Source organism: Schistocerca serialis, chromosome 4, assembly GCF_023864345.2.
Source record: "Schistocerca serialis cubense isolate TAMUIC-IGC-003099 chromosome 4, iqSchSeri2.2, whole genome shotgun sequence".
Classification (NCBI taxonomy): Eukaryota; Metazoa; Arthropoda; class Insecta; order Orthoptera; family Acrididae; genus Schistocerca; species Schistocerca serialis.
In genome coordinates, this window is record NC_064641.1 from 883051555 (window position 1) to 883195733 (window position 144179).

The window sequence follows — 144179 nt, forward strand, 5'->3', positions numbered from 1 at the left end:
CGTCAGTGAAGGCTGTTACATGATGTGAGACAGAGAGCTCAGTGCAGTGTGGGTGGTTAGCTCTGTATGCCTTAGCTGTCTTGTTAAGACTTGTGTCTCTGTTAAGAGAGAGACTCACTTACTTTATGTTGCAGGAAACAAACAAACTATGGGGAGAATGGTAAGGAAACAAAAGAATTCACTTCTTATGAAGTTTATTATAAAAAGTTTGTTCATATAAAGTTTTAGCTACAGTGTTCTACCATGTATTTATATTTCTATGGATGTTTACAGTATTTACATTAAATTATTTAAATTTTTTACATGTATTTATGTTTTTTACAATATTTACACTTCTAACAATAAGATCAGCGGTAATTTTCTGAAATTTACATGCTTACAAGTATTTACATCAAAATTAATCATCATTTTTGATGTGGCAATAACCCCAGGCCACTTTATTTACTTCTCCCGTAAGTGTATGGCATTTCTCGACCTGTGAGAGTCGAACCAATATGCTGCTTCAACTGAAAGACGAACTGCACTGCGGGGTCTACTTCCAAATCCAAGACGCACTGTCTGCAGTTCTTGATGGTTAACTTATTTATAGAAGACTGCTTAATGACTTTTGTTTTGCAATCTCAAGAGCATATGTGTTTGCTCATAGGCCAACAAACTGCGCAATTGTATCACTATGCAGTGCGTCTTTCATTAATCCAGCCTTTTTTTTATTTACCAGTGGAATATTGTATCATTTATTTGCTGCGAAACTCGATGTATCGAACCTTGTATGCGCATCATTCCTGATGTCTTCGTAGATATTTGTGTTTTATTTTGACATATGAGGCTAGCAATGTCTGTGCAGCAGCACTTGGCACGATTTGGCGGAAATTTATTCATTATATGGCATTTGTAAAACTCGTAAAGAAGCGTCTTGGAAATGCCCAAAATTGCCTTACCAGTTGCAACTGGTTTGTCAAGGACCGCATTTAGTCTGATCGGTATGATGGCGACAATATTTTCACTAAAAATAACGTTCCTCTTAAAATTCGGTTTGGTAATTGATGCAGCTGCCCTGAAGCTGCCTTATTACGATGTTCCGAGTCTTATGTCCCGCATCTTTTGCATGGTGCATGCGAATATGTAATTATTCGGGAGTCTAAAGCTCTTCTCGAACTCATTGCTTATAACCGTGTATTAATCCCGGTATATAGCTTCATCCTGGGCGCTTGCCTTCTAATCCCAGTATATAGCTTCATCATGGGCGCTTGCCTATGCAATAAGATTCGATGAAGCTGTCTTAAAAGCTGTTTATGTTGTAAACATTGTTTCAGATTTCTGTGGTAAATGACATTTATTTTCTGGGAAACTCGATGTATCGAACCTTGGATGCACTTAATAAAAATGGTTCAAATGGCTCTAAGCACAATGGGACTTAACATCTGAGGTCATCAGTCCCCTAGACTTAGAACTACTTAAACCTAACTAACTTAAGGACGTCACACACATCCCTGCCAGAGGCAGGATCCGAACCTGCCACCATAGCAGCCGCGTGGTTCCAGACTGAAGCGCCTAGAAGTGCTCGGCCACACCGGCTGGCGCGATGCCATTAATGAATTATAATTTACAACATCTGGCACACCATACACATACATACACTGATCAGCAGAACATTATCACCATGTATGTAATAGCAGGTATGTCCACCTTTGGCAAAGATAACAGTGGTGACGCATCGTGGCATGGAAGCAATGACGCCTTGGTAGGCCACTGGGGGGAGTGGGCACCACATCTGCTCAAAGTCACCTAATTACCGTAAATTCCGGGGAGGGGTTGATGAGTCCACCACGTTGAGTCACATCCAAGATGTGTTCGATGGGGTTCAGATCTGGCGAGTTGGGGGGGCCAGCACATCAACTGGGACTCGCCACTGTGGTCCTCAACCACTCCTTCACACTGCTGGCCTTGTGACATGGCGCATTATGTTGTTCAAAAGTGCCACTGTCGTAGGGAGTGGTACTCATGAAGGGCTGTACATGGTCTGCAACCAGCGTACGATACTACTTAGCCCACGTTAATGTTCCCCAGAGCACAATGGAGCGGGCATCAGCTTGTCTACATCCCTCAGTACAGGTCTCAAGGAGCTGTTCCCTTGGAAGACGACGTATTCGCGCCCTGCCATCGGCATGATGAGAAGATGTTGGGATTCACCAGACCATGCAACGTTATGCCACTACGCCGACGTCCAGTGATTATGGTCACATGCCCATTTGTCACAACTGCCAATGTCATGGTGTTAACATTGCCACAAGCATTGGTCGTCGGCTGTGGTGGTCCATCGTGGGGCGTGTTTGGTGCACTGTGTTTTCAGACACACTCCTACTCTGCCCAGCATTAAAGTCTGATGTTCGTTCCGCCACAGTTCGTTGCCTGTTTTTTTTACCAGTCTGCCCAGCTTACAACATATGAAATGAGGGGTGGTAGCCCAACCCCACGACGTCTGGCATTGTCTCACTTTGGCTTCTGCAAGTGTTGGAGAGACTCACCACAGCACTCCCGACAAGTCGTACAGTTTCTGGAATGCTCATGCCAAGCGTCCAGGCCATCACAATCTGCCCTCGGTCAAACTCAGGTAGTTCGCGCGTTTCCCCATTCTAAGCACGCTCACTGATACTACACAAAATGTGCGTGTGACTGACTGGAAGTCATTTCTCGCCAGGTGACGATGCTAGCACCTGGACGGGTTTATGTCGATACTAGGTCAGTGGTCATAAATTTCTGGCTATCAGTGCACACAGCTCTCACAAGTTTCTGCATGATGAAGGAATTTCTGCTGTTTTATTCTCGGATGGTATGGATTGAATTGGATTGTTTGAGGGAAGAGACCAAACAGCGAGGTCATCACTCTCATCAGATTAGGGAAGGACAGGGAAGGAAGTCGGCCGCGCCCTTCAAAGGAGCCACCCCGGCATTTGCCTGGAGCAATTTTGGGAAATCATGGAAAACCTAATCAGGATGGCTGGACGCGGGATTTAACCATCGTCCTCCCAAATGTGAGTCCAGTGTGCTAACCACTGCACCACCTCGCTCAGTCGGATGATTTACCCTCAATTCAAATAACTTTTCGCTTTATGAGTTTACAGGCCAAGAAATTATTCAGGTGAAAAGCTGGCTGCTTCTTATGTCAGGAAAAGATTCTGCCCAGTAGAAAAAAAGTAAAGAAAACTCTTCGAGATGTTCTGAAAGCTTTTATTTAATGAAATCATAGAATCTCCATATTTTCTTAACTTCCACATTGGAGACTTTCGTAAATGTACAGCAACAAACTAAATTATGGGAGTATAAAGTCTACACAAATTCTGTCTTGACATAACAGGATGAAGTATTTTATTTAGAAAATTGTCTACAAACATAAAAAAGTTGCTGATTGAAACACACGTAAAAGATATTTTGGTTTTTAGAACCAGCCACTCAACCTAAAACTGTAGTTTAAATTACAGCAATGTCAATGAAGTTCACAATCGCAGTTTTTCCCACTCATAACATTATATAAATGAGATTTAAAATTTATATACATTGTATTGCACATGATACAATCATGAAAAGAGTTTTACAGATACATGTATCTGCTCCACCATTCCACTCGAGATACTCACGCAGTTTCTCAATAAATTAAAATTTAATGACACTTATGCATAACAGAAGATTAGGTTCTCAATTACTTTTCAGTTTCTTAGATTTAAACACTTTGGAGATCATAAACCTAGCAATACTGTAGAGAGCTATACAAAAGATCACTACAACAGCCAGCACGAAGGCAATGACATCTAGCAGCAGGTATTGGTACCAGGTCAGGTCTTTTGCTGCACTGCGCAGATGTGGTGCCCCGTTATGTCGAAGTACATACTCGATCCACCAGATGGCTTTAGGCAGGCTCTCTTCCTTATGCTCACGATAGACGGCTGAGAACTCCTTCATTTTCTCGCTGAATCTGTAGAAGGAAGCATGATAGATGGCAACGCTTTTTTTCAAAGCCTAAAAAGTGGTAACAGTTCGTCCAGAGTAAATACAAGAGTCAACACAACTAAGTATTGGTAAATTAGAATGAGAATTATTGAGTTTGAACGTTGCTGTGCAAGCGGATAATACAAAACAGAAGATGGGTAGGAAAATATTAGAAGCTATAAAGATTTATGAATAGAACCGGGAAAACTTGTTATGGTAGACCAATCACCATACCATGACATAACTGGGTAAGAGATGACGGAAAGCCTATGAAGACCTATTAGTTTTTACAATGACCTATCAACAACTAATGATGGAACTGGTTTTCTAGAAACCGAAGAAAGAATGTTCTAAAGTAAGCAAGTACAAAAATGTATGTTCATTTTATTTAACTCACAATCATTCAAGGAACTTGGGGAGCATTCCAGGTTCTGCGATACCAATTTTGAGGTAACATGATTTTTCATTTCCACGTAATTCTTTCATTATCAAACCTACTGAACAACATAAATTCCAATGAAAATGAGGTGACATCATAAATCATAAGCTACGTGAGGTGGTTCTTATACAGGGTGGTCCATTGATAGTGACCAGGCCAAATATCTCACGAAATAAGCATCAAACGATGAAACTACAAAGGACGAAACTTGTCTAGCTTGAAGGGGGAAACAAGATGGCGCTATGGTTGGCGCGCTAGACGGTGCTGCCATAGGTCAAACGGATATCAAATGCGTTTTTTTAAGGGTATACAGAATGAGTTTTTCGATGAAAAAATCGATTTTTGGGTAAATGCAGTTTCGAAAAATTTAGACTCTCCCGTTTAATACCATGTACAAAATATTTGGATGACGTGAATAGAACTATTTAAAATATTTTTTTAAAATAATTTCGACACATGATGTTCCACACCTTGTATATGAGACGCGAAATATACCTGATATAGACAGCCTTGCCAAAGATATAATTGAGCGCAAGAGGGTTAGCTTTTCTGTTGGCTACACTGCTAGACAGTTGACAATAGATTCTGCACCATTTGTATTGTTTCCTTTGTGAGTACATCCATGTCATTGTTGTGAAAGTCGTATGTGGAGAAGTCATTGAGTTTTCTTTCCTTCAACATGCCAAGACCTAGTCTGAAGGTATTTAGAAAGCGTGTACATTTGCGCAAGAAAGTAAAGTACTAAAAATTCGTCTGATTCATCTTCATCAGTATCTAATGTCCCAGTACCGACTAACCTCAACACTGGTAGTGATACATTGAGTGATGCTGCTGCCACTACACCGGAAAGTGCTTCAAGAAGAAAACTAGCTGGAATTGAAGAAGAATACGAGAAACTAAATGCTGGGACTACAAAATATGAGGTAATTAACGTCTCTTTATTATCAGAAGTTTTGGAGAAAAATGTGTGCTGCAAACAATGTGGAAAATGTAGTGTTTCATTGAAAACAAACTTACATGTAGGACTTGCTTGTGAATTAGAGTTGATGTGCAGTTATTGCAAACACAGTATTACTTTCTTCAATTCCTCACATGTTACTGCAGATACAGGTAAAATATACGATATAAACATTAGACTGGTTTATGGATTACGGTGTATAGGAAAGGGCAGGGCTGCAGGTGCCATGGTGTGTGGTGTGATGAACCTCCCTCCTCCACCTTCAAAATTTAACAAACATATAATTGCAATAGGCTCTGCTGTAGAAGATGCGACACAGGAAAACATGAAAGATGCTGTTGAGGAAGCAGTTGTTGAAAATAATAACAGCAGAGACTTGTCCATAGCTTTTGATGGAAGCTGGCAGAAGAGAGGCCACACATTTATGAATGATGTAGTAACAGCTACAAGTGTGGACACTGGTAAGGTAGTTGATGTGGCAATACTTTACAAGCATTGCAGACGCAAGGAGAAAATGAAAAATAAACATGAAGAAGAGTGCATGGCAAATTACTATGGGTCAAGTGGTGGTATGGAAGTTGCTGGTGTAAGAAGTATTTATCAACACTCAGTAAAATGGTACAACGTTAGATACATAAATTATCTTGGAGATGGTGACTCAATGGCTTTCAAAGAAATTGAGGAACTGAGACCCTATGGTAACGATGTGAAAATTTCCAAACTGGAGTATGTTGGCCATGTTCAGAAAAGGATGGGATCAAGACTTCGACGGGTCAAGGCTAGCATGAAAGGCAAGAAATTGAGCGATGGGAATACTTTAGATGGGAAAAATAGACTGACAGATGCTACAATAGATCATATTCAGAAATGCTATGGTCTAGCAATAAGACAGAATACAGCAGATGCAGAATTAATGAGAAGAGCAGTCTGGGCTCTGTTTCTTCGTACAGCTTCAAACAATGAGAATCCCCAACATGGGCTATGTCCAAAAGGAGACGATAGTTGGTGCAAGTACAACAGAGGCAAGGTAACTAAGAAACAATACAATCACCCTCATCACCTGCCACCTGCCATAATGGATGAAATAAAACCAATATTCCGATACCTTGCAGATATTAGTCTACTAAAGAAATGTCTTCATGGCCAGACTCAAAATCCAAATAAGTGTGTGAACCATGTGATATAGAATAACCTAAAACTGTGTTTGTGGGTATAAACACACTTCACTTTGGCGTTGATGATGCTGTTTCAACATTCAATCAGGGCAATATAACAAAGTGCAAAGTTCTGCAGAAGTTGGGGCTCTGTGTAGGACTACAAACTGCCGCAGCTGTGCTTTTTTTGGACAAGGAACGGCTCAGGTCTTCAGACAATGCCATAAAAGTATATTCAAAGATGGCTAGACAGCATAGCAGAGCCATCAAGAGGAAGCTGTTGGACGATTCTCATGATACAAGCTATGGAGCAGGCTTGTACTGAAGTAAAAACTTTGAAGCTAATTTCCCGTAACTTTCGTTTTTTTGTGTATAAGATACATTTTCTCAGGGCCTATTTATAGTAGAAAGATGAAATTTTCTGTAGTTGTTCCTTAAGACCTTCTAATAGATCTGAATTAAAAGACATTTGGAATTATTTTGTATTAATGGATGAAAATTTTAAAATACTTATTAAAATATATGACTTTTTTTAACATTTACAAAAAATAAAATATCTGAAAAACTATACATTATTTTTTCAAAATTAATAATTCAGCATATAAGCAGATCATATCTCTGCGTTCTGTGAAAAAATCAAGAGTATCGTCCAAGTAACAAATGGGAAAATGTTCCTAGCTTTTAGCTCAATTTAACATTGTAAACATAGGGCGTTCCGTATACCCTTAAATAGGAACCCCCATTTTATTACATATTCGTGTAGTACGTAAAGAAGTATGAATGTTTTAGTTGGACCACTTTTTTCGCTTTGTGACAGATGGCACTGTAATAGTCACAAACGTATAAGTACGTGGTATCATGTAAATTCCGCCAGTGCGGACGGTATTTGCTTCGTGATACATTACCCGTGTTAAAAATGGACCGTTTACCAATTGCGGAAAAGGTCGATATCGTGTTGATGTATGGCTATCGTAATCAAAATGCCCAACGGGCGTGTGCTATGTATGCTGCTTCGTATCCTGGACGACATCATCCAAGTGTCCGGACCGTTCGCCGCGTAATTACGTTATTTAAGGAAACAGGCAGTGTTCAGCCACATGTGAAACGTCAACCACGACCTGCAACAAATGATGATGCCCAAGTAGGTGTTTTAGCTGCTGTCGCGGCTAATCCGCACATCAGTAGCAGACAAACTGCGCGAGAATCGGGAATCTCAAAAACATCGGTTTTGAGAATGCTACATCAACATCGATTGCACCCGTACCATATTTCTATGCACCAGGAATTCCATGTCGGCGACTTTCCACGTCGTGTACAGTTCTGCCACTGGGCACAAGAGAAATTATGGGACGATGACAGTTTTTTTGCACGTGATCTATTTAGCGACGATTCGTCATTCACCAATAGCGGTAACGTAAACCGGCATAATATGCACTATTGGGCAACGGAAAATCCACGATGGCTGCGACAAGTGGAACATCAGCGACCTTGGCGGGTTAATGTATGGTGCGGCATTATGGGAGGAAGGATAATTGGCCCCCATTCTATCGATGGCAATCTAAATGGTGCAATATATGCTGATTTCCTACGTAATATTCTACCGATGTTACTACAAGATGGTTCAAATGGCTCTGAGCACTATGGGACTTAACATCTATGGTCATCAGTCCCCTAGAACTTAGAACTACTTAAGCCTAACTAACCTAAGGACATCACACAACACCCAGTCATCACGAGGCAGAGAAAATCCCTGACCCCGCCGGGAACCGAACCCGGGAAACCGGGCGCGGGAAGCGAGAACGGTACCGCATGACCTACTACAAGATGTTTCACTGCATGACAGAATGGCGATGTATTCGAACATGATGGATGTCCGGCACATAGCTCGCATGCGGTTGAAGCGGTATTGAATAGCCGATTGCACGACGGGTGGATTGGTCGTCGAAGCATGGCCCGCACGTTCACCGGATCTGACGTTCCCTGACTTCTTTCTGTAGGGAAAGTTGAAGGATATTTGCTATCGTGATCCACCGACAACGCCTGACAACATGCGTCAGCGCATTGTCAATACATGTGCGAACATTAGGGAAGGCGAATTACTCACTGTTGAGAGGAATGTCGTTACACGTATTGCCAAATGCATTGAGGTTGATGGACATCATTTTGAACATTTATTGCATTAATGTGGTATTTACAGGTAATCACGCTGTAACAGCACGCGTTCTCAGAAATGATAAGTTCACAAAGGTACATGTATCACATTGGAACAACCGAAATAAAATGTTCTAACGTACCTACGTTCTGTATTTTAATTTAAAAAACCTACCTGTTGCCAACCGTTGGTGTAAAATTGAGAGCCATATGTTTGTGACTATTACAGCGCCATCTATCACAAAGCGAAAAAAGTGGTCCAACTAAAACATTCATATTTCCTTACGTACTACACGAATATGTAATAAAAAAATGGGGGTTCCTATTTAAAAAAAACGCAGTTGATATTCGTTTGACCTATGGCAGCGCCATCTAGCGGGCCAACCATAGCGCCTTCTGGTTTCCCCCCTTCAAGCTAGACAAGTTTCGTTCTTTGTAGTTTTTTCGTTTGACGCTTATTTCGTGAGATATTTGGCCTGGTCACGATCAATGGACCACTCTGTACATGGTACACTAAACATATTTTGTGTCTACGCTAGAGTGTAGCTAGAGATCGCACAAAGAGAACAATCCTGGCGTTACTGGAGTTTACCTGTGACGCTTGGTAAAAATAGCTTCTCGAGTCACAGGGCAACCCGCGACTAGACATCCTGGCAAATACGATTCTCGATATGGTAGCTACCTGTCTAGGATGACAATAAGACAATTTTGTTTTTGAGTTTTAACCAGAAATGGTGAAGATGCTGTGGGATACAAATTTCATCAGTCCATACCACCAGCCGGAGCAGCTCCCACAACAAAAACCAAACCTTTTCAGTGAGTTCTGAAGTTGTAGGCAGAATGTCCTTTGGAGTCATTTTGTAAGTAGGCTGTTTAGGTTTTTATGTTGGTAACGCCACGTAGCGCTCTGTATAGGTTATTGTCAGTCAGGGCCATTCTTTTGTAGGGATTATTGAAAGTCCGATTGCGCTGCGCTAAAAATATTGTGTGTCAGTTTAGTGATGATCAGAATAAGTAAAGAGAGAAATGTCTGAGTACGTTCAGTTTTGCTCAGCTGTTTGAAAATCAAATAACGTAAGAGATATACCAGCACAGTAATTCATAAATTTTTCTAAGCGGATGTTTCATATGTCGACCCTTAGCCGAGGATACCTCACTGGAGTCTTCTGATTTGTTCTTGTAATTTGTGTAACTAGTGTAGCTATTGTTTATTGCTAGCGCGTAATTGTAGAGAGAATTTCCTTTGTAGTTGTAGTTTTTCATTGTTGTACAGTAAAACAGTTGTGGTATGCATGTAGATTTGTACCAAGTATTTCGCAGCTGTGCTTGGAATTAACTAGATATTATTTTCAGTGATATGTTAATATGTTTTACTGTTTTTGCTCTTCAAATTGTGCTTTTCTTGTTATCGTGTGAAATACGTGATAATTATGGCGTGTGAAAAACGTAGCACTAGGCTCCAAAGTAAATTAAGAAAAGATAGTGACGATGAGCGTAGCTTATCAGCACCACCGTCTAATGAATTAACAGACATACAAAGTAGTAATTTGGTAATTGTGAGTAGGGAAATGGAGCGAGCGCCAAATAATGGTGTAGACAGTGAAACAGTTAATGAACAGGGAAGCATTATCGATAGATCGGTCGGCAACAGCTCGCCTCAGGAATCCGAAATGACAGGACAAAATATTTTGCAAATACTGTAGATTCAGGTTCTGCGTGCTCACCTTTTTCTCAATTAAGTCAAGACACATATTCTGCTTTTAAAAATACAAATCAGCCACAGACTGCACACAGGACAGTCAGTGATTTTCATACAGAGCGCTACGTGACGTTACCAATATAAAAACCTAAACAGCCTACTTACAATTTCATATCCATACTAAAGCAATAGATTTTTGATGGCGGTTAAATAATTTAATCAGTATGTTAACTCTGATTGTCCTCACTGCGGTTAGACTGTAACAGGCGTCCAGACTCTTCTGGCCTGTTATTTTCGTTTCCGTTCCCATGTATTAAGATTACTACAGGTTACACAGTGGTCAATGACACCAGTTCTGCCTTCACGTAGAAAAACGTACACAGATATTAACCGTGCGTCTCAATTGCGAATCGTGATATACAGAGCAGCATCGTCAAAACACAAACCACTCCTGCAGCTGCTATACAATTCACTGGAGCATTTTTATGCAAAAGACAGAAGATCATTGAGCTTAATAACCTACTACAAATAACGCTGATTTAGTGGCATGCTGTCGTATTTTACCTTTTATCTTCAATGAGCTCGCGAATGGCATCCGGAACCGAGTCTCTCGTGACGTCCCAGAATTTGAGCTCAATGCCGATGCCGGCGTCGATCATTTTCGCCACGTTGTGGTGCTGGTCACCGAAGAAAGGAATCCCCAGTAGAGGGACTCCGTAATAGGCGGCCTCATTAAAGCTCTGCAGTCCGCCCTGAGTGATGAACACGCGCACATTGGGATGTGCTGTAAGCCAGAAAACAGAGGTCACTGAAATTGCACAATACATCAATAATCGATGGTGCAAGAGAAGATTAACAGTAAACAACAATTTGTGTACTGCTGATTTTTTTCCAAATTTACTGTTATATCATCAAGAGAAATGTTCGTAGAAGTAAGGATGTATGTCTTGGATAGTCCTGGAACGAGTTCCCTCGTCATTTGAGCGTTAGCTTCTCTTGTAGTGTTTACTACTGGGGCCTGCTGACATTTTCAATATTTCTAGCTTCAAGAGGGCCCTAAAGTGACGAAAACAACTCAAGGACTGATGGGTCGAGAGTTTTGTAAGCGACACCCGACATAGTGTATTACAGTTTAACAGAAGTGTACCAGCAAACCGGATGCGGCAAATGTATCCAAGTACACTTTGCTCCCGGTATAAGCGATTTCACTACTCGCGAATTCGATTATTGTTGTTGTTTCGTCCATTAATCTTGAGATTGGTTAGACTCAATTCACATTCCTGGCGCATGTACGATATCCTCTTCATTTCATCATGCCACTTTCTGTTAGGCCTGTCCCTGCGACTTTTGCATTCCGCTATCCCTTCAGTTTTCAGCAATGACTCATGTCACAATTCGTGTCGAACCATTGTGTCTCTTCATATGACTTTGTATTTTGTTAACATTTTTTCTCGTTAACTCGTTGCAGAACGTCTGTGTCCTTTCACGCTCTGTCATTCTGATCTTTAATACTCTCCTCAAATAACACATGTCAGAAGGTTTCTAATCATTTCTTTTCCGTTTGCCTCATTGCCCACGTTTTGCACTTTTGTAGAGGAGTGCTTAACTCCTCGCGTATTTTTTTCTGATCTTAGCTTTGAATTTTCGGATGTCTGCAGCTGTTAAGTATTACAGAAAATATTTTTGCCTTGTGGAATGTCTAGCATCTTCCTTCATTGTCTACTCTACACCTCCCCTCTACCCTTCCCATTCCCATTCCCGATGTCATGTGCCGATTTTCACAGAGAGAATATGTAACCCATCAATCTCCGTAACTGATATCAAGTTGCCTAAAAACGGAAAATATTTTACTCCATTCCAAGTAATCCAAACCCTTCTTCAAATCCAAAAATGCAAGAAATGTTTCCTTGGCTTTCCTAAATATATCCTCCATTGCTGACGGCAGCACTAAAATCGTTTCCCGAGTACCCCTGCCATCAGTAAAACCAAACTGTTCCTTATGACTGAACATTGTTTAGAACACATTAATATCACCTTAAATTTTTGTCTATATTTCATAACTAAGTGCTCTAGTTTTCTTAATTGCAACCGAGCGGGGTGACGCAATGGTTAACACACTGGACTCGCATTTGGGAGGACGACGGTCATCCTGATTTAGGTTTTCCGTGATTTCTCCAAATCGTTTCAGGCAAATCCCGGGATGGTTCCTCCGAAAGGGTACGGCCGATTTGCTTCCCCATCCCTCCCTAATCCGAGCTTGTGCTCCGTCTGTAATGACTTCGTGTCGGCAGGACGTTAAACACTAATTTTGTTTTCCTCCTCTTAATTGTAAATTGAGCGTGCTTCGCACAACGCTTAGTGTTATTCGTGCTTCTGCATCATTAATCACACTCGTACAGCATCTTCTATGAGCACCTTAGTTTTGACAATACAACTAGATTGCGTAGGAAAGTTTATTGACTATAATGGTTGACGCCAGAGAAGACGACATGTAACGGAGGCGTATGCAAGAGAGCAAAGACGTCGCAGTTAAGAAGGGATTCTGTTGTTGGCGATGAAGAAAGCTGGGTGTCCCAAAATAGGTCGAAGATAAGTTACAACGTGTACGCTGGAAATGGTGCTCCATCTTTAATGACCTCTTCGTTGATGGGGCGTTAAGTCGTTGTCTTCTTTCCTTTCTTGTGGCTTCGCACAATATTGCAATGTGAAATTTACTACCGCCAAGACAATAACCCTGGTAGTTTCTAAATGGAGGTTGAAATTAAGATTTTTTAAAGTTACAAAACTCATGTGGATTGTTCATACTATAGAAAAGAACAAACAGTACTAAAATTTTTATTGCCCATTAAAGGTGAAACACTCACGGAAATGATTCAGCGTCTTCAGAATCTTGTGACACGTAGTCGGGATACAGAATGCTCGAAGGAGGGACCTGGTACTAAATACCGTGAACATTGAGTGCAGTCATAATCATGAACCTGACTGTACAACTAGTTGGTGCCTGGCAGCAGCGTTACTCTTTTGGGAGCTCACATGACGTTGCTCTTAGTCGAGGAAGTCTATTTGAGGCAGATGATAGTGAACACGTTTTATCGTAACTATTTTAACATTCAGTTTGTAATAATTTAGCATCTCTTATAAATGATCTGGGACTGACAACAGTAACAATTTTTCAGATGTGTTATATGTCTTCTCTCGACGGTTAGCTGGATAAAAGCTGTAAGTCATTTCCACATCAATTTAATCTTAGTGTTTTTTTTTCTGGTTGCGAGACCGATAGCTCTGTGATGGTCGTGCTGCTGGTGTTTCTCCAGTCATTAACTCAGTAAGATGCTGAATATTGGATACAGTAGTACCACCATCTTTTGCACTTTACGAAAGTGAAGCTGTGCACAGAAAGGTACGGCGTTTTCCGTGGAACCGTTGTGCACTTCACTCGGTCCTCAATCGTTTTGTTTCCCAGAAGTAGTAGTCTTTTACGTTTCTTCTCTTCCTGAGCAATTTCAAATCTTTAAATAACGAAAGCACTTCTTACTTTCAAGTACCTAGCCTCGGAAAACGAATTTGGTGATCTAAACTCGACACTTGGGTGCCGTATTGTTTGTCCTATAGAGAGCCGCGTTTGGTCTACCGAATAACCCAAAATAATCAACTTATTGTTACGCAAACCAACAGATGGAGAATGGAAAACAACGGAGGAACACTTCAAAGGCATGCAACAGCCCAACTTTTATGGATCCTATCACTAGAAAACACGTATCATCCACCTGACTCGTAGCAAATCATATTTTTTTTAATTACGGGAGATATTCTGCAACTGTATTGTTTTGTGTCTATGATGCAGATTCAGATTACAAGTTTATCATCATTGCTGTCGGAGACTTTGTTACATGCAGTGATTCGACAATTTTCAGAGACTTCCCATCTGCCAGAAATATACACGAAAAGAAGTAGGTTTGGCTGTGCTCAGCTATTCATCGAATGTATCTTCCTGATTTTATCTAAGAAATGGAACATTTTGTATAGTCTACTAGATCTAAAAGTGATTTTTCAATCGATGTTGTTTAGTACCCAAACATTTGTACCAGAGGTGGCATTAGACAAGGTGACGCTTTTTCAAAGATCATACGAAACAGCAGAACATAACACCAGAAAGTAACACATACAGCATCTTATTGAGATATTCTTTGCTCGGTATTTTATCCGACATGGCAAAATAAATAAAAGTAACTGGGTTAAATCTATAGATAGATGTTAATGTGCACCTGAAAGTACACAACTAGTTTGTACTTAGAAATTGCATACTTTTACTCCAAATTCGGTCAGTCACGTTCAAGTATTGTGGTATGAATGGGACAGCACTCAAACCTAACTGGAAGAGTGCAGAAAGTGGAAATAAGCAGTTCACATAATATGCAAAAAACTGATTATTTCTCAAACTGGGGAACAGTCAAGAATGGGGTTCCACAAGGTTCGGTCTTGGGTCCTCTGCTGTTCTCAATATGTATTAATGACTTGCCATTCTATATTCACGAAGATGCAAAGCTGGTACTTTTTACTGATGATACAAGTGTAGCTGTTACACCAAACAGATAAGAATTAACTGGTGAAATTGTAAACGTTGTTTTTCAGAAAATCATTAAGTGGTTCTCTGCAAATGGGCTCTCATTAAACTTTGACAAAACACAGTACATACAGTTCCACACAGTAAATGGAATGACACCATTAATAAATATAGACTTCGATCAGAAATCGGTAGCTAAGGTAGAATACTCAAAATTGCTAGGTGTATGCATTGATGAGGGACTGAACTGGAAAAAACACACTGAAGATCTGCTGAAACGTTTGAGTTCAGCTACTTATGCTATTAGGGTCATTGCAAATTTCGGCGATATACATCTCAGGAAATTAGTTTACCACGCCTATTTTCATTCTCTGCTTCCGTATGGCATCATATTCTGGGGTAACTCATCATTGAGTAAAAGAGTGTTCATTGCACAAAAGCGTGTAATCAGAATAATTGCTGGAGCTCATCCAAGATCATCCTGCAGACACTTATTTAAAGAGCTAGAGATCTTCACTGTAGCCTAACAATATATATATTCACTTACGAAATTTGTTATTAACAATCTGAACTAATTCAAAAGTAACAGCAGTGTACATGGCTACAACACTAGGAGAAAGGATGATCTTCACTACTCAAGATTAAATCTAACTTTGGCTCAGAAGGGGGTAAATTATGCTGCCACAAAAATCTTTGGTCACTTACTTAACAGCATCAAAAGTGTGACAGATAGCCATATAGCATTTAAAAGGAAATTAAAAGAATTTCTTAATGGCTACTCCTACTTATTAGATGAATTTTTGGATATAGTAAGTGGGTAATTTCCCCAACTCCCACAAAAAAATTAAAAATATTAAGTGTCATGTAATATTTTGCATAATGTAATATCTTGTATAGACACCTTTTATTAACCTGACACGTTCCAAATCATTTCGAAGTGTCGTATTCATGATCTATGGAACAAATACTAATCTAATCTAACCTAATCTAATCTAATCACTACTTTTGCCTACAGAACTGTTTGTTCATAGAGAAGCTACACATCTAAATATATACCCCAGTGAACTTATATACATAATTTTTCGTCCTATTATTTTTTTATTCGTAGTGTTTCGCAATAAATGTCAATAAATTCAAATATTACAAGAAAATATATGTTTCACTTTACACAATTCTGTAGAGTAAATGGCATAACACGATTGATGAATATAGACTATGAACAGAAGTCTGTTGCTACGGTAGAATACACTGTGAACGGAAGTCTGCTGCTAAGGCAGAATACTCAAAGTTTCTAGGTGTGTGCATTGATGAGAAATAGAATTGGTTGAAACACATCGATGATCTGCTGAAACGGTTAGGCTCAGCTACTTATACTATCAGGGTTATTGCAAATTTTGGTATTAACATAACAGTAAATTAGCCTACTATGCCTATTTCATTCACTGCTTTCATATGGCATCATATTTTGGGGCAATTCGTCATTAAGAGAGAAAGTAATCATTGCACAAAAGCGTGTAATCAGAATAATAGCCGGAGCTCACCCAAGATCACCTTGCAGACATTTATTTAAGGAACTCGGGATATTCACAGTACCTTCACAATACATATATTCACTTATGAAATTTGTCATTAATAACCCATCCCAAAATAACAGTGAAGTGCATAGCTACAACACTAGAAGAAAGGATAATATTCACTATTCTGGATTAAATCTCACTTTGGCGCAGAAAGGGGTGAATTATGCTGCCATAAAAATCTTTGCTCATTTTCCAAATAGTATTAAAAGTCTGACAGATAATCAACCAACATTTAAAAGCAAATTAAAAGAATTTCTGAATGATGACTCATTCTACTCAATAGATGAATTCTTAGATATGAAGTACTAACTGTCAGAAAAAATTAATTAATTATTTTGTGTAAAGAAAACATGTTAATTTGACATGTTCCACATCATTACGAAATGTCGTATTCATGATCTATGGAACAGGAATTAATGTATGTATGTATGTACGTATGTGTATATCTGTATGTATCTTTGCTGTAACAGAGACTGTTTTCGACTATCGATACCGAAGAATCGAGTCATATGGTGGTGGCGAATAAGAGATGGTGATTGTGGTTACAGTCGGCTGGTGGGTTGAATTTTCGTACGTAAAGACACGGATGAAACATTTAAATTAATATGTGCGCCTTATCAATGTGAACTGGAGAAAGACAGTGATTAATACTGGACGAAATGCGAGCAGTCACTGCCATCTTATTCATGGATGAACGAAAACAGTTTTCGCGTGTGCAGTAGACGCAGATCGGTTGGTTACTGGGAACACTATGCGTGTGAACTATCACATTTGAACCTTTAGATCATTGTGCTTTTATGTGAACAAGCATTGAACCGTGTGGTATCACTGAACTGAAAATGTTTCGCAGGTGCCAAGGAGTAAGCAACTGTACAGACAAACATACTCCGTAAATACGCCAATGCCGCGTATTTCAAATAATGTCAATTCCGAAATTACAGCCTCATGACATCAGACTCACGACTGTAGCGACAGTGTGGGAGATGCAACAGATGTATAACGGATCTCGAGATCGCCAAATACCAGCATGAGTGTAATCGTTGGAGCAGCAAAAGCAGGGATTTTTAAAACTGGAAAAAAAACTTTAAAGAATAATATTGTTCCAGTTGTATTGCAATTTTTAGATTTACAACATTGTGGCTGCAACAGTACCGCCATATAAATGTAGTGTTGCTACGCATCCTTCCCTACAATCCTTCTGTTCACTTTTCAAATAGTAATCATACTTGACAATGTCAAATGGTGCAAGATGTTCGAAAGTCTGAGTAAAGTAGGGGTAAGCTATATGGAAAGACGGGTAATATACAGTATGTACAAGGGTCAAGGAGGAACAATAAGGATGGAAGACCAGGGACAAAGTACTCGCATTAAAAAGGGTGTAAGACAGGGATGTAGTCTTTTGCCCCTGCTGTTGAGTCTATGCAGCGAGGAAGCAATGATGGAAATAAAAGAAAGGTTCAAGACTGGAATTAAAATTGAAGCTGAAACGATGACAAGTATAAGCTTCGCTGATGACATCGCTATCCTCATTGAAAGTGAAGGAGAATTACAGGATCTGCTGAACGGAATAAACAGTCTAGTGAGTACAGAATATGGATTCAGAGTAAACCGAAGAAAGGCGGAAGTAATAAGAAGTAGATGCAATGAGAACAGCGAGGAACTTGACATCATAACTGGTGGTTTCTGCTACCTACGCAGCAAAATAGGCCACGACGGACGGAGCAAGGACATAAAAAGTAGAGTAACAGTGACAATATTGACTGGAATACTCTCTTTCAAATTTTAAAGGTGGCTGGGGTAAAATACAGGGAGCGAAAGGCTATTTACAATTTGTACAGAAACCAGGTGGCAGTTATAAGAGTCGAGGGACATGAAAGGGAAGCAGTGGTTGGGAAGGGAGTGAGACAGGGTTGTAGCCTCTCCCCGATGTTATTCAATCTGTGTATTGCGCAAGCAGTAAAGGAAACAAAAGAAAAATTCGGAGTAGGTATTAAAATCCATGGAGAAGAAATAAAAACTTTGAGGTTCGCCAATGACATTGTAATTCTGTAAGAGACAGTAAAGGACTTGGAAGAGCAGTTGAACGAAATGGACAGTGTCTTGAAAGCAGGATATAAGGTGAACATCAACAAAAGCAAAACGAGGGTAATGGACTGTAGTGGAATTAAGTCGGGTGATGCAGAGGGAATTAGATTAGGAAATGAGACACGTAAGTAGTAAATGAGTTTTGCTATTTGGGGAGCAAAATAACTGAGGATGGTCGGAGTACAGAAGATATAAAATGTATACTGTCAATGGCAAGGAAAGCGTTTCTGAAGAACAGAAATTTGTTAACATCGAGTATAGATTTAAGCGTCAGGAAGTCGTTTCTGAAATTATTTGTGTGGAGTGTAGCCATATATGGAAGTGAAACATGAACGATAAATAGTTTGGACAAGAAGAGAATAGAAGCCTTCGAAATGTGGTGCTACAGAAGGATGCTGAAGATTAGATGGGTAGATCACATAACTAATGTGGAGGTATTGAATGGAATTGGGGAGAAGAGGAGTTTGTGGCACAACTTGAGAAGAAGAAGGGACCGGTTGGTAGGATATGTTCTGAGGCATCAAGGGATCACTAATTTAGCATTGGAGGGCAGCGTGGAAGGTAAAAATGATGGAGACCAAGAGATGAATACACTAAGCAGATTCATAAGGATGTAGGTCGGAATAGGTACTGGGAGATGAAGCTTTTACAGGATAGAGTAGCATGGAGAGCTGCATCAAACCAGTCTCAGGACTGAAGGCCACAACATCAACAACAACACTGGCAAAAAGGGCATTCCTGGCCACGAGAAGTCTACTAGCGGCAAACACAGGTCTTAATCTCAGGAAAAATATCTGAGACTGTACGTTTGGAGCACACCATTGTATGGTAGTGAAACACGGACTGTGGCAAAACCGGAAAAGAAGAGAAGCAAAGCACTTGTGATGTGGTGCTACGAAAGAATGTTGAAAATTAAGTGGACTGTTAAGGTAAGGAATGAGAAGCTTCTCAGGCGATTAGGTGAGGAAAAGAATGTATGGAAAACACTGACAACAATAAGGTTGGTTGGCTTGTGGGATTAAGAACATCTGTTAAGACATCAGGGTATAGCGTCCATCGCAGTAGAGGGAGCTGTGGAGGGTAAAAACTAAAGAGGAAGATAGAGATTGGACTACATCTAGCAATTGACAAGAGGACGTAGGCTGCAAGAGCTACTCTGAGATGATGTTGGCACAGGAGAGGAAATCGTGGCAGGCTGCATCATACCAGTCAGACGGCGGATGACTCAAAAACAAAACAAAAAATCAATATGCATTTACCATGTTTCGAAGATCCTGACTTCTCACGTAAAATAAATAAATTAATTCGAACCTGTAGTAAAAGTGTTTTGTTCTGATTGGTTGAGAACTGCAGCCAGCACTATATTTGAATATGACTGATGATTTGACAGATTTTGTTCTGGGCTGATTTCTTTATAACATGACATGAGATGCATGGGTTGCATGCGTTAGTGTATTTCCAGTAACTCAGTACAGTTTTCAAGCTTGTACTTAATATTCAACAACATTCGTACTATATACTTGTGTTCCCCCCATGAACCATGGACCTTGCCGTTGGTGCGGAGGCTTGCGTGCCTCAGCGATACAGATAGCCGTACCGTAGGTGCAACCACAACGGAGGGGTATCTGTTGAGAGGCCAGACAAACGTGTGGTTCCTGAAGAGGGGCAGCAGCCTTTTCAGTAGTTGCAAGGGCAACAGTCTGGATGATTGACTGATCTGGCCTTGTAACAATAACCAAAACGGCCTTGCTGTGCTGGTACTGCGAACGGCTGAAAGCAAGGGGAAACTACAGCCGTAATTTTTCCCGAGGGCATGCAGCTTTACTGTATGATTACATGATGATGGCGTCCTCTTGGGAAAAATATTCCGGAGGTAAAATAGTCCCCCATTCGGATCTCCTGGCGGGGACTACTCAAGAGGATGTAGTTATCAGGAGAAAGAAAACTGGCATTCTACGGATCGGAGCGTGGAATGTCAGATCCCTTAATCGGGCAGGTAGGTTAGAAAATTTAAAAAGGGAAATGGATAGGTTGAAGTTAGATATAGTGGGAATTAGTGAAGTTCGGTGGCAGGAGGAACAAGACTTCTGGTCAGGTGACTACAGGGTTATAAACACAAAATCAAATAGGGGTAATGCAGGAGTAGGTTTAATAATGAATAGGAAAACAGGAATGCGGGTAAGCTACTACAAACAGCATAGTGAACGCATTATTGTGGCCAAGATAGATACGAAGCCCACACCTACTACAGTAGTACAAGTTTATATGCCAACTAGCTCTGCACATGACGAAGAAATTGAAGAAATGTATGATGAAATAAAAGAAATTATTCAGATTGTGAAGGGAGACGAAAATTTAATAGGCATGAGTGACTGGAATTCGAGTGTAGGAAAAGGGAGAGAAGGAAACATAGTAGGTGAATATGGATTGGGGGACAGAAATGAAAGAGGAAGCCGCCTGGTAGAATTTTGCACAGAGCACAACATAATCATAACTAACACTTGGTTTAAGAATCATGAAAGAAGGTTGTATACATGGAAGAACCCTGGAGATACTAAAAGGTATCAGATAGATTATATAATGGTAAGACAGAGATTTAGGAACCAGGTTTTAAATTGTAAGACATTTCCAGGGGCAGATGTGGACTCTGACCACAATCTATTGGTTATGACCTGTAGATTAAAACTGAAGAAACTGCAAAAAGGTGGGAATTTAAGGAGATGGGACCTGGATAAACTAAAAGAACCAGAGGTTCTACAGAGATTCAGGGAGAGCATAAGGGAGCAATTGACAGGAATGGGGGAAATAAATACAGTAGAAGAAGAATGGGTAGCTTTGAGGGATGAAGTAGTGAAGGCAGCAGAGGATCAAGTAGGTAAAACGACGAGGGCTAGTAGAAATCCTTGGGTAACAGAAGAAATATTGAATTTAATTGATGAAAGGAGAAAATATAAAAATGCAGTAAGTGAAACAGGCAAAAAGGAATACAAACGTCTCAAAAATGAGATCGAAAGGAAGTGCAAAATGGCTAAGCAGGGATGGCTAGAGGACAAATGTAAGGATGTAGAGGCCTATCTCACTAGGGGTAAGATAGATACCGCCTACAGGAAAATTAAAGAGACCTTTGGAGATAAGAGAACGACTCGTATGAATATCAAGAGCTCAGATGGAAACCCAGTTCTAAGAAAAGGAGGGAAAGCAGAAAGGTGGAAGGAGTATGTAGAGGGTCTATACAAGGGCGATGTACTTGAGGACAATATTATGGAAATGGAAGAGGATGTAGATGAAGATGAAATGGGAGATACGATACTGCGTGAAGAGTTTAACAGAGCACTGAAAGACCTGAGTCGAAACAAGGCCCCCGGAGTAGACAATATTCCATTGGAACTACTGACGGCCGTGGGAGAGCCAGTCCTGACAAAACTCTACCATCTGGTGAGCAAGATGTATGAAACAGGCGAAATACCCTCAGACTTCAAGAAGAATATAATAATTCCAATCCCAAAGAAAGCAGTTGTTGACAGATGTGAAAATTACCGAACTATCAGCTTAATAAGTCACAGCTGCAAAATACTAACACGAATTCTTTACAGACGAATGGAAAAACTAGTAGAAGCCAACCTCGGGGAAGATCAGTTTGGATTCCGTAGAAACACTGGAACACGTGAGGGAATACTGACCTTACGACTTATCTTAGAAGAAAGATTAAGGAAAGGCAAACCTACGTTTCTAGCATTTGTAGACTTAGAGAAAGCTTTTGACAATGTTGACTGGAATACTCTCTTTCAAATTCTAAAGGTGGCAGGGGTAAAATACAGGGAGCGAAAGGCTATTTACAATTTGTACAGAAACCAGATGGCAGTTATAAGAGTCGAGGGACATGAAAGGGAAGCAGTGGTTGGGAAGGGAGTAAGACAGGGTTGTAGCCTCTCCCCGATGTTGTTCAATCTGTATATTGAGCAAGCAGTAAAGGAAACAAAAGAAAAATTCGGAGTAGGTATTAAAATTCATGGAGAAGAAATAAAAACTTTGAGGTTCGCCGATGACATTGTAATTCTGTCAGAGACAGCAAAGGACATGGAAGAACAGTTGAATGGAATGGACAGTGTCTTGAAAGGAGGATATAAGATGAACATCAACAAAAACAAAACAAGGATAATGGAATGTAGTCTAATTAAGTCGGGTGATGCTGAGGGAATTAGATTAGGAAATGTTTAAAGTAGTAAAGGAGTTTTGCTATTTGGGGAGCAAAATAACTGATGATGGTCGAAGTAGAGAGGATATAAAATGTAGGCTGGCAATGGCAAGGAAAGCGTTTCTGAAGAACAGAAATTTGTTAACATCCAGTATTGATTTAAGTGTCAGGAAGTCATTTCTGAAAGTATTCGTATGGAGTGTAGCCATGTATGGAAGTGAAACATGGACGATAAATAGATTGGACAAGAAGAGAATAGAAGCTTTCGAAATGTGGTGCTACAGAAGAATGCTGAAGATTAGATGGGTAGATCACATAACTAATGAGGAAGTATTGAATAGGATTGGGGAGAAGAGAAGTTTGTGGCACAACTTGACCAGAAGAAGGGATCGGTTGGTAGGACATGTTCTGAGGCATCAAGGGATCACCAATTTAGTATTGGAGGGCAGCGTGGAGGGTAAAAATCGTAGGGGGAGACCAAGAGATGAATACACTAAGCAGATTCAGAAGGATGTAGGTTGCAGTAGGTACTGGGAGATGAAAAAGCTTGCACAGGATAGAGTAGCATGGAGAGCTGCATCAAACCAGTCTCAGGACTGAAGACCACAACAACAACAACAACTTGTACCAACTATATGCAATACCAGAATATGACGTTTATTTAATTATCTTGATTCTCGTTTTTGCATGTTTGAGTAAAGGTACAGCGCTATTACTCGTATATCAGTACAGCGTTGTTTCTTTTGTGGTGCACAATAAATTTAGTTTCATTCTCTTAACGTCGGAATCCCACACACGGAATTAAACACTTAACTAACATACTTACAGGATGACAATTATTGAATTATACGAAATAAAATAGCCATAACTTCTGAACGGTTTGTGTTAGGACGTTCAAACTGCAAGGTTGGCTGCGAAGCATGATAGTAACTAGCATGTGCAAGTGCTTACGCCTTGGCGACGAAGCCCACTTTCATTTGGATGAGTTCGTCAGTAAACAAACTTGGTGCATTTGGGGGACTGAGAAACCGCATTTCGCGATCGAGAAGTCTCTTCATCCTCAACGGGAGATAGTGTGTTGTCAAATGTCCAGTCACGGAACAATCCGTGCAATATTTCTGGATGGCACGGTGACTACCGAACGGTACGTGAAGGTTTTGGAAGATGATTTGATGCCCGTTATCCAAAGTGACCCTGATTTCGACAAGATGTGGTTCAGACAAGATGGAGCTCGACCCCATCGAAGCAGGAGAATCTTCGATGTCCTGGAGGAGCACTTCGGTGACCGCAATGTGGCTCTGGAGTACCCAGAGGCCACTGGCATGGGCTTCGATTGGCCGCCATATTCTCCATATCTAAACACATGCGACTCCTTTTTGTGGGGCTACAACAAGGTGTACACCAATAACCATGAAAGAAATTGCAGAGCTGAAAAAAGCCATTCAGGAGGTCATCGACAGCATCGATGTCCCGACACTTCAGCTGGTCACGCAGAATTTCGCTATTCGTCTGCGCCACATCATCGCCAATGATGGCAGGCATATAGAACATGTCATAACTTAAATCCGAATGTATGTAGTGACGTTTACACGTTGAATAAAGTGCGTCCACGCCGTAGTTTGTAACTAATTTAGTTTTTTTTTCGTATAGTTCAATAATAGTACCCTGTAAGTTCATTCAGTGTAACATAACGAGATTGCGTCTACACCCGATTACACGGTCATCTTCAAATTTAGGTCGATCATGCTGTTGTGTTACACCGAATATGGTCTTTGTGTCGGTAGATTTGTACCGATGCAGTTCTCGGATGCTGCCATCTCGAAAATACTTCCCATTGATTTCATGTGTCATCCCTTGTGCGACTGGCAGCAGCTGTGAATATTCTTCGATTGTTTCTTATTGTTTGTTAAGCCGTGCGTTGCTGTCTGACGCTTGTTTGGAGCGCTCGTGAAAATGGCTGCGGACGAGCCTCCTGTCGCATCGAAGCTGTAAGCTGTGTCTCGTATTGCACGGAGCAGTCAACAGCCGCACACGGCAGGTGGTGATTAGCGGAGCACGGCTGGTCCAGTCGGTGTGAACGCAGTCTAATAGGCCACCAGTGTCCGTGAGGGACAACACAGTGCGGGCTCCCCACAGGAACCATAACACTGGGCATGGGTCCAGACTCCGACCAGCCCAGGCAAACCAAATGCTAAGCACAGGATACCCCCCCAGGTTCTCAATCATTTCCCACAGAACCCCTACTGAACTTATTAGGGCCCTCATGGTGAGATTTCTCTCCGCACATGTAACGAGCTGCTCCTGAGAACCCTATTATGTTAACAGTGCTGTAAATTTCTTCAGCTAATGTACGCCAGAGAGCAGTTGAATGGAATGGATAGTGTCTTGAAAGAAGGATATAAGATGAACGTCAACAAAAGCAAAACGAGGATAATCGAATGTAGTCGAATTAAGTCGGGTGATGCTGAGGGAATTAGAGTAGGAAATGAGACACTTAAAGTAGTGAAGGAGTTTCGCTATTTTGGGAGCAAAATAACTGATGATGGTCGAAGTAGAGATGATATAAGATGTAGACTGTCAATGGCAAGGAAAGCGTTTCCGAAGAAGAGAAATTTGTTAACATCGAGTATAGATTTAAGTGTCAGGAAGTCGTTTCTGAAATTTTTGTATGGAGTGTGGCCATGTATGGAAGTGAAACATGGACGATAAATAGTTTAGACAAGAAGAGAATAGAAGCTTTCGAAATGTGGTGCTACAGAAGAACACTGAAGATTAGATGGGTAGATCACATAACTAATGAGGAGGTATTGAATAGGATTGGGGAGAAGAGGATCGGTTGGTAGGACATGTTCTGAGGCATCAAGGGATCACCAATTTAGTATTGGAGAGCAGCGTGGAGGGTAAAAATCGTAGAAGGAGACCAAGAGATGAATACACCAAGCAGATTCAGAAGGATGTGGGTTGCAGTAGGTACCAGGAGATGAACAAGCTTGCACAGGATAGAGTAGCATGAAGAGCTGCACCAACCCAGTCTCAGGACTGAAGACCACAACAACAACAATGTACGCCAATTATCTTCATACAGAGGACTGGGTAACCCACAGATAACTTTATCAGTGAGCTTTTGTATGGTCGTGAAGGGTTTTCAGATGCTATTGAATCCTAAAAAGTGCGTTTCCTGACACATCAAACGACTGCTCAAGTGTGCAACACATTGCCCCTACGTGTTAAGTCACACGACGCACATTCTCACTCTACTCACCAATGATTCCTTTTCAATAATTAAGTGTGATCATCAAGTCATTCTAATGCTCGAAATCTGCAGGAGGTTGGCTCTCCTACTTCGCTTAAGTTTTGCTGCGAATCCAGTGACTCGATGTTCAGTACAAGTTGAGGTGATAGCCATTGGGAAAACACATCTCCGTGGTACCTTCAGAGCTTCACCAATAGAGAAATAATTTGTACTGATTTCTTGAAAAGGCCATCTCGGATTTAGTTCGTTAGAGTCTTTATTAGAACTTGGCGAATATGTCTATGAAGTATGACGAGTGTATTTGTATCTTGTGAACGACCATTACTGGTGCTTCGCCAGTATGTGTCCTATATGCCTTGATGCCTGAACGCTTATGTAGCGAAAGAAAGGCAATGGATGAAAGCAAGTACTAACACATAGCCAAGTCGTCTCGATTAACATCGAGGTTACGGCTGGCTTAACATTCTGGTTTGATAGACGGATTACAATGTGAAAAGTCACGTATCTTCACACCATGAGACAATATGGTGAAATTTTGGATTTAACGGAGGTTGGTGGACAGATATTCTACACTACTGGTCATTAAAATTGCTACACCACGAAGATGACGTGCTACATGTAGGGAAGCAGCCTACTCACGCTGTAGTAAATTCACATCAGTTTCCATTGTGTGCCAGCCAGTCTGCTGTAACTAGCTCTGACGTCATAAATGTTGCGCAATACCTTAAAAATCAAGCAAATGAACTAAAACTTTCTAGCATGTCAGGAATAATACTAAATTAATGTGTGTTGAATATCAGTTCGATAACTTAAGTCATTTTCGAAATTTGGACGTTTTTCTGAAAAAATCATTGGCGCAACAGAAAAGAGCTAGAGACTTCAAAATTTATATTTAGATTCATCTTTCATAATGATTTAATAAAAATAGTACTTTGGATTTCACAAATTAAGATTTTAGTGGAAATTCATGATTTTCTGGTTTTCATCTCAAAACTGAAGGAAGCAAGATAGATTAAGTAGGCTAATAAATAAGGCTAGGATGTTTAGATTTTAATAGGTTGGAGGTCCGCTATGACTATGAAGATGTGTAAAGTTTCTTTTGAATACCTATAAAATTATAGCGATAGCGGATCTCAAAAGGGCCAGTTCAGAGCTCATCTACTGCGTACAGTGTAATTTAATTAATTCTCTCGCCCAAAATATTTAACTTAGCCACGTCAAAATTTTATTATCAATACTTACCTGCGTGCTGAATGCATGTTTAAATTAAGAGCTTCTTCGGCCATCAGCAAAAGAAGCTATAAATTATTATGTAACTTGAAGTGGTGCGTTACTAGCCCAGCGGCTAGTCGGGAGAGCCGAAAAGATCAGGCGTTCCCTTAGCCGTCCGCACCGCGGCTTTATACACTCCTGGAAATGGAAAAAAGAACACATTGACACCGGTGTGTCAGACCCACCATACTTGCTCCGGACACTGCGAGAGGGCTGTACAAGCAATGATCACACGCACGGCACAGCGGACACACCAGGAATCGCGGTGTTGGCCGTCGAATGGCGCTAGCTGCGCAGCATTTGTGCACCGCCGCCGTCAGTGTCAGCCAGTTTGCCGTGGCATACGGAGCTCCATCGCAGTCTTTAACACTGGTAGCATGCCGCGACAGCGTGGACGTGAACCGTATGTGCAGTTGACGGACTTTGAGCGAGGGCGTATAGTGGGCATGCGGGAGGCCGGGTGGACGTACCGCCGAATTGCTCAAAACGTGGGGCGTGAGGTCTCCACAGTACATCAATGTTGTCGCCAGTGGTCGGCGGAAGGTGCACGTGCCCGTTGACCTGGGACCGGACCGCAGCGACGCACGGATGCACGCCAAGACCGTAGGATCCTACGCAGTACCGTAGGGGACCGCACCGCCACTTCCCAGCAAATTAGGGACACTGTTGCTCCTGGGATATCGGCGAGGACCATTCGCAACCGTCTCCATGAAGCTGTGCTACGGTCCCGCACACCGTTAGGCCGTCTTCCGCTCACGCCCCAACATCGTGCAGCCCGCCTCCAGTGGTGTCGCGACAGGCGTGAATGGAGGGACGAATGGAGACGTGTCGTCTTCAGCGATGAGAGTCGCTTCTGCCTTGGTGCCAATGATGGTCGTATGCGTGTTTGGCGCCGTGCAGGTGAGCGCCACAATCAGGACTGCATACGACCGAGGCACAAAGGGCCAACACCCGGCATCATGGTGTGGGGAGCGATCTCCTACACTGGCCGTACACTACTGGTGATCGTCGAGGGGACACTGAATAGTGCACGGTACATGCAAACCGTCATCGAACCCATCGTTCTGCCATTCCTAGACCGGCAAGGGAACTTGCTGTTCCAACAGGACAATGCACGTCCGCATGTATCCCGTGCCACCCAACGTGCTCTAGAAGGTGTAAGTCAACTACCCTGGTCAGCAAGATCTCCGGATCTGTCCCCCATTGAGCATGTTTGGGACTGGATGAAGCGTCGTCTCACGCGGTCTGCACGTCCAGCACGAACGCTGGTCCAACTGAGGCGCCACGTGGAAATGGCATGGCAAGCCGTTCCACAGGACTACATCCAGCATCTCTACGATCGTCTCCATGAGAGAATAGCAGCCTGCATTGCTGCGAAAGGTGGATATACACTGTGCTAGTGCCGACATTGTGCATGCTCTGTTGCCTGTGTCTATGTGCCTGTGGTTCTGTCAGTGTGATCATGTGATGTATCTGACCCCACGAATGTGTCAATAAAGTTTCCCCTTCCTGGGACAATGAATTCACGGTGTTCTTATTTCAATTTCCAGGAGTGTATATAAGAACGCTGCGCGAGGAAGCAAGGCCCCAGTTCTCTCCAGACGCTGAATGACACGCCATCTGTGTCGGGAGTCGCGTCGCATCAGTGTCACTGCTACAAACAGCCTCGGATGCCGTATAGTGTTAATTCTGGGTTGACTTTAATTATCGGTATTCAGTTTGCGTATTGTCGTATTTTCACGTGCCGTCGCAGGACAGACATTCTACCAATTATTTAGCGTGACGTTTGATGAAATATTTTCATCAAATTATGGCGAGCATTCTTTTTTAACATTTAATTCGGACATTTATAGTTGCATCAGCGCATAAGACTCTGAACTGCTCTGTTAGTTAGGTTGTAGGGATACTTGTGTTTTTTATCAGTGAATTTCAGAATATACTCAACTATTTTGGAAAACCGTTTTTGATTAGAAATCCCGGACAATCTCCTAATTCCTCAGAGCTATAAGCTGCAGCTATAATAACATTCTCAGATAAAGTGGGCACTAGGATCTCTAATTACTGGTTCCAGGTTTTATTAAATCACTTTCTGGGTGCCAAAAAATAAATAGAGAGCCAGTGTTGAGAACGGCAAAAGACAGCATTAACAACATTCTAAAAGCCAGAAACTGATTCAACATGCAAGTGTCAATATGCAGCAATTAAATTCATTTATTTTTACAAACTTAACCGCCGCCCCACATATGGTGCATCTGCCGGGAAATGTTACAACATTCAAACAAGGATACAACAGTTAGTTCATTTTTACAAACTTAACTGCCGCCCCACATACAGACGCGAAATTTAACTGACAGGAAGAAGATGATGGGATATGCAAATGATTAGCTTTTCAGAGCATTCACACAAGGTTGGCGCCGGTGGCGAAACCTACAACGTGCTGGCATGAGGAAAGCTCCCAACCGATTTCTCATTCACAAACAGCAGTTGACCGGCGTTGCCTGGTGAAACGTTGTTGTGATGCCTCGTGTAAGGAGGAGAAATGCGTACCAAGACGTTTCCGTCTCTGATAAAGGTCGGATTGTAGCCTATCGCGATTGCGGTTTATCGTATCACGACATTGCTGCTAGCGTTTGTCGAGAACCAATGACTGTTAGCAGAATGTGGAATCGTTGGCTTCAGGAGGGTAATACGGAACGCCGTGCTGGATCCCAACGGCCTCGTATCACTAGCAGTCGAAATGATAGGCATCTGGTCCTCATGGCTGTAACGGATCGTGCAGCCACGTCTCGATCCCTGAGTCAACAGATGAGGACGTTTGCAAGACAACAACCATCTGCACGAACAGTTCGAAGACGTTTGCAGAAGCATGGACTATCAGCTCGGAGACCACGGCCTCGGGTACCCTTCACGCTGCATCACAGACAGAAGCGCCTGCGTTGGTGTACTCAACGACGAACCTGGGTGCACGAATGCCAAAACGTCATTTTTTTCGGATGAATCCAGGATCTGTTTACAGCATCATGATGGTCGCATCCGTGTTTGGCGACATCGGGGTGAAAGCACATTGGAAGCGTGTATTCGTCATCGCGCACATTGGAAGCGTGATGGTATGGGATGCCATTGGTTGCACGTCTCGGTCACCTCTTGTTTGCATTGACGGCACTTTGAACAGTGGACGTTACATTTCAGATGTGTTACGACCCGTGGCTCTACCATTCATTCGATACCTGCGAAACCCTACATTTCTGCAGGATAATGCACGACCGCATGTTGCAGGTCCTGAACGGGCCTTTGGATACAGAAAATGTTCGACTGCTGCCCTGGCAAGCACATTCTCCAGATCTCTCACCAATTGAAAACTTCTGGTCAATGGCGGCCGAGCAACTGGCTCGTCACAATACGCCATTCACTACTCTTGATGAACTGTGGTATCGTGTTGAAGCTGCATGGGCAGCTGTACCTGTACACGCCATCCAAGCTCTGACTCGATGCCCAGGCGTATCAAGGCCGTCATTACGGCCAGAGGTGGTTGTTCTCGGTACTGATTTCTCAGGATCTATGCACCCAAATTGCGTGAAAATGTAATCACATGTCAGTTCTAGTATAATATATCTGTCCAATGAATACCCGTTTATAATCTGCATTTCATCTTGGTGTAGCAATTTTAATGGTCAGTAGTGTAACAGTCAGTCACCTGCCGCAGACGATCAAACACTGCTGATGAAAATTTATTTCATGGTCAGCAAGCGAGCCGGTTATTTCCAGATAAACACGGCTACACTTGCAGGCAGCAACAATACATTGCAAAGAATAGACAAAGTAGTTTCCACTGCCTAGACCTAGAAGTGGTGTTCATACGGATATGATACATCTAGGATTCTTGCAATTTTAGTTAGTTTTAAGTAAGTGAGGCACACAAATGAGGGAAAGAAATACACAAATCAGACATTGTGTTTGTGATGTTGATGCGTGAGCTGTGCCGTACCCAGTACAGACTGCTGCGGCAGCCACTTCGAGACTTTGACGTTGGGCGGCAGGTTTTCCATGTCCTTCTCCCATTTCCACAGCACCCTCTGCGGGATTTTCTTGAAACCCTCGAGAAACTCCAGCCTTTTATCTTCTGGCATCGTACTGGCCTGCAGAGTGGAACCCAGGCTGAAGTACACGGCGCCGTGTTCTGCCCCGTCCAGCCAGTCCTGTATGTCCTATTCGTAAAAGTAAGCACTGAGTTGTAAACACCTGTAATAACGGAACTTTTAAGTATTATCAGTGCAATTGCAGAGCAGACGTGCCATAAACTGTAACGATACATGTATGCAAATACAATCATGCAAATACACGGCTCCATCAGTGAACAATCGTAAAGAATAACAAGTGAAAGAAAATTATTCATGTTATTAATAGTTCAGACTTCACTACGAAACGACAATGTGGCATATGTCCTTTTAAAGAATATTCTCTGCTTTCGCTATGCACATAGCGAGGGTTAGGGCTTGACATCAGGTCACGATCAAGTCATTCGAGACGTAGAACGGACTCGAATTTGACGTGGTCCGAAACGACGTCCGCTGTTACCTTGTCGGGGGAACCATCCTAGAATTCACCTTCAACGATTTAGGGAAACCACTGAAACTCCGAATCTGGATGGCCGAATGTGGCATTGAACCATGTTCCTTCTGAATGCGAGTCCAGTGTCTCAACCAATGCTCTCCCTCTTCTGGCTCATGACTTCTCAGTCCTGTCTCAAATTCGCCGTGAACATATGTTAGTCTCTTGTCAAAGCTGAGAACTGAATATAGAAGTCGCTGTGTGGACCCTTCTGGCAGGGCAGAATCCTTGTCAGGCAGTAATTGCATACCCAACAACATTCAATTTATCACCATATGCCATATGAAGCCCTTTAGAGGCGGACTGTAGACACAGGAAATTTTCATCGTAGGCCAGTAAAAAGTTACAATTGGTAACACTCGAAACCTGTCGACATCTGGCTTGAACTACGCACAGGAATTCGCCTAAGGATATGGGGCAGACAGTTGCTTCGGGAGTTTCAGTTTCCAAACAAACTATCTATAAAGAGCTCAGAGCATCTGTCAATGTCCCAGACATCTAGCAATGTGTGTTCTCCATGGGGAAGTAGACAGATATTTTTTATTGATCGGGCGATGAACTATTGTCTTTGCAGATAATTTCCACTTCAGTTTTCAAAATTATTATCGAAATAAGTTGCCGATATTATCGCAACAAAATCATGAGAATCAACTGGTTTGGTGGTGGTGAGATTTATCGGTTGGGGAGACAACACGTCAGATGTCCTTACAGAACCTCATTGTGTGTGGATGGTTTCAGAGGTACAGTGTGAGGTATTGTAGAAAATAGTGGAAATCAATTGGTCTGGTAGTGGTGAGATCCATCGGGTGGGGAGGCAACACGTTAGGTGTGCTTACAGAGCCCCATAGTGGTCGGAGGGGTTTCAGAGGTACAGACTTGAGGCAATGCAGCGATATCCATGACCTCCGAGAAGAGCAACGGGCCAAGACGCCCTGTTTCGAGACGGTAATGCTTGTCTGGATGGAGCTGCCCCAGAGGACGAAATACTCGCAGGCTCGTCAGCGAGGTTACCTAATCTGAATCCTACAAACTTTCTGTGCGTGTCGAATTTTAGCCCCTCACCTGTCATTGAGGACTCGTCAAGACCTGAGCACAATCCTTGTTCAGAAATGGAATTAACTACCAACAGAGCTCTTGAACCTCCTCATAAACAGTATTGCACATTGCTATCAAGCACCTGTTTGAAAGTGGCATACATATTCCTCATTAACTCTTTTCTTGTTGTGGAAGAGGATTTACTAGTTACTGAATGAGGCAGCAAAGAGGCTAAGACACTGGACTCACAATCCAGAGGATGGAATTTCGGGAACGAATATAGTCGTCCAGACTGAGGTTTTCTGGGGTTTTCCTACACCACTGTAGGCAAATGCCAGGATGATCACTTCGAAAAGTACACTGCTTCCCTAAATCGATGTCGCGCCCCATATCTGATCGTTCCAACGTCGACCGTACAATAGAAGGACAAAAGTCATGGAATAATGATATGCGTATAAACAGATGGCGGTAGTATCGTGTAGACAAGGTATAAAATGGCAGTGTACTCACAGAGCCGTCATTTGTTCCCAGGTGATTAATGTGAAAAGGCTTCTGACGTGATTATGACCGACGGTGGGGATTAACTAACTTTGGTAGTTGTCGCTAGATGCATGGGACATTCCATTTCGGAAATCGTTAGGGAGTTCAATGTTCAGAGATCTACTGATTAAACAGTGTGCAGAGAATACCAAATTTCATGCATCACCTCTCACCACTGACAACTCAGTGGCCGACGGCCTTAAAAAAAAATGGTTCAAATGGCTCTGAGCACTATGGGACTTAACATCTATGGTCATCAGTCCCCTAGAACTTAGGACTACTTAAACCTAACTAACCTAAGGACAGCACACAACACCCAGCCATCACGAGGCAGAGAAAATCCCTGACCCCGCCGGGAATCGAACCCGGGAACCCGGGCGTGGGAAGCGAGAACGCTACCGCACGACCACGAGATGCGGGCGACGGCCTTCACTTAACGACCGAGAGCAGCAGCACACGTGTAAAGTTGTCGGTGCTAATAGACAAGCAACAAGGCGTGAAATAACTGCAGCAATCAAAGTGAGACATACGACGAACGTATACGTTAGGACAGTGCGAAGAAATTTCGTGCTACTGTTCTATGGTAGCAGAGAACTGACGTCAGGGCCTTAGTTAACAGCACGACATTGCCTGCAGCGCTTCTCGCTGTCTCGTGACCATATCGGTTGTACCCTAGACCACCAGAAAGACCCGGCCTGGTCAGATGAGCCCCAATTTCAATTGGTAAGAGCTGATGAAAGGGTTAGAGTGTGGTCCAGGCTCCACGACGCCATGGAACCAAGTTGTCAACAAGGCAATGCGCGAGCCGGTGGGGGTTCCATAATGATATGGGCTGTGTATATGTGAACGTGCTGGGTCCTCTGGTCCAACTGAACCGGTCATTGACTGGGAATGGTTACGTTCGACTAATTCTGAGACAATTTGTAGCCAATCATGACTTCATGTTCCCAAACAGTGATGGAATTTTTATGGGCAACAGTGCGCCATGTAACCAGTGAAGAGAACAATTCGAGCGCCTGGCGTGAATTCCATCGAGCATTTCTGGTACGTACTCTAGAGGTCAGTTCATGAGCAAAGCCCTGCACTGGCAACACTTACGCAATTATCTACATTGCATCTATACTCCGCGAGCCACCTTACGGTGTGTGGCGGAGGGTACTTATTGTACCACTATCTGATCCCCCCTTCCCTGTTCCATTCACGAATTGTGCGTGGGAAGAACGACTGCTTGTAAGTCTCCGTATTTGCTCTAATTTCTCGGATCTTTTCGTTGTGATCATTACGCGAGATATATGTGGGCGGTAGTAATATGTTGCCCATCTCTTCCCGGAATGTGCTCTCTCGTAATTTCGATAATAAACCTCTCCGTATTGCGTAACGCCTTTCTTGAAGTGTCCGCCACTGGAGCTTGTTCAGCATCTCCGTAACGCTCTCGCGCTGACTAAATGTCCCCATGACGAATCGGTTGACGGTTATAGTGGCAGCATGGCTCAATTTTATGCAGGGGACTTTCAGCGTCTCGTTGAGTCCATGTCACGTCGACTTCCTGCACATGCTGGGCAAAAGAAGTTCGAAGACGAGATTACGAGGTATGTCATGGCTTTTGCCGCTTCAGTGTATAACCTTCTTACTTCCTTAGTTTCATTATTGTAATTTTTGCATTTTGTACCTCAATTTTTGCCTTTCCTTATTACATATACTACAGAAAATGTTACACTTTACCTTGTTCTGCATTTCGACATACTTCTTGTGAAATACGAGGGCTATTCGGAAAGTGAGAAACGATCGGTCACGAAATGGAAACGACTGTGAAAATCCGGCATGGTTGATATTGAAATCAATCCTATTGTTGAAATTATTACGGCTATAGGACGAATAATTCTTGATTTTTGGGACTTTATAGATAATGAATTTTCGGTATATGATATAATTAGAGCCGAGAATGTTCAAATGGCTCTGAGCACTATGGGACTCAACAGCTATGGTCATCAGTCCCCTAGAACTTACAACTACTTAAACCTAACTAACCTAAGGACAGCACACAACACCCAGTCACCACGAGGCAGAGAAAATCCCTGACCCCGCCGGGAATCGAACCCGGGAACCCGGGCGTGGGAAGCGAGAACGCTACCGCACGACCACGAGATGCGGGCAGCCGAGAATGTAATACGTATGTAATAATAAAGTGTAATTGTAGGCTTTCCACAGACGTTTTGGGCAGTTTCTCTAGTATGCCTATCGGTTGCATCAAGACGCTCTTTTCAGTTGTGAGCACACTGAGAGCAGGGAGTAAAAGGTGCCTAGAACAACGATGTCTCCCACCAAGGAGGACCCGCTGAGAGGCTTCGCCTTAATGAATGCAGCCCACCTAACACAACTGCCACGAACTTCCTTCTTCATGGCAATTCTCAGCCGCACTCTGCAGGGGCAGCAAAGACGCTCCTGCAGCCTTCTCGATGCGAAGTGTTCGATCACCCACAACACAGCCCTAAGTGGCTCGTCCTGAGTGTCATCTCTGTTCACATGAAACGCTGGATACGAAGACAATACTTGGGTGCAGGCTACTTGCTGTACATCATCGTAGCGAATTATCGCAAAACACAGGAGGCTGCCTTCTATAACGATGGTGTTGGAAATTTGGTATAACGCTCCGACAAATGTCTAAGTCGGAACGGCGACTATGTAGAGAAGTACCTGGAAGGTGTAGCTATGTGTGCAAAGAGAACAGTTTTGATTTTCACTGCAGTTTCCATTTCGCGACCGATCGTTCCTTACTTTCTGAATAACCCTCATATACCCACATTTGGTGACTGATAAACTTTTGGACACTGATGTGTTATTGTTACTGTGATGGACGAAACGTAGGTACACAATTTTAAAATTATTTATTTATGTTTATACTGCACTTTTCAGATAATGAAGATTTTGTTATTTTGATAAATTAGGTAATATGACTGTCGCATATGCTACTGTAATGACAGAAGCAAAAGGCCTTACCTTAGGAAGAGGTGGTGGGTTGGCTTCCACATGCAGTCCAGTGAGTTCTATCGTGTTTGGCAGATTGGGTCGAGGGTAGTTTATACTGAAGTGATTGTTGATCAGCGTCAAGCTGAAATTTTTTTCAGTTTCATAAAGTGATGGACTGTCAGACCCGAAGTGTTTTCTCTGGATTTCTTCTTGATCCGGTATCATTACATAGAAATAGCGATAATTCATGTAGAGCCATACAAACGTCATGTAAAGTCTCTCCCAGAATGACATGCGGTGTGAAAATTCAACATGCGCGTCTGTGAGGTAGGCGGGATTGCTTGGGTTGCCATCAGTCCAGTGGCTGGGAATAATCGCCCCGACGGTGACGTAGCCGACGAGAGGTGGGGAGCCCACTTTATGAACCAAGCCGTAGAAACATGGCGTCAGCAATCGTTCCATAATAACCAGGTCGAATTTTGGAGCTGACCTGTAACAGATTTGTGTATTACTGTGCTATTGCCTCTTGAAATAACTGAAGAAATATTGGATTAGTCTAACAGCCACAATATGCAACTTAAGATACACAGCGAGACTGTCATCACGAAAACAGAAGAAAAATATGACAGTGACTTCTTGAACGCACAGGGATGCGTCGGAATAAAAGGAATACTCTGGTACAGTCACGTAATTTCTATTGCTTGTTTTATAACTCCTGTAAGCACTGATCTTGTGTGTGATGTCTGTACGCATTGCATATCTTCGACTGGCCTCTTTCAACTCAGATAACGCGATTAGAATTATTTTTTAAATTTCACGCTCTTGCTACAACTTCTCATTTGGCTGTTATGAAAGAGATGAAATGAACAGCGGGCAGTATAGTTCACCCCCCCCCCCTTTTTTTATCTGCTCATCGCTCGCGAGAGAGATCATCTGGCAAATGCTGCGTCAAAGCAGATGAATAAAAGAAGTGAGCTTTCATTTATTGTTGTGTTGTTCCAGGTATTTCAAAAATGGTTCAAATGGCTCTGAGCACTATGGGACGTAACAAAAATGGTTCAAATGGCTCTGAGCACTATGGGACTTGACTTCTAAGGTCATCAGTTCCCTAGAACTTAGAACTACTTAAACCTAACTAACCTAAGGACATCACACACATGCATGCCCGAGGCAGGATTCGAACCTGCGACCGTAGCGGTCGCGCGGTTCCAGACTGAAGCGCCTAGAACCGCTCGGCCACTCCGGCCGGCAGGTAGAGAGTGAGTATTGCACTGTTCGTAGTGGAATTTACTGCGTGAAGATGAAGAATGCCAAGTAGGAGGAGGAAAGGAAAGACGGAAAGCAGATGAGTGAAAAGACTGAAGGCTAATAGAGCAGCTACGTACTTTATGAACTCCTGCATCTCTGGAGCATTCAAGTCGCCCTCGCAAACACCAGCCCCTAACCGCTTCCATGAAAATACCATGTCGATTGCAGTCCAACGGGCCATTATCATCCAATCAGTGGCTTGTCTCAGATAATTGTATGAGTCAGATATATCAATTTCTGTGAAGTTGGCAATGCTTTTCTGGAAGCAGAAATAATCATAATGTTATGATGGTTATTTACTCGCATTTTCAGAGAAATAAAAATATTGAAAATGTTACATTTATGTTTCATAATTACAACTAATGTAGAGTTCCCTACAGTTTCAACGTATATGTAGAAAAGTGTTTGATGTAGCGTGCTTTGCGGCATTGTCGACTCATAAGAAGAGTTTTCCCAGATTATGCGGCTACATTTGAGGGATGTTACCCCTCAAAAATCCAATGAATTTTCATCGCACGTGGACGAGACGGTTGGCGATAATCCTTCGCAATGGAGGTAACAGTTGTCAAACGGATAAGTATCAATGTTTAAGGTCAGTACGCGGTTCCTACAAAGTGATCGAAGCTGTCACAGAGTGATGTACTTCTCGCAAGTGAGAGACTGTTTGTTTACTCTTAGGACAATGTATCTTTGACTTGTTATATTGTATGTTCTGTGACTATGGAATAAAGTGTTGTTGGACTGCTAATCGCTGCTCTATTGTGATTCACGACGTAACAATTTGGTGCCGAAACCCGGGAAAGACTTTGCCCGAGACAATTCCACGATTGTTGTAGTGCACGGAATTCTGGACGCACGTCACGCGGCAATACTACGACGGTTTTTTTTTTTTTTTTTTTTTTTTTTTTTTTTTTTTTTTTTTTTTTTTTTTTGTGGTGCTGAAGTCTGATCAACTTCGTTGATTTTTACTTCTGTAGGGAATGGAAGGGGTAAAAATTTTCTCTTTATTTATTTATTCTTCTTTCAGCTTTAGTTTGGGCACACAGAAGGGTCCTTTAACTTGCTGCTTTTGGTGTGTGTTTGAAAACATGTGTGTAGAAGTGCTAAAGGACGATATGTCCTTAAATTATGGAGAATTACGTAGGGATATCATTTACGGAGGCTCAAATACTATCGCCTTCGGTACTTTATATTTGTGGTTGCGTAAGGGTTCTACCGCCCCTACTGTGGTGAGTTGTGGTGTACTGTCACGTATCATGTCCAACTTCCGAAATAAGGTTCGTGCCTTCTCCTTGACCTTGTCTGAGAGGTAAGATTCGCTTAAGGCTCGATGAATGTCTTGATTTCGGATCCACCATTGGGCTCCTGTGATCCATCGCAGGCATCTGCTTTGTACAACCTGTAACTGCTTGTAGTTCGTGGCACACGTAGTACCCCAAGAGGTCGATCCATACAAAATGGATGGTTCGACTGTGGCATGGTACAACTGGAGTTTCGTGCGTTGGCTGAGGTATGAGCTCTTCAGAAAGGGGAGGAGAGCTCCCAGCATTTTGAGGCCAGACGTCTTCTTCTCCATGATGTGATGACTATACAACAGTTTGGCGTCTAGATGCACTCCCAGGTATTTTACAGTTGTTGCCCAGGGGAGTGGCTGGTCTGATATCCGCAGGCGGTCATTGACGATGGGTCTCCGACGTGTGAAGACAATAACTTTGGTTTTTTCCGCATTGACCGTTATTTTGTTCATGTGGGTCCAGTGGTCCACTAAATCTAGTTGGCGCTGCATCCGTGTGACGAGGTGGTCCATTCTGGTGCCTGCAGTCAGGAGCGCTGTGTCGTCGGCATAGAAATTGGCAGTAACATGTGGCACCGTTGGGAGGTCGTTAATATATAAATTAAACAGCAGTGGAGAGATGACCGATCCTTGTGGAAGTCCTTCAAGGACAGGCCGTGTTGTTGAATTCTTGTCATCAATGCGAACATATAATCTGCGATCCTGAAGAAAATTGTCGAGAAGTTTTAAATAGCAGTCTGGTAGGGGAGTGGTACGTCGGAGCTTGACGATCAAGTTGCGTTGCCATACTTTATCGTAAGCCTTCTCTATATCGAGAAAGACTCCAATAGTATGTCGTTTCTTGTTGAAATTGTCCTGGATAGATTCCGTGATGCGCAGTAGTTGTAACTCAGCCGATAGCTTCGCCTGGAAGCCAAACTGCTCCGGTCGGATGATGTTGTGTGCCACAAGGATGTCCAGCAGGCGTTTCAGTAGGACACGTTCCAGTACCTTTCCCAGCGTCGACAGTAAACTTATGGGTCTGTAGCTGCCAGGGTGTGAGAGATCCTTGCCCGGTTTTGGTATTGGCACTATTCGGGCAATCTTCCATGCCTCTGGGAAGTATTCAATCCTGAGGCAGCTGTTCACTATCCGGGTGAGAAGCACAACAGGCTTTCTCGGGAGGTGTTTCAATTCCGTATTGCTGATTCTATCTGCTCCGGGTGAGGTGTGTTTGCTATACTTGATAATCCTCCGAATTTCCTCCGGCGTTGTCAGCCGGGGCATAGTGTTAGTCGGGGCGTCCCGAATAGCTTCCCATTCCGCCGCTGTGGCCTCCTCTGCACGGTGGAGTGCATCATCTCCATCCTCCGTGGGGGGCGTAGTCATCTGTTGTTGGTATGTATCCGCATACAGCTCCGCCTGCGCCAGTGAGTCGTACAAGAGGCCATGGGGTCCTCGAATTGCCCTTTTGGGGGGCTGTTGCTGTCTGAGACTTTTAACTATTCGCCATTCATCTTTGGTGCGTAATAGAAAGTTGTCCATTTTGAGTTCCCATGTGTGTTGCTTCCAGTCCTGAACCTTCCGCCGGAGTTCTCGGGTTAGTCTGTGAGTTTCCCGTCTATCGTCCGGATGACGGTAACGGACCCATCGTTTCCGACAGCGATTGCGCCTTGTCTTAAGCTCCTGCAGTGGTGGTGGAAACTCGTCATAATTGACTTCCGGTTGCAGGTGCTCCGTGAGTGCTCGTTGTTTCGCACTGGTAATCTTCTTCGTGAGTACTGCGACTGCCACATCAATCGCTTCTCTTGTAGTAACAACCTGGGTTGGTCGCACATTGTTGTTGAGGTACGCTTGGAACTGCTGCCAGTCGTAAGTTCTTGTCGTCGGCAGTGGGAGTTGCAAAGTAGCCCTCTCTATGAGTCCTAACACCGGTCTGTGGTCCGACGAAAGATCATCCAGCGTCCGCAGATGGAGATTCGGATTGATGTTCTTGATTATGGCGATGTCTAGAACATCAGCGTCTTGTGTCTGGACGTAAGGTATCCTCGTCGGTTCCCGTGGTCCATGGACGGAAACATGTAAATTCTCAGCCAGTGCAAACAACATATGTCCTTTTGGGTTAGTCTTACGGGAATTCCAGGCAACATGTTTACTATTAAGATCCCCTCCAAGGAGGATCTTGTCGTAACCCTCTGTAACGGAGTAAAGATCTTCTGGGTGGAGAGGCTTCTTTGGGCTAAGGTAAGCCGCAATACAGGTAATGTTTCCGAGCGTCGTGTGGATTGTTACTGCCGTGGCCTCTAAAGTCTGGAGTTGAGGTAAACGTTCTTGGTGGTGACGAATACATTTTTTGATCAGAACTGCGGTCCCTCCACCCCGTTGGTCCCGTCTGTCCGTCCGGTAGATGTGCATGTTCCTCAAGCGCAGGTCGGTTGACTCGCGAAGATGTGTTTCGGAGACAAATGCTACGTCTATCTTGTGGCGATGTAAGAAGTCCGTGAATTCTATTTTCTTCGGTTTCAGGCCATTGGCATTCCAAATGCAGAAGTTAAGATTCCTCGCGTGATGCCGTCTATCCATTTAGGGTGTTTGAAAAGCTGTCAGTACGCTTTCTACAAGCGAGAGGATAGACGTCAGCTTCTGCTGGAGGGCGGTGAGTAGTTGAAGAATATCTGTTAACGCTGGTGTAAAGGTGGTCGACCAGGCAGATGACGTCTCCGCTGGTGTTGGAGTCGGCGGATGGGCATGTAGTGCTTCGGAGTACGTGCGCTGTTGTCTTGTCTGCCGTAGAGTCACTCTGGGTGCCGGTTGTGGTCGAGAGGCGATTGTTTCCACAGGGAGAGGTGCCGCTTGTTGTTGGGTGGCCGGAATCGCAGCCATGGCCGAGTTCTTAAAAATTATAGGCCGTTGTGGGGTCGACTTCTTTGGTGTCCTTCTAGTATATTTCCGTAGGAGCTCTTGAAATTTGGGGCAGCCACGGAAGGTCGCTGGATGTTCTTGTTCACAATTGGCGCACTTTGGGGGCGCCGTCCTAGGATGGGTACAATTCGATGATTTATGGGATCCACCGCAGCGGACGCAGCGTGCTGGCATGCTGCAGTAGTTCGCTGTATGCTCGAAACGTTGGCAATGTCGGCACTGGACTGGTCCTTCTTTACTGTTATAGGTTTCTATTATCACTCGTGTGTAGAGCAGGTATTTGACATCATAGATCTTGTCACTGTCTTTTCCGGATGGGAGGGTGACTCGGTACACAGGTTGCGGTATCAATTGTTTCGTCTTCTCGTCGCGTTCCTTAAATTGGTAGACTTGTAGCACTTTGAAGCCTTTTTCCTTGAGGGCATAGTAAAGTTGTTCTTCGGTAACTTCCGCCGGAAGGCGTTTGACAACTACTTTCAGTTCCCTGTCTTCTGGTGCTTGATGTGTAAAATAGGAGAAGCTGTGGTTCGTGAAGAATTTTATTGCACGCCTTTGGTCTTCGAAGGACTCAAAGTGGTATTTGATGCGGTCCTTTTGGTATATAGCTTTAAGGTTGCCCTCTAGAAGTCCGTTGAGCGTTTCGTTGAGGTGAACGTAATCCTTTGTGTAATAAATTGTGACTGGGGGCACTTTGCGAAGCACATTCTTGTCTCTGTCCACGGCTTCTGCGGCATTAGAAGTTTGTCCCTGCGGCTTGTTGGTTGATGGAGGCGCAGCTTGAGGTGTCAGTGGGGCGAATCGGTTCGTTGTGGGGATGGTCTCCGTTCGTCTCTTAGCCGGGTTGGCTAAGTCCTTGGCTAATGCGTTGCTTCTGCGCCGTTTGTTGTGTACGAGCGTAAAGTCCCCCTCTGCGTGTAGGGAGTCGTTGTCGTTGTCTGCTGGAAAGGCCGCTGCCATCTCCGCGTCGTCGACCGTTTGGTGGGAGTGCTGTGATTCGACATCTGAGTCCACAGATGGAGATGCCAGACAGGTGTCGTTCTCCTGCTCTTGCGTTTCCCGTGAATAGCGGATGAGGCGTTGTATGTCCTTCAGCGTTTCTTTGTCCTCCTCCCGACATATATCGAGCCTTCTGGCGTAGTCCTGGCGGTCGTCTGCATTGCTGCGTCCGTCGTGAGGTGATGTATGGCCGACGTCCGAATATGGTTTCGTCGTGTGGTGTGTAGTTTTCTGCGGTCGAATAGCGCCTGTCGATCGTCGTTCTATCCTGTCATGAACCGGTGCCGTAGCCTGGGTCGTCAACCTGGGATCCGTCCTGTGTGGAGCGGCCGCTGGAGCGTCCGGCGGGCCAGGCCCAACCGACCGACCAGCGGCCGACTCCAGCGCGTCCGAGGCGGCTGCCCCGGCCGCGCGCGCGTCGTCCTCGCTCGTCGGCATCGCGAACCTCCTCACTCACTACGACGGGGTTTACTGCAGCGATTTGTTACACCACGCAACAAGCTCTTCGACGACAACCGCCATCATACACAGCTAAGTTCAATTGAATTATCACGCAACATGTTTTGTAATGCCATTTGTAAAGGCAACTGATTACATTAATGCCGCTGTGTACTGCTATTGTAGCTGTTCGATTAGCGATTTAACGAATTATCAGATCCTACGCTACGCCTGTAGATTGTTTATGACTAGTGCTGCCATCTAGCGACCATCAATTGAACTACTTCGACTAGCGATCCAAAGATAACGCCTTACTAGGACCAGCTGATCGCTAGCCGACACTGCTTTAAACTTTCGAGTAATCGGACGTAATGGACGTGCCAGACCACAAACCAGAAGCGCAATTACACTCTCTAAAGAGAAAACGTATGAGAGAAAGAGCAAACATTACGCGACTCGTGGCGGAAGTTGCAAGGTTGCCCGACACATCGGAAATCGCGGATTATAAATATTACAATGACAGACTGGGAAGCGTTCTGGACCGCCTCGTTAAATTAGATGAGGATATTCACGAGTTGTTAGACGATGGCGAATACGAAGAAGATGTTCCTAAATGCGAAGATTATATAGACACCGCGAGACTCACAATTTCCCGATTGTCTCACGAAATAGAGAAACAGCTTGCGAAATCGGTAGCAGACATAAAGATTCCCGACAATCCGCCGGTACAATCTGTAACAATGAGTGTTCCCACAGCTTCAGTAAAACTTCCGCCGATCAAACTTGAGCCTTTTTCAGGCGATATTGAGACATGGGCGCGATTCTGGGAGCAGTTTGAGCAGTCGGTTGAGAAAGATCCGACGGTAACTACAATCAATAAACACATTTTTCTTCGTGGCTATCTCTCGGGAGAACCAAAGCATTTAGTGGACGGTATAGCGGTGACGGCCGAGACGTACGCAGAAACGAAGAGGATTCTCCGAGCGCGTTATGGCAACAAGGATCGAATAATTCAAGCCCACTTAGATTATCTCGAAGCCATAAAACCAATTAATCTGTCCACCCCAGAGGAACTTAATTCAACATTCATTGAATGCCAGCGACGTATTCAAGCTCTCCGAGCACTTGGGGAAGACGTGAACGGATACGGCCGTGTCCTTGCGCCGAAAATTTTACGCGCTTTTCCGGATGATATATGCCGCCGCTGGATAATTCACGCTAAGCGTACAGGAATATCCGAAGGGGACATTTTGCAACTGATGGAGTTTCTGAACGAGGAAGTCGACGGGGCGCTTACCACGCAGAAGATACGCGGTGAATTTTCAAGCACTTCGAATAACCTTCCCACAGCGTCCACACTTCACGTACACGCGAAATCTAAAAGATCGACTCCGAAGGATACCAGCGTAAAGGAACCATTCTGCGTCTTTTGTGAATCTGACGGTCATTGGGCGCAAGACTGTAAGAAGATCGTACGCGTTAATGATCGAATAGATAAATTGAAACTAGCAAACAGATGCTTTCTTTGTCTTCAACGTGGGCACAAAGTGTCAAATTGCAAAAAGAAAGAAAAGGCTCGGTGTGTTAACTGTAAAAGACTGCATCATAAGTCCATTTGTGAGGAACGAAAGGATATTAGGGGCCCTGCGGGTCAGACAAACGTTACTTCCGTGGGAAAGGTATCTGTCGCTCCCCACGATTACACGTACCTTCAGACAGCCCAAGTATGCGTCTCAGGACCTACAGGATTGAGCAGGACAACGCGATGTCTACTGGACGCAGGTAGTCAGTCCAGCTTCATAGCAAAATCGCTGATTGATGATCTCAAACTGCAAACGATAGATCGACAAGAACTAACTGTTTGTTCCTTTGAATCAAACCCTACCCGCCCACGCCACCGCAGGCTTGTTCAGTTTAGTATGAAGGGGCTTTGGCAGAATTCTTCAGTGCCACTTACTGCCTTCGAAGGTACTCACGTTATTTCTCACCAGCCTTCAGTTCCACAACGTATAAAGAGTTTACCAGATGCCCGTAAGATTACGCTAGCAGATCCGAAAACCGATTCAACAGAAGATCTTCCCGTGGAGATTCTTGTAGGAGGCGATTTTTATTGGAAGATAGTGAAGCACAATTCGCCCATACGCATCTCTGAAACCTTAGTGTTAGTTCCTTCTCTGTTTGGCTGGATACTTAGTGGTAACAAGTCACAAGCCTGTGTGCATGCAACCATGGTAAATTTTGCTCAGACTGACCGATCTCCTCTGCACTCTGACAATGATTTCAGACGCTTTTGGGACTTGGAAACTATAGGGATTACTGCCGATCAGGATCTACCTGTGAACAACAAGGATACGAGACTTCTTGAAGAGTTTAGAGCATCTTTCTCTATAAAGGATCATCGAGCAGTCGTTACACTTCCCAAAATGCAGCATGAAGTGCTTTCGAGTAACAGACCTATCGCGGAAAAACGATTCAAGCACCTCAGGGAAAGATTTCAACGTCAAGAGACATTTAAGCAAATGTATTTCGATCTTATGCTAGACTACATTACGAAGGGGCAAGTAGAGGTCGCTCCCACCCCACTCTCAGGAAAGGAGCTATTTTATCTCCCTCATCATGCAGTGAGGAAGGAGAAATACGGAACCACTAAGTGGAGAATAGTCTTTGACGTCTCATCTCACGAAAACAATGCACCTTCTCTGAATGAGGTATTAGAAGCAGGACCGAACCTATTACCAGAGATTCTGGAAATTTTACTGCGTTTCAGATTATATTCTACGGCTATCGTCGCGGACATCACACAAGCTTTCCTTCAATTAACCTTGAACGAAAAGGACAAAGACTTGACCAGATTTTTCTGGTTCAAGATTAGCCAGGATCAAACAGGAAATCTTCAAACGACGGACGAACTAACAGAATACCGTTTTAACAGACTCCCATTCGGCCTGACCTGCAGCCCATTTTTACTTTCTGCAACACTAAGAGAACTTGCGGACAAGTGTATGACAGCATTTCCCACCGTAGCGCCACTTATAAACAAGACTGCATACATGGACGACTTTGTGATCTCAGTAGAAGGTGATAATTTGGTGATAACCATATACTATGAACTTGTAACCCTAATGAAATTGATCAGTCTCCCCTTATCAAAATGGGCTACCAACTGTGAACAACTCCACACTATCTGGTGGGCAGAAGGGCGAGAACTCCACACCCAGACTCAAGTTTTAGGTGTAGACTGGAACACCGCAGGTGACTACTTCTGTATCGATCCTAGCGAAATCATTAGAAGGTCGTCAGAAGAGCCAGCCACCAAACGACTCCTTTTACAATGTACGGCTAAATTCTACGACCCACTCGGACTGTTTTCCCCAGTTTCTCTTGTTGGGAAATTGCTATTCCAGGACACATGGTGCCGAGGAATTGGCTGGGATGAACTTATGCCCTGGGACTTAGGGGCACGATGGCGCACTTGGATATCTAGCTTACCTTCATTGTCACATATACGTGTCCCTAGATGGATTGCTACAGCTCATGGAAGAGACTCTCAGCTGCACGTATTCTGTGACGCCTCGGAAAAGGCATATGGAGCAGCTTTGTACATTCGTACTGTCTTAGATGATGACGTCGTAACCCATTTAGTCTGTAGCAAGAACAGACTTGCTCCTATTAAGAAGGTGACATTGCCTCGACTCGAACTTTTAGCGGCAGTAGTTGGGACCAGACTATTGTGTTACTTTTGCGCGTGCGATACTGTGGACGGATTCTACAATAACACTAAGTTGGATTCGCTGTGATCCTAACAGATGGAAGACCTTCGTTTGTAATCGTGTAACTGAGGTACAAACACACACGACTCCCACGCAATGGAAACACTGCCCAGGACCAGACAATCCTGCTGACCACCTCTCACGTGGGCTCCTCGGCTACCAAATGAATTCTCTGGATATTTGGTGGCATGGGCCGCCTTGGCTTACACGCCCTCCTGAATGCTGGCCAAACAACGATACTCCAACGATGGTACGACTTCCTCCCGAAGAAAAGAGGAAGAAAACCCAGAGCCAAGTTTTGTCGATATCTACGCCAACCGGCCTTTTGAACTTACTTAAATTCAGCTCGTACTGGAAGCTCATTCGTATCACAGCATGGACTCTCCGTTTCCTACACAACATTCGTCAGAAGAATAAATCTTCAGGAGAACTTACAGCCACCGAATTATCAGCTGCCAAAATGTATTGGATTCGAGTGGGCCAGAGAGATTCCTTCCCCAACGAATTACATGCACTTCAGAATAACTTACCACTGCCAAGAGAGTCAAAAATCGCACGATACAATCCTTTCCTAGAAGATGGACTGATACGTCTAGGAGGTCGACTGCAGTGCACTAGCCTAAATAGGGAACAAAAACATCCTGTACTCCTTGACGGTTCCCACCACTTCACACAATTGGTTATTCGAGAGACACACATCCGCCTTCATCACTTTGGTGTTCGTTCTGTACTATCCGAACTGCGAACCGAATTTTGGATCCTTAGAGCTCGTCAGACAATCAAAAGAATCCTATACTCATGCCTCGCATGCAAGATCTTGAAGAATCCACGAGGGCAACAGATCGAAGCACCGCTGCCACCTGAACGAGTTTCACCTGCCAAACCATTTGCTGTAACCGGAATAGACTTTGCTGGCCCACTATTCATCAAAGTGGGGAAGGAAACGCACAAGTCATATATCACTCTTTTCACATGTGCTACCACACGAGCTGTCCACCTCGAACTCTGTACAGACTTGTCAACGGACAAGTTTCTTATGGCACTTCAGCGATTCGCCGGAAGACGTGGACTACCCCACACGATATATACAGATAACGCGAAAACATTCCACGCCACGAATATGGAACTAGCCCAACTTTGGAAGGCATTAACCACCACAAAATCTTATCAGTTCCTCGCCCACCACAGTATTACTTGGAAATTCATTGTCTCCCGTGCGGCTTGGTGGGGAGGATGGTGGGAAAGAATGGTAGGCACTATAAAGCGTTGCCTACGGAAGGTATTGGGACTCGCAAAGCTCACTGAGGAACAACTGAACACCACCTTGATCAGTATTGAAGCCGCGGTGAACTCCAGGCCCATCACACCAGGAGATGATTGTGATGCACTCACACCATCCCATTTTCTGACGGGAGAAAAACTTACGACTATTCCGACGGGACCAGAGCCTTCAGCGAGCACGAATTTAACAAAGGAATTCCGACTGAGACAGCAACTCTGTGACAGTTTTTGGAACCGTTGGGTTAAAGAATACCTATTGGAGCTCCGGAACTACCATGAAGTTAAACGCCCATCGGGACGAGTCATCCCCTTTCGCCCTGGCGACATCGTGCTGATCCAAGAGGACCTTCGTCCGCGACATATGTGGAAGAAGGCCAGGATAGAAAAGGTACTACCAGGAAGAGACGGCAGGGTAAGGACGATAATACTCCGGACACCAGAAGGTCACATCATTAGTCGTCCTGTGCAGCTGGCCGTACCTTTGGAGGTCGACCAGGGTGGGGAGGATGTCACAGAGTGATGTACTTCTCGCAAGTGAGAGACTGTTTGTTTACTCTTAGGACAATGTATCTTTGACTTGTTATATTGTATGTTCTGTGACTATGGAATAAAGTGTTGTTGGACTGCTAATCGCTGCTCTATTGTGATTCACGACGTAACAGAAGCAGATTCATCGATGCATTGTGGTTGTATTTTGTGATATATCATGGGCATAAGTTGGTAGCATTTTTCCATGAGTTTAGTAAACGCAACAGACACACGTAACAGAGACTTTAGTCATCAATAATATATTCTCCTTCGCTATTTAAAACTATCTGCCAAGGTTGGGATAATTTTTCGATTCCACGACTGTAGAAACCACATGGTTTTGAGGCGAACAAATTGTCGAGCCATATTCGGAGCGCATTTTCATCTGGGAAGATGGTTCCTTGAAGGTTTTTTGGCAGAGGCCGGAAAAGGGTGAAAATCTGAGGGCGCAAGATCAGGCGAATAAGGTGGATGCGGAATGACTTCCCAATCCAACTCCTGTATAGTATTTTTTGTCAGTCTAGCAGAAAGCGGGCGGCGTTACCGTGGGGTAGCATCGCTTCACGCAGTCTCCCTGGTGGTTGTTCCTGTATACGTATAGCGTTGGAAGTTCCATGCGGCTTTTCGCGGATGATGCTGCACTATACAGAGAAGTTGCAGCATTAGAAAATTGCAGTGAAATGCAGGAAGATCTGCAGCGGATAGGCACTTGGTGCAGGGAGTGGCAACTGACCCTTAACATAGACAAATGTAATGTATTGCGAATACATAGAAAGAAGGATCCTTTATTGTATGATTATATGAAAGCGGAACAAACACTGGTAGCAGTTACTTCTGTAAAATATGTACGGAACGATTTGAAGTGGAATGATCATATAAAATTAATTGTTGGTAAGGCGGGTGTCAGGTTGAGATTCATTGGGAGGATCCTTAGAAAATGTAGTCCATTAACAGAGGAGGTGGCTTACAAAACATTCGTTCGACCTATACTTGAGTATTGCTCACCAGTGTGGGATCCGTACCAGATCGGGTTGACAGAGGAGATAGAGAAGATCCGAAGAAGAGCGGCGCGTTTCGCCACAGGGTTATTTGGTAAGCGTGATAGCGTTACGGAAATGTTTAGCAAACTCAAGTGGCAGACTCTGCAAGAGAGGCGCTCTGCATCGCGGTGTAGCTTGCTCGCCAGGTTTCGAGAGGGTGCGTTTCTGGATGAGGTATCGAATATATTGCTTCCCTCTACTTATACCTTCCGAGGAGATCACGAATGTAAAATTAGAGAGATTAGAGCGCGCACGAAGGCTTTCCGGCAGTCGTTCTTCCCGCGAACCATACGCGACTGGAACAGGAAAGGGAGGTAATAACAGTGGCTGAGTGAATTTGGACAACCTGCAAAATTGTCTGATGCTCCATCTAAAGACCAATTCTTAAACACAGTGGCGGGAAATCGATGGATTCATTGTGATGGGGATACTATTTACTGAATGTCAGTATCTCACCCAACTTCACGAGATATTTGTGTGTAGGGTTTTGTGACAGATACAGCGTTTGCGCCATTTTTATCAACAGACTTGACAAAACTACCATCTCTATCGACAAGACTTTAGAAGAGAGTGGTATGAGTATGTTACATCGAGTAATGCTGATCATTATTACAGATTCGATCCCTGCAGAATCCTACACAGAACATACATTTAGAATTAGCAACAGAAACTTTATGAGTTTTCGAGTGTGACTACAAAGTTCTGTAAGTTTGCTTTCTTTTTCCTAGCCATTATCCCACAAGTATAGGGTTCGCTTGTTCTGGACTTTACGATTTTATTTTATTTCGTAGCTAGGTGCCATTCCCACCACCTCAAGACGTTAGGTACGCTAAGGGAGACAAGTCGACAAGTCGTGTAATCTATCTGTCTGAGAACCGTCCTTACTTTGTTCTGTCATTTCCGGTTTTTATGCAAAGTTATGCAGTATTGGTTCAAATATATTGGTTAAATAGGTTCACTGCCTTTTTAATAACACTGCATTGAAATTATCGAACTTTAATTGTCATAATAAAATTGCGGTCCAGGCATTGTAAGTTTTACTTTAAAAAAATTATTTAATAAAATAAATGGTTATGTTCGGCTTCTTGGAGCCGATTTGACTTCATTTTACCAAACAATGATGGAATTTTTGTGGATGACAATGCACCATGTCACCTGGTCACAATTGTTTGTGACCGGAAAGAGACAGTACATTGTTGAGGAACTAATTGCCATTACGGGCTATGCTCAATTGTTTTTCAATATTTAACTGTTTGCCCACTGCACAACAAGTTTCATTAAAGTAGATCTGTCCAAATATTGCGTTCCACAGTAACGAAATCTGGGCACAAAATAAACGAATCTGATATTTCAGATTTGCATAATTTCAAATATATGCAATTATTGACGACAGTGATCAGAATACGACCTGTTTGGAGTCCACTCATGCCAGCATTCATTCCACCTAAATTCTAAATATATTTCTGCAGGGTCGCCTTCCGCGAAAGTGCGCAGGAATTGCGGCACATTCACCTTATGTCGGAGCTTCGGAACAACTCTTCAGGAAGCTGCTAGCGCAGTGCCACTAGGTTGATCCATTTTGACCAAACTTGTCATAGCATCGAAGTACAATCCAGGACCCGCAGAGGGGCCACAAGATCTACTTCCTCAGTGGTGCGAGGAGGCTCTTCATCCTTTCCTGCAGACCACGTATTTCTGTCTTTAGAGATGTTACATTTATCTGTTATTGTTGTGTGATTACCGCTGTTGCACCCGCCGTATAAGTTTAACTACAGTTTACCTGCCTTGAGTTTTGAGGGACGGTAGATGAAATACGATACCTTGGACGGGTTGGTGGTGATGAAGGTGACCTGGTGGCCCCTCCTGGCCAGTTCGAGGCTCATCGTCCTGAGGGGTCCCTGGTGGCTGACGGCAGGGAACGGCACGACGGACAGGATCCTGGCCGCCTCTGGGGTTCCCAGAGCCGACAGCACCAGAAGCAGCAGCAGGCCGCTCTCCATGGTGACCTGTCAACATCAATAGCTTTGCTGCATTCGTGACAGACGCTCTTGTCATTACGATATAATGTTCACCGTGTTGCATGCACAGTAGAAGCAGTGAAACAACTAACGTATGTGTGCAGCCAGATTATACGAGTATGTCGGAGCATGAAGTATGTCGCCAGGAAACTGGTGTAGAGCAAGTAGTACAAAAGGAAGAGTAAGACTTGCGACTGGGGACAAGTCGGGGATACAAGTCGGGTCCCACAAGGTTCCATTTTAGGGCCCTTATTTTTTCTCGTGTATATCAATGACCTTTCATCAGTAACATTACCAGATGCCAAGTTCGTTTTGTTTGCCGATGATACAAACATTGCAATAAATAGCAAATAAAATGTAGTCTTAGAAAGATCGGCTAATAAAATATTTGTGGACATTAATCACTGGTTCCTAGCCAATCCTTTGTCACTAAACTTTGAAAAAACACACTACATGCAGTTCAGAATTTGTAAGGAGTGTCCTACGAGTATATGCCTAACATACGATGACAAGCAGATAGAAGAAGTGGACAGTGTTACATTCTTGGGATTACAGCTTGATAATAAATTCAATAGGGAGGAGCACACCACAGAACTGCTCAGGCGTCTTAACAAATCTCTATTTGCAATGCGAATTGTGTCAAACATAGGGGATATAAAAATGAAAAAGCTGACATACTATGCTTACTTTCATTCCATAATGTCATATGGGATTATTTTTTGGGGTAATTCATCAGGCCAAGCTAAAGTCTTCTGGGCACAAAAACGTGCAGTAAGAGTTATATGTGTTGTGAACTCAAGAACATCCTGCAGAAGCCTGTTTAGGAAACTAGGGATACTAACTACTGCTTCCCAATATATACATTCTTTAATGAAATCTGTCATTAAAAATATATCACTTTTTCAAACCAACAGCTCAATTCATTGAATCAGTACTATAAATAATAATAATCTTCAACAGGATTTAAAGTCACTTACTCTTCTACAAAAAGGTGGGCATTATTCAGGAACACACATTTTCAATAACTTGCCAGCAGCCATAAAAAGCTTAATAACCAATGAAATTCAGTTTAAAAGAAGCCTAAAGGATTTATTGGTGGCCTTGTATATAGGAATAACTCTTACTGCACGTTTTTGTGCCCAGAAGACTTTAGCTTGGCCTGATGAATTACCCCAAAAAATAATCCCATAATACATTATGGAATGAAAGTAAGCATAGTATGTCAGCTTTTTCATTTTTATATCCCCTATGTCTGACACAATATATGTCTGACACAATATATATATATATATATATATATATATATATATATATATATAAAACTTCTGCACAGTCTCAGTGCAGTAATGTGTTCATTCTGTCCGCAGCTCGTGGTCGTGCGGTAGCGTTCTCGCTTCCCACGCCCGGGTTCTCGGGTTCGATTCCCGGCGGGGTCAGGGAATTTCTCTGCCTCGTGATGACTGGGTGTTGTGTGATGTCCTTAGGTTGGTTAGGTTTAAGTAGTTCTAAGTTCTAGGGGACTGATGACCATAGCTGTTAAGTCCCATAGTGCTCAGAGCCATTTGAACCATTTTTTTGTGTTCATTCTAAATAAGTGTGTATGTGTATGTGTGTGTGTGTGTGTGTGTGTGTGTGTGTGTGTGTGTGTGTGCGCGTGTGTGTGTGCATGTGTGTAAGTACAATCTAACTTCTGCACCATTTCAGTGCAGTAATGTGTTCATTGTAAATAACTATTATAGTAGTTCTATTACATGTTTATACCTTATAAATAAAAAAACTTTTTTATTTTAAATTCAGTGCATTAGTGTTTGTAAAATGATTCTTTCATATGGTGTTCATTAAAAAAAATGATGATCATTCCACTTGGGACATGTGGAATAGTACATTAGCTTATTTGTTTGAGTTGTAAATATTTGTCATGTATTATCGTTTTACTGACATGTTCTACATCCTGGAGGACCTCCTCACTACAGATCAATTGGAATGAAAGTAAATCTAATCTAATTTGAAGGGAAGATGTAGACTGCTGAAATGTTGAAATTACGCTATCATAACCTTCAAAATGGCGTCTATAAAGGAGGCCAGTTCCAGGCAGAAAGTCGTCACAGTCTCTTTCGGTGGAAAACCCGCGCATCGTGAGTACGGTGAGTCGCTGGGCGAAGCGCCTGCCATCATCGCAACCAGGTCGCTTAAACCTGTCCCACATTCCTCCCGCCTGCCGGCCGCACACGGCTGTGACTCCTGCAATGTTGGAACGTGCGGACAGTCTCATTCAAGGTGGCCGGCGGATCGCCGTTGAAACAACACCTCCCTGCTCAACTGGACGTCTCTGTTGTTAGTGATGACACACTCGTCCACCAGCTGGTGTACTCAAAGGTGTGTGGCGTTTCTCTTTAGAAACGAAGCACCATCTGTGCAGGATTGCTTGAGCGTTACGAGGGTGATCTTGACAATTTTTTCTCTGTGCAGTGGCACCACACCACTGCTTCTCCCAATAACAACTTCGAAGCTGTACCCCCAGCCGGTAAAGTTATGACGTCAGTACTCTTGGACTCTGAAGGAGATATCCTGTTTGCCTCACTCACGGTGCAGCGATGTAACGATCAACTCTGAAGTGTAATTTACTACCCTTCGTCGCCACAAAAATGCAGACGAACTTCTTTTCCATGACAGCGCAATGCCTCACATAAGTCTGCGCATCCGAGAGGACTCACAAAACTTCAATGGACTGTTCCTCGTCGACTCTACAGCTCGGACAACGCATCTTACGGCATTCAGCTGTTTGGCTCATTGAAGGAGGCACTCCACATCAAGCAGTACGTGGATAATGGGGAGGTTATTGATGCAGCAAGGTGTTGGTCCGACGTCGACCATAGAGTGGTACTATGCCGGCATACAGGGCTCCTCAGTAATGTGGCGTAAGGCCGTCGCATTGAACGGAGGTTTTGTTGAAAAATAGGGTTTTGTAGCCAAAAGATTGTGGAATAATAACGTGTGTTGTAATCCTGAACAAAATCAACCTGCTTTCAGAAAAAAATGTGTTGTATTAATTCTCGTGCAAGGAGGTCAAAAATTATTTGGTTACATGTATCAGCAACTCAGCAATTCAAGAGGAGCTAAAATACACTCCTGGAAATTGAAATAAGAACACCGTGAATTCATTGTCCCAGGAAGGGGAAACTTTATTGACACATTCGTGGGGTCAAGTACATCACATGATCACACTGACAGAACCAAAGGCACATAGACACAGGCAACAGAGCATGCACAATGTCGGCACTAGTACAGTGTATATCCACCTTTCGCAGCAATACAGGCTGCTATTCTCCCATGGAGACGATCGTAGAGATGCTGGATGTAGTCCTGTGGAACGGCTTGCCATGCCATTTCCACCTGGCGCCTCAGTTGGACCAGCGTTCGTGCTGGACGTGCAGACCGCGTGAGACGACGCTTCATCCAGTCCCAAACGTGCTCAATGGGGGACAGATCCGGAGATCTTGCTGGCCAGGGTAGTTGACTTACACCTTCTAGAGCACGTTGGGTGGCACGGGATACATGCGGACCTGCATTGTCCTGTTGGAACAGCAAGTTCCCTTGCCGGTCTAGGAATGGTAGAACGATGGGTTCGATGACGGTTTGGATGTACCGCGCACTATTCAGTGTCCCCTCGACGATCGCCAGTGGTGTGCGGCCAGTGTAGGAGATCGCTCCCCACACCATGATGCCGGGTGCTGGCCCTGTGTGCCTCGGTCGTATGCAGTCCTGATTGTGGCGCTCACCTGCACGCCGCCAAACACGCATACGACCATCATTGGCACCAAGGCAGAAGCGACTCTCATCGCTGAAGACGACACGTCTCCATTCGTCCCTCCATTCACGCCTGTCGCGACACCACTGGAAGCGGGCTGCACGATGTTGGGGCGTGAGCGGAAGACGGCCTAACGGTGTGCGGGACCGTAGCCCAGCTTCATGGAGACGGTTGCGAATGGTCCTCGCCGATACCCCAGGAGCAACAGTGTCCCTAATTTGCTGGGAAGTGGCGGTGCGGTCCCCTACGGCACTGCGTAGGATCCTACGGTCTTGGCGTGCATCCGTGTGTCGCTGCGGTCCGGTCCCAGGTCGACGGGCACGTGCACCTTCCGCCGACCACTGGCGACAACATCGATGTACTGTGGAGACCTCACGCCCCACGTGTTGAGCAATTCGGCGGTACGTCCACCCGGCCTCCCGCATGCCCACTATACGCCCTCGCTCAAAGTCCGTCAACTGCACATACGGTTCACGTCCACGCTGCCGCGGCATGCTACCAGTGTTAAAGACTGCGATGGAGCTCCGTATGCCACGGCAAACTGGCTGACACTGACGGCGGCGGTGCCCAAATGCTGCGCAGCTAGCGCCATTCGACGGCCAACACCGCGGTTCCTGGTGTGTCCGCTTTGCCGTGCGTGTGATCATTGCTTGTACAGCCCTCTCGCAGTGTCCGGAGCAAGTATGGTGGGTCTGACACACCGGTGTCAATGTGTTCTTTTTTCCATTTCCAGGAGTGTACCTTTATAGAAGAGGGTATCTTTACCATGAGTCATTTGACATCGAATACTGCATAAAGGCCTGTTCCAGACTTCAGGTGGAAGCAACGAGGTTGTTTCTGTATATTTTCTAATCTCATCCAAACACTTTCGGTTATGTCCTCTCTTATGTGTTGGAAGCTTTCAAGGATCTTCCTTGTGCCACCTACCGCAAATTTTTATGGTTAAGTGTCCACTTCACCTCCACTTCATTTTAATGTGTTTCATAATTACTCGTTAGTGTTCCTGTTGCCTGCATCCTGTTTGTCTTCCTGACTCTATTAGTAATTCCCAACATGTGTCACTCTACTGCTTGCTGAGAAACTCCCCGTTTTTGAATGTTCTTCTGATTTAGAGCCCAGATCTCCTTGCAGTTAGGTAAATCTGTTAATACCGACTGATTACAAACGGACTTTTCCGGCATATAATCTTAATTTTTAAGCTGTAAACAGCTTATTAAAAACACTCCAGTTATTTTTACCATTTTTTTTTTCGTGTCTAGTCTATCGTCGTCCTCAGCCGGCCTAAGTACAAAAACTCATCAACTTGTTCTACAAACCACTGATTTTCATCTGCAATACATGCAAACACTGTAATGTCATCAGGAAAACTAACATATTTATCTTGATTGTTTTTGCACTGTAAGAACTCCCGTCAGGATGGGTGAAAAAATTTTTGATGTTAAGGGATCTCCTTGTCTGACTTCCCTTCAGTTATGTGTTCCCTATTATTCTGATGAGGTGTAATGGATAGTGTAACATTGATACACATGTTCTTCAGTGTACCAACATTGATCGACTCAAACCGTTGCTTCTCAAGGGCTATCACTACACATTTGGTTGAAAGTGGTTCAAAAGTATTCACAAAGTTTATAAACCACCGACATAGAAGTAATTCATACCTCTAGCTCTATTCGATAACTCCGTTCAATATGATCCAGTGTACTATAGCATTTTATTTGTTTATTTTCGCTCTATTTAACAATCAGTTTTCGGATATTGTCATAAATTTAGTTCGCATGTAAAAAGCTTAGTTCACAAATGTATAAATATATACATTGATAAAAAGAATAAAGATCAGAAACCATCACTTTTTGCTGCAAAAACAACCTTATGGTTAAATTTACTCTTTTACAAAGCGAGATTACAACTCGAAGTATAAATGCGTACATTGATAAAAAGAGTGAAAATCTGACATTATCCGTTTTTTCTTGCAAAAACAAACTTAAGGCTGTATACACTGTTACAGCTAAGAACTTGACCCTGGTTGGATCCATTAAAGACGGCTTACAACTGAAAAAAGCGGGCGTTTACATAATCCCCTGTGAGTGCGGTATTTCATATATGGTTCAGACGACGCGAACTCTCCAGGAGCAACAGAACACGAGAAGTTTAAATCAGCAGTAGCAGAACACTGTAATTCCATGGGACACTCAACGGAATACAATAGAACAAAAAGTTCAGCTCCATTTTCCAGTTTTGGGATTCATTAATCAAAGAAGCGATGGAAATACACCTTACCGATAATCTTATAAATCGTGATAAAAATTGGAATCCTATAATTCAAATTGTCCAGTCACAACGAAATCGACGGGATTAAATCATTTCTCACTTCCACCACCGACGGCAGCACACACAACTCGGCTGCCCCGCGCTTGTCATCGCCTGGCGCATGCTTCCAAAGACGCCAGCACATTTCGGATGCGCGGGATACGGCACAAATACCCTAAATGCACCTGGACTCTTCAGTAGTTGTCTGCTCACCTGAAGATGGCCGAATGTCTCTGGGCCGAAATGTCATGGCAGAATGTAGACGGGATCCGAGTGCACAACCGAAAATCATTAGAAGCAGATTTTTTTCTTGCAGGAACTAACTTATGGCTATATACACTATTTTAAAATCATACATTACAACTTCAAAACTTCTATTGAATAACAGCTTTCCTCTATTAATAAATGCTTTAGTTTATTCTTTAAGGGGTTTAAGTTAGCTGTCTTGACATCACTTGGTAGTCTGTAGCACAAAATTGTTCCTATTGCATCTGGACTACAGTCCACAGATCCTTTTTTTTACAATTCTGTGAAAATATCCACACACCCCTCCCCCCACCTCGTGTATTGTAGATATACATTACTGTTTATTACGTTATGTTCTGGATATGGTTTCACAAATATGATTGCCTGCAGGATGTACATAGAGTAGATGATAAGTACTTTACATTTTCTGAACATTTCTCTACAAGGCTACCTCTTGGTTACCCTATCTACCATCCTTGCTGCCTTTTCTTGTAAGCTAAAAAGCCTGTCTGTATATACTGCTGGTGCCCCACCCTATATCTCTATAGCACGCTGAAGATATCGATGTATCAATCCAAAATGTACTTGCCTGGAACTACCATGGCCCAGGAAGGCTCAGACCCGTTTCAGTAGATATACATTCGCACTGATTTTCTTAGAGATATGATCTATGTGCTCTTACCATGACAGGTGTTCATCAAGAATAATATCAAAAAAATTTGTGTTTAGTAGTATGGCTAATGCATGTGCCAATGGAGGTGTAGATTGTGCACTGTTTATGTTCTGGTAATAGGTAAGCATGAACTGTATTGTCACTGTGTTCTCTTTATTTACAAGTAGCTTATTTCCAGTAAGGTAAATTGACAGAAAACTGTAGTTGATTTCACTACTGTTAGCAGCAGTTTGTACATCACAGCCCGAGCATAACTTGCGAACTTGCAGTTTTTTGGTTCACTTAAATCATTAACATGTACAAGGAACAGAAAGGCCTAATATACTACCTTGAGGCACACCAAATTGAAGTATCTTGCATTTTGATTTAGTGCTTACCAAGTGTTAATTCCTTTTATAAGTTAGTTTGATGCACTATTTCCTGTCTTTCAAATAGGTGGTAAGTAGTTGTAAGGTTACTCCTCTCATACCCTATTCTTCTGTATGATTCACAGTATCCAAAGCTTTACTCATATCCAGAAAAGTGGCTGGTAACTTGTCTTGTTTGTCTGATATTACATGAATAACTAAAAAGTTGGTACTGCTGTTACAGCAGATCTTCCTTTTCTGAAACCATGTAACAGATTGCTGAATGGATTTTATATAATGAAATATGCCTCAAATTGATTCAATATTACTTTCTCTAGTAGTTTGACATGTTCTGAAGTTAAAGATATTGGACTGTAGCATTTTGTGTCTGTTTTCATTCCCTCTATATTCACTGATAGAATTTCAGTTATTTTCAAAGCCTGCTTTTCAACTGCTTATTTCCATTTTTTTTTTTCCGTGTGGTAGGTGAACTATTTGTAAATTAGAGAAGGCTGATCGGTCTATAGTTTTTAGGTTTTGTCTACATCCTAGGAAAAGAAGATGATACAGACACAGATTAAGGAGGCAATTATTTAACAATGGTGTGTAGAGAAAGAACAAGAAATGTCACATATGCGAAGAAAGCAGAAGAAAAAACTCTCTCATGGAAAAAGTCAGCTATTAATAGGAATGTAGTAGACTGTACACAACTACACAAAGTTACATGTTATATGCCTGAGAGGAAGCGAGGAGATACAACCACTTGATCATATGAGATGGCGGACAAGACAGTAACAACAAGAGGCAAATTGTACAAGAAAATCAATGTCTCTTAATATTTTTGTGTATTTCAGGAGATGGCCAGAAACGTAGATAACTGATAATGGAAATAATGAAACTGCAGGAACAATGCCAGATGCGTTGTATGAATGCATTCGACAGAAAGACAACTGAAGATTGTTGCTTCGCGTGTATAACGTAATATTGTCTTTCAAAAAGTCTGGGAAACAGAAACTATGCCAGAAGATTAGAGAACAGCGTTAATTCACCAGATCCACAAAAAAGGGTATAAAACTGACCCCCAACAACTACAGTGGAATTTCCCTTCTTCCATTGACTTACACAATTGTTTCAAAAGCGTTACAACACAGGGTGCAGAGGCAAATGGATCATCAGTTAGGACAGTACAAAGTAGGGTTTAGAAAAGGAAGATGTTGTTCAGAACAACTTTTAAATCTGAAATTTATAATCAGGTATAGAAAAATCAGAACCAAATTATCTACATAAAATTTGTAGATTTTAAAAAGCGCATGATTCGATAGAATAGGAAACATTATTCAGCACCTTCAAAGAGTTTGGAGATGACAACAAATCTGTGGCAATCCTAAAAAACACACTAATATATACATAACGAACCTCCGAAATTTTTGAGATCAAATGTGGTGTAGCACAAAGAACCGGTTTCTCCTCACCGCTGTTCAGTTGTGTACTGGGAATGGTAGTCAGCGAATGGAGGAAAAGAACAGAAGTAGAAGAAATTTAAAAAGAAAAAAAGAAAAACACAATTGGAAGAAAACTAGATGATCTGAGTATTGACTGCTTTGCTTTTACATACGAGGTTGCCATTTTAGCTAAATCTATAGAAGACGTTAGAATGTAGATAAATTTCTTACAAAGGACAGATTCAAAAGTGCCCTTTTAAAAAAACTGAGTATAGGACAACTGGGAAGAAGGTACCGAAATACATGGAAATTGATTACGGAAGAATAAAAATGGTTACATAATTTTAATATCATGGTGTAACAATATAACTGAATGCATTTATCCCGGCAGAGGTTCGAGTCCTCCCTCGGGCATGGGTGTGTTTCTTTGTCCTTAGGATAATTTAGGTTAAGTAGTGTATAAGCTTAGGGACCGATGACCATAGCAGTTAAGTCTCATAAGATTTCACACGCATTTTTAGAATGCATTGAACAAAGGAGCTAACTTAGCAACAGCTAGGTAAATAGAGGTAGCTTTTCAATTTACAAAAGACATATATAACAACAAATCTATTTCCACAGCCGCAAAACTACAGCATTACAATATTGTCATTAGACCAGAATGCCTCTATGCTTCAGAATGCTTTTCGTTAAAGACAACCAAACTATTGGGTGATAATAGAAAAAAAGGAAAAGACTATCTTGGGACCACAATATGACAATGGGAAATGAAAATTAAGAAATAATAAACAAGTTTGTGGAAAAATGGAACGAAAATTAGACACAATGAGGAAGAGAAGACTTGTATTCTATGGACATTATAGCGTCCCCAGTGCCATATTACGAAAAGACTTAAAAAGCAATATTTATAAAGAAAGCATTCAAAAATTAAATAATATATTTTGTTCATGTAGCCGTAAAACAATAATTTCTCTGTCGAGAAATGCAAAGAAATGCAGTGCAAAGAAATATAACAAAGTGATCTAAAGAGTCGACAAGATACGCTCTTTTGTTAATTTTTTAGTCGTCTTCACCTTTTTCTTTTGTCTTGAGTGTGTATAGACGGACATCTTGCGAGTCCTGGCAAATGTAAGCATATTTGTATGAGTTAAGCATATAATATACCGATGTAATATTATTGTGCACTTTTAATTTGTAAGAGGTGATCCTGATTTCATGTCCGCCTTCCTTGAATTAACCTGCATTCAAGTAATTTACAGTTCAACAATCGCAGCTGCCGATGCAGCCAACGACGCCATTACGTGGCAATATTAACTTATGAAAAATTAGCGGAAGCGAAATTCTCGCCCGCTATTAACATAATATTAATTTTTCTCCACAGCCGCACGAAGTTGCAGAAATACGTAGCTTAAGATTCTTGTTTTCAGTACCACAACCGAGAGCCAGAGCCAGGACCCCGACTACAATGCAATGGTTAACGGAAGTAAGAAAATACTCTCGCGCGTGTGTGGGCCGCAATTGTAATTAATAACTAAAGATCTTTTGCTTTAAAGTGAACTGACTAGCCGAGGAAATTAATATGAAAAGTTTATTACATTGTTCAGCTTGTATGCTCATGTTTTAAGCTGCAGCGAGTCTAACATTCACTAACGTAACAAATAATTTGAGATTAATATTGTTAAAAAGGAGAACTTCAGGAAAGCATTAATTCGTAAAATCAAAATTAAATGGAGAATCATTTTTATTAAGGCCCACCACGTAAGTCGGCAACAATCTAAAAATAATAATAACAATAATAATATATTAAATTACGACGGCCGACGGACGCGAGAACATCTAGAAAGGCTAGAGGGAAAAAAAAAGGATTTAAAAAGAAGTTTTAACTTTTTTGACTGAAACCCGATGGATGGCCTGGATCAAAGAAATTAAATCAGATCTGAGGGAAATGGGAAGAACGCAGGAAAAACTAGCAGAAAGAAAAAAGTTCAGATCAGGAGAAAACAAAGAAAAAGATGGGTGCAAAACGGACTAGAGAAAGAGAAGAAAAACTATTCGTTCTCACTATTGTCATTTACTTGGACAGGTGCTGACGCTGATCGATGTACAGGATGACACAAAAGTCTGTTAACTTTTGATAATTCGTTACCTCACGGCATAATGTAGGTTGAGAAGTACCAATTGACACACATGCTTCAAATGACATGGGGTTTTATTGAAACCAAACAAAGGTGCACAAAATGACCAATAGATAGGGCTTCATGTGATACAAAAGCAATAATTAGCATAACAATTAATTTTTCAGCAAAGACGATGTTCTCTATAACAAACCCTCAACATGGTGTCCGTCATTCATCAACAATACCTGTAGACCAGGGACAATGTTGTGAGCGGCATTGTACAGCATGTCAGTAGGCATTGTGACAAATTTCCGTCGGATGATGTCTTTTAGCATCCTTGATGAACTTGGATGTTGCGGTGGACTTACGACTTTAGGTAACCCCCAGTAACCACGTATTGAAGTCTGATGACCTGGGAGGCGAAGCATGACGCAGAAATACATTTTATACAAGATTCTCATGTGTCGTCACTAACTAGTTGCTGTCCAGTGCCATCTATTGAGCGGTTTTTGCACTCGTTTTAGGTTCCCATGTCATTTCACGCACATGTGTCAAGTTTTACCTCTTCACCCACAGTATTATGTGAGTTAGTGCATTTTCAAATGTTAACGGACTTCTGGGACACCCTGTATGAAGCATACTGTAACTATATATCTTTGTGTCTTGAGATATATAAAACAATATTCTCTTGGAGTTAATTTACATTCGACTTCTAAGTCCTTACTGAGGTCAATTCTGTCACAAATATAAGCATTAAAGTTTTTCAGCGAGCGAGGGAGTACAAAAACTTCGAGCGTGGTTTTTAAGGCATTGTGGGTTGCATAAAATGTTTCGTGAGGGGCAATTCAATCACCCTGTTAGTTGACTGATATCAATATTTTCATTTCTCGTAAACTGTTTGTACGCAGGACAAACAAAATAACGCCACCTTTAAAAACTTACCTGGAATTTCTGCTTCAACTAGATGTGTCTTTACAATGTACCGCTCGACTTCGGCCAACTATTTATGTACACATACAAAATGCTCAGCCACTAGTATTAATGATCGTTACACCGTTATTCCACTTAGCCTAAAAGCTACCGAATGTGTTTAAAACAGGACCAAAGGTACCGAATGTGATTAAAATAAGACCGAATCCGAATACTTTGGTTTCTTGGTAAGTATAAAGGTCACTAGTAGCAGTAGGAGAGCCACAGTACTCGCCTCTGAGCATACTATCAGTTGCCAAAAACCTATAGTTTTTGCGATCATACAGACAGAGCGAAGAGAAACACTCACATAAAAGTAGTTGTAGGAAGGGTGGATGACAGGCTGTAGTTCACCGGAGGAGTCATATGAAAGGTAATCACAAGAGAAAGAAGTAGCTTATAAAACACTCATTAGAGCAATTCTTTGCTATTGCTAGTCTGAGACACTTACCAGGGAGGCCTAATGGAGAGGATGGTGGAGATCCATAGAAGAGACATGGATTCCCACAGCTGCTCATACAGTAAGCTTGAGACAATCGTGAAGATGTTCATGAAAATGAAGTGGCAGACGCTGCAAAAGTGTAGCGAATCACAGAGATTTACTGTTGAAACTGCGAGACCCTACGTAACCAGTAAGAATTTACCGACATATTACTTCCTTAAATATACAGGGTCAGTGACAAACTATTGCTACTTACAATAACTCCGGAAGTAAGTAGCTGAAAAGTTTGTGGGACAAATGGTGCATGGGACAACGGGGGCCATAATATGAGGATGGCTGTTTGTTGCTTGGTGCGGTCGCGTCTGAGATACGAAGGTCAACTTCGTTTTCTTAAATGGCATGCTACAGTTTGGTACTTATTTTCTGATAGCGGCTATCGAGACGAATCCAGTGATGTGTAACAGTAAGGTCTTTTAAGGTCAACGAAGGTCAAAAAGGTGTCATGAACGTCCATTTACAGAAGGTGTTCGAATTGATGACGATTTGTATCAATGCAGTGCTACAATCTTGTTATCATGGATTGAGTGGTATTTCTTATCACTTCGGCACCTATCGAAGCACATGCTCTGACAATTCTCTCTCATATATCGTGCAAATAGTAAATAGTCGCCGAATACAGCGTATCCATCTAACGTGCCATTGACATGTAAACATCAATCGACGGTTTCGCAGTACAACACTAATAGGAACGGTAAGGCTAGTATCGTCGAATCAAGCGAATGTGAATGATGTAGAACAAATCGATATGCTTCACATTTCCGGAGAATGCCAACGAAATTCAATGCGAGCTAGAGACTTATACGCTGAAAGATATCCTCAACGTACTCACCCTACACATCGTACATTTAAATATGTGTATGATAAATTGAGAACAACTGGATCTTTAACGCACAGGAAACTTATCCGACAAAGGAAAATTACTAATGAGGAAACGGGAACTGGTACTATTTCCACTGTGGTTCGAGATCCTTGTGTTAGTCCGCGTCAAATCGCAAGGGAATCTGGCATGAGCCAGAGTACTGTTGTTCGTATTCTGCATCGCCGTAAATATCATCCTTACCATATCAGTCTCCACCATGAAGTAACTGGTACGGATTGATTGCGCCGCATTGAATTCTGCCTATAGGCTCAACTTCAGAGTCAGACTGATGACACATTTATTGATTTTATTTACTGAAGAGACTACATTCACGAACCCTGTAAATGTTAATGTGCATAACATGCATTATTGGGCAACTGAAAATCCATGTTGGCTGCGGCAAGTTGCACACCAAAACCCGTGGTGTGGGATTCTGGAGGTCAGAATCATAGGCCCCTATTTCATCGAAGGAAATCTTAATGGTTGTAAGTACACCACATTCGTGCAAGAAACGTTAGGTCTGTTATTGGAAGAAATACCTTTAGGGACAAGGAACAGAATGTGGTATCTGTTCAACTGTGTGTGAAATCTTATGGGACTTAACTGCTAAGATCGTCAGTCCCCAATCTTACACACTACATAATCTAAATTATCCGAAGGGCAAACACGAACACCCATGCCCTAGGGAGGACTCGAACCTCCGCCGGGACCAGCTGCACAGTCCATGACTGCAGCGCCTTAGACAGCTCGGCTAATCCCAGTGCGGTATCAACACGATAGATGTGTGGCACATTTTTCGTTGATGGCCAGAAATGAGTTGCAGAGACAATTCCCAAATCGTTGGATTGGACGCGGAGGAGATGTGTCGTGGCCGGCTCGTTCGCCAGACTTGACGCCTCTAGATTTTTTCTTGTGGATATTCGTAAAAGACACTGTTTATAAAGACGTTCCAACTACACCTGAAGATATAAGAGAGAGAACTGTCAGAGCATGTACTTTGATAAGTACCGATGTGATAAGAAATACCACTCAATTCAAGATAACTAGATTGCAGCACAGCATTGACACCAATGGTCATCACTTCGAACCCCTTCTGTAAATGGACGTTCATGCCACCTTTGTGACCTTGGTTGACCTTCAAAGACCTTACTGCTACACGTCATTGGATTCGTCTCGATAGCCGCTATCAGAAAATAAGTACCAAACTATAACATCCAATTTAAAAAAAAAAAAAAAAAAAAGTTGACCTTCATATCTCTGAAGCGACCTCACCTGCAGCAACAAAAAACAAACGTCATATTATGGCCCCCGTTGTCCCATGCAACATTTGTCCTACAAAGCTTTCAGCTCGTATCATACTTTCGGAGTTATTCTTGGTGGCAATAGTCAGTGACTCACCCTGTGTATCTAGCAAAATGACCACGATAGTAAAACCTGAGAAATTTGAGTTTACCAACAGTCGTTGCTACCTCGTACCATTCTCGAATTAATATGATAAAATGTGGGGAGAAAAGGCAGTGATACATGAAGTACATTTTGCCACACCCTAAGATGGCTTTCAGAGAATGGTTGCAGATTTGATGATATTTTCATCAATTATTCTGAATGTGCGTGAAGAGTAACAAGTGCAGACCATATTAACATATATTAAAATGAAGATTATTCAGATTAATAGTAAAATCACGCAAAAATAGAAGATGGCAATGAAGGAGTAGGGTCTGAATGTACTGTAGGGACGAGGTGAAGTTTAGAACAGAGGCGGTGTTAAGCAGAGTTACTTCAAAATGAAGTCACATGGTCACAGTGTGACAGATGTTTGTTATGTCTTCGAGGACTGCCATCACGCTCAACCTTCGCTCTTCGCTTGTTACTTGTACCTATGAAGCGTTACGTACTGCAAAGTGTTCACTGACCTCAGTAAGTAACGAGGCTTTCCCGAGCACGTCGGCTACGCACGAGATGTGAGCACGTGGAGTTGTGGACTGTGTGTACGCACTGCTCGCGCTTCTGTCCGCCGGGCCACTGCCGGCTGCGGAAGCTTCTCCAGTTATAACTCGGAGCGACATTGAGATGCGCAGCGTTACGTCATCGCTGCACACTCGCAATTATCACACCGCGCAAGATAGCCGAGATACGGGACTGTTCAGATATAGAGTGTTACCGTGGTCAAGGTACTGTCGATGGCTCGATGCTACAGTCTGACTGTCTAGAACATACAAGGGCTGACATGATATGACATGCTGTTGTGCAACAATATCGCGTTCTCCACTGAATAGGAACGCACTCACCATACAAACAGCAACTCTAACAACTGTCGTAGTATAGAAAATTGACGAAATGTTGCAGCTCCCAAACTGGCTGTTTAACAGAGGTAACTGTTGCAAGCCAGAGTTCTAGTGTTAGATTCGGATTCAGTTGTTCCGAATCTTGCTTCTTTGCACTGTATATGTCCACCTTCCCGGAAGTAAGGAGTGACTCGTGTAAACTACGTATACTTTTTCTTTCTTCCATGTCCTAGGGTATCCCATCTACATCTACATTTATACTCCGCAAGCCACCCAACGGTGTGTGGCGGAGGGCACTTTACGTGCCACTGTCGTTACCTCCCTTTCCTGTTCCAGTCGCGTATGGTTCGCGGGAAGAACGACTGCCGGAAAGCCTTCGTGCGCGCTCGAATCTCTCTAATTTTACATTCGTGATCTCCTCGGGAGGTGTAAGTAGGGGGAAGCAATATATTCGATACCTCATCCAGAAACATACCCTCTCGAAACCTGGACAGCAAGCTACACCGCGATGCAGAGTCTTCCGCTTGAGTTTGCTAAACATCTCCGTAAAGCTATCACGCTTACCAAATAACCCTGTGACGAAACGCGCCGCTCTTCTTTGGATCTTCTGTGTCTCCTCCGTCAACCCGATCTGGTACGCATCCCACACTGATGAGCAATACTCAAGTATAGGTCGAACGAGTGTTTTGTAAGCCACCTCCTTTGTTGATGGACTACATCTTCTAAGGACTCTCCCAATGAATCTCAACCTGGTACCCGCCTTACCAACAATTAATTTCATATGATCATTCCACTTCAAATCGTTCCGCACCCATACTCACAGATATTTTACAGAAGTAACTGCTACCAGTGTTTGTTCCGCTATCTTCACCACCCTAAATAACTGTTTGTCCAGATGCAAACTGCAAAATTTTTCAAGCAAATGTTCTTTAGCCGTCAGGAGGACATCAATAAGCATGATTGCCTTTGTTGTAGCTTTATTTTTTACAAAGATATGAACAGCCGTATGACTTTTTTAAATAGCACCCTGTACTTTTTATTCGGTAATTCATTTCCTCTCCTAAAGACCTACTCAAAAATGTATCACAGTGTACCACCCACTGAAGCACAACGTTATTGGCCGGCCGGTGTGGCCGTGCGGTTCTAGGCGCTTCAGTCTCGAACCGCGTGACCGCTACGGTCGCAGGTTCGAATCCTGCCTCGGGCATGGATGTGTGTGATGTCCTTAGATTAGTTAGGTTTAAGTATTTCTAAGTTCTAGGGGACTGATGACCTTAGAAGTCAAGTCCCATAGTGATCAGAGCCATTTGAACCATTTTACATACATGACTTTGAGCCCGGGATCAAAAACTCTTCCACTTGCTGGAGTTGTCAGAAAACAAATGAAAACCAAGTAAAAACATAACATAAAATTGACTTTGACTCTCCTGTACCACTGCCCAGAAGTAGAACATTCAAAGGTGCTCAAAGTGATGACCCTGGACACCGATACACTGGTGCACTCGTTGAACGAAAGAGTTATTTACTGCTTCCAGTGTTGCTTCTTGAAGAAAATTACAAGCAAGCATGATACGTTCCTGCATGTCCTCTGGAGTTGTTGGAATATCGCGATAGACAACTTCTTTAATGCATCCCCAAAGAAAAAAAATCCAGAGGATTTAAATCAGAAGACCTTGCAGGCCAAGTAACTGTTCCTCCTCGACCAATCCATCTGGCAGGATACCTTCGGTTCAGAACACGACGTGCACGCAAGGCATTATGTGCTGGACATCAAATGGTTCAAATTGCTCTGAGCACTATGCGACTTAACTTCTGAGGTCATCAGTCGCCTAGAACTTAGAACTAATTAAACCTAACTAACCTAAGGACATCACACACATCCATGCCCGAGACAGGATTCGAAACTGCGAACTTTGTGGTCGCTCGGCTCCAGACTGTAGCGCCTAGAACCGCACGGCCACTCCGGCTGGCTGCTGGACATCCGTCGTGTTGATACCACAGAAGCATTCTGGTTCTTAGCGGCACTTCATCCAGAAGAGGAGGAAGAATTCGTCTGAGGAAGTTGGCATACGCTGTGCCGTTTAGACTACCATTGATGAAATAAGGGCCAATAATTGTAGTACCAAGCAACCAACACCATACGTTAACTCTCCATTGACACTGATGTTCCACTTGTCTAAGCGATCGTGGGTTGTCACTGGACCAATAATGCATGTTTCTTGTATTTATCTGTCCTTTGTTTGAGGAGAAGTTCGGGTTGGCGAGGATTTGCTGCTGCCCCACTGACAGAACTGTACACGATTCTGGTAATCATTCTCATGCAATTCTTGATGTAGGTGTACGTGGTAAGGATGGAAGCGGTGACGTGTGAGAATACGATGTACACTGTTTTCAAGAATGACAATCTCGTGTTCAAGCTCTCATGTGCTCACATGTGGAATCATAGCAACGGAAGCGAGAACAGTAACTTCGGCAGCTTCATCTGTACGAGTGCTACGAAGATTGCGTTGTCGTGGGTTGAAACTTCCCGTTTCCTGAAGCGTCGCAACAAGACGAGAAAACATCCGTTGTAGGATATCGCTCTCTATACAGTTCCGCTACCTGCTACCTGGCTCTCTGTACAGTTAGGCTACCTGCTACCTGCGTAGCGTTTCGGCTACCTTCAATAATAACAACAACAACAATAAAAGAAACGTTATGTCGATGCAGTTTGTAGGAAGGACAGCCTTTACTGTATGCCTACCCTACACAACAGTACTTGACTAAACTACTGTACTAAATGTACCGGTACATAAGAAAACAGTATTGCAATTACTGATCTGCTAATTTACAAGTCCCCATAAATGCGTTGCATTTCTATCTTCTCTTCGTTGGTGTGCATTCTACTCACACAGCTCTTCAACTGACGATGGTTGACGGAATGACGGGTGTGCATTCTACTTATGTTTACGTATGTCCTCTGTCAACGTCAGCACGTGGATGTGTTCCATTACCCGAGTACCTGCACAAAGCGCTGGGAGCGTCAACGTCAATGTTGTGTTATGTAATTAATAACGTTTTGTTCAGTGAATGGTACACTTAGGAGAGGAAATGAATTACCGAATAAGAAATACAGGGCTCCATTTAAAAAAGTCATATCGATGTTCATATCTTTGTAAAAAAAAAAAAAAAAAAAAAAAAAAAAAGAGGAAGAACCTACAACTAAGGCTGGTTGATGTCCCCCTGATCGCTAAAGAACATTTGCCATTTGCTTGAAACATTTTGTACTTTGCATCTGGACAAAAAGTTATTTAGGGTGGTCAACATAAATGGGATACACTGTACACTACTAGTAATATACATCCATTTTCAAGTCATAGTGTCTGGATTTATTTCAGCAGTAGCCTAACACCCTGCGTTGCCAGAGTATGTATTTATTCCAGTCTAGTCCATCTCGTCCCCTCTCTCTCTCTCTGTCCACCTCTTCTTCCCCCCCCCCCCCCCCTGTCATTCCATCTGCACCTCCACCTCTGTCCATCTGCTCCTTCCCCTCCGCCCATCTAATCCTCCCACTGTGTCTGCTTCTCCTCTATCTGTCTGCTCTTCAACGAGCTCTAATTCCATCTCCTCCTACCATTCTCCCTGTTCACTCTCCTCTGTCTCTGTCCATCTACTTTTTCTCCCTCTCCATCTGCTGCCCTTCTCTCTGTCCACATCCTCCTATCCCTCTCTGTCCATCTCTTCCTTCCCCCCTCTCTGTCTATATCCTCCACTACGTCTCCTCCTCTTTCCTTTCTCTGTTAATCTCTTCCTACCCTCTCTCTCTGTCCATCTCCTTCTCCTTTCGTCCATTTCTCCCTGCCCCTCTCTCTGTCTGTCACCTCCTCCCCCTTCTCTGTGCATAGTACCATCATTTTCACCCCTACCCTAATAGGAGGTACATATATATATATATATATATATATATATATATATATATATATATATATATATATATACTCTGATATTTTCTCTGTTAGCCATTTAAATATTCTGGTGCAAAGCAGACACATTATCCTTAGAACATTATCCTCTGCTATTTTTCATCGTCATTTTATATGAGCTAAAAAGACACTATCATCTAACTCCTCAGTTCACAGTTCGGCGTGCTTCTGTATTGAAATTATGACAGTTCGGCAAATTGCGCGTCGATGATGATATGATGATGAGGACAACATAAATCACGTCTTCTGCTATCCACTTACTAAACAGCTTACTTTCCAAAAGAATTCAGCAATTTGTTGTTCCTCGCTGAACTAGTTAAATATTAGCATGTTCCGAAACGACAAACGACTCTGTCCTTCCTTATCAAACATTCTCTGTGTCTGCTGGTTCGCCTGTTTGCTTCCACCACTTCTACGATTTGGTGTTCTTCCTTTCGTAAATGGCATTTGATAAATGTCTGCATGTCTGTTTGAAGAAAGAGACATTATAAAATAAGTATAACAAGCCTAAATGGGCAAAATGACAACAATACTACTAACAACGAACACGTTTGATTCATTAGCCCTGTTGTGCGAATCCAAGAAAAGTTGCGAGCAATAGGACTATAAACAGTGTGGTACATGCAGGTCTGGATCGGTACAGGTGTGTGTATCGATAGCCGAGATGGTCAAAGCGAACGTCCGTGATATACAGGAAATCCGGTACAAACTTTCGAGTGTCATCAAAAGGTAATATTTCTGTACTTAATACAGATGATTCGAAGGATCAATCGTGTTAAGCCGATAAGATTGTAGAAAAGAAGGGAGAACATAGTGAAGGTGTCACATCTCCAGTTACTTTTCCTTCGCCGGCCAGAGTGGCCGAGCCGTTCTAGGCGCTTCAGTCTGGAACCGCACGACCTCTACGGTCGCAGGTTCGAATCCTGCCTCGGGCATGGATGTGTGTGATGTCCGTAGGTTAGTTTGGTTTAAGTAGTTCTAAGTTCTAGGGGATTGATGACCTCAGAAGGTAATTCCCATAGTGCTCAGAGCCATTTGAACCTTTTTGAACTTTTCCCTCCCTGCCAGACTACAAATAGCTGCTAGAGATAACTGCACAAGCCAAAATTATGTATAAAATAGTTACCGCTTCTCAAATATTTAGGGTGAGATGCAATAACAACAGCGTCCAGTGTGTATTTGTATGATAGTTACATTTTTACCCCTGCGACATAAAAAAGACTATGGATGTTCATTGTAAATGTTGGCATTTTATTCTTCATATATGCCCCTAATATAATTATTAATAACCAACACATCACACGCCCAAGAACTTCGAAAGTTGATGTACAAATAGTGTTCAACAATTCAGCAGAGAAACTTTCTGTAGAACGACCATCGCTACTGTAATGAATTAATGGTTCTAAGACGTAAACACAACAGCAAGCCGGGGCCAGTAACACCTCACAGAATTGTTAATCACATCAATCTCCATATTGTCTGCGTTGTTACAGTTCGGTGGAGACTGAAAATATCAAATATTTCACAAAGCAGTCCGCATTTCACATCTGCTACCATATTTCGGAGCTACTGACAATTCTTCATCTGCCATACAGCTACATTTGATGGAACATTATCTTGCCTAGAAATGTTGCATATAAATCGAACTGATTATGGCGTCCTTCTGTTGACAGCTTTATCAAATCGTGTATTTTAAAGCACACAACTGTTCCAGGTACGAGGAGGCACTACCAGGCTACCTTTACTGGGCATAATATTTATGTGTGTCTTTCTTTCAAAAAATCGTTTGTTGTAATCTCTCTGTCGATCTATGTGAGGTTGTTTGAGAGCTGGAAGTTGCATATTTTTTCTCACGATTTTTTTGGAAATTTAGAAAGAGCTCTTACTGGTCAAACAATAAATACTCGATCTTTTAACTAATTTCAAAACAGGTCATTATGTTATACATTCAAGAACCTTCCAAGCTTAGTTACATGTTTTACATTAATCTTCCTGTGGTGTCACCGCCAGACACCACACTTGCTAGGTGGCAGTTTTAAATCGGCCGCGGTCCATTTAGTACATGTCGGACCCGCGTGTCGCCACTGTGTGATCGCAGACCGAGCGCCACCACAAGGCAGGTCTCGAGATACGGACGAGCACTCGTCCCAGTTGTACGGACGATGTAGCTAGCGATGCACACTGACGAAGCCTCGCTCATTTGCAGAGCAGATAGTTAGAATAGCCTTCAGCTAAGTCAATGGCTACGACCTAGCAAGGCGCCATTAGTAACATTGCATGTATCTAAAGAGTCTCACTTGTATCGCCACAATCTCCAGATGTACCAAAAGGATGGATTAAAGTTAAGTATTCCAGAAGCTACGTACTTTTCTTTATAGCATTCATTACGTATCCTGTTTCAGACCTCACGCCATCCTGCTTTAGCTTAGCGCGTGCCTTTCGGCTTCCTCTCATTGTGTCTAGGCTGTCTTGTCTAGACACAACACTTCCCATTGCATGAGACCGCATCAGTGTTCGTATTCTACGCTCTTGAAGTTATTTACAGCATCGATCAGCCTCAAAGTACCGTTAACTCTGCACGCCCGGCTAACCCGCGATCTAACGCGCTGCTTCCCGAGCGGGAAGGCGTGCCGGTCCCCGGCACGAATCCGCCCGGTGGATTAGTGTCGAAGTCCGGTGTGCCGGCCAGCGTGTGGATGGTTTTTAAAGCGGTTTTCCATCCACCTCGGCGAATGCGGACTTGTTCCCCTTATTCCACCTCAGTTACACTATGTCGGCGATCGCTGCCCAAACACTGTCTCCACGTGCGCGCACACCATAAATTGCTCTACCATGCAAACCATTTGGGGTACACTGGTCTGGTATGAGACGTTGCTGAGAGGGGGGGAGGGGGGAGGGGATGGAGGTCCACTGGGAGGCCGAACCGCACAATGACCCTGGGTTCGGTGTGGGTCGTCGGTGGGGTGGGTGGACTGATGTGGCCTATTGTGGTGGAGTTGTGAACCACGCACGGAGGGTTACGGCGGGATGAAGCCTCTCCATTGTTTCCAGGTTCCCGGTTCAATACGCACTCAAAACTATTGGAAGGCTTATCGCTGACGTTAAACAAGCTATTTCTGCAGATGATGATAAAATAAATATGAAACGACAGAAGCGAAAATATCCATTCGTGCTCTACCACTGTTGCCAATTTAACTGGATGGCAATTCTATCTCATGAATAACTGACCAGGGAATAAACTGCCGTTACAACGCACTCTACGTTATACCGTGATCAGCCTATTCCTCGGTTAGCTATGCCTGAATTTATCTCAACATTGTACAACAGGTCAATAGTTGTTCAAAACTTTATTAATCTGTTATGTTTTTTTTTTTTTTCTTCTTTCAATAAGTATTGAGTGTACTAACATCTTGTGTCATTAACAGAGAGATCCAACTGGATAGAAATTAATCAAATATGAAATTAATGAGAAAAAAACACGCCTTATAGCTCACACTAGGTTAAAGTGATGTTCAGGCGGAAGGCACTCCCACGTGTTAACGCAGCCTTTTTTAACTGAGCCTGACAGGTGTGGCCCCTATTACGTTTACAAACATTTTGAAGGATTTATTGCGGCTTATCATATTCACATCCAACAGATGTTTACTAACAGATTAAGCCGACTTTGTTGGAGAGAAATTGATAACGCCGCTTTCAGTACTGGTTAAATATATATACAGTGTTGAAATTCAATTAATGCATTGTATGTTTATGAACAGAATCAGAGAGACTAAACTTAACACTCTTCTCCACCTTCTGACTAGACGTTTATGGAGAGCCAAAGAATAGCGCGTTCGCTTTGATAAATATAATGTAGCGAGACCATATCTGTACCTCAACACTGGACTGATTCTCGAGACGGCTCCCCTTAAAATGTTTTTTTTCCAAATTATTTTAGGCTTGATAAGAAGGAGTGGTAAGTATGGTAAATTTCTTCGAAGTGGTGGGGAATTATATTAGACAACTTGGTTGTTGGTAAGGGTTAAAACGTTTCTGCTCACATTTTCATACAGATGCAACGTATAGTTGCTATATGTATACAATGTTATATGTACTATAGGCATGTTTTAGTAAATATAAGGAGCTCCATGAGTTACGTTGGTAATCATACAGCCGGTAGACGATCTTAAACTGAATACTATGAGTTTAGGAACATCTCACTGGTCAGATCTGAATATATCATGTGGTACGAGGTCTTACACGTATTGTGCCTGTGAACATTTTGACGACAGCTTCGTCGTCATTCTACCTTATTAACGTACAATTTACCTTTTTAAAACTGAAAAAAGTTTTATTTACGTATTCTGTTATAGTATGATCTTCTGTACTTTATATTTACATATTCTGTTACATTATGATCTTCCGCGCTTTATTACGACTTGCGTTACAATGTTGCGAACAGTTGTTTGTTTTACATCAGTTACAAAGCTTGCCTAAAAATAGTTCGTGGTTATGTAATTGCACTCAACAATGTAGGTCGCTAAGTGATACAGTCGGACAATCTCAATACACCTAAAATCAGGAGTTAATCGTTTGTGTTATGGTCAGCGACAAGCAAGATCATTTAGTGTTGTTTTGCTGATCCTATATTACATCCTGCTTACTAATTTTAAGTTGAGTCAGTACGTCCACTCACAGTATATTTATCTATCATGTTTCAATGCTTTCTAGTGAAGTTTTCATAGATGATTTAATGTTTCACCTTTTAAGGAACACGTGTGTGCTCTTCTTCCCCTCCGAGTGTTTCATTGTTAGGTTTACTGCTTCCACCGCTAAGCACAATGTCGATCTGCTTTCCCAGTCAACGTGTCATGACGTTTTGCGGTGTGGGATCTATAGAGTGTGTCAAAAAATATTGTTGTGCGAAAGATCTAAAGTTTATAAGTCTATAATAAGACGCATTTTACCACTTAAAATCAGGTATAACAATTCATGATCAATATCGAGTTAATCTGCATGTGCCACGATGGATAACAATTGTTCTTTTCGGTGCTTTGGTCGTAATACCATATAAATGTATTGTGGATTGCTACAAGACTGTATACACCGACGAGCCAAAGAAACTGGTACACCTGCTTAATATCGCGTACTGCCCACGCGAGCACGCAGAAGTACCGGAACACGACGTGGCATGGACTCGACTAACGTCTGAAGTAGTGCAGGAGGGAACCGACACCAAGAATCCAGCAGGGCTGTCCATAAATCCCTAAGAGTACGAGGGGGTGGAGATCTCCTCTGAACAGCACGTTGCAAGGCATCCTAGATTTGCTCAATAATGTTCACGTCTGGGGAGTTTGATGGCCAGCATAAGTGTTTAAAATCAGTAGAGTGTTCCTGGAGCCACTCTGTAGCAATTCTGGAGGTGGTGTCGCATTCTCCTGCCGGAACTGCCCACGCCCGCCGGAATGCACAATGGACATGAATGGATGAAGATTATCAGACAGGATGGTTGCGTACGTATCACCTATCAGAGTCGTATCTAGACGTATCAAGGATCCCACATCACTCTAACTGCACACGCCCCACACCATTACAGAGCCTCCATCAGCTTGAACTGTCCCCTGCTGATATGCAGTGTCCATGAATTCATGAGGCTGTCTCCATACCCTTACACGTCCATCCGCTCGATACGATTTGAAACGGTAGTCGTCCGAACAAGCAACATGTTTCCAGTCATCAACAGTCTAATGTCAGTGTTGAAGGGCCCAGGCCAGGCATAAAGCTTTATGTTGTGCAGTCATCAAGGTCACACGAGTAGCCCTTCGGCTCCGAAAGCCCACATCGATGATGCTTCGTTGAATGATTCGCGCACTGACTCTTGTTGATGTCCCAGCATTGAAATCGGCTGCAATTTGCGGAAGGGTTGCACTTCTGTCACGTTGAACGACTCTCTTCAGTCGTCGTTGGTCCCGTTCTTGCAGGATATTTTCCCGGCCACAGTGATATCGGAATTTGATGTTTTACCGGATTACTGATATTCACGGTAGACTCGTGAAATGATAGTACCGGAAAATCCCCACTTCATCGCTACGTCGGAGATGCTGTGTCCCATCGCCGTGCGCCGACTATAACACTACGTTCACACCATTGTAGCAGCAGTAACCGATCTAACTGCTACGCCAGACACTTATTGTCTTATATAGGCGTTGCCGATCGCAGCGCCCTATTCTGCCTGTTTACATATCTCTGTATTTGAATACGCATGGCTATACCTGTTTCTTTGGTGCTTCAGTGTATTTGCAGAGGTTTATGACATCACTTACCAAGCTTAACTGAACGAAAATAAAGCCTTGAAGTAAATAAACAAAAAGTAAGAAACACAGCTGCTTAGAGACGGTTCGCCGGCCGCGGTGGTCTCGCGGTTCTAGGCGCGCAGTCCGGAACCGTGCGGCTGCTGCGGTCGCAGGATCGAATCCTGCCTCGGGCATGGATGTGTGTGCTGTCCTTAGGTTAGTTCGGTTTAAGTAGTTCTAAGTTCTAGGAGACTGATGACCACAGCAGTTGAGTCCCATAGTGCTCAGAGCCATTTGAACCATTTTTAGAGACGGTTCCAGACGAGAGATGTTGACTTAAGACCTATCGTTGGCGCTGTAAGTTTTGCGAGCGGAATTTTCACGGAGTGTGAACGTTCGTATTCAGTGACAGAGTTGGAAGCGTTAGCGCTTATTGGGGCTTTAAGAAAATTGCAGTATTATCTGTAAAGTAGACACTAAAGATTTCTGTGTCCAAGCATTGTCATGTCTTTTCATTTGCAGGCTATTTCATGCACGACCAGCACGATGGTTTCTTTTTCCTCAACAATTTATTTTTGAAATTGCATGTGTAGGTGGAGTACAGAATACTGTTGCAGACGCGACGCTCTTTCATCTCTTTCGTGAAGTCCTAATGAGTTTGTGGGGCTTACTGAGCTAACATCTGACTTCCGCATTTTACTTATACATGATGGCACCCTCTGTTTCTATTATTTAAAGATGTGTACTATAAGATGCTGATCCCCGATGAAAAGGTATACAGCAAAAAGTTCAAGGAAACAGTGATAATGAACTACGTAAATAGTATACCTTATAGAATGGAATATTGTTTCACCGTAGCAAACGTAAATCCTCTTGGTGGTGCATATGCTTACCTGAAACGTGTGTAAATGATTCCATTAATTATACTCATCCGGCTTGGAGACATTATGTAGTTTCCAAGTGTATGAACAAAATTGTAGCCTACTGTTACTTTCCTAACGTGCAGCGTCGAGCTCAGCAAGTTTTGGAATCGTGTGTTGTTCACCAGGAAGCTAAACATTCGAATCAATCTTGTGTGATTGAATTACATCCCACACATACTTCAGAATCAGTATCCTTAGATCCTATGGGATCTTTTCCCCAGACTAGAGGAGATGTGAAGTATGTGATTGCATTATATGATCTCTCCACAAAATATCTTCGGCTGTCTACTACTAAGAACATAACATCAGCCACTGCCATCAAAAGTATCTCAAAAGACCACTTGCCTAGAGTTGGTAAACCAGCAGTTTTCTTAACAAACAATGCCTCGAATTTTACGAATGACAAGTGGATAACCATCTTGAAAGGCAAACAAATAAAGTACATTTTAATTTCTCAGTTCTATCTGGAAGGAAATCTCGTAGCAAGGATTTTCAAGAAAGCCAATATGTTTATCAGAACATATGTTGCTACAAAACAGACTAAATGGGTATAATACTTAGCTTAATTTGAGCAAACTGTAGATAATCTTCCACCTTCTTTCGTAGGAGTTACTCCAAGAAAACTGATGCTGTGTAAGTCAGAAGTGAACGAGTGGTTTAAACACTACCTCGAATACCACCTGACGAAGTTCCTCCAGAAGAAAAGGTTCGTCACGTCCTGATAACTTTAAGTAAAATGCAAGACAGAGGAAGGAACTATGTGATAAAAGACTACCACTCACATCTGAATATCAGATCAGAGAAGAAGTGCTACTTAGAACACATAAAAAATCAACTAAAGTAAAGAGGTTAAAATGTAAATGGCAGTTACTGTACTCAGATCCATATGCGATCTTTGGTATTCCACACCCAGGATATCATCTATTAGCATATTTAAACTCTTTATAGACACGATGTTCGTTCCCACAAAAAGACTTAAGAAATTTGTACTACGAGCGCTTATGGAATGTAAGCATTATTTTAGTTGAAATGTATATATAAAATGTGAAAAATTCATCCAATTTAGACGCTGTATATAGTGACATTAGTACCTAACATACAAGGAAGTGGTTGTGAGAAATTTATTTTCTAGTGATCTATACTACAAAGAGACTATGAAGAGAGCCCTTACGAAAAGACATGCATATAGAAAAATAAACTAATTTTGAACCCAAACTACAGGAAATATTACGAAATATTTATCTATCCTATAATAAAAATAGATACACTAACTGCAAAATGCATACCTTACTATTTACACGTTATTCACAGATAGGAAATTGAAAATGAAGGTAACCCGCTCCAGATGAGAAAAGAAAATCAAACCATAAATAAAAACATGTGATATCACATTGTTAACTTGTAAGCCACTTATAACCTTAATTGCTGAGAGAATCTCCAAAAAGGTAAGTATCACTGGTAACAAATGTATCCAATATTAGAGGATACTACTAGCTTATGATAAACACAAAAATTGCCGAGTAGACTCACAAATGTAAATCTGACCCAGTATACGTTTAATTTTCATGAGCGTGTACTGTTGCAGATCATTAAGGCAACATAGAGGAAGCAATGAAGAATAATGTGTACTCATACTGCACTGCTGATACTGTGCAATTATATAAATATGATCTGGGCTGACCTGTAGGGAACCCACTGCATGAAGGTAGGATTCCTCATGTCATTAGATATTCTGGGGCCATTGAGTAATATTTCGTAGATTATGATTATGTACCCTTTTCTATTCCTCCAATACGTCGCCATCTGTGGCGAAGCGAAGAAAATGTTTCAGACAAAACGTATGTAGATTTTGCCATAGAATCTTAATCTGCAATAAAAAATGGGGGTTCACATTGAAGATTTCAAAGTTGGCCCCCGCCATCCACCCACAGAGTAGGGGGTAGTGTGTGGTATCGTTGGATGTCCCTCTCCGAGATATACAAACTGCAATTATAGCTTTTTTTGATCTGATGTGTAGTTTTAGAGACTGTTTGGCTTTTACAGACGACATTGCCGTCTTAGCTAAATCTATAGAAGATGCTAAAGTGTAGATAAATTTTCTACAATAGACAGATTCAAAAGCAGGCCTATGTATATCTTTTTTTAAAAAAAAACTATATGACAGTGGGAAGAAGGTACCGAAATACATGGAAATTGATTACGGAACAATAAAAAAGATTAAAAAATTTAAATATCTTGGTGTAACAATACAACTAAATGCATTGGACAAAGAAGCTAACTTAGCAACGGCTAGGAAAATGGATGTAGCTATTCAATTTGAAAAGACATGTATAACAAAAAATCTATTTCCACAGCTGCAGAAGTCCAGCACTACAACATTCTCATTAAACCAGAATGCCTTCATGCTTCAGAATACTTTTAGGGATATTTCAATTCAATGTCATTAGTGTGTGTGTATGTGATCTTCATGTGCAACTAGTTGTTATAATTGTGGAGGAAGACGTTATAGTTGTTGGGCCAATTGCTACAGTTGTGGAGCAAATTGTTACAGTTTCAGAGGGCTCGTTGTTGTAGTTGTGGGACAAGTTGTTACAATTGGGGGCAAGTAGTTACAGTGTCAGGGGCAAGTTGTCACAATTGTGGAGCAAGCTGATACCGTTGTGGGACATGTTGTTACACTAGGGGCTAGTTATTACAGTTGTTTAGTAAGATGTTACAGTCTCAGGTAGCAAGCTGTTACAGTTGTAGGGTGTTACAGTCGTGGGGTGTATAGTTACAGTTGCAAGGCAAGTGTTACAGTTTCAGGGGATAATTTGTTACAGTTGCAAGGCAAATTGATACAGTCACAGGAAAAGTTTTTAAATTGCAAGGTAAGATGATTCAGTTTCATGAGGCAAGTTGATACAATTTGAGGTGCAGGTTGTAACAGTTGTGGGACAAATTGATTTTTTGGGGGCATGTTAATACACTTTTACGGCAAGTTGTTACTCTTATGGGACAATTTGATACAACACTGTAACAAGCCGATGAAGTTTTGAGACAAGTTAGTACTGCTTGTGTCTCCACATACACCAAAAAATTGTATGCACTATACCTGCATTTGCCTTATGATAATCATAATTAGTATATTTTATCTCTCTGATTCATATGTCATCTATCTCTGTGTTACTGTTTCTGTAACGAGAAAACAACATTATAGTATATCACAGATGGAATGAAAGGAATACAGTTTCCTTCAGTAACTGACCGCCCTCTCCAACTCATAAATGTTGTCTTGATTAGACCCATCTTTCAGACTATTCACTTTTACTTGTTCGAACAAGTCACAACTTGCTAGAACAAGTCACACCTTCCTCAGTCGCCAGAAAAACTAGATTTTATGATGTCTATGAATGGAACAACCTGCAAGCATGTAATATTTTGCTAAGTATGGGACAATGATTATCTGTAGCTGAATGTAAAATGATGACGTATGGGTCATTTGTCACAAGTTGCTGCGATTTGTTGTAGCGTAACAACCTGATTTTCCTTGTGAAAGTAGCATGAGTAATTACAAAAACAGGCAATCAGAGGTACAACACCAAAAGACAGAAGAAGTAATAGCTGGTTCTTCATTGAGGGAGGCTGTTAACAAATGTGGAATAAATTTCATGATGCTACTGCAGTTCTGTCAACAAATGAAAGCTGATCCCTCCAGTAATAACATTTATACATGGTGGTCCATTGATCGTGCCGGACCAAATATCTCACGAAATAAGCGTCAAAGTAAAAAACTACAAAGACGAAACTTGTCTGGCTTGAAGGGGGAAACCAGATGGCGCTATGGTTGGCCCCCCATTTTTTATTACATATTCGTGTAGTACGTAAAGAAATACGAATGTTTTAGTTGGACCACTTTTTTCGCTTTGTGATAGATGGCGCGGTAATAGCCACAAACATATGGCTCACAATTTAGACGGACAGTTGGTAACAGGTACGTTTTTTAAATTAAAATACAGAACGTAGGTACGTTTGAACATTTTATTTCGGTTGTTCCAATGTGATACATGTACCTTTGTGAACTTATCATTTCTGAGAACGCATGCTGTTACAGTGTGATTACCTGTAAATACCACATTAATGCAATAAATGTTCAAAATTATGTCCGTCAACCTCAATGCATTTGGCAATACGTGTAACGACATTCCTCTCAACAGCGAGTAGTTCGCCTTCCGTAATGTTCGGACAGGCATTGACAATGCGCTGACGCATGTTGTCAGGCATTGTCGGTGGATCACGATAGCAAATATCCTCCAAATTTCCCCACAGAAAGAAATCCGGGGACGTCAGATCCGGTGAACGTGCGGGCCATGGTATGGTGCTTCGACGACCAATCCACCTGTCATGAAATATGCTATTCAATACCGCTTCAACCGCACGCGAGTTATGTGCCGGACATCCATCATGTTGGAGGTACATCGCCATTCTGTCATGCAGTGAAACATCTTGTAGTAACATCGGTAGAACATTACTTAGGAAATCAGCGTACACTGCACCATTTAGATTGCCATCGATAAAATGGGGACCAATTATCCTTCCTCCCATAATGCCGCACCATACATTATCTCGCCAAGGTCGCTGATGTTCCACTTGTCGCAGCCATCATGGATTTTCCGTTGCCCAATAGTGCATATTATGCCGGTTCACGTTACCGCTGTTGGTGAACGACGCTTCGTCGCTAAATAGAACGCGTGCAAAAAATCTGTCATCGTCCCGTAATTTCTCTTGTGCCCAGTGGCAGAACTGTACACGACGTTCAAAGTCTTCGCCATGCAATTCCTGATGCGTAGAAACATGGTACGGGTGCAATCGAAGTTGATGTAGCATTCTCAACACCGACGTTTTTGAGATTCCCGATTCTCGCGCAATGTGTCTGCTACTGAAGTGCGGATTAGCCACGACAACACCTAAAACACATACCTGGGCATCATCATTTGTTACAGGTCGTGGTTGACGTTTCACATGTGGCTGAACAGTTCCTGTTTCGTTGCCGGCCTGTATGGTCGAGCGGTTCTAGGCGCTTCAGTCTGGAACCGCGCGACCGCTACGGTCGCAGGTTCGAATCCTGCCTCGGGCATGGATGTGTGTGATGTCCTTAGGTTAGTTAAATTTAAGTAGTTCTAAGTTCTAGGGGACTGATGACCTCAGATGTTAAGTCCCATAGTGCTCAGAGCCATTTGAACCTGTTTCGTTAAATAACGTAACTATCCGGCGAACGGTCCAGACGCTTGGATGATGTCGTCCAGGATACCGAGCAGCATACATAGCATTTTGATCACAATAGCCATACATCAACACGATATCGGCCTTTTCCGCAATTGGTAAACGGTCCATTTTAACACGGGCAATGTATCACGAAGCAAATACCGTCCGCACTGGCGGAATGTTACGTTATACCACGTACTTATACGTTTGCGACTATTACAGCGCCATCTATAACAAAGCGAAAAAAGTAGTCCAACTAAAACATTCATATTTCCTTACATACTACACGAATATGTAATAAAAATGGGGGTTCCTATTTTAAAAAACGCAGTTGATATCCGTTTGACCTATGGCAGCGCCATCTAGCGGGCCAACCATAGCGCCATCTGGTTTCCTCCTTCAAGCTAGACGAGTTTCGTTCTTTGTAGTTTTTTCGTTTGATGCTTATTTCGTGCGATATTTGGCCCAGTCACTATCAATGGACCACCCTGTAGTTACATATAATTGTACAGTTTAATTCGCTAAGAAAACGTTGATGTTAACTAACTGAGTGAAAATTTTAATGTGAAATAATTTTCAAATTTACCGTTGTCATCCTCAACAAACACAGAGACTCAATATCTAAAAGAACAATAAAAGCAATATTAACTCTTTCTGTCCCTTAATGGAGATATGTTATTCTTAGCTTCAGACCATGATCCAGCTGTGTCTAATGTCGGATACAAAAGAATCTCACCAGTTTTTATTGAAATTTCGAAGAAATATTCATGACAAGTTGTCATTGCTGCAAAAAAGGCAAGCTAAAATTAATCTGTGTTGGAAGAAGCATTTAAACAAATTCTCAACAACTGCAGGTAATGGGGAAGCTGTACTGAAAGAAGAGGCATAAGATAGGCCAAGAAGAAGAAGAGACAGACAATGAATCCACAGAAAACGATGTCCTTATGAAGGCAGAAAGTGGAGATACATTGGAGGAGAAGAAGAACAGAAGGATGATTATGATGATGAAGGTGATGATGGTAATGAAGGTAAAGAAGAGGATAATTGTGATGAGGAACATGACCTTCATGAGTGGAAGATTCTCTCTGGTTTCGGGCGGCTAGCTGAAGCACTAAAGACAGCCAGTTTTGCTCGTGAGATGAAGGTGGAGTTCAGCACCTGTAGTATCGTCGACAGAACCGACTGTGGTCCTTTCGTATAGAGCCGAGTGGAAGGTCTGAATCAGAGGCTGAGACGAGCCGCCTGAGCCTCCGATTCATACCTAAATATGGGTAGAGGTTATATTTGATAGCCGGAATAAATTACCGACCCCCCGACTCAGATGATAAACTTCTGAAAAGTTCAAAGAAATCTTGAGTGTCATTTCTGATAGGTACCCCAATCACACAATTACAGTTAGTGGAGACCTCGATCTACCCTCGATATGTTGGCGAAAATTCATGTTTAAAGTAGGTGGTAGGCATAAAACGTTGTCAGAAACCGTACTGAATGCCTTCTCAGAAATTTATTGTGAACAACCAGTTCAGGAGCTAACTCGAAGAGCAAATGGTTGAGAAAACATACTTGACTTCATAGCAAACAAATAATCATGACCAAATAAGGAGCACCTTCACAGATACAGGGATTAGTGACCATAACGTTGTTGTAGCTAGACTGATTTCAGAGTACCTGACGGCTCAACACAAAACTTTTGTCTCAAGTACAGATAGTGTTGAGGATCAGTGGGCAAAGTTCAAAACCATCGTACAATATGCATTAGATGAGTATGTGCCAAGCAAGATTGTAAGAGATGGAAAAGAGCCACCGTGGTACAACAACCGAGTTATAAAACTGCTACGGAGGCAAAAGGAACTTCACAGCAAACATAAACATAGCCAAAGCCGTGCAGACAAACAAAAATTACACGAAACGAAATGTGGTGTGAGGAGGGCTATGCGAGAAGCGTTCAATGAATTCGAAAGTAAAATTCTTTGTACTGACTTGGCAGAAAATCCTAAGAAATTTTGGTCTTATGTCAAAGCGGTAGGTGGATAAAAACAAAATGTCCAGACACTCTGTGACCAAAATAGTACTGAAACAGAGGATGATAGACTAAAGGCCGAAATACTAAATGTATTTTCCAAAGCTGTTTCACAGAGGAAGACTGCACTGTAGTTCCTTCTCTAGATTGTCGCACAGATGACAAAATGGTAGATATCGAAACAGATGACACAGGGATAGAAAAACAATTAAAATCGCTCAAAAGAGGAAATGCCGCTGGACCTGATGGGATACCAGTTCGATTTTACACAGAGTACGCGAAGGAACTTGCCCCCTTCTTGCAGCGATGTATCGTAGGTCTCTAGAAGAGCGTAGAGTCCCAAAAGATTGAAAAAGGGAACAGGTCATCCCCGTTTTCAAGAAGGGACGTCGAACAGATGTGAAGAACTATATCTCTAACGTCGATCAGTTGTAGAATTTTGGAACACGTATTATGTTCGAGTATACTGACTTTTCTGGAGACTAGAAATCTACTCTGTAGGAATCAGCATGGGTTTCGAAAAAGACGATCGTGTGAAACCCAGCTCGCGCTATTCGTCCACGAGACTCAGAGGGCCATAGACACGGGTTCCCAAGGAGATGCCGTGTTTCTTGAGTTCCTCAAGGCGTTCGATACAGTTCCCCACAGTCGTTTAATGAACAAAGTAAGAGCATATGGACTATCAGACCAATTGTGTGATTGGATTGAAGAGTTCCTAGATAACAGAACGCAGCATGTCATTCTCAATGGAGAGAAGTGTTCGAAGTAAGAGTGATTTCAGGTGTGCCGCAGGGGAGTGTCGTAGGACCGTTGCTATTCACAGTGTATATAAATGACCTTGTGGATAATATATCGAGAGGTTGTAACAATGGAAAATTGTACTGAAATGCAGGAGCATCTGCAACGTATTGACGCATGGTGCAGGGAATGGCAATTGAATCTCAATGTAGACAAGTGTAATGTGCTGCGAATACATAGAAAGAAAGATGCTTTATCATTTAGCTACAATATAGCAGGTCAGCAACTGGAAGCAGTTAATTCCATAAATTATCTGGGAGTAGCCATTAGGAGTGATTTAAACTGGAATGACCATATAAAATTAATCGTCGGTAAAGCAGATGCCAGACTGAATTCATTGGAAGAATTCTAAGTAGCTGCATTCCAAAAAATCCGAAAACAAAGGAAGTAGGTTACAGTACACTTGTTCGTCCATTGCTTGAATACTGCTTACCGGTGTGTGATCCATACCGGACAGGATTGATAGGAGAGATAGAGAAGATCGAACGGAGAGCAGCGCGCTTCGTTACAGGATCATCTAGCAATCGCGAAAGCGTTACGGAGATGATAGATAAACTCCAGCGGAAGACTCTGCAAGAGGGACGTTCAGTAGCTCGGTACGGGCTTTTGTTGAAGTTTCGAGAACATACCTTCACCGAGGAGTCAAGCAATATATTGCTCCCTCCTACGTACGTCTCGCGAAGAGACCATGAGGATAAAATGAGAGAGATTAGAGCCCACACAGAGGCATACCGACAATCTTTCTTTCCACGAACAATACGAGACTGGAATAGAAGGGAGAACCGATAGAGGTACTCAAAGTAACCTCCGCCACGCACCGTCAGGTGGCTTACAGAGTATAGATGTAGATGTAGATGTAGAATACCGTAACTTCCAAACCCACCAAAAAGAAATTCAGAATACGTCTACTTTAAAAAAAAAAAAAAGGAACAGATATAAATTCTTTTGACACCTTCCTAAGAGACAGTCTCTACTCCTTCCAGTCTGACTATGTAAGCGAAGACTAGATGTAGTTTAAATTCAAAGAAATAGTATCGACGGCAGTTGAGTGGTATATACCACATAAATTAACAGTAGATGTCACTGATCCCCCTTGATACACAAAACAGGTCAGAACACTACTGCATAAGCAACGAAAAAAGCATGATTAATTTAAAAGAACGCAAAATCCCCAAGACTGACGAAGTTTTACATGAGCTCTAAATTTAGTGTGGACTTCAATGAGATATACTTATAATACTTTACTCGACGAAACTTTGTCTCGAAATCTGGCAGAAAACACAAAGAGATACGTAAAGCACACCGGTGGCAAGACGCAAATCAGTACCTTCGATGCCTGATAACAATGGTGATGTTATTGATGACAGCGCCACTAAAGCAGAAAAACACGGTTTTCTGAAATTCCTTAGAAGACGAAGTAAATATTTCAAAATTTGAATCAGGAACAACTGCTACCATGACTGATTTAGAAGTAGATAGCTCTGGCGTAGCGAAGCAGCTTAAAACACTTAAAAAAGGCAAAGCTTCATATCCAGATTGTATACCAGTCAGGTTCCTTACAGACTATGCTGATACACTAACTCCATACTTAACACTCATATACAAGCGCTCGCTCATAGAAAGGTCTGTACCCAGAGACTGGAAAGTTAAAAATGTCACACCAGTACCAAAGAAAGGAAATAGGAGTAATCCGCCAAACTACAGACTTATATCATATATCGATTTGCAGTAGGATTTTGTAACATATACTGTGCTCAGATGGAAAGAAGGTGGGTAACGTTAAGGAGCTGGATGGAGTCTAGGACGTCCACGGCTATATGACCAAGGATATTGGGGGAAGCGAGGACGACATCGGGGGTTGAGTTACTCTCGGGATGGGTGTGGTGTGGGAGGGGAACAAGGTCACCTTGGAGGATAACAAGAACTGGTGCCAACTGCGTGGGCCTGGCTCGCGCCCAGCACTCGCAAATGTTAGGAGCTCCACCTAGCGGCTGCCGTCTATGTCCATGCATTCTGGCGGGCTTTCGAATTCATCGGACTGGGGTACCAGGTAAACTGTTTGAAAATGTTTCATATTGCATGAGTAAAGTACTATTGATGTAGGTGGTGTGCCACTCGACAGTATGGGTTATTTTATCTCACACAGTGTTGATAAAGAAACACTGAACTGCTACCTACTGTACCTTACATGAATTATACAGGATGTAAATTTTAAGTTGACAAACCAGAATAACTCGTAAAATAAGCTTCACACGAAAAAATGTGTAGAATCCAAAGTTGATTATTTTCTATGGGGACATCTGCTGGTGCTAAAACTAGCTAGCCACCCCATTTTTTATTGCAGAATCAGATTCTATATAAAAACCTACGTACATTTTGTCTTGAACATTTGTTTTGATTCTTGGTAGTTGGCTGTAATTCAAGAAAATTCATGTTCTCATTTTTGTGTGGAAAATGGTTACAGATAAATAAAAAATACTTATTTACTTCGTAAATTTTGGTTCGCTAAAACTAAAACTCTCCCTTTCTCCCCACAAGGTGGGGTTTCATAATTAAAAGTTGTCTGGCCTCATGACCACGAAACAAACAAAACTTATCCAAATCTGCGGAAAAAATTAATACAGTATTTGGGTGAGCATTTGTAAAACTTTAATTCCTCACTCTCAAACCCCACCCTATGGGGAGCGAGGGAGAGTTTTAGTTTTAGCCAATCAAAATTTACGAAGTAAAAAAGTATTTTTTGTTTATCCATAACTATTTTCCATGCAAAAATGAGAACATGGATTTTCTTGAATTACAGCACCAACTACCAAGAATCAAAACAAATGTTTAAGACAAAATGATGTCGAATCTGATTCTGCAATAAAAAATGGGGGCTGCTATTTGAAATTTTAAAGCTGCCTCCCGCCCCGCGCCCCGACCCCGGGGGGCTATGATGGCGGGCTAATTTTAGCACCAGCAGATGTCCCCCTCGAATATACTCAACTCTGGATTCTACACATTTTTTCGTGTGAAGCTTATTTTTAGAGTTATTCTGGTCTGTCAGCTCAAAATTTACACCCCATATATAAAAAAAGTTCATGCCAAAAGTACCCAGTAATTTTCCAGTTTGCATCATATGTTGACCGCTATGCAGTAAGAGTTAATATCTCTCTATAACTATTCCAACACATCATAGAGTCCAAGCCCCAGTATGTTATCATAACTTGAGGGCTCACGGAGGAGCAGCTTGCCATTAACATCAGGTCTTGCGCCTTTCCATCTCTTTGGATCTCTCGTTGTAAATTGATGTAACAAACTTTTAGGTTCATATAAATACCATGAATTATACGCAATGTGCACACTTAAAGAGCGCAATATTAACCAATTTAGAACATCTTATCAAACTGGAAAGTGTATAGAAATGAGAGAATTAGGTGAAATTCATGGTAGGAAAGTGTGAGCAGTTTCATTTTCATTTATATCTAAACAAGGACTCTTGATAACAAATTCAGTGTTGCTGTTATTAAAATCTGTCCTATAATTTATGCAAAAGAAGTGTTTCTAGTCTTATAAACATTTACAATCCAATGTATCCCGAGTATCAGAGATTTACGAATGCACAACTACATTTTCTGTGTTCTAAAATAAACGAAAGTCAACGTTGGTCTTACCATTGGTCACATTCTATAAGGCTTCCCATCTGGGCACATTGATTTGAGAAATCACATATTTCAATGTTGGAATGCAGACACTACATCAGTTCATAGAGTTTTTCCGTCAAAGATAGCCTTACAAGAACCAAAAAAATATAATTTGTCCCCTTACTCATTTCATTCTCCACTCAGAAGCTAGCCGAAGTAGCAATTGACACGGGGAGTGTGGAAATACTAATCTCATATTCAAAGGTGGCGATATAATCTCCGTCTAGCTGTCGTGACATGTTTTCCGTGATTGTTCTAAGCACTTCAGGGACAGTGATTTTTTAAATAATGCTACAGTTGCTTCCCACATCTATCCTTGTTCAACTGAGATGTAACCTTCTAATGCGCCTGCTTCGAGTTGCGTTTGGGACTGCATTCAGCAGAAAAGGAATTGGACTGAGGATGAAATAGCTTCTGTTCGCTGTTATATTTGGCTACAGTTTGAACAGTTCATGGATAACAGGTATTTACACTATGTATCCATGGTTTTTGTGCAGGATGTGGTATGTTTGGTTCGCCATGTGAATGCTCCTTGACGTCTGCATTTGAACAATTCCTCGACGGAACGGCTGATTCAGTGTCCTAAACAGCTGAATGATCTAAACCCTAAAGGATAGGATTATAATATCATTAATACAAAGTTATAATGGATGGCAGACTGAAACTGAAAATAAGAGTAGAAGGGATAGCATTATTTCAGAAGACAGTATTCAGTTGAATTAAATCGTTTAGGATGCTAGCCCGTTAACACTACAGCGACAAAGACAATTGAAATGAAGGTTTTTGTATAATTGCTTTAGTGTTTCACTATGAAGCGACCTGACACCAGAAAGAATTTTATTCATATACTGTTTACCCAGACCGCTGAAGTCCACGCACTTACCGAGTATCTATTACTGTAGGGATCTTTATTAAATTATGTATGACGTCGAGAGCATTCTCTTTGATTTTAAAATAATTCTCTTGATTCACGAAGAGTTGCAAGCTGTTACTCTTATCTTAATTGAGGTGAATCAAGCTGCGTGATACAGTTCATAGATATTAACAGATAACGGGAGCTGAAGTGAGTGTGATGTCATCACCACGAACGTGCACTTCCGTTCCGGTTACAACACGTTGAGTAGCGAAGCGGGTTTTTCTGATATGGACCTCTTACAACAGTGACTTTATCAGCACCCTTATCACAGTGACATTGTCGGCACAAGCGAAGTAACTCTCCTTCTACGCAGTCTCTCGCAATAAAAGTACGAGTGGTTGTAAAAGACTGTTGCTTTGGTGTCGATGTTTCAACGCCGTAAGCTCACTGTTCTTGATAAATGAAGGACTGGCTTCTAGGAATTAGTCACGTTAAAAGAAATGCAGTTGTAAAGAAACGGTAGTTCTGCTCCGTCATGACAATAAAGCAGTGCTAAACAGTGCTTGGGGGTGCACGTGGAACGGTACAAGGAGACACGTTTAGTTAGTAAATATGAGGATGGGAATCGATCATACAAGTGTCCTTTGTTTGCATCTTACACAAACGAGTAAGCATCAACCACTTAACTAACTACTTCGAAGGAGTATATCCGTCTAAACAGAAGGATCATCATGTTGCAACAAACGCACAGCAGCCTGTTGAATTGCGCAGATGTTTTTCTGAACCATAGTAGCGAAAAAGCTGGTTGGTGAAATAAACACACCTAATCAGCTAGCTAGACAATTCTGGAACACTTCACTGCTGTTTGACATTGTGCGTTGTTGGAGAACAAAATAAAATATTTTTCCTTTCATTTTGGCGTTCCAGCGTCCAAGACGCAATGACGTGAGGTAAAAAGCTTGTCAAAAATTGTCTAGCAGTTACTATGAGCTTGGTAGGGGAAAGGTGGTCGAATGTCCCATCTTCGAGAAGAGTCAAGTAGTCATTTTCTCACTCCTAACTGAACTGCCTCTATATTTCAACATTACTTCACGATATTTCGGAGGCAAAATAAATTTAATTGAAGGGATGATGACTCTGGGAATCTTGACCCCTTTTAAAATATTGTAGAAAGACAGCCTTTCTCCCGATTGAATCATATTTAAATTCGTATTTTTCGATGTTTCCTCGCATGTTGTCAATTATGGCGTTACCTACTGGATTTGTAGGACTGTTGTCGTGGTTTCTAACTGATTGCATGGCTGATGTGCTATCATTCATTACGACAGTTGTGCTGTCTTCTGTGCAAAAATCAAGTCTTCCAGTGCGGCAGTCGTCTCTGCCATGATCACGGAAGAGTTTGGGTAGAGTTTGTGTAACCGAATTTGTGGAACATTTGTAGTTTGGATTTGTGACTCAATAGCCGCTACTGGGACCACTGCTTCACTTAGACTCAGCTTTGTGTATTATACATCTTCTGTCACGATTGCAGAGGAATTTCACTGTTGTCCTGTTTTCCATGTGGTGGTGATGTTTGGTTTGTGGGGCGCTCAATTACGCGGTCATCAGCGCCCGTACAAAGTCCCAATTTTTTCACAGTATATTCTAGCCACTGTATGAATGATGAGGATGATGATGAAATGACGAGAACAACACAAACAGCCAGTCCGCGGGCAGAGAAAATCCCCAACCAGGCCAGTAATCGAACCTGGGACCTCGTGGTCCAGAGGTAGCAATGCTAGCCACTAGACTTCTCATGTGGTGGTTTTTAAATCTGATGCTCGTTCTGATATAAATTTTGACGTTTTTCAGAACAAAGACACGAGGGTTGACGAAAAAGTAATGCCTCCAACTTCGTAACTCTTCAAAAGTTGGCAACATTGGTATATGCCAGGTACTGGCTTGTTCTGTAGCATCTTCTCTACAGCTCCAGTTGGCGGGAAACCTCAGCATTGAACGGTTGTGGTGTTACAGTGTAAAGTATGAAACCCAGAAGGTGTCACCCCAAAGGAGATTAACCAGAGAGTGGAAGCAGTTTATGGTGATTGTATTGATGTGAGTACTGTGCGTCGTTGGGCGAGTGAGTTTAAAGATGTTGAGGCGGGAACATCTGACCTGCGTGACAAACAAAGAGTTGGATGTCCTGTGACAGCAACCACCGAGTTTCACAAGCAAAATGTTGTCAGATTAATTCAGGACGATCGTCGTATCACTCAGAGAGAAACTGCGAGCACAATCGGCATTTAACAAGAACGTGTGGGTGACATTATTGATTTGCTTGGCTATCGGAAGATCTGTGCACGATGGGTCACAGGGAGCATCTATTGCGACTTATAGTATAGTTTGTGGGATACGGTCATCCTTCTACAGTACAGGCAATGCAACTTTAAACTGATTTGTGCAGTGGGTCAATACCTGTAGATCATCACATGTGCTTGATGTCAGCATGCACACAGTGCTTGTTTTCGATATATGGGAGGAGAGAGATGCAGTAAAAATCGAGATCTCTATCGGATGAAGTTAGTGGAGCTCTTACAGTTCGTAATTGGATGGTACAGATAACAATGACAGCAATGATAGACTTGAATGGACCCTGAGGGACACGGATTTGCTTTGGACTGCAGTACCTGTACATGGTTTGGGGACACGTCACAATGCAGTAGCAAAATCCTCATTCATCTCCCAGTTGCCTTACTGTCTGTTATACTGCCTCGTGTTGCAGGAGCAGGCTTCATTTGGCGCTGACCTTACACATCGTATACTGTTGGCAGAGCTATAACAACATGTTCCCATTTCCACCGAATAGTCAAAACACGGTCCTGTCGCACTAACTCAGGTCACTCTGTTTCTACACGGATTGCAGAAGGAGGTAGATGTAGTTCCCTCCGACTTCTGCCCAGTTCCGATTTGAATTTGAATGATCACATGCGCAAAGCTGCAGGAATTTCAGCAGTTGCAAGAAGCATAGGGACTGCTTAAAAAGCCACATTGGAATTTTACTGTAACAGACAGGTTCGAAAAAGGTGAGTCTTTTCGAGATATGAGAGTGCCAGAAATATAATTCACTAGTGGCTGTAATCATTAAAGGACTTCTCCACTGGATACAACTCAAATATGTGGTTGAATGGAAAGAACTGAATCCAAATCATAGACGTCATTTCTACCAGAAAGCGTAGCACTAGAGATCTTAAAAGCTAGTATATATTTCTCACCTCAATCAGCACTCCATCTACTGTTTGTAATCCTTCTCAATCAACCATCGTCTTACCCCATGCATATACACTCCTGGAAATTGAAATAAGAACACCGTGAATTCATTGTCCCAGGAAGGGGAAACTTTATTGACACATTCCTGGGGTCAGATACATCACATGATTACACTGACAGAACCACAGGCACATAGACACAGGCAACAGAGCATGCACAATGTCGGCACTAGTACAGTGTATATCCACCTTTCGCAGCAATGCAGGCTGCTATTCTCCCATGGAGACGATCGTAGAGATGCTGGATGTAGTCCTGTGGAACGGCTTGCCATGCCATTTCCACCTGGCGCCTCAGTTGGACCAGCGTTCGTGCTGGACGTGCAGACCGCGTGAGACGACGCTTCATCCAGTCCCAAACATGCTCAATGGGGGACAGATCCGGAGATCTTGCTGGCCAGGGTAGTTGACTTACACCTTCTAGAGCACGTTGGGTGGCACGGGATACATGCGGACGTGCATTGTCCTGTTGGAACACCAAGTTCCCTTGCCGGTCTAGGAATGGTAGAACGATGGGTTCGATGACGGTTTGGATGTACCGTGCACTATTCAGTGTCCCCTCGACGATCACCAGTGGTGTATGGCCAGTGTAGGAGATCGCTCCCCACACCATGATGCCGGGTGTTGGCCCTGTGTGCCTCGGTCGTATGCAGTCCTGATTGTGGCGCTCACCTGCACGGCGCCAAACACGCATACGACAATCATTGGCACCAAGGCAGAAGCGACTCTCATCGCTGAAGACGACACGTCTCCATTCGTCCCTCCATTCACGCCTGTCGCGACACCACTGGAGGCGGGCTGCACGATGTTGGGGCGTGAGCGGAAGACGGCCTAACGGTGTGCGGGACCGTAGCCCAGCTTCATGGAGACAGTTGCGAATGGTCCTCGCCGATACCCCAGGAGCATCAGTGTCCCTAATTTTCTGGGAAGTGGCGGTGCGGTCCCCTACGGCACTGCGTAGGATCCTACGGTCTTGGCGTGCATCCGTGCGTCGCTGAGGTCCGGTCCCAGGTCGACGGGCACGTGCACCTTCCGCCGACCACTGGCGACAACATCGATGTACTGTGGAGACCTCACGCCCCACGTGTTGAGCAATTCGGCGGTACGTCCACCCGGCCTCCCGCATGCCCACTATACGCCCTCGCTCAAAGTCCGTCAACTGCACATACGGTTCACGTCCACGCTGTCGCGGCATGCTACCAGTGTTAAAGACTGCGATGGAGCTCCGTATGCCACTGCAAACTGGCTGACACTGACGGCGGCGGTGCACAAATGCTGCGCAGCTAGCGCCATTCGACGGCCAACACCGCGGTTCCTGGTGTGTCCGCTGTGCCGTGCGTGTGATCATTGCTTGTACAGCCCTCTCGCAGTGTCCGGAGCAAGTATGGTGGGTCTGACACACCGGTGTCAATGTGTTCTTTTTTCCATTTCCAGGAGTGTATATCACCAAAACTCTGATGTGACATCGAGACAGAATGCACTGCAAATATTGGAGAAAGATCTAGTGGCTGCATGACGGAGTTGCAAATACCAGTTTCATACCACGTTTCTTAGCCAAATCACTTTCTAAATTTGGTAATTTTATTATGAGGTTGTACCATCGGCGAGGTGAAACCTCACTGTCGGTCTGATACTATACACTCCGGCATTCACCGTCTATATTCAGTCTCGCGGCACTTGTCTGAAAAATCAGTTCATTCGGAGGTAATGCCATAACTCGATTTATAAATCCAGTATAGCTTTTAACATGGATACTTGTGTGCACCTGTAGAACCAAGACCGCTTGTGACAGTAACATACAGTAGTTGTTGCGATCGTGTTTTATTAACATCTGAGGGTTCGTAAGAAGATTACACCTCTCTTTTTAAGACACAGTGGTACCACTCGCAAGAAAAACATGTGAGATATATCCACCCATCGCTGATTTTCAGCCAGTATTATTTTGTATCCCCAGCAATCAGTTATTGGTGAAGTATTATGCTTAGTAGTAGGGGATGCGTGATAGGTTCTCCTTGAGCATCAGGCTTATAAAGTACGTGTGAATGTCCCATATGTGTAAAGGAAATGACTATGTCCAGTCGTAAGGAAGGTATGGATTTGACATGGAATACTGTGATAGCAAAGGGAAAAGTATGTGAAGTCATAAGAATGGTACAGATATTTCTATTTCCAGGGCCACAGCCATCAGCAGGGTGTATTTCCAATTCTTCGCTCACTGTCGAATGTTGTCGAATGGAGGCCGCGATCGTAATATTTAATTGTAAGTATAGCAATCAAATATGTATGTGAGCAGTTCATAGGACGATTCTTTCTAGGGGTGCGTGTCGTGCGGCGGCGGCAGTGACCTGTTTCAGGAATGATTCACGTTTCCCGCGAACGGCAGAAGCTGTCCAAATGGAAAGGCCTGTTGGGATGCAGAAATGTAGCAGACTTAATCGCGTAGTCTTCTAGACAGCCGTATTGCGAACTAATACTTAGTAAGTGTTGGACAGTCCTCATGATCGCGTGGAAATTTGAGGAGATTCAATATGGACATGTGTTCGCCCTGAACTATTATTCCCTCCCATGTAAACTGTCCGACTGCCTGCTTCTGCACATTTCCCATCTTTATTTGGTTGAGAGAACAGCGATTGTGGTGTGTGCATCTAGCAGGTGAAAGGCAGGTGCAAGACACGTTTGCTGGTTCTCTATACATGAGAAACACCTTGACTTTGTAAATTATAAGGAGGATTTGGAATCAGTTATATCACCGACATCGGTATTCGCAAGTGGAAATATCAGTTTCCTCTAAATTTTTCGAGGTTTCATGTAAAGGTCTTCGCAGACGAGATCAGTTTCTAGTTACTCAGTGGTTTGCAGCACGCTGCATCTCACTCTGTTTCTAGAGAAATAATTTCCGGTCTGTATCTTCGAAATTATACTGCGCAAGCGATACTGCTAATCAATCGATATTTCTATGAGCTTGATATCGAGAAGTGTCGCGAAAATGGTATGATAATCTGGCGAACCATGTGAAATTCCATTTCTTGTAATCCCCGAGACTGGAGATGGGGGTAGAAAGCATGAAAGCAGGTCGGACCCAGAAACAGTGATGGCTTTGTGCCGAGTGGAACCGACCCAGCCTTTCTACAACAGTCTTTGAGGTATATGTACGAGTGTCTGGTGGGTGCTACTGTGTCTCGTGGAAAATTATGTGCGCTATACATATTGAGATTCGTTCCAGACCCACGGCTGTCAAGAGGAGACATTTCCAGTACATTGCTCGGTGTCAGGCTGCAGCAGCAATCCCAATATTTAATTTTAGTTACACTGATAAATATGTGCGTGGTTCCCAGTTTTCTTTTGAGTCTGGAGTTGGCTGTAGAAAGCACAGCAGCAAGCAAGCAGATTGGGGCCGGAAACAGCCTCTCAGCTGACGTCTTTGTTCATAACCAGGGCTTGCCCATCCTTTGTACACTGGTTCAGAGACTCTGAGAACGCTTCCGACTTATGACGATTTGACTCGCTGCTCCCCCTAGATGGGTGCATAGTGAACTGATACCCAGTTTGCGTTGAGTTGCCTTTGGGACCGTGTGTATCGGGTGTATACTCTGCAGAAATTTGAGAAGATTCAATATGACGAGTGACTGCACTGGGATTATTGACAGCGTTTGAACTCCCACCACTCAGATCCTCCTGGGGTGGGAGGGTTCGCGCACGGCCGGCTGGTCTGCCTTTGCCTGACATACGCTTCCATGGCTGTGGTCATCGACCCTGTTTACGGCGGCAGTTTCTCCGGTCGGCGGTGCACTGCGGCATGGTGAGTATGTGGGGATGTATTTGATGATCTGTAGACCACGTTTGCGGGTTTCTACTGTCTGTGCAATATTGTGATCTGTACAACACAGTTTTTTGCTGCTGAAAGTTTCATATGCAGAAAAAAAAGGCAGACAGTGCTTCCACACCAGTGACATCAGTTACTTGGCAGGTAAATTCAGTAACAGCCAGTCAGAATGCTCCATTCATTCACAAGACATCCTTTTTTCTGGGGGATAGGAGCCTCCACAGACTGGTTCAAACAAAATGGAGTGGGGGGGGGGGGGAGGGGAGGACAAGTTCTCTACGGAAAGTTCTGAGTGTAAGGTGATGTATTCTTTGTTCAGGTGTTCAAAGACAAGTTGAAGCAGACCATCCATCTCTGGCGTGATGCTGTCCTGCATCTGACTTTGAGGCATTAAGACATCTCCTGACCAGTAATTGTAGACACCGAATATTCCAGCCACGCTACACATACTTCTCATGTCTATGCATCAACCATACCAGGCAGGTAAACACGCCCACGCAGTAAATGCGCCTCTCATGTGGATTGGGATGTCCCATTAGGATTGCAATGGAGAAGGCTAGCCATGTATGGAAGTGAAACATGGATAATAAATAGTTTGGACAAGAAGAGAATAGAAGCTTTCGAAATGTGGTGCTACAGAAGAATGTTGAAGATTAGGTGGGTAGATCACGTAACTAATGAGGAGGTACTGAATAGGATTGGGGAGAAGAGAAGGTTGTGGTACAACTTGACTAGAAGAAGGGATCGGTTGGTAGGACATGTCCTGAGGCATCAAGGGATCACAAATTTAGGATTGGAGGGCAGCGTGGAGGGTAAAAATCGTAGAGGGAGACCAAGAGATGAATACACTAAGCTGATTCAGAAGGATGTAGGTTGCAGTAGGTACTGGGAGATGAAGGAGCTTGCACAGGATAGATTAGCATGAAGAGCTGCATCAGACCAGTCTCAGGACTGAAGACCACAACAACAACAAATGGAGAAGGCACCCCATATTATTCTAGGAAGCATTTCAACAGATTTCTATAACGCGTCCATAGGGGAACTTGGCTGTCATTTACATAGACATGTGACGTCAGTATAGCATTGAGAAACTATTAGCTGCATCTGTGAGGCTGAGCCACTATGCAAACTTCTCTCTTGGCACTCAACCCGCACCTACACGTCATCATGCCAGCAACGGTGGTTAGGTGAATACGTGCGAGTCCAGAGACATGGACATGTGACGTCAGTGTAACACTCGAAGAACACTAACTGTATACCTGAAAGCAGACACGACTTTCACCTGCTGGCTGAAACCGGCAGCACCCTGAGAGCGATGGCTCGCACCCCTGCGTTCGTCCCTCTGGCGGTGGCTCACGTCCAGAGTCGGCTGCGTCGGCGCGTGCACGAGCTGGAACCTTTGTAGGGAACAGTTTGCTGATACTTCGCAGTCGAATTTTTTAACGATAGTCCGAAAGTGGTTTTTATCTGCAATGAGTGTTTGTGCATGCATTATTCTTCGAAAATTTCAAGTAGTAGTGGACATGTCTGTTTGCATGTCTGTACATCAGTGTACTGCATTATTTCGATAATTTACGAGCAGCCTGCAGGTCTGTAGGCTGTGTATTGTAAACCCATGCACATCAGAGCGAGTGTTTCGTATCAGTGTAATAAATGAACGATGTGAAACCCATCCCTAAAAAAATAAAGTAAACTCCTTCCTCTCTCCAACCCCCCAGAACGGGCTGAGTCCGCCATTTCCCCTCCATACCGCCATCTTGGATTATGTTGCAGAAGGGACAACCGCGCAGTACTAAGTCAGTTGTATTCCGGGCATCATGGTGAACACACTCGATTGAGCTACTTTCTCAAATTGTTTAAATAAACACTGCATGCAGACTGAAGACTTATGTCCATCCTTTCCAGCAGCCCAGCACAGGCTGTCTTTTCCCCACCAATTCCAAGGAAGAGTTGGCAGTCGGATGGCTTACGTTAGTGGAAGTGGACCAAGTGCCCTTTTTCCCGCCGTTTTCTTAGGTTAGTAGAAGTAGCCCATGTGACCTTTTCTCCCCGCCAAAATTTGAACTTCCTGCCATTTTCTTGGGGGGGGGGGGGGGGAGGGGGGGCAAGGGATGGGTTAGGTTAGTGGAGGTAGCCTAATTGACCTATTTTCCCGCCAAAATTTTAGCTTCCCGCCATGATGTCATTGCAACATTGCCAGATCTGTCGCCGCCATCTTGGATAAATTTGGCAACAATGCAATGTGGGGTGGTACATAGGTTGTCGCACTACTTATTTGTTTTGTCACAGATAACAATAATTGCACAGTTCACCTGTACAAACCAGATCTAAATAAGCAGATGAATTTTTGGCGTTAAGGTAGTAATCGGGCAATATGGAATATCATGATTTTTCATCCATTGAGTGGTGCTCTCAAGCAAGAGCGGCATGGTCTACTTCAAAATGTTTCCATGATGCTATGTAGAGAACCCAGTTCGTCTCCGGACGTCATGTGAGTTATGATGCAGAAAAATTTTTCTCATAGTTTGAAAAGGTTTTTGAAGGTAATTTTCTAAGAATATGCTATAATATTTGAAAATGTACAGTAACGATTAAACCTACACAGTTTATATACTAAGATGGCATCTGTTCTTTCGGACCATCTTAGTATATATATTGTTAATGCTCACCGGCCACTTGACCATCTTCTTCTTCTGTGCGAATGCACAGAGCCCCAACTCTTACGGGAATCGGCAACGCGCCGGGAGTAATGAGTATAATGGGCGGGGGCGCGGGACAATACGTCGAGAACGTGGGTTTCGCGGGAGGCGTGCCAGAGATAAATCCCTGCAGTCGCGCTATCCTCTGTGTCCTCGGTGGCTCAGATGGATACAGCGACTGCCATGTAAGCGGGAGATACTGGGCTCGAGTCCCGGTTGGGGCACACAATTTCATCTGTCCCCACTGATGTCTGTCAACGCCTGTAAGCAGCTACGGGTGTTCTTTTCATTATAATTTCATCCTATACAGTTTACCGAGTAAAAGAGTAGTAGATCGTTTTGTATTCCTCGGTGTTTGGTTATGGGAATTAATGATTCTGTTGTTATTAGTGAAGTCCAAGACAGCATGTCAGGCAACATGGAATACCTTGCTTTGCATAAAGCCAGCTAGACTGTGCAGGAACTGGAAACGGAAATTAGATTTGTGACTTATGCAACTAGAGGAATGTGAAACGAATCACCTAGACTACAAGAACAAATAATTGTTTCAGAATTTTGTTTTGAAATTATTAAATGTAACAGATTTATTATCGAATACACTTATATTTTCTGTTTTTGATAGTTAATTGTTTTAAGAATTTAAATTAAAATCAATCTCAGAACTGTATTTTATGCTCATGAAATATGTTTTTGCGCACCTCACTTCATATTTCCCGACTATACATATAAGCCTCGAAGTGTTAGTAGGTTTTTTTACATTTTATTCAGAAACGTAGAAATACTTACTACCAAAGGGTGGGAGTTCATGATAAAGTGTGTTTGAAAGCCAAGAATTAGTTCAATTTTGGGATATAAATGCAAAAGTAAATGGTATCCCATAATACCTGAAATTCATCAACCACAAAAATGCATTGTGCGTCTCAAAGTGTACAGAACTGTTGTTGAAACACGCCCCAAACCAAGCCACCGCAAAATTGTTCATCAAGTAGCTGATGCACGTGATTAGCAAACTTTGCTGGAGCTCCATCCCACTCTAAGTCCATATTATCCACCATTGCCTTGATTTACTTTCAGCTGAATCATTGACCACGTTTGGCCATTCCTAAATAATTATTGTTACTCACATGCGTTTAAAGTAAATTGCAGTCTGAAAAGGTATTGTGATGACATCCTGGATCACATCATAACATCTCTTGCTAATTTTCCTAAGACCAAGAAACTGCGCTCCTCCTGTGTTGGCTGCAATATTTGATACATGAACCAGAAAAAAACTCTTGTGAGCGAGACACTGCATTTGCAGATTATGGCAAATAAGCACAGCAGCCTGCCCACTCGCTACTCCATGTCGCTATCTGGTAATTGATTCGGAAACATCTAGCTTAAATCCTTTCAACAAAATGTTCAAATGTGTGTGAAATCTTATGGGACTTAACTGCTAAGGTCGTCAGTCCCTAAGCGTACACACTACTTAACCTGAATTATCCTAAGGACAAACACACACACCCACGCTCGAGGGAGGACTCGAACCTCCGCCGGGACCAGCCGACATCCTTTCATTTTAAGTTGTTCTTTAACGTGCTCATGCACTTTTGATTGCATTACTTGAAGTTCAGTTAGCCTGTTACGAATAGATTTCCCTGGAAACTATTCACTTGATTGAGCGATGGCGACTGGCGTTTCGTCTCTCGCTATATTACGTCGACTATGCGGCCTGTATTTGACACTATTTGAAAAAAAAACGCGTTTCTCCTGTTCAAGCATATTTACAGAGTGAGTCAAAAGTACTTTACAACTTTGAAATTTATTGAGGTAACTTACAGAATCGGCAGTGCGTCATTTTAAGTAGCAAACAACATGCACTTCGATTCATAAAGTGCATCAGTACGCTATTCTGCCAACAGGAAGCGCCAGGGTACCGCACAGTTAAAATGGTTACTTTCACTGGAGTGGAGCTGTGTGTTTTCGTTTCATTAAACGAACTCAGCAACAACTGTTCGGCCTAAATTCTGCACCGAATTACTTTAAATAACCTCCGAGCAGGCCTACAATTTGATGTTGGCACAAGAACAAGAGACAGGTTGTTCACAGCGGCATGATAAATCATCAAATCCCTGGCATGTCGGTCAGATTAGGGACAGCTTTGCCCACGGTTCACAAAAATCAACGCGACGTGCTTCTCGCGTCCTGGCATTCCATAAAACACTATCTGGTGAGTATTGCATAGAGGTTTACATTTGAAACCATACAGATTCACACTACATTCAGAGTACATTACTGATTCAGATAAGATTGTTCGTGGGGAATTCTTTGCGGAAATGCATCGGATAGAGAACGACGAGATACTCCTGAATATAATAGTCTTCACCTATGAGGCAACGTTGCATATCAGTGGTGTGGCGAACACCTGCAGCTGCAGAAAATGGACAGCGAAAATCCACGTGCAACCCTGGAAAACGTTCTTGATAGCCCCAGAGTTAATGTGTTTTGTGTCCTTAGCAAATTGAAAGTGTACGGGCCTTTCTTCTTCACATAGAAAACCGTCACTGGTATAGCTTATCTGAATATGCTTGAAAATTTTTTAATTCCACAGGTCGATGAAGATGTGCACCACCTCATTTCCTCATGGAAGTCCAAGCTTTACTCGACAATCACTTCCCAGGTAACTGGAGTTTCAATAAAGACTGTGCGTTTGATCCTCTCCCACCAAACAGTTTATCCAACATGAAAATTCGAATCTACTTTGCCATTGCACAAGTTATGGCCGATTTGCTGCAACGAGTGTGCGAAGAAATTGTTTCCGCATCACAAATGGTATTCACATCGAACCAAAATGACGCTTTTATATGGAACTTGTTTTTACAAAATGACACATTTACCGATTCAGTAGGTTATCTCAATACATTTCTACATCATTTCAAAATTATAAAATCCTTTTTGAATCACCCCGTACTTCAAGATGCGAGGACGTCGCTAAACCAGTCTATAAACGCATTCGAATCCGTAGTTGTTATCGTGTCTGTGGACTTTCGTGACACCACTCCACACGGACCGTAATAGGAGATCTGATTCGAAGGCCTTCCTAAACATCCTGTCAACTCGATAATTCGACATAGTGAGTTATCTAGCTTGGTTATGAGTAGCTGCATCCGCCCACATCAACCATGGCTTCACAAATGACAGCAATACTAAAAAATACTAAAAACTGAAACGCACGTCATATACTGCGTATGCATTTCAGTTATTAATATGTGTATATTCTTCCAAGTAACGACAGAATATTCCATAACCTGAAAGCAATACTTTTCGTCATTAACATCGGAAGCATACGAATAAAATAATAATTTATTTCCCTATTTGTAAGAGGTCAAGAGGCCTACAGGAACTTCTTGGACACGCTGCACTAACTGGTCGGACTTCTGCAGGTATGCATATACGAGGATGTGTGGAAAAGTAATGACTGAATTTTTTGTGCGAAAAATTAATTTTTTTTAAATGAAACAAATGTTATTAACATTCTACCCCTTTATTCTTCATGTCTATTGTATTTTTCGGACTATACGACGCTACTGATTATATTACGCTCCTTAATTTTTAAAAAAACATTTTTACTATTTTTATTATTAGATTGCAAAGCCATACTAAAAAAATTCTTAGTTTATAAAACGGAACTGACTTTTAAAATCCTTGAAAATCGTCATCTATACTTTCTTCTTCTTCTTCTTCTTCTTCTTCTTCTTCCTCTTCATCACCATATTGTTGTCTTCTCCATACAGAAGATGGTCTTCTCTGGCATCGAAGCGTTACTTACGCCCCACGTCTTGCAAGATTTAACAAACGTCTTCTCTCGTTCTATACCGCGGCTGTTCTATCCACTGACGCACTTGTTTGACTGTAGGTCGTTTTAAACCTCTCTCCAGTGTGAATTCATGTTGGGTTTCATCCATCATCGATTTGATCCAGTCCTCTCTCATATACACTTTAAATGGTTTACTTATCGAGACATCAACAGTTTGTAGTTGTAAAGAAGTCCTGCTGAAATAACATCGGGCTCTGTATTTCCCTGTCTCGATTCCTCTTTCACGGAATTTTTCAAATGATTACTAAACTGATCTAGCACAAGAAGAGAAATCTTCTTCAAGAAAACACCTTTACTTCCCTCCGACACTCTGTTAATCCATAATCTCACACCAGCCTAGTCCATCCAACCGTTGTCATGTATGTGAACAACATCTGGCGGTATTTCAGAAGGTTTTGGCATTATTTTGCGAGTGTAAGTGATCATTGGATTAAGTTAAGTACCGTCAGCACGCCATGAAAGGACAAAAGTGTAGTGCATTTTTCCATGTCCACTTGTTTCCACTGTTACAGTTTTAGCGCCTTTCACGGCAACAGTTTTGTTACTCGGAACATCAAATGCAGGAGGAGATTCGTCCATATCCGCTATTTCAATTCAAGTTCACTCGCACCGTAGACTACAATGACGCATCATACGCTAGACAGGGATCTGGGTTTGTGATGGCGGGGCGGCAGGGAAATAGTGTTGGCAAGCTTGTGAATCCCTGCAACTTATGTTCGTCGCATTGGTGCACTGCTGCTGCCAATTGAATCCAGTTTTGCCAGATAGAGATAGACTTCCCACGGCATCGAATATATACACCTACATCTACGTGGATACTCTGCAAATCATATATTGATGCGCCTGGCAGAGGGTTCATCAAACCACCTTCACAATCCTCTATAATTCCAACCTCACACAGCGCGCTGAAAAAACTAACAACTATAACTTTCCGTGCAAGCTCTGATTTCCATTATTTTATTATGGTGATCGTTTCTCCCTATGGTGGCCGGTGCCAACAAAATATTTTCGTATTCGGAGGAGAAAGATGGTGATTGAAATTTAGTGAGATGATTCCGCCGCAACGAAAAACGCCTTTGGTTTAATTATGTCCACTCCAAATCCTGTATCATTTCAGTGATACTCCCTCCCCTATTTCGCGATAATACAAAACGTACTGCCTTCCTTTGAACTTTTTCGATGTACTCTGTCAGTCCTATCTGGTAAGGATCCCACATCGAGCAGCAGTATTCTAAAAGAGGACGGACAAGCGTAGTGTACGCAGTCTCCTTATTAGGTCTGTTACATTTTCTAAGTGTCATGCCATCAAAACGAAGTCTTTGGTTAGCCTTCCCCACAACATTTTCTATGTGTTCCTTCCAATTTAAGTTGTTCGTAATTGTAATTCCTAGGTATTTATTTGAATTTACGGCTTTCAGATTTGACTGATTTATCGTGTAACCGAAGTTTAACGGATTCCTTTTAGCATTCATGTGGATGACCTCACACTTTTCGTTATTTCGGGTCGATTGTCAATTTTCGCACAATACAAATATCTTTTCTAAATCGTTTTGCAATTTGTTTTGATCTTCTGATGACTTAACTAGTCGATAAATGACAGCGTGATCTGCAAACAACCTAAGACGGCTGCTCAAATTGCCTCCCAAATCGTTTATATAGATAAGCAACAGCAGAGGACCTATAACACTACCTTGGGGAACTCCAGAAATCACATCTGTTTTGCTCGATGACTTACCGTCAATTACTACGAACTGTTACCTCTCTGAAAGGAAATCACGAATCCAATCACGTAACTGAGACGATATTCTATATCAAAAGCATTCCGGAAATCCAGAAATACGGGATCAATTTGAAATCCCCTGACAACAGCACTCAACACTTCCTGCAAGTAAAGAGCTAGTTGTGTTTCAGAAGAACGATGTCTAAATCTGTGTTGACTGTGTCAATAGACTATTTTCTTTGAGGTGATTCATAAAGTTCGAACATAAAATACGTTCCAGAATCCTGCTGCATATCGACGCTAATGATATGGGCCAGTAAATTTAGTGTATTACTCCTACTACCTTTCTTGAATATTGGTGTGATCTTTGAAGCTTTCCAGTCTTTGGGTACAGATCTTCCGTCGAGCGAACGGCTGTATATGATTGTTAAGTATGGAGTTATTGTATCAGAATAGTCTGAAAGAAACCTAACTGGTATACAATCTGGACCGGAAGACTTTCTTTTGTTAAGTGATTGAAATTGCTTCGCTATTCCGAAGATATTTACTTCTACGTTACTCATGTTGGCAGCTGTTCTTGATTCGAATTCTGGAGTATTTACTTCGCCTTCTTTGGTGAACGAATTTCGGAAGATTGTGTTTAGTAACTCTGATTTGGCGGCACTGTCTTTGATAGTATATTCATTGCTATAGCGCAGAGATGGCATTGTGTTTTGCGCTAGCATACTTCACATACGACCAGAATTTCTTTGGATTTTCTGCCAGGATTCGAGAAAAAGTCTGGTAGTGGAAATTATTAAAAGCATCTCGCATTGAAATCCGCGTTAAATTTCGAGCATTTTTAAGGCTGGCGGGAATTTTAAATCAAACAATGGACATTTTTTAAATTAATTTCAAGTATAAGATGCGCCTGAATTCTGGAGGCAATTTTCCGAAGAAAAAAAGTGCGTCTTATAGTCCCTAAAATACGGTACACATTTATTTCTCAACATAGTTATCCTGGCGACGAATAAATTTCTTCCAATGAGAGACCAGTTTGTTGATACCATCAATTGAGAATATTTGACTTTGTTGACGGAGCCACAACCTCACCTACGCTGGCATCGCTTCTTCACTGAGAAAGTGGAGTCCTCGGACGTCTTTTATGTTCAGGAAACAGACGAGAATCAGATGGGGTCAAGTCGGAACTGTATAGAGGATGATTGATGATAGTGAAGCTAATGCGTCGGATTGTTGAATATGTCACAGCTCTCGTGTGTGAGTTGACATTGTCATGCTGAAGGAGAGAACTCGATTACAGGACTCTTTGTCTGGCGCACCGACATACCGCCATGTTGTTATTGTTGTTGTGGTCTTCAGTCCTGAGACTGGTTTGATGCAGCTCTCCATGCTACTCTATCCTGTGCAAGCTTCTTCATCTCCCAGTACCTACTGCAACCTACATCCTTCTGAATCTGCTTAGTGTATTCATCTCTTGGTCTCCCTCTACGATTTTTACCCTCCACGCTGCCCTCCAATACTAAATTTGTGATCCCTTGATGCCTCAAAACATGTCCTACCAACCGATCCCTTCTTCTAGTCAAGTTGTGCCACAAACTTCTCTTCTCCCCAATCCTATTCAATACCTCCTCATTAGTTACGTGATCTACCCACCTTATCTTCAACATTCTTCTGTAGCACCACATTTCAAAAGCTTCTATTCTCTTCTTGTCCAAACTAGTTATCGTCCATGTTTCACTTCCATACATGGCTACACTCCATACAAATACTTTCAGAAACGACTTCCTGACACTTAAATCTATACTCGATGTTAACAAATTTCTCTTCTTCAGAAACGATTTCCTTGCTATTGCCAGTCTACATTTTATATCCTCTCTACTTCGACCATTATCAGTTATTTTACTCCCTAAATAGCAAAACTCCTTTACTACTTTAAGTGTCTCATTTCCTAATCTAATTCCCTCAGCATCACCCGATTTAATTCGACTACATTCCATTATCCTCGTTTTGCTTTTGTTGATGTTCATCTTATATCCTCCTTTCAAGACACTGTCCATTCCGTTCAACTGCTCTTCCATGTTACACGCTACATTTCGGAGCACTCTGGCGGCAATGGGCTGAAAATACCTAAATATGAATGATAAGAATATAGACTGCTAGTAACGTTTGTCTTATTCAAAAAACTTTAAGAGTGTGTAAATAAAAAATTCGGAGGTGCTACTTTACAGAATGCCCTCGGTACTATAGATTTAGATATAGAAGCGTGGATGTCTGGATGCGGTCGTGGCGAACCAACAAAATCCAGAAGCTTTTGCTTATTTTATTTTGTTTTTGCTGAGAATCCAGACTAACAAAAGATTTGTTTCATCTGGTGGCGCAACATGATGCTATGTTATGCAACGCTGTTCTATTTATAGCGAACGTTTCAGCACTTACAGGTGAGATAGCTACACAGCACTGCGATAAGGCGCCTGCACAGTGAGAGGAGAAGAGGATGATTACCAGACAGCGATAACGGTGTGATCGGATGCACTTTGTGTCAGGCATCTACGACGATAGCGTGTCTCTTGACAAACACACGCGGTGCCCATGGAGGTGATATAACAAGACTTGCGATGGCTAGAGCGAGAGAGAAACAAGCAGGCGCTGTTTGTCTGTGGCGGACTCTTAAGGTAGACACCTGTAAGCTCAGACTTCGTAAGTATAGCTGCGTTCATAACGATGTGCGCTTTCCATTAAATGGCTGTGTCACTATATTGTCTTTTTCAAACAAAAGGAGACTTTAATGTTAGAGGTAACTCTTTTTACTCACATTCCTGGCTGAAGTTTTACATTACAAATGCACTAAAGCGCCAAAGATGCTGTTATAGTTATGCGTATTCAACTACAGAGGTATGTAAACAGGTAGGATACGGCGATGCGGCCGGGAACGCCTGTATAACACAACAAGTGTCTATCACAGTTGTTAGGTCGGTTGCTGCTGCTACAGCGGCAGGTTATCAAAATTTAAGTTAGTTTGAATGTGATGTTATAGTTGTCGCACGAGCTTTGGAGTACAGGATCTCTGAGATATGAAGTGGGGATTTTCCCGTACGACCATTGCTCGAGTGTACTGCGAATATTAGCAGTCCGGTAAAACATCGAATCTCCGACATCGCTGCGGCCAGAAAGAGATCCTGCAAGAGTGGGGTCAACGACGACTGAAGACAATAGTCCAACGTCACTGAAGTGCAACCCTTTCCGCAAATTGCTACAGTTTTCAATGTTGGGCCATCAACAAGTGTCAGCGTGCGAACCATTCAACGAAACTTCATCGATATGAGCTTTCGGAGCCGAAGGCCCACTCGTGTACCCTTGATGACTGCACAACGCAAAGCCTTACGCCTTGTCTGGGCCCGTCAGCAGTGTCATTGGACTGTTGATCACTGGAAACATGTTTCCTGGTCGGACGAGTCTCGTTTCAAATTGTATCGAGCAGATGGACGTGTACGGGTATCGAGACAACCTGATGAATCCATGGAACGTGCATATCAGCAGGAGGCTGTTCAAGCTGATGGAGGCTCTGTAATGGTGCGGGACGTGTGCAGTTGGAATGATATGGGACCCGTGATACATCTTGATACGACTCTGACAGGTTACACGTACTTAAGCCCCCTGTCTAATCACTTGCATCCATTCATGTCGATTGTGCATTTCGACGGAATTGGGCAATTCCAGCGGAACAATGCGACACCCCACACGTCCAGAATTGCTACAGAGTGTGTCCAGGAATACTCTTCTGAGTTTAAACACATTCGCTGGCCACCGAACTCCACAGACATGAGCATTATTGAGCATATCTGGGATGCCTTGCAACGTGCTGTTCAGAAGAGATCTCCACCCCTCGTACTCTTACGGATTTATGGACAGTCCTGCAGGATTCATGGTGTCAGTTCCCTCCAGCACTACTGCAGACATTAGTCGACTCCATGCCACGTCGTGTTGCGGCACTTCTGCGTGCTCGCGGCGGCACTACATGATATTAGGCAGGTGTACCAGATTCTTTGGCTCTTCAGTGTATTTTTCGATTCAATATTATTTTATTATTTTCATCATGGCAGTGACAACAGCAACCGTTACGAAATTGTCTCGAATGAAAAACAGCCCACAGTTGCACTAAATTATGTTTATTTTAAACTTTGGCCATGGTTTCTGCTATAATAATATAGCCTTCTTCAGAAGTCATACATGCTAATAAATGAAACATGTCTTAGCCCAGCGGCTGTGTATACAAACTTACTAAAGCACTCTGTGTATGCAGTCTCTCTACAGGATCCTCTGTATAGAGGCATCTGTGTATATAGGCTCTCAGAGCCCCTGTATGTACAGCCTCTACAGGCACCCAGGTATACAGGCTCTCTGTAGGTCCCTGTGGATACAAGCTCTCTACAGGTGCCTGTGTATACAGGCTCTCTACAGACCCTCGCTTGTACATGTTCTCTACACGTGACTATGTACACAGACTCTATTCAGGCCGCTGTGTGCACAGGCTCTCTGCAGACTCCTGTGTGAAAAGCCTCTCTGGGGGGCACCGTCTAATCAGGCACTCTACAGTCTCCTGTGTACACAGGCTCTCTACAGATGCCTATGTATACAAGCTCTCGAAACTCCTGTGTACACAGGCTCTCTGCATATCGCTATGTGTGCAAGCTCTCTATGAGTGCCCGCATATGCAGGCTCTCTAGGCACTGTGTGGAGACTGGTATCATAAGCAATGAATACCACGCAGGAGGCATCGTATTGCTGTTTGGAGTTGGCAATAAGGGTTATGCAGGTTACCGTGGGAGGCAACCAAGGGCGACCACCTCCACTGACAGCTAGTTGCTTGAGGGACATGCCCCCTTGGACTGGCGTCGACAATGTCAAGCACCACACCAATAAGAGGCCTTTGCAAGGAGCCTCCAGTCTCCAGTATTCAGGCTCCATTGTTCAGACTCCAGCGTCCTGGATACAGTGATCTCGTCTCCATAATCTACAATATTTGGTTTATATCCGAAGTCAGCTTACGTGAGACAGAGCTGCGAGTTCAAATGTAATCGACTCAGACCTCTTCTTCTTATTAGACACTGAGTAAAGTGGAATTAGTAATTGTTGTTAGTCGCAGTTTTTGTACATACTTCAGGCTACTATCTGGATTTCTATCACAGCATTCAGTATAATCACTGTACCTAGTTAAGTATACAGTTATATTAAAATTTTACCAGTGTATGTGTTTCTCAAAACCCCTGCATACATAACCCTGCCGTGTTTCTTGACTTCCGCAAGGCGTTTGATACAGTTCTCCACAGTCGTTTAATGAGCAAAGTAAGAGCATATGGACTATCAGACCAATTGTGTGATTGGATTGAAGAGTTCCTAGATAACAGAACGCAGCATGTCATTCTCAATGGAGAGACGTCTTCCGAAGTAAGAGTGATTTCAGGTGTGCCGCAGCGGAGTCTCGTAGGACCGTTGCTATTCACAATATAGATATAAATGACCTTGTCGATAACATCGGAAGTTCACTGAGGCTTTTTGCGGATGATGCTGTAGTATATCGAGAGGTAGTAACAATGGAAAATTGTACTGAAATGCAGGAGGATCTGCAACGAATTGACGCATGGTGCAAGGAAAGGCGATTGAATTTCAATGTAGACAAGTGTAATGTGCTGCAAATACATAGAAAGAAAGGTCCTTTATCATTTAGCTACAATATAGCAGGTCAACAACAGGTAGCAGTTAATTACATAAATTATCTGGGAGTAGGCATTAGGAGCGATTTAAAATGGAATAACCATATAAAATTAATCGTCGGTAAAGCAGATGCCAGACTGAGATTCCTTGGAAGAATCCTAAGGAAATGCAGTCCGAAAACAAAGGAAGTAGGTTACAGTACACTTGTTCGCCCACTGCTTGAATACTGCTCACCGGTGTGGGATTCGTACCAGATAGGGTTGATAGAAGAGATAGAGAGGAGCCAACGGAGGGCAGCGCTTTGTTGAAGTTTCGAGAACATACCTTCACCGAGGAGTCAAGCAGTATATTGCTCCCTCCTACGTATATCTCGCGAAGAGACCATGAGGATAAAATCAGAGAGATTAGAGCCTACACGGGGGCATACCGACAATCTTTCTTTCCACGAACAATACGAGACTGGAATAGAAGGTAGAACCAATAGAGGTACTCAAGGTACCCTCCGCCACACACCGTCAGATAGCTTGCGCAGTATGGATGCAGGTGTAGATGTAGATCTCTACAGGGGCCTGTATCTACAGGCTCACCGCCCTACTCTTAATTTTAGCTACATTTACTCTGTTATACTCTTTCTTTTTTGTAAAATATAATACATGTTTGATCTTCAGTTTTGTGTAATATGATATATGATTACTGTGCCACCCGGCTTTCCTCGCTTTTTCCTCACCTCCACTCTTCACCATAAGTTTCGGTTTTACATTCATTGTAATTCTCTTTTTTCGGGATATCTGTAATGGTGTTGTATTACTTCCTCTTTAATATTCTTTGTTTTTAATGCCTTTACATCTGTGTTTAATCTGTCGAACGTCTTCAGCGCCATACAATGCTACCTTCCAAGCCACCTGGTGGCCATTCCGTAATATCAAATCGAACTAAACAAACACTGTTTTTTAGCCTTGTTTCACATTTTATTATTAATGTTATTGCAGAACCTAGGTTTCGGGTACCATCTTTGAGGATCAGTAATGTACTTCAAAATGGGCTTATAACCAGAAACCTAGGTTGTGTAATAACATTAAATATAAATTGTTAAACAAGGCTGAAAACAGTGTTTGTTTAGTTACTTTACTATTTGTTAACTGTCTGAAACAGCGTGTTACTCAGGTGTTTTGTAGCCTTTCTGCACATATTCTGAAGACGAATTTACACGGAACGCGTAAATAAAGTTGAGTTGCTGAACGCCAAGTGAATGAAATTTTTCCAGCTACCATACCAGCAGTGCATAAATAAAAAAGATTTCAAAAATATCGAGGAACGCAAGTTTCTGCATGATGTGCAGGTTCCAAATGTATTGAAGGAGGTGCAATACTCGCCAGTCACATAAGAAAACATCGGTAGGTAAATGGAAACCACAGCGAAAATCAGAAACATTCTATTTGCAAGAGTTAGCAACACTTTCCAGATACTTCTCTACATAGTCGCCGCTCCGACTTAGACATTTGTCAGAGCGTTATACCAAATTTCCAACACCATCGTCATAGAAAGCAGCCGCCTGTGCTTTCCGATAATTCACTACGCTGGTCTATAGCGCGTAACCTGCTCCCAAGTGTTGTACGCTTTTGTGCTGCACGTGTCCCTCCACGTTTCCACTTCACTATCACATCGGAAACAGTGAACGTAGGAGTGTTCAGGAGTGTGGAAATCTCGGGTACAGGCGTATGACACAAATGACACCTAATCATCTGGCCACATGCCAAGTCCGTGAGTTCCGCGGAGCGCCCCATTCTGCTCTATCACGATGTCTTATGACTACTGAGGTCGCTGATATGGAGTACCTGGCAGTAGGTGGCAGCACAAAGCACCTAATATGAAAAACTATGTTTTTGTGGGTGTCCGGATACTTTTGGTCACATAGCGTATAACAGTTGATTATAAATACAAACGATATCAACAAAAATACAAAACCGTTGACTGTATCCAAGCTCTTTGGTAAGCAACAACGTCGCAATATCTTTGTACCGAGCTGCAATTTAAAACAAGGAAACTCTCTGAATGATGTGTCCCTATGTGCGAATTTCTGTGTGTTGAAGGAGGCGCAATACTCGCCAGTAACATAAGAAAATATCATTTTCATCTGTTTTGTCTAATGACTACCGGTATCGGTACTAACTACCAACGTCATACCATTCTACGATCAAAATCTTTGCAGTGGATAGTTAAAACATACTTTAAGAAGCATTTACAAAATATTTTCCTCTATGATAGCTAACGTGTGCTACGACTTTAAAATATAGGCAGTCCCTTACCCCCTGGCACGTAGTCGTCATGTTCGCTTATGTGAGTCGGGAATAAGAAACGTACAAATAAAATCATCCCATCAGCATCTGAAACACCTAAATTCATATTTTTCCGTGTTTCGGTTGCAGTGAGAACGTATGAAGACGACTGCAACGACAGAGAGACAGAACAACACATACGTAGCCATGACATGCAGTTACGTACTTTTCTTGAGGTCACCAGCCGATCTGCCTCAACAATCAGTCCCCGTAGCATTCTATCCATTGCCATTTCCTCCCAACTGATTACATTCTAAGCTTCCGCAACTTTCTTCAGTCGTATTCTCATCTGTTTCTTGCCTACCGAGGGGTCTTTTTGTTAAAATGTCGGCAAGGTTGCTTAGGATGTCGGGTCTCTGGCTCAAGGATTCCGTGACCTGCCCATTGGAGTCGTCTGCTCTTTTGATATTGCAAAACGTTGGGCTGATTCTTGATCTCAAGACTTTTGTAATTCGTTCTTGTCCTCCTAATACGTACGTCACTCACCAGGAGCCACCGCCTTTCTTTCAAATGTTAGAAGCTTTTGCATCTCCCTTTAGGTTAGTGTCCATTTTTCTGGATCATAGAGGACAATGGTGCGTATAATGGCATTGTAGATCTTCACTTTCGCAGAACGTGGTAGGTTTTCAGATTTGAACGTATCTCCATCTAGACGTCTCGAGTCAGTACTAATTTACATTTTCATGTGAACCCCCGTCGTGTTTGTAACGTTTGGCTTGTGTACGAGCAGTTGCCTAATACAGGGTGATTCAAAAAGAATACCACAACTTTCAAAATGTGTATTTAATGAAAGAAACATAATATAACCTTCTGTTATACATCATTACAAAGAGTATTTAAAAAGGTTTTTTTTCACTCAGAAACAAGTTCAGAGAATTCAATATGGCCCCCTCCAGACACTCGAGCAATATCAACCCGATACTCCAACTCGTTGCACACTCTCTGTAGCATATCAGGCGTAACAGTTTGGATAGCTGCTGTTATTTCTCTTTTCAAATCATCAATGGTGGCTGGGAGAGGTGGTCGAAACACCATATCCTTAACATACCCCCATAAGAAAAAATCGCAGGGGGTAAGATCAGGGCTTCTTGGAGGCCAGTGATGAAGTGCTCTGTCACGGGCTGCCTGGCGGCCGATCCATCGCCTCGGGTAGTTGACGTTCAGGTTTCATAACTAACCTTTTTCGTAGGACTCTCCATACAGTTGATTGTGGAATTTGCAGCTCTCTGCTAGCTCTGCGAGTCGATTTTCCTGGGCTGCGAACAAATGCTTGCTGGGTGCGTGCTACATTTTCATCACTCGTTCTCGGCCGTCCAGAACTTTTCCCTTTGCACAAACACCCATTCTCTGTAAACTGTTTACACCAACGTTTAATACGCCACCTATCAGGAGGTTTAACACCATACTTCGTTCGAAATGCACGCTGAACAACTGTCGTCGATTCACTTCTGCCGTACTCAATAGCACAAAAAGCTTTCTGTTGAGCGGTCGCCATCTTAGCATCAACTGACGCTGACGCCTAGTCAACAGCGTCTCAAGCGAACAAATGTACAACTAAATGAAACTTTATAGCTCCCTTAATTCGCCGACAGATAGTGCTTAGCTCTGCCTTTTGTCGTTGCAGAGTTTTAAATTCCTAAAGTTGTGGTATTCTTTTTGAATCACCCTGTATTGTCTCCGCAATGGAATTCTCACGCCTACAAATGGTTAAAACCACGCTGCTATTGACAGTCTACACCTAGGGATTCCCTTAAAACGAGGTATCGTGTTATGGTTTTACTTCAATTCTGTTTGGCAAATCAAAGCAGTTATTTCTTTCGGTATGCTACTAAATGAATCACAACTTGGATGTCGTAAAAGATTTATTCTCAAAAAAGTGCAAAAATTGTGTAAGTATGAAGTACACAATGCCAGATTCTATCCTAAACGTAATTTTCAGAGTGGCAGAACATATATTTGACTTTCATTAAACCGCCCCTCTCCCCTCTTCATTGTTTTTAATGGAGGCTGATAGTGATTGGCAGTGAAACACAGAAGACCTATACTCTGACTGGCACTTTCAGAAAAAACTCAGTGGGCAAGCAAGTGGAACCCAACACATTTACTGTGGATGTTTCTCTATCCGCTGAACCGAAGTGCACATGTCACGTGCAGAGCTACGGACAACAGGTGTACTAAACAGATGATCTGCTCTTCGGGTCGTTGGCCGCTGTGCAAATGGCGTACGTGGCGTACATGTAATTCTCTGCCTGCGCAGTGGATGAAATGTGTCGTCTGCCAACTCCAAGAGCTAAATTACCTTAGTACAAGACAGAACACGGGGCAATATTTCTCTTTGCTCACTAGCCAGGACCAGAAATTCGACTCAAGTATTCTTCTGTAAAGAAGCACTTCAATGTGTGTCAGACTCCACAGAGAGTAAACAGATTTACGACTCTGTTCCCAGAGAAACGACTTCACACGATTCTTGTGTTGCAAGTAACATTTCTCAAAATCTAACCGCCAGTTTCTGCACTGTGGCTCTCGCCAGCGAAGTCTCTAGCTCGAACTCTGGAGGGAAGTGTCGATCCCTGCAGGGAAGTGTCTACATGCCATAGGCAGCAACTACGTGCGTGCACAGGTGACAAAGCCTAGCGGCTCGTACGAAAACATTATTTCGCACTACTTGGGTCATGAATCTGCCAGCCAATCGCCTGAATACCATGTTGTTGTTGTGGTCTTCAGTCCAGAGACTGGTTTGATGCAGCTCTCCACGCTACTCTATCCTGTGCAAGCTACTTCATCTCCCAGTACTTACTGCAACCTACATCCTTCTGAATATGTTTAGTGTATTCATCTCTTGGTCTCCCTCTTCGATTTTTACCCTCCGCACTGCCCTCCAATACTAAATTGGTGATCCCTTGATGCCTCAGAATATGTCCTACCAACTGATCCCTTCTTCTAGTCAAGTTGCGCCACAAATTTCTCTTCTCCCCAATTTTATTCAATAGCTACTCATTAGTTACGTGATCTACCCATCTAATCTTCAGCATTCTTCTGTAGCACCACATTTCGAAAGCTTCTATTCTCTTTTTGCCTAAACTATTTATCCTTCACGTTTCACTTCCATACATGGCTACACTCCATACAAATACTTTCAGAAAAGTCTTCCTGACAATTAAATCTATACTCGATGTTAACAAATTTCTCTTCTTCAGAAACGCTTTCCTTGCCATTGCCAGTCCACATTTTATATCCTCTCCACTTCGACCATCCTCAGTTATTTTGCTCCCCAAATAGCAAGACTCCTTTACTACTTTAAGCGTCTCATTTCCTAATCTAATACCCTCAACATCACCCGACTTAATTCGACTACATTCCATATCCTCGTTTTGCTTTTGTTGATGTTCATCTTATATCCTCCTTTCAAGATACTGAGCACTCCGTTCAGCTGCTCTTCCACGTCCTTTGCTGTCTCTGACAGAATTACAATGTCATCGGGGAACCTCAAAGTTTTAATTTCTTCTCCTACTCCGAATCTCATACTCCTTTCAAAAGATTTTCTGGAAGTTTCCATCTCCCCTCTTACTCATTCCTTCAATCAAATTCACGTCTCTGCTTTTTGTTGGGAAGCTCGTCGCGGCACTTCCCATGAGAAGATTCCTTGGGGGTCAACTCGCGACCATCGTTTATGGTCTCACGCATTCCTTCGCACTAAGAAGAATGTCTTTTCGCCTTGTTCTGTCCGCAACGTTCTTTATCACCGGTTACACTATTCTATTTTTTTTTTCGTTCCACCAGAGGGCAATGTCCAGCCGGCACTGTCCGCAGGCGTCCAGCGTTGTAAACCGCCACCTCCTCACTCTGCTCTCAGGGCAGTAAATGTCCGCCCCTGCAGAATATGACAACTCTCTTCCCAGCCCCTCGTCAACCGATAGTGGCTTCTGAGGAGCGTGTGGCCCATGCCGCCCTTTTTCTCAGTGCTCAGCTCTAGTTAACTCCCAGACGTGCAGTGCTACAGAAACTGTTACTGCATAATGCTAGCCAGCATCAGCCAATGAAACGATTAGTAATTCGACTGCACATTATAAAAATGACCTAATATAAATATAAATCAAAAAGAATTTACAGAATATAAAATCTGTGGTGGCAAAATCTTGCCGCCTAACAACATCAATCGGTATTTGACTATAACGATTGTACCAACTTCCCAGGTACTTGAACTAAACAACAGACTCGAACTTGTCTTCATCAACTGTGAAGTGCTCTTGTGTTTATTTAATTCTGTCTACTAGCACATGTTCTGTTTTTCGTTTTGTGGTGATTAGTCCTGCTTTACTTGCTGCTATGGCAACGCTTCAGTACATCTCTCCAACATCTTGTTCGCTCTCACTAACCAACACCACGTTGTCTGCGTAAGCAGGTATCTGAAATCTGTCACCTTCCATTCTTAGCCCATAGCACTCTTAAACTTAGTTGCCTCTTAAGTCTAAGTCTTCAGTGAGGTTTAACACTACGCATAACAGTGTATCTTCCTATCTTAATGCAATTCTTATGGAGAACGGTTGTCAGTATGCTGCACCAGTTCGTACTATCGCTCTTGATTCTCCCACAAATTAATCATTTTTTGAGTTTGTTTGGGATTTGAAACTGCATCAAAGTTTTAAACAGATTGCCCAGTGCTAATGTGAACTCCAACAACACTTTTAAACTGATGAAATCTTCTCGGGCAGTGTACACCGGGAAAGCCTGCATTCACTTTTAAACTGGTGTAAATCCTTGAAAAACGCCATGTTATGCGTGGAAAAACTTAACTGCTGCAGTATTTTATTATTTAAATCACTAAACTGCGCATGCTGGAAGAAGTTCAAGTTATATTCGAACAGATTTTCTTTTTCAAATCAGCATATTTAATTATGTTCACATTATCGTTTGTTTAAAACTCTCACCTCCTCACCTTCATACCCACGCATCGTTCTGTCTGGGATTTTTATTGTGTTTTCCTTTTTTTGGACTTTTCAAAATTTTGTCGCTTGGATAAACATACTTAATAAGTTACAAATTGCCTATTTTTTCTGTAGCTGTGTACCATTAATTGTTTAATAATCTGAAATTTTTGGTTAAGCTGATCTAGTATTCTTAAATAATCTAAATCTTTAACCTCCTGTGCGATGATTCTGTGTATTTTTATATTTCTACCTTTTTTATACTACTTATTACGATTCTGCCATCACTTTAAATTCGTTAGTGATTTGGCATTTTACACTCTATATTGTTTGATAAAATGTAGTCAGTTTAATTGTTAGTTACATTTGGTCCTAGCTAGGTTTACTTTTCAGCAGATTATTAACGAATGACCTGCCACTGTTTAGCATCATATCGTATCGGAAATACTTTTTTAAAAGTTCTTTCATAATTTCATGCTGAAATCGTCCTTCACTATTTCTCAGTGGTATATGCTATCATATATCAGTTTCTGTAAGTAACAAAATGAACATATTAGTGCATAGACTTAAATGATTTACTTGGAGTGCCGTTTGCATATGTGTCAATAAGTCTTCCTGTTTTGTCTCAGATTCCCTCACAACCTAAATATTGCTTTCATATTTTGTTACTATTATATAAACATAAAAAAATTTCTTCCCAGCGCTGTTCCCCTATAGGCTGACATTATATTAGTTCTCTTTGGACTTCATTTTTGTCCGCTATGATGTTAATTTAACACATCTCCCTACTGCACTGTCTTTGGATAGTAAAGTTCTGCAGTTTCTTGTGTCGAAAGAAAAAGCAGCAAAATCAATTAGAGGTCTGAGGTCCATGTTAATGCTTCATAGTCTAACTTAGTTGTAGCAGGTTTAAAAGTAATTAGGCAATCCTCATTGCCCGAAACCATTGCCTGAGTTCTCTTACTCCACTACTACAAATTTCCATTGCTCGTGGCGAGACACTTGCATCTGACAATTGGGCCTCTAACAGCCCAAACGTTGGTACACCAGGGCCCCCACCAATTTGCCGAGACAAGTGAATTGTTACATCGTTTGGATACTGAAATCGGTGCGGAAAGATCACCTGCATTGGACATTGAGATATATACATGTTTCGTTCCGCTAATCTTCATTAAGTTGCAATTAAAGATCTTCTCCCAATTTTTTTTTGTATCACTTCTTGTAGTCGTGTAAGAAAAATTAACACCATTCCGTAAAGAAATGCATCCCTGTGGTATAACTGCTAATGCCTTTGTGACTGCAGAATGAATAACAGACGTGTTAACTACAATTGGCACAAGAAATCATAATAGAAACACAAACAATTGCAACCTGTCGCACATTTCTTCTACAGAAGTTGTAAGAGTGAGAATGTATCACTCACTATTTTTATTCCACAGGGAGCGCAGAATGGCTGCCATCTTGCCGCTGGTCGTTCTGTCCACGTTAGGAGGCTCTGAGTGTGCCAGGATTCTGGCCGCTTCGCCGTTTCCCTCCATCAGCCACGTGTTACCTATGAGACATATAGTTCTCGAGCTGGTTAAGCGAGGCCACGAAGTCACGCATATCACAAAGGACCCCATCAAGGTCTGTATACTAATACTACCTACTATCTTATTACCTCGTGATCACATCTCCCTCGTTTCATCCTAAGTCAGTTACTGATGTTTGACTCAACTTACTTTTCTAGTATGATACAGGTTTCATTCGGTCCAAATTGTATGTAAATAGTTTAATGTATAAAGAATTGCAATTAAAAAGCACAATCCAGAGTGAAATTTTCACTCTGCAGTGGAGTGTGCACTGATATGAAACTTCCTGACAGATTAAAACTGTGTGCCGGACCGAGACTGGAACTCGGTTCGCAGAAGAGCTTCTGTAAAGTTTGGAAGGTAGGAGACGAGGTACTGGCAGAACTGAAGCTGTGGGCATGGGTCGTGAGTCGTGCTTGGGTAACTCAGTTGGTGGAGCACTTGCCTGCAGAAGGCAAAGGTCCCGCGTTCGAGTCTCAGTGCGGCACACAACTTTAATCTACCGGGAAGTTTAAAAAATCACAATATTGAATGTATCAAACAGTATACGTTAAGTTTGGAAGGCAGGAGACGAGATACTGGCAGAATTGAATCTGTGAAGACGGGTCGTGAGTCGTGCTTGGGTAACTCAGTTTTTTTTTTTTTTTTTTTTTTTTTTTTTTTGTCGTATCACTTCTTGCAGTCGTGTAAGAAAAATTAACACCATTCCGTAAAGAAATGTATCCCTGTGGTATAACTGCTAATGCCTTTGTGACTGCAGAATGAATAACAGACAGCACTTGCCCGCAGACGGCAAAGGTCCCTAGTTCGTGTCTCGGTCCGGCACACAGTTTTAATCTATCAGGAAGTTTCAAAAACCGCAATATTGGATGTATCAAACGATATGGGTTTATTTTGATTAACGGTTATCGGCTTACTATTTATCAAACTTTAACTGACCTTCGTCGTCAAAGAGACTAGAATATTCGTGAACAACAATGCAGAAGATGTTACCATCCAGAGTGAAGTACAGACGCAGAGTAAATGCCATCCTTGAGAGTGCAGCAGCAATTAAAATAAAAATGTTGAACAGTAAATAAGTATAAGGAAAACAAATCAGAGAAACGTTAGCATCAAACGTCGAAAAAACAGCGCCTGTATAACAATTCAAATTAAATTAATATTAATAATGATATGAAATTAACACGAGACAAGAATACTGAAGAATAGCTTGAAGTCGTATTAAATACGGAAGGTGATACAGAAACAGAATAACAATTAGAAAAGCCTATTGAAACAGTACATACGTATGAAAAGTGAACTACTCCCAGCGTTTGAAATGTTCGAACAACTTACAGGACTGCAGTCGGGTGAGGCCTTCGACAACCGCTAATGTTTAAGCAGGTGCACACCCTGTCATTTTCAAGGCGCAAAAACAACCAGAGAAGGCTGTGCAAAGAAATTTAAAAGTTCGTGATGCCAGACTAATATCAAAACACAACACACACACGTTAAACAGGACCGGCACCACACTACCAAAGATGACAAATAACTGGCATTTACTGCCAGCTATTGCGAAACTTTTGTTAAACGAGGATCTGAGGCTAAATTAGCAAGTGACTTTGTACACTGAGATGTCAAAGGCCATGGGATACCCTCTAATGCCGTGTCGGACCTCTTTTTGCTCAGCGTCGTGCCACAACTAGATGTGGCATGGACTCAACAGGTCACTGGAAGTCCTGTGTAGAAACACAGGCTGTACATAACGTCCGGGAACACTTTCAATTTTAGCCGAGCGGTCTGAGGCGCTGCAGTCATGGACTGTGCGGCTGGTCCCGGCGGAGGTTCGAGTCCTCCCTCGGGCATGGGTGTGTGTGTTTGCCCTTAGGATAATTTAGGTTAAGTAGTGTGTAAGCTTAGGGACTGATGACCTTAGCAGTTAAGTCCCATAAGATTTCACACACATTTGCACACTTTCAATTATTTATTGAACAAGAACCAAACATTGTACAGATATCACACATATGGCATTTTGAAGAGAAACCCTGAAAGTCTATTTTTTTTTCATGTATACCGCCACAGCGTAGTTTGGTAATTTGCCGATAGTCGGCGCTAGTCGCAAACATGGCGAGTTCAGGTGCGGAGCGAGCTTTCTGTGTGTTGGAGTTCAACAAAAACAAGTGTGCTACAGCTGTTCAACGGATGTTTAAAACCAGGTTTGGTAAGAAGCCACCAACAAGGAAGGTCATTTACCACTGGAACAACAAATTCGTTACGACGGGTTGCTTGTACCCGGCAAAGAGAAGCGGACGACCCAGTGTCAGTGAAGTGAATGTGGAGCGCTTACGAGAGACGTCCATAAGGAGTCCAAAGAAATCGGTGCGTCGTGCATCCCGTGAACTCGAAATGGGTCCGATAGTGTGGAAAGTCCTGCGATAGAAGATGTCTATGAAATAATTCAAATTGGAGCTAGTGCAGAAACTCGATCACGACGACAAAGACGAGCGTTTTGAGTTTTGTTCGAAGCTGCAACAATTGAATGATGATGGAGATGGCATTGTTGATCGCTTAATTTTTAGCGAAGAAGCCATTTTTCACACTAATGGGAAAGTGGACTGACATAATTGTCGAATCTGGGGCACAAAGATTCCACACGAATTTACTGATTTTGAGCGTCATCCCCCAAAGGTAAATGTTTTTTGTGCCTTGTCGCGTCGAAAACTGTACGTTATCATTCTTCTTTGCTGAGAGCACTGTCATTGGATTTTCCTACTTGTACTTGTTGCAGCAGTGGCTGATTCCTCAAATGCAATTGGGCTCTCCACGATGGGGCTCCACCCCATTTTCGTCGTGGAGTTCCTGGATACCTGAACACGGAGCTGCCGCATCGATGGATGAGCCGTGTTAGAGATGGGGACTGCTGTTTTATGAAATGGCCACCCCGATCACCAGATCTCACTCCCTGTGGGGACACATTAAAGATCTGGTGCATGTACCGCCTCTACCACGTGATGTAGTAGAGCTCCAGGAGAGAATACTGGAAGCAACTGCCACATTCGACAATGCCGTGCTGGGACGGGTATGGCAAGAATTCGATTACCGTATTGACATCTGCTGGGTCACTCATGGTTTGCATATCGAATGTTTGTAAAAAAGACTTTCAGAGTTCCTCTTCAAAATGCAATATGTATGACATCTGTACCATGCTTAGTTCTTGTGCAATACATAACTGAAAGTGTTCCCGGATATTATGTACACCCTGTATTGAGCCATGCTACCTTTATAGCCGCCCATGTTTTTGCGAAAGTGTTGCCAGTGCACGGGTTTGTGCACGAACTGACCTCTCGATTTTGTTCCATAAATGTTCGGTGAGATTCATGTCGGATGATCTGGGTGACCAAATCATTCGCTCGAATTGTCCAGAATGTTCTTAAAACCAATTCCGAACAATTGTGCCCTGGTGACATGGCCATTGTCATCCATAAGAACGTCACATAAAGTCCATGAATGGCTGAAAATGGTCTCCAAGTAGTTGAACATAACCATTTTAAGTCAATGGTCGGTTCAGTTAGACCAGAGGACTCAGTCCATTCCATGTAAAACAGCCCACACTATTATGGAACCACGACGAGCTTGCACTGTGCCTTGTTGACAACTTGGGTCTATGGCTTCATGGAGTGTGCGCCACACTCGAACCCTACCATCAGCTCTTACCAACTGAAATCGGGACTTACATGATCAGGCCACGGTTTTCCAGCCGTCTAGGGTACAACTCATATGGTCACGAGCCTAGGAGAGGCGCTGCAGTCGATGTTGTGCTGTTAGCAAAGACACTCGGCCGGCCGGGGTGGCCGAGCAGTTCTAGGCGCTACAGTCTGGAACCACGCGACCGCTACGGTCGGGGGTTCGAATCGTGCCTCGGGCATGGAGATGTGTGATGTCTTTAGGTTAGTGAGGTTTAAGTGGTTCTAAGTTCTGGGGGACTGATGACCTCCGCAGTTAAGTCCCATAGTGCTCAGAGCCATTTGAACCAAAGGCACCCGCATCGGTTAGCTTCTCTCTGTCCTAACGGATACGTTCGTCTTACAACACGCTCTGATTTCTGATGTTATTTCACGCAGTGCTGCTTGTCTATCGGCACCGATAGCTTTACGCAAATGCCACTGCTCTTCGTCGTTGAGTGAGAGCCATCGGCCACTGAATTGTCGGTGGTGAGAGGTAATGCCTGACATTTGGTGTTCTCGGCCACTCTTGTCACTGTGTATCTCGTAAAATTGAATTCTCTAACGATTTCCGAAATGGAATGTTCCATGTGTCAATTTCCAAATACCATTGCGCGTTCAAAGTCTGTTAATTCCTGTCGTGCAGTCGTAATAACATCTAGAACCTTTTCACATGCATCACCTGAGTACAAATGTCAGGTCCACCAGTGCAATGGCCTTTTATATGTTTTATACCATCTTTACACACTGAAGATTTCAAAAATGGTCCAAATGCTCTGAGCACTATGGGAGTTAACTGCGGAGGTCATCAGCCCCCTTGAATTTAGAACTACTTACACCTAACTAACCTAAGGACATCACACACATCCATGCCCGAGGCAGGATTCGGATCTGCGACCGTCGCGGTCGCGCGGTTCCAGACTGTAGCGCCTAGAACCGCTTGGCCACCCCGGCCGGCACACACTGAAGAGCCAAAGAAACTGGTACACCTGCTTAATAACGTGTAGGGCCCCCGCGAGTACATAGAAGTACTGCAACAAGACATGGCTTGGATTCGACTAATGTCTGAAGTAGTGCTGAAGAGAACTGGCACCATGAATCCTGCAGGGCTGTCCGTAAATCCCTAAGAGTACGAGTGGGCGGAGATCTCTTCTGAACAGCACGTTCCAAGGTGTCCCAGATATGCTCAGTAATGTTGATGCCTGTGGAGTTTGGTGACCAGCAAAAGGGTTTTAAACTCAGACGAGTGTTCCTGTAGCCACTCTGTATCAATTCTAGACGTGTGGGGTGTCGCATTAACCTGCTGGAAATGTCCTAGTCCGTCGGAATGCACAATGGACATGAATGGATGCAGGTGATCAGACAGGATGCTTACATATGTGTAGCCTCTCAGACTCGTATCTAGACGTAGACATATCAGCGGTCAAACATCACTCCAACTGCACACACCTCACATCTTTACAGAGCCTCCACCAGCTTGAACAGTTGAAAGGTGGCTACACTGAGTCACAGCGCCAGAGATTGCGCCAAAGATTATTATTCCGCCGCCTCCACTGGTGCAGTAGTGGCTCAGAGGATGTCGAGGGCAGTTGTTCTGTTGGACCAGAGAGTAGATGCTGTTCGGTTGGTGTAATGTATAGGTGGAAGAAGTTGCAATTGTCAGAGTGTATTTGAGAAAGGAGATAGGATTTTGATTTATGATGCTAGTGTAATGGAAAATTTTCGCCAATATATAATGAGGTAAAAAGGTATTACAGTTTTCTTTAATGACAATGCCTCTTGCTCACAGGTACAGTCAAGAAGGCATCTGGCTCGTGTTCATTTATTAGACTCGTAATTCTGGTTTCTATGTGCATTTATAGTATTTCTGGTTTTTCAATTAATTCATTGTAAATGGTGTTTAAAGTATTTTGTCGTATTGAGAAAGAACCGAGCCAGATACATGTACGTTGATTCACACTACCACACACAGAACAGTTACACTTGCGCTTTGTTCTTTCGTAGCTTTTGTAGTTGCAGGGGACTTAATTAATCAATCGTGTTAATGGAAATTCCTTGTCATTCTTTATTTTTATTTTGTGTAGTCAGATTGCGTGCTAATAACAGTCAGGGCCAACCGGTTACGACACTTCGGTCACACTGCTAGTAAAATTATTGCATTTATTCATTAATATTAGTCTTTTCTTTTTAATTAAGCCCCTATGCACAGTCTCCTGCTGAAATGCACGGTCCATGGATTCATGAGGTTGTCCATACCCGTACACGTCCATCCGCTAGATACAATTTGAAACGAGACTCGTCCGACTAGACAACATGTTTCCAGTCATCAACAGTCCAATGCCGGTGATGATGGCACCAGGCGAGGCGTAAAGCTTTGCGCCGTGCAGTCAAAGGTAGACGAACGGCCTTCGGCTCCATATGCCCATATTGATGATACACTCCTGGAAATGGAAAAAAGAACACATTGACACCGGTGTGTCAGACCCACCATACTTGCTCCGGACACTGCGAGAGGGCTGTACAAGCAATGATCACACGCACGGCACAGCGGACACACCAGGAACCGCGGTGTTGGCCGTCGAATGGCGCTAGCTGCGCAGCATTTGTGCACCGCCGCCGTCAGTGTCAGCCAGTTTGCCGTGGCATACGGAGCTCCATCGCAGTCTTTAACACTGGTAGCATGCCCCGACAGCGTGGACGTGAACCGTATGTGCAGTTGACGGACTTTGAGCGAGGGCGTATAGTGGGCATGCGGGAGGCCGGGTGGACGTACCGCCGAATTGCTCAACACGTGGGGCGTGAGGTCTCCACAGTACATCGATGTTGTCGCCAGTGGTCGGCGGAAGGTGCACGTGCCCGTCGACCTGGGACCGGACCGCAGCGACGCACGGATGCACGCCAAGACCGTAGGATCCTACGCAGTGCCGTAGGGGACCGCACCGCCACTTCCCAGCAAATTAGGGACACTGTTGCTCCTGGGGTATCGGCGAGGACCATTCGCAACCGTCTCCATGAAGCTGGGCTACGGTCCCGCACACCGTTAGGCCGTCTTCCGCTCACGCCCCAACATCGTGCAGCCCGCCTCCAGTGGTGTCGCGACAGGCGTGAATGGAGGGACGAATGGAGACGTGTCGTCTTCAGCGATGAGAGTCGCTTCTGCCTTGGTGCCAATGATGGTCGTATGCGTGTTTGGCGCCGTGCAGGTGAGCGCCACAATCAGGACTGCATAAGACCGAGGCACACAGGGCCATCACCCGGCATCATGGTGTGGGGAGCGATCTCCTACACTGGCCGTACACCACTGGTGATCGTCGAGGGGACACTGAATAGTGCACGGTACATCCAAACCGTCATCGAACACATCGTTCTACCATTCCTAGACCGGCAAGGGAACTTGCTGTTCCAACAGGACAATGCACGTCCGCATGTATCCCGTGCCACCCAACGTGCTCTAGAAGGTGTAAGTCAACTACCATGGCCAGCAAGATCTCCGGATCTCTCCCCCATTGAGCATGTCTGGGACTGGATGAAGCGTCGTCTCACGCGGTCTGCACGTCCAGCACGAACGCTGGTCCAACTGAGGCGCCAGGTGGAAATGGCATGGCAAGCCGTTCCACAGGACTACATCCAGCATCTCTACGATCGTCTCCATGGGAGAATAGCAGCCTGCATTGCTGCGAAAGGTGGATATACACTGTACTAGTGCCGACATTGTGCATACTCTGTTGCCTGTGTCTATGTACCTGTAGTTCTGTCAGTGTGATCATGTGATGTATCTGACCCCAGGAATGTGTCAATAAAGTTTCCCCTTCCTGGGACAATGAATTCACGGTGTTTTTATTTCAATTTCCAGGAGTGTATTTTGTTCAATGGTTCACACGCTGGCACTTGTTGATAGCCCAGCATTCAAATCTCCTACAATTTGCAGAAAGGTTGCACTTCTGTCACGTTGAACGACTCTCTTCAGTCGTCGTTGGTGCCGTTCTTACACGATCTTTTTCTGGCCATAGCTATGTCCGAGATCTGATGTTTTACCGGATTCCTAATGTTCACGGTACCTTCGTGAAAAGGTCGTACGGGAAAATCCCCACTTCGTCGCTACCTCGGAGATGCTGTGTCCCATCGCCGTGCGCCGACTACAACAGCACGTTCACACCATTGTAGCAGCAGTAACCGACCTAACTGCACCAGACATATGTTGTCTTATATAGGAGTTGCCAATCGCAGCGCCCACTCCCCTGTTTACATATCTCTGTATTTGAATGTTCATGTCTATACACGTTTCTTTGACGCTTCACTGTACGAACATATCTCTATATGATGACTGTCACCTCACTGTAAGCAGAAATGGGTGAAAGAGGAGGATCTTGCATAAACCCTGTTAGTAAACCTGCTCTTTCCCTAGTTAAACAACAAAGGGGCAAAGTTAACGCTATCTCACCCACTGCTAATTAATATTCACTGTCGATAATTTTTGACATTGGTCATCCTGATTGTGCAGTGCTGCTACGATGTGTGTTGTTCACTCTCGGTATACGACCGACATTAGAAGTTTCTTTAAACAGTGCTTGCCGGACAGTGTGTCTAAGGCGTTCAGCCTGACCGAGTTGCCTCCAAACACGTCTCCGACGATTGTCTGATTGAAGACATATGCGGCACTCATCGGTGAAGTGAACGTGATGCCAATCCTGAGCGGTCCATTCAGCATATTACTGGGCCCATCTGTACCGGGCAGCATGGTGACGTGGTTGCAAAGATGGACCTCGCCATGGACGTCAGGAGTGAAGTTGCGCATCATGCAGCGTATTGCGCACAGTCCTGTGGCGTTGTTGGCAGGGTTCCTCCGAGCCATAATCCGTAGGTAGCGGTCATCCACTGCTGTAGTAGCCCTCGGGCGGCCTGAGCGACACGTGTTCGACAGTTCCTGTCTCTCAGTATTTCTCTATGTCCGAACAACATCGCTTTGGTTCACTCCCAGACGCCTGGACACTTCCCCTGTTGAGAGTGCTTGCTGGCACAAAGTAAAACTGCGGACGCGATCGAACCGTGGTACTGACCGTCTCAGGCATGGTTGAACCAGAGTGAACACGAACCGCGTACCTCCTTCCTAGTGGAATGACTGGAACTGATCGGCTGTCGGACCCCCTCCGTCTGATAGCCGCTGCTCATGCGTGGTTTTCTACATCTTTGGGTGGGTTTAATGACATCTTTGAACAGTCGAAGGGACTGTGTCTGTGATACAATATCCACAGTCAACGTCTATCTTCAGGAGTTCTGGGAACCGGGGTGATGCAAAACTTTTTCTGATGTGTACGTAAAGGGCTTATTTCAACAGTGGTACAAGTCTATTTTTGTTCATTCTGAGATACAGAGTCCTAAAGTTAAACGAGCGCTGAAAAATCTGCAGTTGAGATACCAGAAATATTCAAGCATATGGCTTCTTGCTAGAGATGAACCTTTCTTTCTGTTTGTTTGGATCATTAATGTCAGAAGCATTATAGACAGAAAAGTGGAGGTAGAATACATTGAGTACATACACAATCACAATGAAATAAATAAATGCAGGAAATATATAGGGATAGAGTGGAATGGGCAATGTGCCTTTATGTAACCCTTTTAGCCCCCAACCTCAGCCATAGGAATGCTAGGTATGTTTTATTATCTCAGCAACTTCTTTTCTGATAGCAAGTTGCTAAGATTGATAGCAACTGCTCCAGGCATTACAGAGACATGTCACCGCTTTTGTCAGCCTCCTCTCCAACTCCATCCCTAGCGGTGAAACCTAATCAGCACTGTCATCGGTGATCCTAGCGACTCCGGAAACTTCGATCCGACGTCTATAATGGTCCTTGTAGAATATTTTTACACGTAAGGGACTCTCATTCTCAACCACACTAATACGGATGGCAGAAGTATATTATCTCTGAAGAATTTGTATACGAATATGAGTCATTTACATACGAATGTGGTTGAAATGACACCAGACCTTCCTTAATTATGCTTCTGCATCACCCCTTCTCCACCTGCATCCCTATCCAAATGGAAGACAGCTGGTCCTTACCCTCACAGTACTTTTTTCCAGACTGTAAGTGATACATGTACCAGTTTTTCCAATGGTTTTGCCGCAGTGGTAAGACTGGTTCTCGTCATGTCATCCACGTTACGCGTTGTCGGGCTTGGCTAGCACTTGGATGGGTGACTGTCCGGGACTGCCGAGCGCTGTTGGCAAGCGGGGTGCACTCAGCCCTTGTGAGGTAAATTGAGGAGCTACCTGACTGAGAAGTAGCTACTCTGGTCACGAATGCTGACAACGGCTGGGAGAGTGGTGTGCTAACCACATGCCCTTTCCATACCTCATCCAGTGATGCCTAATATCTGAGGATGACACGGCGGCCGGTTGGTACCGCTGGGCCTCTGAGGACTGCTCAGAGTTTGCATTCATCTGGGCTCGGTTCCAAGCTGGGTCTAAAAATTTTTCGGCTCGGGGACTCAGTGTTGTGTTGTCCTCATCATCATTTCATCATCATCGACACACAAATCGCCCAGTGTGGCGTCAACTGAAAAAACTTGCAACTGGGCGGCGCAACTTCTCCAGGTGGGGACTCCCGGCCATCAGTGCCATACGATCATTTCATTTTTATATCAATATATACATACATAGTATTTCTCTGAATAAATTAATCAATGGAGTACGAGTAGATCAGTACCAATCGATCTTATTTTGCTACGGAATTAGGTACTGGAATCGTATACTGCCACCAGCAAATTTTTTAAGTAGCCTTTCAAGCTGACCTTCAACAGAAATAAGTGTGATGTAGTACGCGCAAGGATACGTAAAGTTCCCATACCATTCAGTATCCAACCAGTTGTGATCAATGACTGTAAACAGTAACAATTGTTAAGTGTAAGAGACAGTCAAATGAAAACAAGACGTATAGAAAAAAGTAGTAAACTGTTTGTAATTTCAAAATTAATGGTCATAACAGTTAATACCGTTGTCCCACTGTGAGACAAGACGGTTAATATCTTCATGTAAAAATGTTTATGGTTGCGTACGGAACCATGATTGTACCTAGGTCTGCACATATTCGTCCGAAAGAGATCGACCACCACGAATGTATTTCTTCACGGCTCCAGAAAAATGGAAATCTCATAGGGAGAGAATAAGACAGTGTGGAGAATGCTTAAGAGCTTCTCGGAGGAACTTCTGCAGCACAGTCAAAACAGCCTACCAACAAAATTCCCCCCCCCCCCCCCCCAGCATGTTATCCAGGCTGTTTCGACTACGCTGTAGAAGCTTCGCTTGGAAGCCCCTACACATGCTCGATACAGCCCAGATACTCGCAGGCCATCGATTTGCTTCGAACGATGACGTGCATTCCTGGGGGCAGTCACTGTTCCTTGAGCAACCGCAAACATTTCTACAAGAAGGCACTGATCGTCTTCTCTCACAGTGGGATAAATCTATTAACAGTTATGATGGTTAATTTTGAAATAAAGAAAAGTTTACTTCTTACTTTTTTCCGTCTGTCTCGTTTTCATTTGACTGCCCCTTATATCTAGAAACAAATTGATTCCTAACACTTTCGTCTCGCGTAGTGACCACGGTGGCGTCCACCTCCGTAGCACAGCGGTAGAGTTAACAGCCTACCACGCAAGGGGGCCTGGGTTCGATTCCCGGCAGGGGACTCGGAGTTGTGTGTCCTTCATCGTCATTTTCATCATCATTGACACGCAGGTCGCAGAAGTGGCATCAACTAAAAAGACTTGCAATACGGCGGCCGAACCCGAAGGGGATATCCCAGCCAATAGATGCCATACGATCATTACATTTCCTCACGATGGCAACATCCGCAAAAGTCAGCTGCACAGAGAGCAGGACCGAACACTTTTTACCACTCGCCATCGTCGAACAGACAACAAAGACGGTTCAAATGGCTCTGAGCACTATGGGACTTAGCTTCTGAGGTCATCAGTCCCCTAGAACTTAGAACTACTTAAAAGTAACTAACCTAAGGACATCACACACATCCATGCCCGAGGCAGGATTCGAACCTGCGATTGTAGCGGTCGCGCGGGACCAGACTGTAGCGCCTAGAACCGCACGGCCACCCAGGCCGGCACAACGAAGACGGATCATGATGCCGGAACACATGTGACCTTCGACACATATCGATCGGCATACAGCTGTAGATATCAAAAATGAAATAGAATAATTGATGAATATTAGTTTGCCGCCTTTTTTTGTTTAACAGACGATAGCAGAAACAGACAACGAGCCCTGTTCTGTTGGTCAGTGGGTCACTAGAGAAGTTCCAGATAGGACAGGCATAAACTGCCTGGCAGATTAAAACTGTGTGCCCGACCGAGACTCGAAATCGGGACCTTTGCCTTTCGCGGGCAAGTGCTCTACCAACTGAGCTACCGAAGCACGACTCACGCCCGGTACTCACAGCTTTACTTCTGCCAGTACCCCGTCTCCTACCTTCCAAACTTTACAGAAGCTCTCCTGCGAACCTTGCAGAACTAGCACTCCTGAAAGAAAGGATATTGCGGAGACATGGCTTAGCCACAGCCTGGGGGATGTTTCCAGAATGAGATTTTCACTCTGCAGCGTAGTGTGCGCTGATATGAAACTTCATGGCAGATTAAAACTGTGTGCCCGACCGAGACTCGAACTCGGGACCTTTGCCTTTCGCGGGCAAATGCTCTACCAACTGAGCTACCGAAGCACGACTCACGCCCGGTACTCACAGCTTTACTTCTGCCAGTACCTCGTCTCTTACTTTCCAAACTTAACAGAAGCTCTCCTGCGAACCTTGCAGAACTAGCACTCCTGAAAGAAAGGATATTGCGGAGACATGGCTTAGCCACAGCCTGGGGAATGTTTCCAGAATGAGATTTTCACTCTGCAGCGTAGTGTGCGCTGATATGAAACTTCCTGGCAGATTAAAACTGTGTGCCCGACCGAGACTCGAACTCGGGACCTTTGCCTTTCGCGGGCAAGTGCTCTACCAACTGAGCTACCGAAGCACGAATCACGCCCGGTACCCCAGGCTGTGGCTAAGCCATGTCTCCGCAATATCCTTTCTTTCAGGAGTGCTAGTTCTGCAAGGTTCGCAGGAGAGCTTCTGTTAAGTTTGGAAGGTAGGAGACGAGGTACTGGCAGAAGTAAAGCTGTGAGTACCGGGCGTGAGTCGTGCTTCGGTAGCTCAGTTGGTAGAGCACTTGCCCACGAAAGGCAAAGGTCCCGAGTTCGAGTCTCGGTCGGGCACACAGTTTTAATCTGCCAGGAAGTTTCATATCAGCGCACACTACGCTGCAGAGTGAAAATCTCATTCTGAGGACAGGCATAGTTCATGACTGACCAGATGCTTGTTCCAAAGATTCGTAGACCACATTTGACATAAAGCGATGCACTTGTCGTTCATTAATGCATAGAGAGCCTCCATGATCTGTGAGGTCTTCTTCGATACGTCCTCAACGTGATGCCTTCAAATCAGGTGCAAATAGAGTATTATCTTGAAGACTTCCCTATCAGTACCCACCAGTTGGCGTGTAGCAGACGTATTTGTTCAAATAGTGAAGGTTTCCTCTTCGCAGCTTTGAGTACTACACGCCACTCACTTACCGACTTGGCAGCGTCATGGCATGCACCTCCAACTAGCCGTCGACTCACCAGTGACGGGAGATCCAGATGATGAGCTCAGTGCAGTCAGCGTAGGAGATGGTCATGTAATGTACACTACTCGCCATTAAAATTGCTACACCAAGAACAAATGCAGATGCTAAACGGGTATTCATTGGACAAATATATTATACTAGAACTGACATGTCATTACATTTTCACGCAATCTGGGTGCATAGATCCTGAGAAATCAGTACCCAGAACAACCACCTCTGGCCGTAATAACGGCCTTAATACGCCTGGGCATTGAGTCAAACAGAGCTTGGATGGCGTGTGCAGGTACAGCTGCCCATGCAGCTTCAACACGATACCACAGTTCACCAAGAGTAGTGACTGGTGTATTGTGACGAGCCAGTTGCTCGGCCACCATTGGCCAGACGTTTTCAGTTGGTGAGAGATCTGGAGAATGTGCTGGCCAGGGCAGCAGTCGAACACTTTCTGTATCCAGAAAGGCCCGTACAGGCCCTGCAACATGCGGTCGTGCATTATCCTGCTGAAATGTAGCGTTTCGCAGGGATCGAATGAAGGGTAGAACCACGGGTCGTAACACATCTAAAATGAAACAACCACTGTTCAAAGTGCCGTCAATGCGAACAAGAGGTGACCGAGACGTGTAACCAGTGGCACCCCATACCATCACGCCGGGTGATACGCCAGTATGGGGATGACGAATACACGCTTCCAATGTGCGTTCACCACGATATCGCCAAACACGGATGCGACCATGATGATGCTGTAAACAGATCCTGGATTCATCCGAAAAAATGACGTTTTGCCATTCGTGAACCCAGGTTCGTCGTTGAGTACACCATCGCAGGCGCGCTTGTCTGTGATGCAACCGCAGCCAGGGTCTCCGAGCTGATAGTCCATGCTGCTGCAAACGTCGTCGAACTGCTCCTGCAGATGGTTGTTGTCTTGCAAACGTCCCCATCTCTTGACTCAGGGTTCGAGACGTGGCTGCACGATCCGTTACAGCCATGCGGATAAGATGCCTGCCATCTCGACTGATAAGGATGTGAGGTCGTTGGGATCCAGCACAGGGTTCCGTATTACCCTCCTGAACCCACCGATTCCATATTCTGCAAACAGTCATTGGATCTCGACCAACGCGAGCAGCAATGTCGAGATACGATAAACCGCTATCGCGATAGGCTACAATCCGACCTTTATCAAAGTCGGAATAGTGATGGTACGCATTTCTCCTCCTTACACGAGGCATCACAACAACGTTTCACCAGGCAACGCCCGTCAACTGCTGTTTGTGTATGAGAAATCGGTTGGAAACTTTCAAAATGGCTTTGAGCACTATGGGACTTAACTTCTGAGGTCATCAGTCCCCTAGAACTAAGAACTACTGAAACCTTACTAACCTAAGGACATCACACATATCCATTCCCGAGGCAGGATTCGAACCTGCGACGTAGCGGTCGCGCGGCTCCAGACTGTAGCGCCTAGAGCCGCTCGGGCACACCGGCCGGCGGTTGGAAACTTTCCTCAAGTCAGCACGTTGTAGGCGTCGCCACCGGCACCAACCTTGTGTGAATGCTCTGAAAAGCTAATCATTTGCATATCACAGCATCTTCTTTCTGTCGGTTAAATTTCGCGTCTGTAGCACGTCATCTTCTTGGTGTAGCAATTTTAATGGACAGTAGTGTAGGACAAGTAAACTTTTTCAAAGTTATAATATTTTCTGAACATAGCACTGGAACGTTCTTCATATTAAACAACAAAATGATGCCTTCCTTAATAGAATTATAAAACTTAGCGTTATAAGAATATGAGTTCGTTCTTTTTTTATTGCCTCCATTCTTTGTAATTATGTAGTTTAAATTCTTGCAGGGATATACCGAATGTAAAACTGTAACCTGTACAAAAGTCATTTTTGTAACAAATTATTGTATCATAAATTATCTTAATCATTGTAGCGAAGTAAGTACAAGCTTCTAAGTTGAGTAAAGTTGACTCAAGCAAGTAACAATTTTTTGGAAATATTTGGTAAGTTCCTATGGGACCAAACTTCTGAAGTCATTCGTCCCTAGGCTTACACACTAATTAATCTGACTTAAACTAACTTACGCTAACGACAATACACACACACGCCCCAGTGAGGACTCGAACCTCCGACGGGGGGAGCCGCGCGAACCATGGTAAGCGCCCCCAGACCGCGCGACTACCCCGCGCGGCAAGCAATAATTCGTAATACAGTCATCAAGTTAAAGTTCTAAGTAGAATAGGCCTAAATAAAAATTGTTACTTTAGTGGTAACAATGTAAATGTTAAAGTACCACAGCCGTATGTTCCGGTTGTGTCGTTGTATCGAACAAAGAAATTTCGTTATAAAATGGAACATCTACAGCCGTCCTTTCGATTTATTTATTACATGACTACCAGTTTCGATGCTTCAGTATACCATCTTCATGCTTTAACCTACGCTGAGTGGGTTAACTCCAGTCGTATACACTATTCTATCACTAGGCCAACATCTATGAACTGGTTTTCGTAGACTGCCTGTAACAACGATGTTGTGTCTTCAACTATCAAATAAGAGTTGTCAGGTAGCATAGTAGTACGAGCTGCATTCAAGTTCTAAGACCTCCGATTTTTTTTCTCCGGACTGGAAAGAGATAGAAACATGAGCACTGTTTTAAAATGAAGCCGCGTTCATTGTCAATACGTCCCAGAGATGGCAGCACCGTACGGCAGATGGAATTTCACCGCCAGCGGCGAGAATGAGAACTGTTTTAAATACTTAAAATGGCGACGTTTTCCTTACTTGAACAGCGTGCAATCATTCGTTTTCTGAATTTGCGTGGTGTGAAACCAATTGAAATTTATCGACAATTGAAGGAGACATGTGGTGATGGAGTTATGGATGTGTCGAAAGTGTGTTCGTGGGTGCGACAGTTTAATGAAGGCAGAACATCGTGTGACAACAAACCGAAAAAACCTCAGGCTCGCACAAGCCGGTGTGACGACACGATCGAGAAAGTGGAGAGAATTGTTTTGGGGGATTGCCGAATGACTGTTGAACAGATCTCCTCCAGAGTTGGCATTTCTGTGGGTTCTGTGCACACAATCCTGCATGAAGACCTGAAAATGCAAAAAGTGTCATCCAGGTGGGTGCCACAAATGCTGACGGACGACCACATGGCTGCCCGTGTGGCATGTTGCCAAGCAATGTTGACTCACAACGACAGCATGAATGGGACGTTCTTTTCGTCGGTTGTGACAATGGATGAGACGTGGATGCCATTTTTCAATCCAGAAACAAAGCTCCAGTCAGCTCAATGGAAGTACACAGATTCACTGCCACCAAAAAAATTTCGGGTAACCGCCAGTGCTGAAAAAATGATGGTGTCCATGTTCTGGGACAGCGAGGGCGTAATCCTTACCCATTGCGTCCCAAAGGGCACTACGATAACAGGTGCATCCTACGAAAATGTTTTAAAGAATAAATTCTCTCCTGCACTGCAACAAAAACGTCCGGGAAGGGCTGCGCGTGTGCTGTTTCACCATAACAACGCACCTGCACATCGAGCTAACGTTACGCAACAACTTTTAAGTGATTCCTCATGCTCCCTACTCACCTGACCTGGCTCCTAGTGACTTTTGGCTTTTTCCAACAATGAAAGACACTCTCCGTGGCCGCACATTCACCAGCCGTGCTGCTATTGCCTCAGCGATTTTCCAGTGGTCAAAACAGACTCCTAAAGAAGCCTTTGCCGCTGCCATGGAATCATGCCGTCAGCGTTGTGAAAAATTTGTACGTGTGCAGGGCGATTACGTCGAGAAGTAACGCCAGTTTCATCGATTTCGGGTGAGTAGTTAACTAGAAAAAAAATCGGAGGCCTTAGAACTTGAATGCACCTCGTACTTGCTGAAATTCTGTTGGTTTCCTCTTCACGAATGTTCGCGTCTTGCATTTGGCAGCTTTGAGTGCTATACGTCACTCACTTGATAGTTGACGGTTGCAGCACAACATAGTTGTTACAGGTAGTTTCCGAAAATCAATTCACAGATTTTGGCCGCTATTAGAGTCGTGTATAAGCCCCTCAGCCTCCATGAAGGCCAGAAGATAGTGCACTGAAGCACCAAAACTGGTAACCATGTAATAAATAATATCGTAACGTTGGCTGTAGGTGTTTCATTTTATTACATATGTGAACTGCCGAAGTCCCTTAAACCTCCGATCAGAAGGATGGACATGCAAAAGAAATTTAGGGGTTGAACAGGAAAAAACAGATAGCATAAAGGCTTAATTTCTTACGTATTTCGCCGGCCGTGGTGGCCAAGCGGTTCTAGGCGCTACAGTCTGGAACCGCGCGACCGCTACGTTCGCAGGTTCGAATCCTACCTCGGGTATGGATGTGTGTGATGTCCTTAGGTTAGTTAGGTTTAAGTAGTTCTACGTTCTAGGGGACTGATGACCTCTGAAGTTAAGTCCCATAGTGCTCAGAGCCATTTGAACCATTTTCTTTTTACGTATTTCATTAACAGACAAATATGGAGAAGTAACGGCATAAATGGGATGAAAGTAATATAAAGGAATCCATGGAAAAGGATCAGAGTGCTTGAAATGACAATTAAAGAAGCAAATGAGAAATACTCAGTTTCAAGAAGTACATTAGGTGATATCCTTAAAGCTTGATGGGGAAACAGAGAGGTGGCCGTGAACCCAGTTTTAGGAAATTACATGACGATGATGAACGGAAACAATATTGTGCAATCAATGAAACCATCGAAGAACGCTGAATTGGTTCAAATGGCTCTGAGCACTATGGGACTTAACATCTGTGGTTATCAGTCCCCTAAAACTTAGAACTACTTAAACCTAACTAACCTAAGGACATCACACACATCCATGCCCGAGGTAGGATTCGAACCTGCGACCGTAGCGGTTTCGCGGTTCCAGACTGAAGCGCCTAGAACCGCACGGCCACACCGGCCGGCGAACGCTGAATTGAATGCCACATTTGTCGGGGTTGCGTCAATGAGAATTGTTCCCATATAGAGATAAAAAGGCTGTACTGTACGAGTACAGTTATATTACACTACTTACTTGCAAACAAAACATAACACGTCAAAGTTGATGAATCGAACATTCAAAGAAAGAGGTGAATTGCCGCACTGGAACGCAGTGTAGTTTTGACTGAAAATCGCGTGAATGGTCCTGTTTCTCTGTAGCTCACAGCGCAGCCGCAATTTAGGCGCTGTCACTTGTGCTGGAGCTTAGAAACAGCTCTCACCTGATTCAATGAGCTGTCCGATACAACCCGACCATCCGCTATGTGTATGTATATAGGATAAGCAGAAAGTCCTTCCACGTATTAATACAGTTACACATGTAGATGAGCACTGTTGTGAATATAAAACAATAGCAAAACGGTACACTTTGTACTATTCTTGAACAGAACTACGAGTGAACATTCGCCGATGAAATCAATCCGTAAGCGGTCTGCACACTTAGCCATCCAGGGATCGACTAAGCGAGGCTACATGCGGAAAGGCATGAATGTTTCAAGTCTTCGGGCATCGTCAGTGAATGAGAGTGATCGTGAGTTCGAGCAACTTATGCATGAATGTGCAACACTGCTCGCGAGCTTTTCACATGCAAACGATCAGAAGAACGTTATGTTGTCTGAAGAGTGTACGATTGATCGTAACTCACGGAATCATAACGTTTTTGGTTGTTTTGGGGGAAGAGACCAAACAGCGAGGTTATCGGTCTCATCAGATTAGGGAAGGACGGGGAAGGAAGTCGGCCGTGCCCTTTCAAAGAAACCATCGCGACATTTGCCTGGAGCGATTTTGGGAAATCACGGAAAACCTAAATCAGGATGGCCGGACGCGGGATTGAACCGTCGTTCTCCCGAATGCGAGTCCAGTGTGCTAACCTCGCGCGGTCCGTAACTTTTTTCTTTGAGCAAAAGACAAACTGCAGTTTTATGAGAAAATTGGATGCAATCCATCCCAAGTTATGACTTGGGGAGTGTTAAGGGCAGACTGCCTGCTTAGATCGTATTTCTTTCATGGTTCTATGAACCAACACACCTATCTTTACATGATGAATACATAGTTATTTCCAGAATCAAGAGCTGGAGGAATCGTTAAACTTCAATGGGAAGGGGCTTCACCACATTTTGCTGTGCCTACAAACTGCTAAGTGAACTGTTTTCAAATCGCTGGATTGGACGTAGTTCAAGAGAGGCGTCAACACTGTTGCCACGACATCCACAATGCCTAGACGTGACCACACCCGACAACACACTGCGGGACATAGTGAAAGGAGACGTTAGTAAGCGACGATATGTGCACGACGATCAGCTGAAAGGCTGAGTTCACATTTGAAAGGGTTAGCCTTGATGTGCTGCGGCGGATACGCGCAAGAACATGGTGTTGCATCAAACTTTGCGTGGCACATCGAAGACTGCACACTGACCATGATTAACGAACATTTGTAACAATGTTCGCATTTTATGCACATTAAATATTAATAATAACCAGACATTGTTTATTCAGAATAAATGTTGAAACTTAAAAACACACTCTTTCGTTTTCGAACGGTATTTACCTACATGTCTAACGGTACTACGCTGTTAACATGTGGGACTTCTCGCCCAACCTGTACTTCCTGACACGTGGTGACAGTAGGAGGTACTGCACAGTCAAGGGCTTCATTTTTATCTTTCCATTTCGTTAATCCAACTGGACAGCTGCCCACGTTAACACGCGGATTCAGCTGTACGGGGAGCCGCAACGGCCCCGGATCGAATACGCCCGGCGGTTCAATAACGGTCCGCTGGTCAGCCAGGATGTGGTTTTTAAGCGGTTTCCCACATCCGAATACGTACCCACGATCCGCCTCAGTAACACGATTTAGAAAACGTTCGCGCACTTTCACTATACAATTGAGGAACACAAATTTCGTCCCTACAGGCAAGAGGTTGGTAACAGAAATGGCATCTGCGCAACCTCAACAAGTGCCATTGCCAAATCCAAAAATTAGCATCCTGACACAGTGATGATATAGGATAAGGCCAGGGGAAAAAAAGAAAAGTAAGATTCTTCGATTTCATTAGCATGGATGGGATGCCAACTTCCACTCCTAAGCTTACCAGCTTACATGACTATGAAAACTTATGATAATACTTTAAAATTTTTGAAGAGGATAAAATACGTAAAAGTCCTGACACTCCAGGCTCGTAAATCGTAGGTGGAAACAGTGACTTTGGATCAGGCCCAGAGATGTGCTCAGAGAGCACAGTTGTTAAGGTGATCGCACACAGCAGGTAGGAGTTCCAGGATCTGGTCTGGAACTGAGGTTTTCGTATGTGACACCAAAGCATGTTACCTAAATCCCTCAATATTATTTCATCTAGGCGTCTTCGTGACGCTTGGATGGTTGCAGATGACGTCTGTGGTGTCGACACTACAGAAGCCTTTTTATGAAGGTCATGACCAGAAACTGCACATGCGCTACGCAGTTTAGGTGCATTGTGTGACAGGGAAGCTAGATTGCTATGGGGAACAGTGTAATCACTCACATCAGACTGATAGCTGGTGTCGCCACGGGGATATGTGCAAGAATGAACATCGTCCGCGAAACTTACATTTACTGAGATGCTCACTATACAAATTTTTACATTTACACAAATAATCGCGTCTGCGGAGCAAAGATACTCTTACACTGAAGAAAAGATGTGTTGAACAACCTAAAGATGATTTCGGTTACCTGCGCACGCGCGTTTTTCATAGTTATGAAACAAAGACTAACAGTGCAGTACGTGCACAATCTGACAAGACATGTTTGCACTGACTTGGAAAATGAACACTCGAACTGATCACTCTGGAGAGGATTCTACTAAATATAACATGAGCTTCTGGTATGTTCTCGAAGCGGTAATTCATCAAATTAATAATTACATGAACTTCGTGTTTTACGTAAGTTAACAATTTAAATATAACTGCATCTTTTACTGCTTGTAAAAAATAAGGTTGAAAGTAGTAACATAGATTGTTTTCATTTATAACGAAATATAATGTCTGAAATAATGGAGCATACCGCGTGTATACGACAATAAATATTTAGCTTTTACAAATTACGCTGTTATTAATGAAAAAGTTAAGTGAGTTTTTGCAACATACCAGTAGTTTTCTATTTCGTGATTAATAAAACTTCGTAAATTACGTTTGGAAAGATATTCGAAATATTTCGAATTTGTTGTAACTCATGTAAAGTGGAATAGGATAACTAATTTTCATGGCACAACTTTATCTCACAGAAACATGCAAACTTGTTATTACATTATGGCCAAATTAGAAAAGATATAAAATTTGGTAAATGCACAAATGTATAGCCTGGCTATTTTAACAACATGAACCTCATACTTTGTTGCCCAAAATCGGAATAAACATTATTGAGAAGAATGTGGTACCGTAAAAATCAGTTAAAGTACACTATTCGTCATCGCCATACTGGCGTATTACCCGGGTTGATGTTATGGGGTGCCATTGGTTACACGTCTCGGTCACCTCTTGTTCACACTGAGGCACTTTGAACAGTGGACGTTACATTTCAGATGTGTTACGACCAGTGGCTCTACCCTTCATTCGATCCCTGCGAAACCCTACATTTCAGCAGGATAATGCACGACCGCATGTTGCAGGTCCTGTACGGGCCTTTCTGGATACAGAAAAAATTCGACTGCTGCCCTTCCCAGCACATTCTCCAGATCTTTCACCAACTGAAAACATCTGGTCAATAGTGGCCGAGCAACTGGCTCGTCACAATACGCCAGTCACTACTCTTGATGAACTGTGGTATCGTGTTGAAGCTGCATGAGCAGCTGTACCTGTACAAGCCATCCAAGCTCTGTTTGACACAATGCCCAGGCATACCAAGGCCGTTATTACGGCCAGAGGTGGTTGTTCTGGGTACTGATTTCTCAGGATCTATGCGCCCAAATTGCGTGAAAATGTAATCACATGTCAGTTCTAGTATAATACACTCCTGGAAATGGAAAAAAGAACACATTGACACCGGTGTGTCAGACCCACCATACTTGCTCCGGACACTGCGAGAGGGCTGTACAAGCAATGATCACACGCACGGCACAGCGGACACACCAGGAACCGCTGTGTTGGCCGTCGAATGGCGCTAGCTGCGCAGCATTTGTGCACCGCCGCCGTCAGTGTCAGCCAGTTTGCCGTGGCATACGGAGCTCCATCGCAGTCTTTAACACTGGTAGCATGCCGCGACAGCGTGGACGTGAACCGTATGTGCAGTTGACGGACTTTGAGCGAGGGCGTATAGTGGGCATGCGGGAGGCCGGGTGGACGTACCGCCGAATTGCTCAACACGTGGGGCGTGAGGTCTCCACAGTACATCGATGTTGTCGCCAGTGGTCGGCGGAAGGTTGAAAGGTGGCTACACTGTGCCACTGCGCCAGAGATTGCGCCAAAGAGTACTATTAAGCCG

General features: G+C 43.2%; 1 protein-coding gene and 1 non-coding gene across 2 annotated transcripts; both read right to left on the reverse strand.

Moving 5' to 3' along the window:
* Positions 1 to 3221: 3221 nt before the first annotated feature.
* LOC126475030 (UDP-glucosyltransferase 2-like) lies at positions 3222 to 67335 on the reverse strand. The gene is made up of 7 exons (XM_050102573.1): positions 67239 to 67335; positions 51858 to 52043; positions 37867 to 38048; positions 36512 to 36971; positions 31317 to 31536; positions 10950 to 11169; positions 3222 to 3970 (listed from the first exon to the last, which is right to left on the reverse strand). Exons 2-7 carry the CDS (start codon positions 52035 to 52037, stop codon positions 3694 to 3696), a joined length of 1539 nt encoding a protein of 512 aa, XP_049958530.1. The 5' UTR covers positions 52038 to 52043; positions 67239 to 67335; the 3' UTR covers positions 3222 to 3693.
* A 66336-nt stretch (positions 67336 to 133671) lies between these two features.
* On the reverse strand, positions 133672 to 133746 carry Trnas-cga (transfer RNA serine (anticodon CGA)). Its single transcript has one exon. It is a non-coding gene; the product is annotated as a tRNA-Ser (tRNA).
* Positions 133747 to 144179: the final 10433 nt, after the last annotated feature.

What these genes read in the sequence shown, in the direction of transcription:
- LOC126475030 (XM_050102573.1), bottom strand. Translation starts at nt 52,037, where the DNA reads ATGGAGAGCGGCCTGCTGCTGCTTCTGGTGCTGTCGGCTCTGGGAACC. An exon ending in GCCGCAGCAGTCTGTACTGG is followed by an intron (nt 11,170 to 31,316) that starts GTACGGCACAGC and finishes TCTGGCTTACAG; the next exon opens with CACATCCCAATGTGCGCGTG. An exon ending in GAGCTCATTGAAGATAAAAG is followed by an intron (nt 3,971 to 10,949) that starts GTAAAATACGAC and finishes TTCCTTCTACAG; the next exon opens with ATTCAGCGAGAAAATGAAGG.